The sequence below is a fragment of the Balaenoptera musculus genome, chromosome 11, assembly GCF_009873245.2.
Source record: "Balaenoptera musculus isolate JJ_BM4_2016_0621 chromosome 11, mBalMus1.pri.v3, whole genome shotgun sequence".
Classification (NCBI taxonomy): Eukaryota; Metazoa; Chordata; class Mammalia; order Artiodactyla; family Balaenopteridae; genus Balaenoptera; species Balaenoptera musculus.
In genome coordinates, this window is record NC_045795.1 from 95772455 (window position 1) to 95909201 (window position 136747).

At 48.1% G+C, this 136747-nt stretch overlaps 1 protein-coding gene across 2 annotated transcripts; it reads left to right on the forward strand.

The window, feature by feature from the left end:
* Window positions 1–33909: 33909 nt before the first annotated feature.
* LMCD1 (LIM and cysteine rich domains 1) lies at window positions 33910–92178 on the forward strand. Of its 2 annotated transcripts, none has more exons than XM_036868550.1 (6): window positions 33910–34093; window positions 62681–62769; window positions 69698–69953; window positions 76304–76633; window positions 89542–89757; window positions 91504–92178. In XM_036868550.1, the coding sequence occupies exons 1-6, from the start codon at window positions 34052–34054 to the stop codon at window positions 91660–91662; spliced, it is 1092 nt and encodes a 363-aa protein (XP_036724445.1). In that variant the 5' UTR covers window positions 33910–34051; the 3' UTR covers window positions 91663–92178. The 2 variants fall into 2 exon arrangements, with proteins under 2 accessions (XP_036724445.1, XP_036724447.1); XM_036868552.1 differs by lacking the exon at window positions 33910–34093 and adding an exon at window positions 69345–69519 and having other exon boundaries at window positions 91504–92174.
* Window positions 92179–136747: the final 44569 nt, after the last annotated feature.

Consider the following 136747-nt stretch of genomic DNA (forward strand, 5'->3'; position numbering starts at 1 on the left):
CTATAAATCTGGAATTTATCTCTGCTACCTCTTCTCCCCCCCAACCCCCTGACAAAAAAAAACTTTCAAGTCCTGTCAACATGCTTCCTAAATCTCCCTGGGATGGAATGTCTTCAATTTCCCCCTTCATCTGCAATGCCACCATCTCAGGTCAGGCCACCATCATTCTCTCCCCTTGGCTGTTGAAAAGATGTATCTGAACTCCCCAGCCCCAGGCTCCACCCACCTGTCCCTCCCTCCACACTATCCTATAAGGACAGCAACAATCACGTCACCATGGTGCTTGGAAACCTCCAATGCCTCCCCCTTATTCTCGGGAGACAGAGCAATATCCTTAACCTGGAGACAAGTCCCTCCATGATCTGGCTCCTTCCCCCTGCCCAGCCTCAGCTTATCCCTCCCTCCTACTTAATCTCACTGGTCCAGCCACTCTGCCCTTCTTTCCACTCTTGGACAAACCTGTTGTCTTCAACCTTCAGGCCTTGCATATGCTGTTCCTTCTACCTGGGGTTCTCTCTCCACTTCAGCCATCATTCTCCATCTTGCTACTCAAATGTCACTTCCTTGGGGAAGCCTCTCATGGCCCCCATCGTTTGGCAAATAGCCCTTTATTAAGTGTTTTCACTGGACCATATACTTCCCTTACATACTATTTTTCACAGTTGCAACTTTAGATGTATTTATAGGATTGTTTTCTGAAGCTGCCTCCCCAACTAGACCATGTTAATGAGAATCATGCCAGATTCACCTTTTAACCTGGACACCCAACAATTTCTGGAACATGGAAGATGCTCAAATGACATCTGATGAGTGAAGGAATGAAGAAACATGGGAAGTGGAGACCCTTTCCATTTGGACATTCTAGGGTTCCTTGTAGCGCTTGAAAAATACACGGGCTTTCTTGCTTTCCCTCTTAAGCTGGAAAAAACGAACCCTTTCCATTCAATCTGTTGGGTCAGGAAATCCCAGATACCGCAGTAGTAATCTTTCTGTCCATGTTTCCAATGGTACTTTCTCATGTAATCGCATCCACTTCGCCCTCCGGCCACGAAGACAAGAAGTTAAATTCAGGCTTGCTCTGGACACTGGCTCTGGGCCTAAAGCAAACACGTGAACGTGAGTAGTGACAAGTAGGGCTGTCTCTCTGCAGTCTCGAAGTTAACTTGGTCATAAGCTAAAATGGACTGCCTGTTTTTGGAATGGGTTACAGACGGTGACCAGAAATGGAGTACTTGCTGATATTTTCCCTCAACAGCAAGCCAGAGCTCGGGGCATCCCAGGGGCATGGACTGAGCAGTTTCACATAAACAGTATCAGAGGGCCACGGCGGGGCCCCTGTATTTTTCTAGCCACCGATGGTGACATTGGCTGAGCTACTGCTCTTACTGATGGCGGTCAGAGGGAGGAGGGATGGGCCAGCTGCCACAAGATGCTCTGTAGTTGGCAAGGCTCTATTTATTTCACGGAGTTCCAATCTGAGTCCCAGAAAACAGCCTTCAACAGCTGTGTTGAAGTTCACACAACGGGGTGCCCAAACATGAGCGGCATGCTATGATGAAAAGAACCAAGTTTTGCCCGTGTTCTTGGGTTCAAATCCCAGCATAGCTACTTATCATAATGTAAAACTGGGCAGCTCACTGCATTTCTCTGAGGCTTAGTATCTTCATCTGTTGAATGGGAAGCACGGCAAGGATAACTCTTTCTACCTCTGGGACAACTAAATGCACGTGAAGCACCTAGCAGGTAGCAGGTACTCAATAAACATCCGCATCTTCTCTCCATCCCTAACCCTTCTGCCAGGTATGTAGCAAAGTCAAACCTTCAGCTTTTATCTAAATAATTAAGAGAGCAATTCTTTGAACCTGATACTCTCATCTTTAATGGAAAGAATGAAATTTTTTAGTTCCTTTAGAAGTATGACAATTGGGGGGTGACTTAATGAAAACCACTGGAACTTTGTAGAAATGAGTACACATTAAGAAGGGTCTCTCCTTCGGTCACAGAAACAATAACATCAATGTCTGTCTCTTCTTGAGTGTCTCCCAGGGGTCAGACACTGAACTGAGGGACTGGCATCCCTGCCGGAGGTGTGACCTTGCGTAAACTACCCATCTATGCCTCGATGGCGTCTATTGTAGAATAAGGATCACAATGATACCTTCATCGTAAGGTTGCTTTGAAGTTAAAGTGAAATGTTCTCTTGCACTTAGGTCAGCTTATAACTGTATGCATGTTAAGCATTCGGTAAATGGCAGATACTGCTTTCATTAGGAAACACACAGGAGCCAATATGCTGCTCCAAGAGCAGACTGTGTATATTTCTTCCCAACTCTGTGCTTAGTGCCCTCACATAGATAGCTTGAAGTCAGCTACAGTGGGTGTACTTACTCCAAAGAAATCAGCAAACTACAAATAAGGGCTCTTTATTTTCAGAGAGCTCGTCATCAACCATTTACCAGCACCCCGCTCTAATTATGCTTTCTGTTTTACCAGTAAAGAAAACAATGCTTCTGGAGAATTTAAGTGACTTACCCAAGGTCACACAGCCAGTAAATGGCAGAGTTGGGGATTAAATCAATTCCATTTGACACCAAATCTCATGTTTTTTTCCCATAATAAACGTGCTAACATTTAAAGTAAAAGAAGAGGAATCAACTTGCGTTTTTAACAGATTCCTTATACATCCTGAGGGTCTTCAAGACAATTACAGCATCTGACTTACTGTTTTTAATGTAGCAAACACCTTTATAGCATTTACTTTTATTCTGCGACGGTGCTTCACAAGTGTGAATTCATTAAATTCAATGAGGTTGGTTTTATTATTGTCCCACTTTACAGATGAGATAACCGAGGCAGAGGGAAGCTAAGCAACTTGTTCAGAGTGATGTAGCAGAACAGGGATTCAACCCAGATACTCTAACTCCAGAATCTGTGTCCTTAGCCATGATGGAGACTATTCTTCTATGTTAACAGAAAGCATTGGCTTCAAGCTGCAGCACAAAATCTGTTCCAATCCTTTGCCCTGGGAACTTAGCGGCCCTTTCTTTTTCCCTCCTTGAAGCAGAGAGGAAACATTTATGGATGTCCCACAGCCACACCACGGGGGCAGAAGTCAGTTTGCACAAGGGCCTAGCATGTGGAACTCTTCAGTCAGTGAAGTTCTAGCTATTTCTTGAGCCTCCACTTTGGAGCAAGCCCTCACGCTGGTGAGAGCGGATGGCTGGAGCCTCTGAGCGGGCAGCCGGAGGTAGTGCGTGGGAAAGATCTCCATCACCTCCTAAACTTACTTACTTACTTACTTACTTATTTGGCTGTGCCGGGTCTTAGCTGCAGCATGCGGGATCTTCGCTGCCACTTGCAGGATCTTTAGTTGTGGTGTGCGGGATCTAGTTCCCTGACCAGGGATCAAACCCAGGCCCCCTGCATTGGGAGCATGGACTCTTAACCACTGGACCACCAGGGAAGTCCGTCCTTAACTTTTTATTATAGAAATTTTCAAACAAAGGGGAAAGGTGGAGGGAGGGCTAAATTAGGAGTTTGGGGTTAACACATACGCACTACTATATATAAAATAGATAATCAACAAGGACCTACTGTATAGCACAGGGAACTCTACTCAATAATCTATAATAATCTATAATGGAAAGGAATCTGAAAAAGAATGGATATATGTATGTGTATAACTGAACCACTTTGCTGTACACCTGAAACTAACACAACATTGTAAATCAACTATAATATAAAATTAAAATTAAATTAAAAAAATTAAAAAATATTTTCAAACATTCACAAAGCTAAAGAAATTGATCATTTTCAATTCGAGGACTGATTTCTTTACCGACTGAAAAACCAGAGCATGTTCGACTCACATGTTTCAAAGGTAAATGAGGCAAGTCCAAATATATTCCAATGCCCATTGTTTCTCCCCAGGTCCACTGCTGTGACCTTAGCCCAAGCTGAAGGTCTCACTGCCTGGAAAACTGAGGTAGAGTCCTAACGGGTCTACAGTCTCCCACGCCTGCTGTGCCTGCTGCCCTAAATTCTGCTCCCTTTAAAGCAACCACAGCGAGCTTCATAAAGTATAAATTATGTTACACAACATCCCTACTGAAGCCCTCCAGTGGCTGCCGATCATACAAGAATCAAATCCAAACTTTTGCCGTGGCCCTTAAGACCCCACGAAATCAGCCCGCAGCCAATATCCTCAACCTCATCTCCCACCAGCTCCAGCCAATGGGCTTTCTTTCAGTTCCTCAAACAGGACAAGTTTCTTGGAACCACAACACAGGGCCTTTGCACTTGCTGTTTCCCTACCTTAATTTTTTTCTCCAAACGGTGATAGGGCTGGTTCCCTGTCATCATTCAAGGCTCAACACCACTTCCTCAGAGCACCATGCTTGATCACCCCCATTTAAAGCACTCCTCTGGTATGTTCTAGTCGCTTACTTATGCATTTCTTGTCTAATTGTTTATTGGTTGTCTCCGCTAGCTGGAATGCAAACTGCATGAGAGCAGAGACTTTGTCAAGTTCACAACTGTCTCCCCAGCGCCTGGAACAGTGCCCAGGAGGTGTCTGATCAATATTTGTTGAATGAACTAATAATACATGACGAAAATGAAATATGCAAGGGTGATGGGCTCCCACTCCTATGATTACACAGCGTCATGTAAGACTCCACCTCAGGGCTTCCCTGGTGGCACAGTGGTTAAGAATCCGCCTGCCAATGCAGGGGACACGGGTTCGAGCCCTGGTCCAGGAAGATCCCACATGCCGCGGAGCAACTAAGCCCGTGTGCCACAACTACTGAGTCTGCGCTCTAGAGCCCGCGAGCCACAACTACTGAAGCCCGCATGCCTACAGCCCGTGCTCCACAACAAGAGAAGCCACCGCAATGAGAAGCCCGCACACCTCAACAAAGAGCAGCCCCGGCTCAACGGAACTAGAGAAAGCCCACATGCAGCAACAAAGACCCAATGCAGCCAAAAATAAATAAATTAATTAATTTTAAAAAAAAAGAGAAAGTGTCCACCTCGGCCGACCAGCATGAGAGAAGCTCCCTCTCTGTTGTTGGCTGCAATGCTGTGAAACTGACGGGGAGAGTCATGTGGCAAGGGGCCCTCCAGGAGCTGAGAGGGGTCCCCAGAAAAAAGCCAGAGAGGAAACGGGGACCTCAGTCCTACAACCAAAGCAGATAGATTCTGCTAGCCAGCCAAGGGAGCTCAGATGTGATTCCTTCCCCAGCTGAGCCTCTGATGAGACCACAGCCCTGGCTGGCACCTAGATTGCTGGTTGATAAGACTGAGTGGGGGACCCAGCTAAGCTGTGCCTGGACTCCAAACCCATAGAAGCTTTGAGGTAATTAACATTTGTCTTGTTCTAAGTCACTAAATTTGTGGTAGATGGTTTCACGGCAATAGAAAACTAATACAAAGGAGATTAAAGTCATTCAGTCATTTACAGAAACAAAGGTGCCTTCACTAAAGGTGCCTTCTGCACTCAGGCCAAATCAGAAGCAATTAGAATTTATAGAGCCTGCAATCAAGAAAATAAAGAATATGATGCTTTTATTTACTACTTCAGATACAAAGTTTGTAAGCCAATGGCCAATATGGCTGTGATGTCCTCTGGTAGTTAGCACTAAACTAAGAAAAATGTCCCTATGGGCTTGCGTTCTGGAGCAGCAGGGAAAAGAGAGGCTTGCTGCACTCTCCAGCCAGGGCTGGGGGCAAGAAAGTCCCAAAGGATGATGTATGCTGTGGCCAAGAACATAGCCAACTGAGACCCTGAGGTCTGCAGGAAAAAGAAGAAAGAAAACTTTTTGTTGTGCACAACATGGGCCCCAATTATACAGGGGTGCTTCGCCATAAAGGAGCCACTGGTGGGCCCCAGTGTAGAAGCTGCCCCCTCTTTCATCTCTCTGTCTCTCTGGGAACCGGCTATAAACATCTTCAGATCACTGACTTGCTCAGGGAGGAGCTTAAGGACATGCTGGGGCACCCATCATCTTGGTCACCGTGCACTCCAGCCCAGGAGGTTGACCTGGGCTCACTGGGAGTTAAATGATGGTGCTGGTCAGCACTAGCACTGGGTTGATTCTGAGCATGAGTTGGGTTTTAGGTCCAACCACTTCCCGAACTCCTGGGTAAATTTCATGACACACTTGTTACGGTCCTATGGGGATAATCGTCATCCCTCAGAAGTCATTACAGTCAGAACCTTGTGATGGCTGACACCAGGCACCAAACATATTTTTGAGGAGAAAGTACAAATAAATGGTGGAGCCCAGATGCAAAAAAAACAAACCATCATAACTAGAACCAAGGGACCTTCCTGGGACATTGTCTTCATACTGACTAGTGATCTGCATCGAAAACATGGAGTGTTTTCCTCCAGGAGGTTGTGACTCAGCTGTCAGGCAGTGACTAGTGTGTGTGGTGGGCACACTCCAGCCACACAGGCACCCTGGGTACTAGTATCCTCTAGGGGCAAAGAGAAGGGGAAAACACGTCAAGGTGTTAGGGAGCAGGAGAAGGATTGAGGAGCTCTCTGGGAAGAAAAGGGGGCACAGAATCAAGAGGGAGATGAATGGGAATGAAGAACAAAGGTGCTGAAATGGGATTGGCATGAAATCAAAGGGGAGAGGAATGACCATCACTAATGAATATCACTTGCCTTCGGTCATAACCATGTCCCTTGGGAAGTGGTCCTCACAGTGTAGTTCCTTCATGAACAGCATCAGCATTACCTGGAAATTTGTTGAAAGTACAAATTCTCTACTACCAGAAATTCTGGGAGTAGAGTGTAGCAGTCTGTGTTAGCAAGCTCTCCAGGTGATTCTGATAAATGAAGTTTGAGAACCATGGCTCTTAGTTATCCAATGCCCTCACATTGTCTTCAGGTTCCAAATCTCTGCCACATCTAGAGGATAAATGGGCTTTATTTATGTTCTTCTCACCTTCCCTCATGTAATTGTATAAGCCCTATCTGCCAGGCCCTCCCATCACTACTCCCCCTGGAAATAAGCCACCTAATTCATACTCAGGTGTTAATGGTTGTCACAGATGGAATTATCAGCCCCAGTTCTTCACCCCTCCCTGCATTTGGTGCCATTTGCAATGAAGCCATGCCGTTCCTCCACAAAAGGCACATTATATAACCCTTTCCCTTTTCTTTGGGCTTCGTCATGTGACTTGCTTTGGCCAGCAAGACGTTAGCAGATGTGATGCAACTAGGGGCTTGAAATGTGCTTGTGCAGTTGAGCTTACCCTCTGACACCTCTGCCATCCCCGTGAGATGGGCTCCCCCAGGGACACATGACCCCCTCAGCCTGATCCCAGAATGAAGCCGTGGGGAGCACAGCCAACCCAGCACAGCCTAAGCCAATGCACAGACCGATGAGCAATATACTTCTTGTTCTAAGATTCTGGGTTTATTTCTTATCCAGCAATAGCTGACCAGTACATTGCGCATCAGTGGATTTCGGTGCTAGTCACCTGGTTGATCTGCTTCACCTACGACATGGGCCTCCTGAAATCCCAGTGTCTTATGGCAGAGTAGGACTTTCAGGCCCTTGAAAGGAGACAGTAGGGAAGAAATCTTAAGAGGACCAGTTTGGTCAATGGCAGCTCTCCACTCCTCTCAAGCAGCCTGTGAGCAGGGCTGCCCTGCAAGACCCTACTGGGTCAGACGATGAGAAAGTCACATAAGGCAGAGTGGGAAACAAGACTGGAAGGAAAGACAGGAATGAGTTTGAATGGAAAAAGAGACAGCAGGTTAGAGAGAGAAGAAGGTGACCAGCGACAAGCATCATTTTATATGCTCACTACGTCCCACTGCTGAGGGCCCCCAAAGGGAATTTGTAAGTCTCAGCTCCAGGCAAACCCATCTTCATTTATTCCTGCTTCTGACCAGGCTTCCCTGTCACCTGGCTCTTGCTTAGCACGCCCGGTTGCAGCAGTGCCCGGATAAGAAGCAGCGCCCTCTAGGTGGGAGGCGGCCGGGCACTGTTTGTATTGAGAGAATTATTCACTCTGGAAGCCAAGTACTCCCACCCAGATTCTTAGACCGCAATTAATCGTTCCTGAAGTGTTCTCTTAGTTGGCGTCACAGCAGTAAAATACCACACGGGCTCTCCGAGCTGCCTGGGAACTCAGATGGTGAGAGAGGCAGCACGTGTAACACGCTAGCTGCAACAGGACAACCCTGGCCACGTGGGAAAAGCTGAGGTTCCTCCTGGTCATCGGCACACACTTCCCCACATGGCGAATGACGCTTGCTACGCGCACAGCAATGGCATTTGTCCTGTAAGTCAAATTCTGTCAAAAGGGGAAATAATTTAACAAGTACTCCCTGGATACCCAGAGGCGGGGACTTGGCGGTTTTCCACACTGGGCTGCCAGGGTCTGAGACAGGCTGTGAATAGTCTCTCTTCTCTACCCCAGTGAATTCAGCTGGTTCGTGCCATGACAACATCAGCCACCCCCACCCACCCCAGCACAGGAATGCGAGCTGACCCAGCTTCTCAGAAAGAAGGGGAGGTGAAGGGTAACACTGCCGGCTGAGCATGTGCTTTGTGCCACGCACCACGCCAAGTGGTTTACATAAATTGCTTTCGTCCCCATCTTCACTCTGCGAGGTGGTATCCTCACCCCCATTTTACAGACGAGAAGGCTAAAACTCAGGGAGGTAAGGTCACATAGCTGTTAAGTGGACAGCCAGCGTTGGAATCCAGACTGAGCTAGAAGCCACCATTGGCATTCTTGCTGTGATACACTATAGGCGCTTGTCTACTGTGTTAATCATCATTTTACTATTAACTTCCTGAGGACAGAGACTGGGTCTGTTCTCTCCCAGGGCTAAGTTACGCACAAATTGTCTCATCTGGTCTTCTCAAAGCTAGCGTTATCCTCATTTTACAGATGAAAAAAGTAAAGCTCAGAGAGGTTTAAGCAACTTGCCTAAGACCACACAGCTAGTAAGTGGTAGAGCCAGGATTTCAGCACAAGACTGATTCCAGAGTCTGAATCCCTAATCAGATGCCCTTTCCTTAGATTGTGGATGTCTGTGCATTACCACCGAATCCGGCCTGTTGAGAAGTGCTTACGAGTCAGGAAAAGAACTGTCTAAAGAATGTAGATTTCTCAAAGCCACAAGAGACACCCCAGACCTCTTAGAGACATGTGACCCTGCTAACTTCTGCATCTATGGCAACCTTGAAGCTTCAAAAATATTTTGGGAATGAACTCTACCCCCTCACGCAAATACCCTGACCCAGCCTTTGGAACTCACCTTTGGAAACAGCAAGAATGAAAACAATGAGAGCGCTAGGTTTGAACGAGTGGCTATAAAAGCAAGGCACTTCTTGGATGAGAAACAATATTAAAAATGTATTCCAAAGGGTCACATTTCCCCAGCCTGAAAATATCCAAAAATGGAGATAAGAGAGATAAATTGGAAGAAACAGAAAGAGCCACGTTCTAGGATAGTTTTCCCCTCGTTAACCCCAGTCTCCATGAGCTTGGAAAGAGACACACAGGGTTTTCCACACGGACACAACAGAGGCTCCCTACCTGAGCTCATACCATAGTAGATGGAACCATTTTTCTCTCTCAAAAGCTGCCTTTTCGCTTTGGTTCGGCTTTGCCTGCCGACCATCTCTCCTCTCTTCCCGCAGCGTCACCCTCATCTTCCTGGAGGGGAGCTACCATCTCCCACTTGGGTTCCCGGGTTTCAGGAGGGGAGAACTCCACTGTCAGTCCCAAGGGCACCTGATGTAACCAGGTCTCGCCAGTTGGCATATTCCATGGTCCCGGCTACAAGGATTGGTTCAGGACCTGCTGGCAGCTCAGTCTGGGCCACTCAGAGGGAGTCCGAGGCTTGTGGGGAAGCTCCCGGAAGAGCACCCCTCCTCCCCTGCCAGTGCCGGCAGCTGCAGGAGGGATGGTGCAGGGGGGCACTGTCAGGGGGACCCTGCCTGGAAGGGAACCTGTGACATGGGGGGAGGCTGACTCCTGACTACGTGAGCTCATTTTGCCAAATGAGGGGTAACCTCAAGTTCTTCCTGCATGGCCAGATTTGAACGTGAGAAATGCACAGCTTGGTTCTTTGTCAACAGCTACCCAAAATCCTAGCTCACAGAATAATAATGAGTAGAATCCAGGAGAGAGACACAAACAGCCTATATCCTGGGGCGCTGGACTGGCGATCCAGTATTAACTGGGTATGTCCTATGTCCCACACCCTAGGCCAATGCTCTTCTTACTTTGAGGGCAACTATACTTGCCTCTACTCAAGTGGTCCTTCCTGGAATAATCTCTGCTCATCTCCATCCAGTGCACTCCTACTCATCCTGCAAAACCCTCCATCACCGCCTCCTCTAGAGTATGATGCCACCTCCTGTGGGCTCCCACAGCATGGGTCCACATCTCTGTTGTCACCTCTGTCACACTTCCTTGTTTCATATCTGCCCACGTGGCGATTTTTTTTTATTAGCAGTGTAAAAATATTCAACGTAAAAATAAATAAAAATCCTAACAATACACGAGGGAATGAGATAAAAAGCAAGATAAATTCTCTCTTTCAACCCAATGTCTCTCCCCAGAGGCAAACATCATCAACAGTCAGTGTGAATCCATCCAGGTGCTTTCAATCGCACTACGGTGAAATGTCCTAGGACATGCGACAGTCCGAGGACAGGGATTTGGCTTCCTACGTTTTGTAATGATACCATGGTGCCACTCAGCCTGGATTCCACCCTGGCCCAAACACTGACTATAATTTGTGACCTGGGACAAGTTAAGTAAACTCTCTGTGCCTCAGTTTCCTCATCTGTAAAATGGGATTTGTCTCCTGTCTCATCAGGTTCTTGTGAGCATTAAATGAGTTGATATATTAAAGCACACAGAACAGGGTCTGGCACATGTACAAAAGTTTACTGCTACCATTAGTCTCTCTCTCCAGTGTCTAGCCCTAAATAAAAAGTTCTGACTAGGTGGGGATGCATTTCTCTCAATCTGTGTGATTTCAAGTGTGCATGTACCTGGGTGACCTCCAGGACTCCAGCTCGTCGTCCCTCAGGCAGTCTTCTGGAACTTTCTCACTGACATCTCCTCCCCTTGGTAAGATCCACCTTCATCACCACTACTATTTACTGAGTTCTTATGTGCCAGAGCATATCGTATCTCATTTTACCTCCCGATATTCTTATTTATAAAAAGTACTCACCATTGTTCATGGCAGCATTACTCACCATAGCCAAACTATGGAAGCCACCCGAAATATGGGAGAACTTGGTCAAGGTTCCCACAGCTAGTAAAAGGCATTCAACTCAAGTCTCTGTCACCCTAAGTATACTATGCGCCCAGTGTGCCTGGTCCATTGTCGGTGCCATTTTCGGTGCTTAATAAGTTATCTCTTGGGGGCTTCCCTGGTGGCGCAGTAGTTGAGAATCTGCCTGCAAATGCAGGGGACACGGGTTCGAGCCCTGGTCTGGGAAGATCCCACATGCCGTGGAGCAACTAGGCCCGTGAGCCACAACTACTGAGCCTGCGTGTCTGGAGCCTGTGCTCCGCAACAGGAGAGGCCACGATAGTGAGAGGCCCGCGCACCGCGATGAGGAGTGGCCCCTGCTCGCCGCAACTGGAGAAAGCCCTCGCACACAGCAACGAAGACCCAACACAGCCAAAAATAAATTAATTAATAAATTAAAAAAAAAAAGTTATCTCTTGGATGCACAAGAGAAGTGAAAACTATCCTGCTGATCAGCCTTAATTTTCCCTCTGCTAGGTGTAGTCAGTGGCTTCCTGGAAACAGGGAGACAGCAAATGAAACCAAGGAAGAGTAAGAAAGACGTCAGCACTATCTTTGTTCACCCCGGGACCCCCAAACCCCAAAGCAAGGAAATTCCTCGGTGCTGCCAATGCAGACACAATTTTCCAAGACGAGCCACCCCACGCTGTGGACCAGACAAGCTGGAGTGTGGGCTGGCGGGGGTGGTCCCTCCCAGCGCATCCGCCACACAGGTACTACAAGCAGAAGAATCAAAGGAGCTGGAGGTAGCTCCCGACGCTTTGCTGGAAGAAGAGCTGTCGTGGTTCCGAGGAGAAACTGAAGCCCAAAGATGGAGGGACCCATCCAACGACCTCCAGCCCATGGGTGGGACCACAGGGGCTGGAGCCAGACCTCGCATTCCAGGCCCACGGACTTTGTAGTAGGAAGACAGTGTGGCCCTGAGATCCTGGATATACACTGGGTCAAAGAGGTCCTCCGTGGATCGCTATGTGACCTCAAGCAAGTCACTTCACCTCTAGGACACTCGGTTTCTCCACTGATGAAATGCAGATATTAATTCTTCCATTTGGATTAGTAACAAAACCCCCCAAAAACCAGTAAGTAAAATACAACCAATGCAATAGGAAAAGCAGGGAAAAGAAACAGACAGTTCACAGGAAAGGAAACAGAAGGCCAAAAATAAATAAATTGATATTCCGCATCATTAGCGATGGAGAAATGCAAATCAATACCACAACAGGAGACCAACTTTTTTATGTCTATTAGCCTGGAAAATACATTTAAATGTGACAATTCCAAACACTGAATTGGATGTAATCTGAAGGCTCTCTTATAAATTGCTGGTAAGTGTGTAAATTGGTGCAACCGCTTTGGAAAACTGAGACACAGAAGAATGTTCAAAGGCCACAGTGTTGACCAAGAACAAAAGTCTGGCAACCACCCAAAACCCCGGAGCATAACAGTGACTGAATCAACTGTGGGCTATTCCCCAGTGGAATCTTCTAAGGCCATCTCTATAGATATACCACGAGAAGGGCACAATACAGATGATCTCGGCCACATCCCTCAAATTACGAGTCCCTTGATACAAAGTTAAAAAAACGAAAATGAAATATACGCATGTAGTATGAATGTACACACATGAGATACAACTGTATCAAGAGGAAAAGCCAGAGGGTGCTGGTGGGAATGGGGTTCAGGACAATGGCCACCTCGGGGAGCGGGTGGCAGGGATGAGATGGGGGAGGGACCCCTATATACTGAGTGTCTGCACTTGAAGTCCAGGCCATGAGTGGTCACTGCATTATTAAAATATGTAAGTTCTCACATGTCATGAACTTAGAGTCATTATTAATTTAATCCTGTGAAGCTGAGGACCAGTGACAATGACAACAGTGACTCCTTCTGGCGGGGATGCTGGGAGGCTCCGGCTCCCAGGCACCGGCTGCGGGCTGGTGGTTGGCACACGCCCATAATCCGCATGTGGCTGGAAGACAGCTTCAAGTGAGCTAAAGAAAATAAAATTCCTTTCACTCTGACTCCCTCCGCCTCAGGGCTCCACCGGTCCTGTGAATCATTACAGCCCTTCCGCTCTCCTGGGCCTGGTGCTTTTAAATATCACCCAGCTCTTGTCCAGTAGGTGACAAGACCCAGTTACTTCCAAAACCATCAGCTGACATTTTTTTGGATAGCAACCTCTTTAAAGCTCGTGATGTGCCCGCGCTTTCCCTACAGGAAGAACTCTCACAGTCGAGTCCGTGGCCCTGTGCTTTGAAGGATTGCACCCGGCCTGGACTTTGGGTTAAAAGAAAGCTGGCTTTCAGCAGAAAAGGGGTGTGTGTGTGTCGGGGCGCTTGTTGACACCGCTCTCCCAGCGGCTGCAGGTAAGAGTTTTTCCTCCCACGTAACACAAGGGACAGAGAAGTCATTTAAGCTTTATACATACTGGCAGGCTCAAAAAGTAAGTCGCCAGCCTTAAAAACATGTCTCTGTTTCCTGTGGCTAACTTGCAAATCCAGTCATATTTTCAGCTAAGAAGGTAAACAGAGGGTGGAGGAGATTAAGGAGACCTATCTTAGGCCAGTATCTTTACCGAGAGACTCGGAGGAGAAATGTTACTGGAGTCTTTCCCTTTCAGGGAAAAGGATGGCAGCCAAGCCCCCAACAACCCCCAAACCCCGGAGTGCAGCTGAAGTAGGCACTTCTTTCTGCCCCTTCAAGAAAAAAATCAGGACACCAGTAAATAGGGTGGCAGGCGTATTTGTGCCAGATCCCAGTCTCAGGGCTTAGAGGCAGGGAACAGGGTCGAAGAAGAAATTGTTCTGCAGTCCACAGAGTTCTAGAATGGAATGGGCTGCCTGGAGAGGTAGCAAGTTCCCATCTCTTAAAAAAAAAAAATCCATACCTCGTGATAAGCCCCTCTTAGCAAGGATGCTGAGGAATGTGGAATGTTCTGGTAGAACCAGATCAGAAGCTGGAAGCTAGAGGTAGAGAGGATGAAATACAACCCTCTGAAACTAAAGGCAGAAGTCTGCAGAACTGGAACGCAGGTTCACAGCTTCTACAATATTCTCAAAGAAGCGTGCGACCCAAGATAGCTGTTCTCTTGCTCTCTGTACATCCCCTGCTGGACCAGGGCCTGCTTCACCTACACCCTACTCACCTGACTGACCTTCCTACGTACTTGTCCCAGGCCCCATATAATGACTGGTCTAACTTTAGCCACCAGGATAGCTTATCAAAGGGGCGGTGAGGGGCAGGCCCCTCTGCTGGTTTCCTTGGTAACTGATGAGCCAACCTGACATCAATTCCCCTGTAACTGGTAACCTTCCCCTCCCCGACCCCAGAGCAAAGACTGCCGCCGTGTCCTGCCCTCTGTCCGTCTCACACAGTGGGGTGTTGCTCCAGGACCCTGCTTCAGACATATAAGCTCCCCCATTCATTAAACCATGGATGTCTCTGTTGCTGACTCCAGGCTCTTTCTTCCGGTCTTAAAGCTGAGCAAGTACAGGGCTTGTATGCCTGGTGGGGTGCAGCCCAAGAGACCCTAAGAAAGATAATGAACCAACAGACCAGATAATCTTTAAGGTTCCTCCCCCAACCAGGCCCCAGGTCCTGGAATCCTTTATGTCTCTGAATTCAGGCTGAAGCAAGCAGATAATTTTTTAGACTCAAACAAGTACCCTAAGTAGAATGTGGGCTCCATGAAGCCAAGGATTTCTGCATTCCCTTCACGGCTGTAGCACCAGCATCTCCACCAGTGACTGACACGTGCTAGGTGCTTGGGGAACATCTGCTGATGAATGTAGGTGAATGAACGCCAGCCAAAGGCTCTATTTCTTCTCCTAAGGTGACCCAGGGACCACGATGTCTCACCTGGCCGGCCGTGGAGGAGGCAGGGCCCCAGCCAGTGCTCATCCTGGGACCCATCTGCACAGATTCAAAGAGTCACCACTACGTGTCTAGGGATGACCACATCTGGAACTTATGTCGGCTCCTGATTATTTAATCTGATGGGCAACCCTGAAATGTCTCCTCCTCCCCATCTAGAAAGGAAGGTGTTAACTGTGGCCCCGGACACCAGATTTATAAAAGGCTTCCGCTGCCCTTGACCTCCACGTTGCTGATATTGAAACCTAATTGTGTTGATGTTGGTCTCCAAGGTAAACAAAGCTTTACAGGGGAAATGTTTGGACCTAGAGATTCCTGTGTGCTCCAAGTTTGGACGAACAGCCGGAATCGTGAGCATTTCCCTTCATTTCCTTTTAAAGGGCTGTGTTTAGCCCAGCCGAGTGGACAGCCCCAAACCATGCCTACGGGCAATTTTCAAAAACAGCCTCCGGAATACAATCAATTCTGCCCACCTCTGTGGAATTTCACCTGGAGGAAATGCCAAGGACTGTACCTCCATGAAGGCCCCAAGAGCCTAAGAGCCAGGAGAGGAGAGGAGAAGACGGCAAGGTTAGCAGAGAAGAGAGAAGAGAAGGACAAACAGCAGCGGCTAATCTGAACTGCTCATCTCCACCCTTAGAATGTGCCCCTTGCAAAATAAAGCCTTTTAATTTTCAATGTGCAATGGCTCAGTGACTCTTTTCAACAACCCTGAGAAAAAGGTTTTACTTTCCCCATTTTATTGATGGGAAAACTGAGGTCTCAACACTTGCCCAAGGCCACACAGTTGAGGTACAACCAAGCTGAGATTTATACTCAGGTAAAGCTGCACTCTTACCCACCAGTCTGCACTGTCTCTCTTTATGCCCAAATCCTGCTCCTCTCTCTCATCACTACAGATATCCTTCTACGGGATATGAAGGATGGTTTCTGAGTTAAATTGTGACTCCTCAGGCCTAGAGAGAAGAGGAAGTGACCATAAGAAATGAGGAACTAATATATGGGTGGGTTGTAGAGGCTGGAGATGGGAGTGGAGCTTGGTGGGGAGACCAGTGAGCCTGACCCTGGCCAAATCCGGGCCAGGGCAGGGTTTGAATTGGGGAAGGAGTGTGGCCAGGACTGTGTACTAGAAACAGAAGCTGATGATGGCGAGCCAGCCCTCAGGAGGCCCCAAGCAAGATGGACACCGCTGGGATGAGGAAGTCGTCTGGCCCACGGTCCTCCCGGAAGGGGTGAGCCTGGTAGACCTCAGCCTCGTAACCCAGTCTGGGAAGCTGGCCCCTGTTGGGCTTGGCAAGGAGGCGTCTGTGAGCTCAGCAGGAGAGAATGCTGAGTGTCCCTGGTTTAGAGAAGAAAAGGATCTGCTGCATCCCCATCACAGCCGGGCCCTCACACGGGAGGGCGTGGCAGTGTGTCCGGCTACCTCTGTTTCTGGTACGTGTAGCGTCGCACCCAAATTAAAAGTTAGGCTCATCCTTGGCACACAGGGCTTAACAATCTGACAAGGACCCCTATGTCGTGCTGCTCCGGGTGTGGTCCAGAGACCAGCGGCAACAGCATCACCGGGGAACTCGTCAGAGATGCAGAATCTCAGGCTGCACCCAGATCTGCTGCATCAGAATCTTTAAAGCCTGAGAAGCCCTGCCTTAGACGGTGCCGCAGCCTAGGATCAGAACCTCTGCAGCTATACTTTTCGAATCTGCTTGACGTACAAACTCCCCAGGTGAATCAGATACATGCTGAAGGCTGAAAACCAGGACAGGAGAGCTTTGAAATGTCCTAAGGACACCATCACTGGGGCATTCAAACCACATCTTTCAGATTCCTCCTGCACCCAGGAGCAACCCACGAATTTCCTTTGAGATGGCAAGAAAGGTATCATCAGTTGATTCGTAGCCCATCTACTTCTGGAAAAGGACTGGTGATAGCTTATAAACAGAGCAGGCCAGCTAAGCGGCATGACACAACGGACTGTGGGGCAATTCCCCGAGCCCACAACCCACTCAGCGCCTTTCTCCACACATGGGCTATTAAAGAGCCCAAAAGCCCATCACGGTGTTCTCCTTGTGCTTCTTTCTGAAATTATAAGCTTTCCCCAGAAGAAAAAGCACATCTACATTCAGACCCAGTTGGTGACGAGCCTTTTCAGAGCCTACTTCTCCCCATGGCAATCTGTCAGCAAGTCTTGTCATTCGACCTACCTCCGGAGAGAACCTTGAAAGTTCCACTTCTCTCCGCCTCCACTGCTGCGTCACGGCTCACGTGTGCCCGCCAAGAACTTCCCGGCTGGTCTCTCCGCTCCCACTTCTACCTGCCTCTGCTCTCTGCTCCACAGAGCACTCAAAGTGGTCCCTGAAAGATGCAAATGCCATCGTGTCACATCCCAGCCTAAAGCTAAGAGTTGCCTGTATCCACTTCCTTTGGCTGCTGTTAACAAATTACCATAAACATGGTGGCTTATAAAAGAAATTTCCTGTCCCCCAGTTCTGGGGAACAGAAGTCCAAATCAGCGTCACTGGGTTGAAGTTAGTGTGTTGGCAGGGCCACGCTCCCTCTGGAGGCTCTAGAGGAGAATCTGTTCCTTGCCTCCTCCAGCTTTTGGAGGCTGCTGGCGTTCCTTAGCCAGTGGCCGCGCATCACTCCAATCTCCCCCTCCCTGGTTACACTGCCTTCTCTTCTTCCGTGACAACTTTCCCTCTGCCTCTTTCTTCACAGGGATACATGTGGTGGCACTTAGGGCCCACCCAGATAATCCTGGATTAATCTCCCCACCGAAAGATCCTTAACTTCATCACATCGGCAAGTCTGTTTGTGTCCTATCAGATGACATTTACAGATTCTAGGGACGAGGATGTGGATATCTTCGGGAGGATCGCTATTTAGCCTACCACACTACGTTTCCACTGCCCTTGCTAAAATCCAAAACCTTTACCGTGGCTCTGGGGTCCTTTGTGATATGGCCCCTACCCACCTCTCAGGCCCTCAGACCCCATCTTGTTCCATATTCCCCCTCTCCCAGCGCACCCCTCTGTCTGCTTTTAGATTTTCAAGGAAGCATGTCCCTGCCAAAGGGCCTTGGCCCTTGCAGTCCCTTTTGCTTGGAAAGCTACTACCCTTGGCCTCATCTGATGGATGAATGAATGTCTTATTCCCAAGAACTCAGGAAAAGTAGAAACAGCAACATGAGGAGAGACAAACTTTGCCTACCTCCCAATATTGCCTGGTTAAAGATGCTCCCACCTAGTCTTCTTTCAGGTTCCAAACGCCCCAAAACATCCACAGCCCTTGGTTACTTGTAGACTCTGTCTGGCACGGAGTCACTTTGGACAGCAAGGTCGGAACTGGGATAGGGATAATGCCAGTGGCACCACCAGCCCAGTCTCCATGTTCTGGGAGAAAATAAGACCGTCCAAGATATAGAAATCTATTTTGATTTCCTTTTTATGACGCGTCTTCTTTTAGTGGTCAATAAACACTCGCTGTTGATTTTGTGGGAATTTTGCAAAGGCCACTGCTAATGGCAGCATCCTGCTCTGGAGACAGGAGGCTTGCCCGTGGTTACATGACCTTTAATTTTCTCCTGACTCTGAGAACAGATCTCTCATTAAATGGTATTTCTAGTGTGCTATTATGATGAAAATGTAAATAGCTTTTTCTTGCCCCAAAAAGGAGTTTTGTGTAGTTATACAAATCAACAGCAATCAGTATATTACAGATAGTGGGTGGTTATCTCAAGTTATCAACTCACCTTGTTCTAATTTGCCTGGGTCTTTCTCCATTAGCAGCGTCAATCCTGCATCCTGGGAAACCCCTTAGTCCCAGATAAACCAGGACAAACTGGTCACCCTAGTGGTAGCTAAAGGCCTATCCCTAATACTTGAGGAACCCAGGAGAAAAGGGTACAAGCAGAGGCCTATATACGGTATGTCTAAATACACAGAATTTATAAATCAAGCTGACACACTGCTCAATAAAAATATGGTCTATCTTCCTACCATGATAAATGTCTTGAAAACTACCTGGAAGGCTAGGTTTGAATTCCAAGCTCTTGGATGTTCCTGTGACTTCTGTTTCCACCTTCTTTATCCACTCCGAGATCTGCCCCACACTCTAAGGGATCTTGCTCACACGTATGCAGATTCTCAGACACCATCCACATCCCGTAAAGAGCCCCCTCTTGGCTCTCCAGCAGGCTTACCGGTAAACTGTGCCAAGGTCCATCCTCGGAGGAGAATGGTCCCAGAGAAGAGGGCTGCTCTGCTCTGCAAGTGGCAGTAGGGTCTTTCAAGCAGGAAATTCTGGGGTCTAAGGAAGCTAAGCCTGGCCTGGAAGGAGTGGGGGACCAGAGGGCCAGGGTGGGGTCCCCAGGACAGGAGCCACTCTTGCCCTTGGGACTCATCCCTCCCTGGAGGTCCCTTGAAACTGAAACCATGGAATACTTTCCAATGTCCAAACACGCCAGGTCCTCCCAGGCAGAGGTCAGAGTTGACCAACCCAGGGAAATAAAGTTTACACAAAACCTTTCAGATGCCCTTAGACTGTTCCTAGAAAGAAGGAACTAAGGTCCTCTGTACAGGAAACAAAATTACAGTATGATGAGGGGGAAAAAGTCATGAGGCAAAAAGGAAGTTCTCAGAGAAAGGCTCTCTTGCCTGGAGATAGATAAGAAAAGTATCGGTGACAGAGAGGAGACTGGGAACTTGCCAAGCTCTTCCTGCAGAGTCCAGGCTAATCCAGGTTTCTGCTTTCCTTCATGGGATTTACTTTGATGGGCGATGCAGACTGTAGTCCAAGTATCAGTGCATTGAAAGCAATGCACTCTGGAAATGACTCTGCTGCTTTCGCAGCCTTGTTCCTCTGAGTGTGGTGAGAGCCAGGCCACCACTATTACATAAATAACAGCACAGAGGTGATTTGATATGAGGTGGTGAGAAAGATCATGAAGGTAGAAAGCACTGCTGTGGTGCTTAAAGGACAGTGTCAAACAAGTTGGGTTCAGATAATTCCATTTACTCATGATGAGACCTCAGGTGGGTTACTTTGCTTATTTGAGCCTTGGTTTTGCTTCTTCAGCAAAAGAGGGATCCAAATAGCACCTACCAAATGTGACTGGTACAAAGATGAAATTAGACACAGCATATAAAGAACTCAACCAGTGGCTGTAACACAGTGTTACAAAATATCACCTGCTGGTACTAACAGGAGTGCTGGTGATAGCTGCAGCACTGCAGTAGCAGAGCAGTACTAGTTGTCAAGAAGAGACAGTACCATTATAATTATATGGGATTTAGGCAGAGTAGCTGGATTCTGAGTCTCACTGTTTGTGAATCTGGAAAAGAAGGAGCCGTCTTTTTTTTTTTATTGAAGTATAGTTCATTTAAAATGCTGTGTTAGTTTCAGGTGTACAGCAAAGTGATTCAGTTTACATATATATGTTTATATATATATATAACTGAATATATATATATTAGTGATTCAGTTTTATATATAACTGAATATATATATAAAAGAATAAAAAAAAAAGAATATATTCTTTTTCTGATTCTTTTGCATTATAGGTTATTACAAGATATTGCATGTAGTTCCCTGTGCTATACAGTAGGTCCTTGTTGTTTATCTCTTTTATATACAGTAGTGTGTATCTGTTAATCTCAGACTCCAAATTTATCCCTCTCTAATGATGGAGCCATCTTTCATGATAATGAGACATCGGGTAAAAGAATCCCTTTGGGGAAGGGATGACGGATGAACTGAGCCTGTGGTAACTGCAGACACCGAAAAGAAAGGACAGGGAGACACGAGGAAACATGACTCACTCACGCCTCCGCTGAGAATATGCCCCCGTGAGCACAGAGTCAGCTCAGACCACGTGGGGGACACCAAGAGAAGCTGCTGGGCGTGCTCACCATTATATTCACAGTTGTACAGACTCAAGCTGAGTCATCATAGCAGTTCAGTCACATCTCGAGTGATAGAAGGCTGACCACTCACTGGCAAGCCTGAATCACCACACTGCTACAACTATCGCCATCCCTGGCCAAATTTAGGTACTACTCAATGTGTAGATGAAATCACTTCTAAATTAAGCATGAAGATTTCCAAATTAGCTCACAGTTATCCAACATCTGGACAGGAGATATTTATTACTGAATTGGACGAGGGGACATAAGGACAGAGAAAAAATAGAAAGAAGGCTATGTTCTCTAAGAAAACTATTTTCTTTTGAAATATAGGACCCATTTATGCAAAAATGACTGACTCATTTTCTTTTTCTGATCATCGAAAAGGAAAGCGAGTGTGTGTAACGGAGTGCTTTACAACCAAATAAAGATGTCATGTGGGCAGCAGGTTCTTAACTCAGTTTGTATTACTCTAGCTACATTTAAAATGCACGCATGAGCATAACATTGAGTTATTTCTGGGTTGCACTGCCTAAGGTCTTTTTACTCTTACATGTAGCTTCCCTCCAAGACTTGTCATGCCTCCTGGGAGGCAGGAACACAGCTCACACCAAGATGCTCTCTGACGGGGTCACCCCAAGTTCTTGCTCTTGTTCCCGTGGGCTGCCAGCCTCACTGCAGAGCACTCGGCTCTTTGGAAGTAAGCTAGGAAGGTCCAGAGGCTCTCTTTGCCTTGAGTTCTCTGTGCCTTTGTTACAGGTTTCCCAGTTCCTGGGCACAGGGAGGAAAAAAGCATCTATGGTTATCACCATGAGCTCTGGGAGCAGACAGAACAAGGTTCAGTCCTGGCTCTGTCACTTCACTCTGTGCAACTACAGACAAGTTGCTAATCCTCTCTGAGCCTCAGCTTCCTCATCTGTGAAATGGGGATAATTAGAGTCCCTAACTCAGAGTTATTGGGAGGCTTAAGTATGACCATCTTTGTAAAGGACTTCGCTCAGTACCTGGCCACGTACCAAGAGTTTCATAAATGTGAGCTCTAATTCTTTCTAATGGAGGGCTGTCTGGAGTCATTTATTTAGACACCCTGGAAGTTAAGCCACTGGAATCTGATGTTTTAGGTAACAGAGAACTGTAATATCCAGCCAAATTGATCTTCTTTCCCCTCAGGGCCCATGTTTTTCCTATCGCAATGATCCCCATTCATCACCTTTTGCTGTAATTGCTTGTTTAACATCTGTCTTCCCCAGGAGAGTAGATCCTGTGAATTTTTTTTTATCACTGCCGCATGCCCCACACCCAGCAGAGCTTTCGGTACAGAAACAGATGTGCAATGGTTGTTTGTTGAATGACTGAAAGACTGAAAAATCAATGGACCAATGGAATGAGACCACGTGACCAACTGAACCACAGACCAAATGACTGAATGACCCACTGAGTGACTGAATGAATGAATGAATAGATGAATGACTGAAATTAATCATCTACATTCAACTGGATGATCTGAAAATACTTCCTAGCATGACAAAACACAAGACTACTAAATACAGGATTTTAACTTGGACAAGCAGGATCTTTGGGGGGATATAAAATAGTTGGTTTTCAGTATTTTAAGGAGTTCAATTCTTCCTCCCCGCTATCAGTGATGGGACGGGTGATAATACCCTACTGGAAAACATTACTCACTCCACACTCATGCAGCCCTCAAACTGCACATCCCTCCCCCACTCCGTCATAACCCAGGATCTGCCTGACAGCTTCTGGCCTCGGCATGTCTATCTGTGTCAGATGACATCATGGCCAAACCACGTCGTCTTGGGCTGTGAGAACAACTGGGAGAATCAAGAGGAAGCAAGCCCCAGATCTTTCACTGCCTAACGTCTGAAAACGAAGAATCTTCCCTGAAATCGCCCACCCCTTCTTCTGGGTGAACTCATCCAGTCTTTCCAGAAAGGCGGCTCAGGGGCAAGGTCTTGCTGGACTCCAGCGGGGGATTTGGTGTCTTCATACCTTGTTCATCAGCCACAGAACACACGCTCATCTTTCAGCAGCTCTGGAATTCTGCCCACAGACGTCTGGACGTTGTGCTGCATTCCCAGAGAACCTCTCAGAACATACACAGTTAGCCAGAGAAGATGCAAATTGTTTTTAAATGATAACCTGCCTCAAACTAACAGACTTAAAATGACCATTGGATGGTATTTTGACTATCCTATCCTCCTGAGAATCTGTGATTGTAACGAAGTAACTGAAACACTTACTTAAGGCCATTTTCCTGCTGTGATGGAGGAAAGGACCCCCACATCCAGGCTGAGCAAAACCTTAAGGGTCCCTGGGAAGATTTTAAGTGAATGAAGCATGATGACTACCTACCTGAAACTGAGCAAACAGTAACTGCATAATAATTAAATAATAATTACACAGCCACCAGGTATCAAACACCTTCTCCATGCCAGGCGCTAGACTGCATGCTTCCTAGACATCAGCACATTTAACCTGCGTGGCAGTACTATAAGATTGGTATTACTGTTTCCATTTTACAGATAGGTAAACTGAGGCTCCCAGTAGGTGCCCAAGCAGGGATTTGACCCGAATCTGTCTAATATCAAAGCTGGTGCTCCTACCCCTCTAGAGGCTGCACCACAGCCCACCGAGATAGGAGGGAAGGGTGACTGCCGACGAAGTGGAATAGAAGGGTGGGATGTAACTTAGGCAGGATAAAGTGGTACTTAAAATCTGGAGGGGAAAAGGGAGAGAAGACCGTGAACACAGGACCACAGTTTTCTAATGGAGCAACCGTCATCATGTGAGAAAAGGAGAGCCCTCCAAAGAGATTCCAAAGGCTGGAAAGAACAGATGGGTGACATCCTGGAAGGCAGATGTCAGCCCAAGGTAACCAAGCCCCTCGTAACAATGAGCACTGTCCAAAACTGCTGAACTATCTGGTCAGAGAATGAGCTCTTGGACACGGAAAGCATTCAAGCACAGTAGGAAACACCCTCGTGGGTGCCACAGAAGTGGGGATGGGGTACCTCGGAGGTCCTGTCCAACTCCCAGCCCCTCTGTTTGCTCTGGGGAAATGCTCACTAAGCATCTGACAATGTTACCCTTGCGTGCACCCGACCACCATCTGCCGCAGGCATGCTAGTAAAACAATCTTTGCAGAACCGGTCCATAGCAACAGTTTCATCTCTCTCAGGACAGAGGAAGCAATAATGGGGAACCATTATTCTGAACCTATTTGTGCTAAACAAGGAAGAATTGGGTGGATGTTAGAAGGCACAGGAATCTTGGGAGAGGAAGGAAACTATGGGTATTACGGTACTGCTTGCAATGGATTGGGAACATTCCCTTACTAAAGCTGGGTACCACCCTCTTGAAGTGGGGCTCATCATTTCCATCTTACAGCTAGAACAATCTAAGAGAGAAGTTTATTTGCCCATGCCTCATCGCTGATAACTGCTTCAAACTCAGATATGCCTGATTTCAAAACCATCCCTCTTTTCTCCAAAGTACGTGCTGAACCCAGGGAGGGGGAGACTGGGCAGAGCCCTGAGAGCACGGTACTTAGGACAGGTAGGTTGTGATGGGCAGAAAAGGAATGATAAATCTGCAGCATAGAATAAGACAGAGGGAGCAGGTCAGAATGGGCTGCTCAGACAAGTTAATTTATAAGCACTGAGGAAAGACAAGAAACAGGAAATGGATCAAACCAGAAATCACCTCCTTCACAATTCAGTCTAATTTTGGCCTAGAGCCCAAGCTACAGAACTGGTTCCAAATGGCCAATAATGCAGGTTCATAGACGGGACCTCAGACACTTCAATCTGAACAAAACCCACATATGTCAACTTTGCCCTCAAAGGTAACATATAAAAGCACCATCACCATTTTTTTCCAGAGTACAGAATGATTTCAACATTCCATGAGGAGATGTTACCAGGTAACACAGGTTCACAAGGCTTGGGAAAATAAAATGCCAATATGGCAGACAGAATGGAAAACATAACGATGAGAAAGGATGTTAATGACTGCTTTAACTATACTGATTTTTATCTCCTCTCTGTTCCTTAAGTTCTCCTGGGAAACCGGGGTGCTACAAGGCTCCCCCCGACCTCTTGCTCATTAGAGATTTCATGATGGGTTGAACAGGCCTGATTTTCCCCATTATCTGGTGTGTAAAAGTTATTCTAAAACAGATTTTATTCTAAACAGTTGTTATAATTAGCTTGTTGAGGGTTACCTACAACTGGACCACAGGTTTTAAGTGTGTGTTGTGGGCACAGAGGGCTGAAGTGCTTTTTATGTCTACGCTAGGGATTGAGACCCTACACTGTAGGAATTAAATGTGATGAACTTAGCCTGACACATGGAGAACAGCCCAAGAAATGGTTGCTGTTGCTTTAGCTGTTGTTTTGTAGTTTTTATTCATACCATCTTTGGAGTTTGACACATGTGGGTCCAATTTCAGGCTCTGCAACCAGCTCTGTGACCTCAGGAAAATTATGTAACGAACCTACGGCTCAGTTTGCTCTCCTGTAAAAGGGGGACAAGACCACCGCCTCAGGAAGGTGTTGGGAGGATGCAGTGAAATCGCTCAGGGACAGAGTCTGGCAGAGTTGTGCTGATGGGAGCTCAGAAAGGGCACCTGGACCCAATTATCCTGAGCACATCCCTTGAAGCTGGGAATTCCCCCTTGGATACGCCACTGTAAATCCTCCACCCCACCCCCTGCAAGCTAGTCCGCCCCTCCCACGACCCCCCTACCCCCAAGATCACAATCATTCTCAGGCTAGGAACTCGGAGCTGCACGTTTGCCCCTTAATCCCATTCAACCGCCTTTCTCCTTAACGAGTCATATCAACACCTTGCCGCCAGTGTGCCACGCCAAACACAACAAGCATCAATATTTTGCTACCGCTTGGTTGCAAACTCCATGCAGGTCAGCAAATTACAGTGATTCCAGTTTAGGAAGAGGGTCCAACTCAGCACATTGCTCCGGGTTCCCCAGCGTCTCACGCACAAGCCTCATCCTCAAAGACTCAAGACTAGCACCCTGTTAGCTGGGGCCTGGCATGGGAACACTTCACGTTTGGAAGGGCCATCGGGGCCCGGACCCAGCTGCTGCACACAGCCCCGCATTCACTCCTCAAGCCATTTTCAGAAACCAGGGGACCGAGGCACAAGGGAGTGAGAGACCTCAAGTCAGCATCACTGGCCTAAGTCACTCCACGGTCAGTCTTCTCCTCGAGACTCAAAAGCAGCCGGCAGATCTGCCCAAGAGAAGGCTGCCAAGTTTCTGTCTTGCCTTTCCTAGCATCTCTATCTGGTTTTCCTATTCTAATTAATTGCTAAGCCTCAGATTCTTTTAACTAACTCACTTGCCAAGAGCCAAAAAGACAATGTGAGAAACCACAGGGCAGCCCGTATCTCCACAACCTAGGGAAGGGGTCCTCTCTAAAGCCCACTTTAGCTTCTGGATGGGTCAGGGGGCTAGCTGGAAACACTCGAAGGGGTAACTGAAGGGAGTTTAACGAAAGGGCAAATCAACGAAGGAGAAAATAGCACCGTTCCATGAACCCACTTGGGAGGAGCAAGCAGCCCGGGGCCAGCGACCACAGGAGGCAGGGACCACGCCCGGCCTGAAGGGGCAGAGAGAGAGAGCTGTCCCCAGGCTGACAGGAGCTGTGGCCACAGGTGGAGGAACACGACCACCTCCAAAACCCAGGCCAACAGGGAAGAAGCGGGGAGATTAAAGACACCCACCTCTGATCTCGCACCGGGGCCTCCTGCGCTGGCTGAGCTGTGCATGGAGAACGCGGGTCGGCCTCCCAGGCCCAGAGCTGGAGGCGACAGGAAAAGGGGACCTGGAGGGGTCACAGGGAACATCCAAAATGACCCCCAGCTGCCGGGAGTCCTGTCTCTACGCCATCGTCCAGGCTGAGCCCTTACCCCAAAGCCAGGCATCTCCTAAACAATCCCTGTTGGGTTTGGATCCCAACTAGCTCTGAGGCTTGAGCAGCTCACATAACACAGCAGAGCTTCGTTTTCTCATTTGTAAATAGGATTAACAATACCTGCCACCTGGGGGGGTCTTAAGGCTTAACCACGTAAAATGCTGACGGGCACAGAGAAAACACGGAGCACCTGTTCACTTCCTTCCTACCACGCAGACGCAAGCGCGCGTGCGCACACAACCGCACGTGCGCACAGAAACGCATGCGCGCGCACGCCCACAAATGCACGTGCGAGCACACAAACGTACGCATGCGCACGCACACAGACACACCCATACACACCGAGGATGGATAGGCGGAAGGTAGCAGCAAATACTACACCTATGGACATTAAATGTGGATATGGTTCAGTCCTCCAGGACCGTAACTAGAAAGTTCTCCTTGGTAAGAGTAAATGCTGCTTTCCAAAGGACACACTCAACTCATGTAACTTATTGCCCCAGGAAGCGTTAAGAATTGAGGGGAGCAGATGTATTTCTTTTAAAAATAGGTACCAAACATCTTCTCCCCAGGAAGTAGCAGAGAAGTAAATCTTTTAACCAGATCCAAGAGTGAGGAGGATGATAGTATGTTGGTTTTCAATACACTGTGTGATAAATTACCACGAACTTAGCAACTTAGAACAGTACTCGTTTATCATCCTGCCGCGTGGTTGTTGGCAGAATTCACTTCCTTACAGACGTGGAACTCGTGGCAGCTCACTTCTTTAAGGCCAGCAGGACGGAGGTAGAGATTTCCTCGGTCTCTGACTTCTGGCTCCTCCTGTGAACAGCTCACCTGATTAGGTCAGGCCCACCCAGGATAGTCTCCCTATTAGGGACCTCACTTTGGCCATGAGACTCAACATCATCACAGGAGTGGAATCCCATCACCTTTGCCACATTCTGTTGGTTAGAACCAAGTTAGAGGTACCACCCACACTCATGGGGAAGGGATTATATAAGGGCCTGGGTCACTGGACAGCATCTTAGAATTCTGACACTACAGATAGTTATAGATGAACATATGGATATGCCTTGTACAGCAAGAGGAATAAATATTGTTATCCTCATTTTTTTCAAGGACGCAGAGACTCTCAAATATGTTGCCCAAATCAGTGAGCTCAGCCCTGTGATGAAGCTGAAACACACACGGAGATTTTCTGGGTCTCAATCTCGTGCTCTTTCCACTCCCTTGTCAACCTGGCAAAGAAGGGAACGGCCCCATCGCACCATCAGGTGCAATACATATCTGATGTTCAGAGGAAATTGATCACGTGCGCCCAGTAACTAATGACAAATTTGAGTTGCAAGTGGCCTTGTGGATGACAGCAGCCACACCGCTTTCAGCAGAGCTAGAATCAAATGCAGGGCTCTGGACTCGTGACCCAGTGCTCCTTCGCAATGGACAGATCTTCTTGTGCGTTTCACTGTCCCTGTCAAAGACAGGCTCTAAGGCAGGAGAATAGCTGGGTCCAAGAATCATGTTTTGTTTTCATCCAGATGCTTTGGCCTTATAGGCAAAGCCTTTCTTGATCTAGGAGTCAGTCCATCCAAAAATCTGGAGAAAATTAGATAGTTATTCTAAAATTAAAGTTACTGTAAGCATGGCAGGAAAGAAACCAAAAAATTCAAGTTGTGAACAATTCACATATATATGGTACAAATGATGTTCCAAGCTGATACATATTAAACTATATGATGTAGTTCATGGTATATTTATATCAATTAATACACATTAAAATATACTATGTGGTTCACGGATTATTGATATCTACCTACTCTTAAGTGTTGGGTGTTTTTAATGAAAACAATATGTTAAGGAAAATCATAACCAAATAGAAGCCATCATGCATGTTTGCATATTAAAACAACTAAGCCACATTTGCTACATTATAACAGTAAAAACATCAGCTTTGTGAGCCATGATGATTGGGGATTTTCTAAATTGGCATGGAACTAAAAGATCTGGGTTCCAGGTTTTGCTTGGCCTCTTTCTAGCTCTGTTACTTTGAGGAAATCACTTTTCCCTCCCAGCTCAATGCTTGAAACACACATACGAGGCCAGAAACTGAGTTATGGGTTCCCAGCCCCTCAGCCTCAGGCTCTGATAATCAGGGGTTGTTAGTTACCAGCTGGGTTTCTATTGGAAGCTCCTGGATGTCCTTGCTGTGAGTTAACTAGCAAATCAGATACTGCCATTCCCCTACTTAAAGCTCTATAACATCCTGTCCAGTATGGTAGCCACTGGTCACGCACGGCTATTAAGCGTTTGCAAAGTAGCTGACCTTAGCTGAGATGCCCTGTAAGTATAAAACACACACACCAGGTTTCAAAGATGTAGCACAAAAAAAGAATTTAAAACATCTCAATAATGTTTTACATCATTCACAAGTGGATATGACACCATTTCAGATATATGGGGTTAAATAAAATATAGTTTACCTTTTTATAACTCTTTTTTAATGCGGCTATTAGAAAATTTTTAATGATATATGTGGCTCACATTATATCTCAGTGGGAAAGCACTGATCTATAGTTTCCTACTGTCCTCAGAAAAAAATTTAAATTCCTTGGGACTTCCCTGCTGGTGCAGTGGTTAAGAATCCGCCTGCCAACACAGGGGACACGGGTTCAAGCCCTGGTCCGGGAGGATGTCACATGCCGTGGAGCAACTAAGCCCGTGCACCTCAACTACTGAGCCTGCACTCTAGAGCCTGTGAGCCACAACTACTGAGCCCTCGTGCCACAACTACTGAAGCCCTTGCGCCTAGAGCCCGTGCTCCGCAAAAAGAGAAGCCACCACAATGAGAAGCCCGTGCACCGCAAAGAAGAGTAGCCCCCGCTCGCTGCAACTAGAGAAAGCCCGCGTGCAGCAACGAAGACCCAATGCAGCCAAAAATAAATAAATAAAATAAATTAAAAAAAAAAAATTAAACTCCTTATCAGCATCCAAAGTGATCCAGTCCCGGCAAGGTCTCCTCACAACTTCTCCTTGTCCCTCATTACTCTCCAACTATAATGACCCTATGATCCCTCAGACACATCAAGCCCATGCCCACCTTAGGGTCCTAGCACTCATGACTCCATCCTTCTGGAATGTTCTTTCTGTGGCAACTCTGCTCATCGCCATGCTGACTCGAACTCCCTCTTTAGGTTTCATCTCACACATCACCTCCTCAGTCAGGCCTTCCTGGACCACCTGATCTCAAGGGACCACACATCCAGTGACTCACTCCTCCATTTATTTCCTCTGAGGCCCTCATTGCCATTCTTAGTTCCCTCATCTAATGATCTGTTCACCTGTTCCATGCCAGTCTCCCCCGACCAGAATAGAAGCTGTATGAGAGCAGGAACCTTTCCGGTCTTATTCAGTCTATGTCATATCTACAGCTCAGGGCCTCACCCATTAGAGTTCTCAGCTCAATGTTTGTTGAATGCATGAATGAACAGTGAAAAGAGCATGAAACTCAGAATCAAAAAATCCCACTTAGGACAAACCCAATGACTAGGATAACAACATCATCACCTTGCTCCGAATGCTGACTCTTGTCCTGTAATCAATCCTTGACAGTCACTATAGGAGGCAGCGTGATAACTCAGACGACACAGTCTGGGGCTAAAAGCCCTGAGTTTGAATTTCAGCTCTGCCACCTGCTGGAGTATGACCTTGGATGGAGCCCTTGACTGTCCCAAATCTCCATTTTCTCCCAGAGATATAATCAGAATTATTATGGAACAATTAGAATTATACCACGGTTGTCTTGAAGGTCAAGTAAGATAAGAGCTTTGTGAATCAAAGAGCCCCAGTGATATTTATCAGACCAAGACATTCTTGAAGGGGAAGGATTCTTTTATTTACCTGGGTGTCCCCAGCACCTAAAACAGGGCTTGGCTTAAGGCAGGTGCCCCCAAAACTACTTGATGGATGAATGAAGCTTCTAATAAGCCCCAGCACCACCAAGCAATGAACCTTGGGGAAATCAGATCTCTTTACTATTCCAACCTGGAAAAGATACCCCATTTTCTCCCAAAGAGAAGCAAAAGGACCCCAGAGATGGAGTGAGGCTGAGATATAATGGGCCCTACTGCCTCCATTTTCCAGAACAGTCCAGATTATAAGACTCTGTCCAGGTGTCCTGTCAAAACTCTGACTATAGGTCCCCTGGAACATTTGGCTTGAGAGTAGGATTTAAAGAGCCAGAGTCAGCACCCTCAGCTGAGGACAGACTAAGCACTACAGGAAGCAGGGAGCAGCTTTCTGCCTGCGACAGGTTCTTTTCCAGAAAGGAGAGACAAGGCCATCCAAGCAGTAGCTTCTTTTTTTTTTTTTTTAATTAATTAATTAATTTATTTTTGGCTGTGTTGGGTCTTCGTTGCTGCGTGCGGGCTTTCTCTAGTTGTGGCGAGCAGGGGCCACTCTTCGCTGCAGTGCACTTGCCTCTCACTGCGGTGGCCTCTCTTGTTGTGGAGCACGGGCTCTAGGCGCACGGGCTTCAGTGTTGTGGCTCAAAGGCTCAGTAGTTGTGGCTCAAGGGCTCCAGAGCACAGGCTCAGCAGTTGTGGCACAGGGGCTCAGCTGCTCCGTGGCATGTGGGATCTTCCCGGACCAGGGCTTGGACCCGTGTCCCCTACATTGGCAGGCAAATTCTTAACCACTGCGCCACCAGGGAAGTCCCCAAGCAGTAGCTTCTGATACTCATATTTTGAGAAAGAGCCACAATACCTGCTTCCTTAATTGAAACTGTAGCCAAGGGTAAAAATAAGAAGAGGGGAAGACTGTCTTGTTTGGAGCTAAACAGTGTTACCGTTCATAAAAGTCAAATTATTCCATGGAACAATAATTTCTCAAAATGGGGCAGGGAGGGTGGCTGGGAAGAGAGTGGGAAATGACTTCACTGGGTAGGCTTCTGCCTAGTTTGCAAGGGATAAAGCTTGCCTTTGTTATTCTCCTGGCTTCTGTTCCCATAGCTCTGAAGTCTAAAGGCTTCTGGCAGGACATCCCAGTTCAACACCATTGTTTCTAGGATTTGCTACTGAAAGGGCTATTCACGTGGAAACCTCTCCCAGTCCAGGCTTCCGTTGGCCACGGTTAATTTACACCCTGGTTTAATCATGCAGCCCACCTAGGAAGTTTGGACAAACCAGACCAGGGGTGGCACTGAGCCATCTCTCGCAGTGCCACCTTGCCAGCTCACTGCTGACTCAAAGCCAGAACGCAACCTCCACTCACTCCCCAGATGTGTCCTGAGCATCAGTCACGGGCTAGGTGTCGGGGCTACAGGTGGGAGCAAGTGAGACAAACACTGATCAGAGCGGAAATCCATGAAAGGAGAAAAAGATCATCCCGCGTCTTGGAAAAAAGGAGTCACAGATAGAAAGCCCTTTCCAGGGATGTGAAAAAAGAACCACAGCTTGGGATCATGGGTCAAGATTCGGGATCGCTGAGGATGATGACGTGTTAAGAACCAAACTGGAGGAGGCTTTAAGAAGGAAAGCGTCTCCAATAAGAGAAAAAGCCCTAGAATGTGACCTGCAGCTTCCCTGTCCCCTCAAATCAGTCCCACACGATGTGCTTTGAAACCACCCTGCATTCTCCTTGCAACCGGGTTTTACTTTAGCCCACTTGAGCCCTGGTTTCCGGCAGGGGGGGCACTGCCAATGTGGGTTACAGGATGAAAACCTCATGACAGAGTACTCTCCTGTCTGGGGAAAAAGGGCTGTGTTTAATCCTCTGTCTAGGCTGGGAAAATGGCTCTGGGAACCCAGGTCTGTGGAACTGGCTTAATAGCTGTGGATTTATAGGCAGACAGCATGACACAGTGAGACCTGGCCGATTTTGTCTTCTAGGACTTGTGATGTTAGATGTTGCAAGAGACTTCCTCCCAAGGATGTGAGAAATCCACAGATGGAATCATGCTTGTCCAGACCTGCATGACTCAATTAATCTAAAAAAATATGAATTTCCTAGTTTATGGCTTGTTATCCTGTGTCCCTTCTCCCCAGATGAGCTCTCACGCTCCCTCTCTCAGGTTAAAGCCTTGCTGAAGAGTTCACCTTTGGCCCAGTGACCCTCTCTGATCCTATTCCCTCATCTGTTAAATGGGAGTGACAATCATCATCATTATCGTGGTAGCAAGAGCAATACCTGAGATAATTATTAGATAACAATGAGAAAATATGACTACAGGAGTGAAGATGTACATGCTGCCACGTACAAAATCAGGACAGTGTTCTCTTCCTCCCTGAATGGGGAGGACTGACACGAAAGCAAGTTATAAAAGGCAGATTAATACTTTACAAACATTAAGTTTAAAACACAAATCACAACTCACTGCAATCTCACCTCCTCTCCGATGATTGGAAAACTTGCCCAGGTTTGGGAAAAGCTAGCCAGCTTAGTCAAAGCTGCTGCATACCACCTGCCCACCCCTCTACGACAAGGCAGAAAGGGTGGGCAGGGGAACACAGCTCAGCATTTATTTTTGGACCCAGCTCACTAAAAATACCCGAGCCTTCCTGTTTGATCACTCTCCCTTTTGACCTGAATGGATCGCGGGGCCCGGCGGCCCGCCCCACCCTCTGCCCATTGTCCTTTAAAGGAGAAGGGCGTGGGGACGGATTCCTGCCGCTCAGGGACAGATGTGCGCCGCCCGGGCAGGCAGGGGCCGCAGCCGCACTGACGTAAGGGCAGCGCTCACTCCGCTGCAGCCTCCCGGCCGGGCCCAGACCAACCGAAGGGAGGGGGGAGCCGCGCGCTGGGATTGGCTGGCCAAGCGCGAGCGCCCGCGCCGATTGGCTGGCGAGGTTTTAGAGGGAGTCCCGCTCTCCAATTAAAGGGCCCCGCCGCGCCGGGCTGCGAGCAGAGCTCGCCCTGGGCCAGCGATCCTGGCCATTCAGCCACCGCTGTCCCCGCTGCGCGCCCTCGCGCCTCTGCCTGAGAAGCCAGGCGCTGTCTGTCCACCCCAGAAGAGGATGGCAAAGGTGGCCAAGGACCTCAACCCAGGAGTTCAGAAGGTGAGCTGCGATCTGTCTGTACTTACCCAGATTCTTTCTTTCCCCGTTTCCCTCTCCTCTGTGTTCCTCCTTACCTAGAAGTAAGGAGAAGGAAATTCATTAAATTCCGAGACTTAACAGAAAATAGAAAAGCTGGGAATACATGTTTGAGCTAACAGGCGCACACCCCAAATTTTACTCTTAAAGGTCGTCGTGTAAAGTTTTTGCCAAGGATCTTAGTTCTCTGATGATGCTAATTAAAATTTAAATAAGGTAAAACTTTTTCTGAAATGGTAATTCTCCGGTCTGTAGCGGGGAAAAGACCCTATCTTCCCCCTCCTGTGATTGAGGTGAAGGTTTGGGGAGGGGGTTATATTTACTCACAAGGAATCTCCCTTTTTGCTGTCATCCTAGCGTTTTGTGTTTTTCAGACTCACACACACACACACACGCACACACACATACACACACACACACACAGAGAAACCAGTTTCTTTAGTTGGTGATATTGGCAGTGGCAGCAATTCCAGCACACGGGAACTAATTTCTGTCCCCAGGGTCTGCACGTTTCCCTTTCAAGAAGGGCTGGCCGGGAGCCCAGAAGGTCACGGGTGAATTACTGCCTGAGGGGCCTGCAGCTGTGCCCTAGCTCCAACCACCGCCAGTTACGTACCTGCAGGCAGTTGGGAGGGGGCACAGGCTGGAGGCTTAGAGGACCTGTGAGCTGGAAGGAAGCCGAGAGACAGCCTAGACCAGTGGAGAAACTGAGTCCCAGGGTCACAAAGAGTTGCTCCCAGCAGGCAGCAGAGCCTAAGGAAAACCTTAGGCATCGAAACCCCAGCCCTGCCACTTTTTAGCTGCATCACAATGACCGAGTCCCTTTTCTGAGCCTCAGTTCCCTTGTTTCCCATGGGGGGATGATAGGTCCCACCTCCCTCACAGAAGCAGTAACAGCGATGGTACCCTGTAGGGTCATCTCCCAAAGAGAACTTGGTCTTGCAGGGCAAAGTCCTCTTTAGACATCTGCCATTACCAGAGGCGTGGGGGTGGGGGGGGGCGTGCAGGGGTAGAATGAGAGGGGAAAAAAAAAAAAAAAACTATGTCAGAATCAAAATGCAAGCCAGCCACTTAGAGGTGCAGGATTCACGCATCTGATTTACAGCTACGCCACTGCATGGCTGGTCTGCCCCAGACTCGCGTACACAGAGGGCATCAGACCCTTCTGAATGTGTGCACCAGGGCAGACTTCATCAGGGCATCTCTCTGGAATGTACCTGCCCCCACTGCATTTGCCAGACTATCTGCAGAATCCAGTCATCTCTCCTCCTTTGGAATTCTCACAGCCTGTTAGACCTTGGTAAGATACCCGGTAATTTCTACCCACTAGTGAGTCAGGCACACACTGCTCTCTCACTTCTCTACCCACCTTTCTAAACTCCTTGAGGACAAACCTTTCTCGCTCATCTCTGTCCTGACGCAGCATGCCATGCACAGCAGGACTCAGTCAACTACAAGTGAACGGGCTAAGACCATGGTGTTCTCGGACAGTACAATTTGTGCGTTATTGTTTTCTAACCTGTGGCGGCAACCGGGATATTTGTTGGCTGAACTGCCTCCCCAAATTCAGCTGAGGTAAAAGAGTTCAGAGCTAAAGGGGCAGTGTCTCACTGCTCGGGGCAGTGTCCACTGGGAAATCAGATGGTTCGGGGTGGTTTTACTACAAGCTAGTGGACGGCTAACGGGTGAAGGGAAACAGGATACACGGAACACCCCTCCTCAGCACCGGCCCCGGCCACCACTCGGAGGAAGGCTTGCTTTTATTTTCCTTTGCATGGGAGAGTGTGATTATCTGGATTAGAGGTGGAACACAGTCTCCTACCTGTCCCCCTCTAGTGCCAACTTCCTTGGCCTGCAAAGCGTTTATTTTCCATTTAGATCCAATTACAGGCTTAGCAAAAGAATGTGGTGGGTAGAGATGAAAGGGTGGATATTTTTTACCCTTTGGGACTGTGACAGTGGAGGAGGATCACCACTTGGTTGATTAACCCATGTTATCAACTCAGAAAGTCAAGGGAAGGGAAGGGAATGGGGGGAAAGCTCCACTTGCTTTTGCATAAGCTTGTACTTGCTGAGCTGTACAGCGGTGATTAAACACTGGGTCACATCAACAGCATGCTGCAAAACTTTTATTGCATAATTTACTTTTAAAATCTGCAACAGTGGGGGGTTTTCTAACATTTGGCTTCAGGAGGCATAATCACACTTAGGCATTTTGAAACAATTTCATGGACCCTTAGAGCTTCAAGGGACCTATTTACAAAATGAGAAATGATTTCAAAGGGCCTACAAGCTGACTCCACTGCCCTGCCCCCAAAGGGATGGGCGCTGCAGGGAATCCCTAGCAGCTGGAAAGTCAGAAAAAAGTCTTCAAGAGAGAGAACATAAAATCCCAAACCTGGAGTAGGCTTTGAGACCATCTATCCAATTCCGGGCAGACAGGGGGACTGGCCGTGGGTCACATCCATAGTTCGTGGCAGGGCGTAGAAATAGTTCCCTATGTCCTCTCATCTGTGCTGAGTCGAATGCTCCCATTGGCGGCTCTTGAGTCACGATCTGTTTTTCAACTGGGAAAGAGGTTTCCTAGCATGGAGAGTTTCCCTGAGAATCAGGAACTAGCCACCATGCCCCGGTAACAAAAAGCCTGGAAGGCCAAATGCCATTTCTCTTGGTGGAATCAACCACCACTGTGGATGTGTTCTTCTCTTGTTTAGTAAGCGGTTAGTATTCTTGTAACCAGATCTGGGTTCAAATCCCAGCTCCACCACTTACTAGCTGTGTGCTCTTGGGCAAGCTGATAAACTTCTGAGTCTGCGTCCTCATCTGAAAATTGGGAGACACTAAAAGCATCTCCCTCCCAAGGGGTCCGTCCGTGGTCATGAAATGAGCTGATGCATATAAAGGGCTCAGCACATGAGTGCAAATAGTTTTAGCCATTGTTATTGTCAGGGGTGGTTGTGTATTTCAGTGGGTGTGTGATTGCTGAGTCTTTTGGTGCATGAAGGACGTGCTTTTCTTTCTTCAGCTGACTGGCCCATCTGACGAGTAACTGATTTTCATTCGGCTGAGCAAAAGCCAGCTGCTCAGCCTTGATAACCTAGAACGATGCCCGATGACCCTGTCTTCATTCTAGCCCAACAGATACAAAATCTGCTTACACAACAGAGATCATCAGTCACTGAGCATTTCACTCTGGAGTGCTGGAATGGTAGGCCTGGAAGCAGACACGGAGCTCTTTTCACTTTAGAGATTAGGAAACTGAGACCCAGAGAGGTCAAGCCCCTTCTCTGAGATTGCTAAGAAGGTGGGCCAGGGCCCATTAGGCTCCGTAAGAATACAGGCCCCTTGGCTGCCAAAGAGCCATTTGCAGGAGTTTGGAAAGGACTAGAACAAAAAGATCAGAGACCATGTTCACTGCTGACTGTGAGTCTGCCAGTGGACCGGCTCCGGAGGGTTCTATTTCTCACCCCTCGGCACCACGTCGGAGGAGCATGAAAGAATGGTTCGTCCTAGTGCATTGCCAGGTTCAGCTGGGCGTCTCCCTCCACCCTCCTCCACATCACGCCCCTCCTGGCTTTCCTGTCCTCCAGCTCTGCCCTCCCCTCTGTACTCAGCCCTTCCTGCCTTCACCTCCAGTTCCTGCCGCGTGCAAAACTGCTGGCACGCTGCCTGGGCGAGCCGATCCAACATCAACACGGCTCCTCGAGAATTGGCCTTGGCTCCCTCCATCTTAGAAATATATTAAGCTGTCACTTAAAGACTTTAATAGCCAAGCCATTGGATACGTGCCCATAGGTGTATAAGCAACTTGGCCCAAAGAGAGCCATATTTAAAAAAAAAAAAAAAGTAAGAGAAAGAAAGAAAGAGAGAGAGAAAGAAAGAAGGAAAGAAAGAAAGAAATTATCCAAGTCCTTCTTAAAGATCTCCCCAAACAGATGCTGAAGCCACCGCTTGTAACTTGCAGATGCTTGTCACGTTGTGCAGACACGTCCGAATATATGGGGTTGCGGGTGACAGTTGACTTTCACCAATGCATCCACCCCCTGAGATGGTGGAAGGCAGGGAAAGGTACCTCGCAGATCATCTCTCGGCTTTATTCTAAGCCATCTCAGCTCCAAGGCCTTCTCCCAGCCCAGGGCTTACCAACAGTTCTACAGGCAGGACAGGGGAAAAATGACTTTGGTATTCCCCTCTGGATCCCGTGGTATCCCCTACGGAGCTTCCCGAAGTTTGATCTTCTCTCCATGTTAACTGACTAAAGGTGATGAGGGAGAAAAAGAATGGGCTAGATTCAGCAAAGGCCTGGGGACCAGGAAGGAGGGACAGGTGCACAGACTCACATGTGCATCTTCCTTTCCCACCCCTGCTCCTGCTACTTCCGGTGAGGGTAAGTCAGGAGCAGAGAAGTCAGGGAATAGTTCCTCCTGTAACCCACCCACTAGGGTCAACTGGGCTCCACAAGAGGTATTCCATTTGACTTTGGCAAGGAAAATCTTTCCTTCCAACTTGCACATTCAAAATAGTGTCTGTATAATAAAGTGGAAATCTGTCCTGATAAGCACAGACCCTGGGGGTTCTTATCTCCCCAGTGTTCATCATCCGACACCATTGAAATATGTATCATAAGAAGAGTTTTCTGGCTGGGGTGGGGGTCAAGTCATTACAGGAACTGCAAGCACTTACCGGTGACTTTGGATAGGTCACTTTTCCTAGGAAGTGGCCGACCTTGAATGAGAACTGGACTCCGTTCCCCCTGCAGTCCACTGACCTTTCCTGTATACCACACTGTCTCCCAAATCACAAATGATTATGGGAAAACAGGACTAAAACTCAGTTCCACTGAAAGCAGAATTGGGGAACAGCTTTTCGGGACCTCCAGAAAGAAGAGACAGCTGCTGCTCTCTAAGTGCCTTTGTCTGGAAATCTCCCCCTCTTCCCTTTCACTGGCTAGTAGGAAGAGGATGTGGCTGGCAGCTGCCGTGACTTCACCAGGTGCAGGGTCACCAGCCACTTGTACAGGAGACCCTCAAGATTGAACCATTTCCTTAACTTCACATGCAACACTGGGGCTATCCTGAACCCATTCTGGGAGCTGAGCACGTATCCGTGGCACAGATCTGCAGATGCTCCAGAAATGCTGTCTAGATAGCTCTTCTAGAAAGAGTGAAACAAGAAGTCAGGTCTCCTATGTGGACCAAGACTCTTTTAGTGGCGGAAACTCTTATTTGGTATCTAAGCCTAAATATTTGATGTGGAAATCCAGTTGCTCACTGTCTGCTCTTTTATATGAGAAGTGTTTACATGTTTTCTCAGAAAGGATGTGCTGGTCTTACTTTCATCATCCATTTGGACTCTTGTCCCCTAAGGATCTGCAGGAAGACTCATCTGTTCTCTGTTAGGATGGACAAGTTTGGGGGAAAGGCACAAGAAAGGAAGGAAAGATGTCTTTTGAGTACACTCAGGATGCTTGATGTTTTCTCACATCCTATCTCTCTTCGCCTTTAGGACTACTGTGCAAAAATATTAATATCCTTTTTACACATGAGTCAATTAACGCTAAGAGTTTAAATGACTTGCCTAAGATCATATGATGACAAGTTAAGAACTCATACTCGGTCTTCTCTGATTCCAAAACTGAAGCTCTTTCCACTGCAGGAAGAAACCAGAAGGCTTTCATCAGAAGCAGAAATCTGGTGGTGAAGGACTAGGATTATTACTACAGGGTTCACACAGAGATCAAGGCCTTCCTACACACTGATAGTGTGATTCAGGAATGGCCCAGCATTTGCCAGAGGTTACCAGGCATCTGTGCCTCTCTGATAGTTCTTGGCCACGACCAGGTGTATACCGTCACCCACACCAAGTCAAAGCTATTTCCCAGGTAGAGAAGAAGGACTTTCTAGATTTCTCCCTTCCTGGGTTTCTAGAAGTCTGATAGAACTGTCTAGAGAGAAGGCTGGTGGAGAGACAATCCAAAGAATCATACAATATTATCCAGAAATTACTGAAGAAGCAATGATACGTGACCAAAAAAAAAAAAAAAAATCCTAGAGATCCAAGTTCCAGAGCTTCCAGGAAATTCTATCCTGGGGATAAGCTTGGCCTCTGGAATGTGTATCTCTACATGCCTGGTCAGCCTGACTCACGGTCTACCCAATAACACGGGAATCAGGACCAAGCAAAACAGCCCAAGCCCCCACCAGGACATGCTTTAAAAGGAAATAAGATTGCCGAGGGAGAAGAAACCAAGGGCTGTATTTGGCAAGTCACTCTTTTGAAGGACAAAGTTAGTGCCACGGTCCAGCCCATGGCGGCTGTTTCAAATCCACATGATTATGTGTATGGACTGATTTTTTTTTCCTCCTCCTATTTTAAAACATGGGGTCCTTAAAATTAATCTTTGGAGAAAATGTGAAGGAATCATTATATAAAAGAGCTGAGACAAATCTAGTGATCTGCTTGGTCAATCCCTTCATGTGGCAGATGGGACATGGGGGGAAAATGTCACATCCAAAATCTACATGTGACATAGCAGAGATGCAGTGACTCACAGCATCTTTTAAGAATGAAGGAGAAAAGGGTATCTTCTCTCTTCCGTCACTTCCATGGCCATGGTACCCTGATTTCATGTCACCCTCATACCTTCAATGCTCAGAAGGTCAGGTGAACATTTTGGCTGTGAACGTAGCTTTGGCCACATGGTTCAGAGGCCATTTTGAGAAGTGGCTAAACATGCAGCCTTTGCAAGTAGGGAGATCTAGATGTGACACGTAGTTCTGACATTTTCTAGGTCTGCAACCAAGTTGCTTATCCTCTCTGGACCTCTAGTTCCTCATTTGAGAAAGGGAATTAATAATAGTGCTATATTTAAGGAGTCTAATGAGATAAAGCAGGTAAAGTGCCCGGATGCATAGTACGTTCTGAAAATAATATTGCCTCCTGCTATTATTGGTATGCCCTATCATCAGTCCAGCGCAGAAATCCCATAGGTAGTTAAGTGCTAGAACGTGGAAGACCAAGTTCAGCTTACTGACGTCACAGGTGGCTTCTAAGGTATCAGACTGCAGGACCTTCTCTTTGTAGCTAAACTTAGACCTGGCCATAAATAGACTCTGGTCACATCATCTGCAAAAATCATGACAATGGCAACAATTTGCCTTGGGTGTGTGGTTGCCACACTTCCAAAAAGCAGCCCTCCCCTTTGCTGAGACCACTCGTTGGCCCCAGCTGGGTGATCTGACCTACGCACTTACCCTCGCCAAGGCCTCGGATGTTTTGCTTATAAGACAGGGTAATAGTCACCCATTTCTTCGTTTAGCAGATATTTATTTAGTACCTATTATGTGCTGAGCGCTCAGTACAAGGCAATGAATAAGAAAGTTTTGGTTCCTGCCATGTAAACTTGAGTCCAGTGCAATGTGTTGTACATGACGGTAAGAGAAGAACCAAATAATGGCAGTGTTCTTTCACTCTGTGTGTTCCTTGACCTCCCCCATCACAAACACACACACACACACACACACACACACCCCTCTTCCTCCTCTTTTGCTGTCTACCCTCAGATTTCAGCACTGCACACATCTGAGCCACTCCCAACCTCAGTCATCTCTACAGTGTAACAGTGAAATAAGTATGACAATTCTGCCCTCAGCTGTTGCATTTTAAACAAGGCATTGAGTGAAGAGAAGTCTGAGGCAAGGGGGCTACTGGCAGCTCTCACGTACCACCGGTAAGCAGCGGCCCCGTCAGCCCCCTCGCAACTGGTGGTAGACCAGTTGTCTGTGCTCAGCCCATGTCCTCAGGCAGCTCAATACCCCAGGCTCTGTCCTTCTTGGTGCTGGTGTCAGAGGCACAAAAGGGCAGGAGCATGGGGTGAGAGCTCTGGGCTGACTAATGCCCCATAAGAAACCTGCCTTAAGAAGGTAGCGTCTATTTGGGCTATATGACTAAGAGGCATTTCCACGTACCAATTCACGAGGCTGCCCACCAAGGTGACTGACCTGGCTAATCCTCTGGCTGGAAGAGGTGGAGGGAATGTGCAGCCCAGCCCTGCCCTCATCCTGGAGGAGAGCCACCCACCTGCCAAGGCACACCTGTGCTCCCCACCCCAGCTTTGGCCCTGTGGCCACCAGTGTCCTTGTTAAGGGGGCTGGCTCTGATGGGGGGAGGGGTCAGCATTTGAGGCTTATTTTAGAGGAAGTCTGGGAGGGAGATTTTGTTTTTAATCTTGTTAGTAGATAGAGGAGAGGTTTTTAACCCGGGATCTGTGGATAGAATTGAGGGACGTAAATTAAGAAAACTATTGCATCCTTATATACCCAACCTCTAACTGAAATATAGCATTTCCTTCCATTATAAATGAAGACAAAAGCCCTGGCAGTTTAGCATCCCCTGTGCCATTTTTTTTTTTTTTTTTGTATATGACATTTAAGTTAGGAAATGATAACTGGAAATAGGCCCCGTTCCCTTCATACCGATGGAAATCTGATGTTTTCATAATCCTATTACAGCCAAGAGAAATGCCGGGCATACCGCTCATGCTTATTGTCCTTATTCTGAAATAACAGTAATTAAATCCACGGCTGGTCTTGTTAATTAATTTAACAAAGGCCCGTATGTTACTAAATTACAGATTTGTTTTTATATATTGATATTATTTCAGTAATCATTTCCTTTGTAATCCTACATATTTTAATTTGTGCATTTAAAACATGGTTCAGAGAAGGGACACTTCCATATCAGACAGTCAAAAGGGCTCAAATAGATTAAGACTTCTGTCGACATAAAGCTTTAACAGTATTCTACACACACACGTGCACAAATATACACATGTATGCATATATAAACACACATGCACACACACAACCATAGTGGATTGAGATCTGAGGTCCTTAGAATGGACAAACTGGGTTCAAATCCCAGCTCTGCCACGTGTTTCCTATTTGGAGAAATCACATTACCTCTGAGCCTCAGTTTCTTCATCTATAAAGTGGGCCTAAAAATTGTCGTCACAACAATAATCTATTAAGTTCTTAACACAGTATTTGACAACTAATGAATGTGTGTTACACAAGAATTATCATCACTACTGAAAGAGCCAATAAGAGTGAAATGGTAAAGAGAATGAAAACATTACTTTGATGACACTTATTACCCACCTCTGATTTGGCTGACTTTAAGAATTTATTCTGTGCAAACACGTATTCCATGTAATTATTATAAGCCAGGGACTGAGCTGGGAAGCGGAGAAGTAAAAAGGAAAGAAATCCCAGAGGCTGATGGTTTGAGAGACAGAACAGCCAGTTTGGCCAGAAGAGAACCAAAGCAGTGCCAAAGGCCTTGATCAGAGGTACAATCGAGGGAGTGAGGGAGATCAGAAGAGGAAGTACTTAACCTCACCTGGGGAGGTCAGGGAAAGCTTACCGAGGAGACGGCATCTGAGCTGAGTGTTGAAAGACAAGGATGAATGAGTATTAGGATCGGGTCACAGGCCAGCTTTATGCGTTCCAAGTCTGAGACGCATATTCTCCATCTGATCTGACTTCTAATTTGGGGAATATCATCCATCTTGAACTACAGAGAAATACATTCCTACGCATCCATCCATCCATCAGGCATGTCTTGTAAGTTTCTCGTATGAGAACTTGTTCCTCTCGCCTCTCAACCAAAACCCTTGGGGGTGATAGGATAGCAGGGCCTACCAGCTGGCATGCTTAAAACTCCTAAGCTCAGCAAAGGAGTTCCAGCAAGCTCACCCCCAGTCAGCTTGAATTTTTGCAGGAAGATGTAGATTTGTGTTGTGATCAAAGGAAAAAAAAAAAGTTAACTGAGGATATGCAACATATATGGAAAGAAAGGAACACACAGAGACACAGACAGACAGACAGACACACACACCCCCTCTGCAAAATTCAGCACGCTGTCCTTGTGAGCAGAATGTGAAAACACAATTCAGAGGACCATAGGATGGTGTGTCCACCCCAAGTGTTATTCGCCTCCCAATTCTCAAGTCATTTAAATGGTAATTAGAGGAAAAGAAATCCTACAGAGGATTCCTTGATAAACTGTGAGGAGGAAAATCAGCCTTTTGAAATATGGAGACTTGAGTAATGAGATCCAGACTCTTGCATCAAAACAATTCCTTTTGCACCGTTCTTCAGATTTCTGACTTGGTCTGAGACTGTGGGTCTCTTCTTGCCATGTTTTTGAGCAGGTGATGCCTCAAAATGAAAACCATATGGTTTGGATATCAAAATGCCACTGGGATGATTGTTGTCAGTTGATTTTTTCAGTTGCTTGTGGTACGTTACACAGAGAGGGGATAAAAATCCCAGATGATTCCCTGCCAATTATCTGGAAAATAAAATTCTGGGGACCATCCCTGTGTTTGCAAGGATCTGACAAAGAGGTGAGGTTTGATGGAAAAGTTGTGTTTCCTCAAGTCTGTCCTCATTCACAGCCAACAGGCCCAAACAGCCTGTGGAGAAAACACACCTTATACTAAGATTCACGCTAATTAGAACGGCTCTTGTCACCACCCTGTACCTTTCCTTGGACCCAGCCCAGGGCTGAGACCATCACGAGGGAAATCATCATATCCTTATTTGAATAATTATTATACTGTATATTTCAGCAATTAGAATTAATTTTTAAGAGGTAGAACGGGCCTTACAGGTTCCCTGGGTCAACTTCCTTGTTAACAAACAAGGAGAGAGATCCAGCAGGTTAGGTGATGTGCTCAAGGTCACAGAGGTAATTAGTAGAAGAGCTAGGATTAGAATTCAGGGTGTCGTAGCATCTCAGGTTCAGAAAGACTTAAAAACTATTTTGCCCAAGTAGCCTATCCAAAACCTTAAATGGGAGATGAACCAGGGGGCCAGATGCTGTAAGAACCACTGACAAGCACTGAAACCTCATCAAGAGATCTGGTTTTTTGAACCCCTTTAATTATTAGACAGCTCTTTCTTATTTTGAGCTAAAATCTCTCTCTCTGCAACTTCCCGCCACTCCCCATTGGTCCTCTCTGTTTCCTCAGTTCCTTAGTTCAAGGATGCAATGGCCACGTTTTTCTAACATTCTGATTCTGGTTCACCGACCAAGTCCTACACATTGGTCAAGACTGAGGTCACAGCATCTATTTCCTGGGTTACTTCCTACCTGCTGGGAGGCCTAGAATATGCTTTTAACTGAGTGACATGGCACAAAGACAGACCCCACTTTTTGTTTTGGCATCAGTTTTGGGACGTGTGTCACCTCCTCCAGGTAGGTACTTCCATCCTCACCCAATAGGGAAGGCGACTTCTGTGCCACCAAACTATCCTGTTCCTTGGAAGAGAGTTCTTGTTTTTTAAGTGGAAAGACATGTCAAGTGAGAGGAAACAGGAAATTTTAAATCACTAAGGGAAGAACTCCAAACCCATATCATAAACACTCATGAAAAATCAGCACTGTTCCACACGCAAAGTACCTGATTGATCAAAAGTAGGGGGGGGGGCGGGTAATAGGAAATCAGAGGCAGCTATGAAGGTAAAGAAGAAAACCTTGGTAAATAGGGTAATATCTTTCTGAAAAGCTTTTAAAGATGATTTGCAAAGTTGTCATAGCTTATTACTATATGGAATGCTAGAACAGTAAGAAAGTAGTCTAACTTTTATATCCTTATGACTCTTGCATCTGGAGGGAATGCTCAGTAAATAAATATGAAAGCTGGTCATCAAAATTAACTCGATTTCATTAAAAGATACCACTAAGAAATCGAAAGACAACCCAGAGAGAGAAAATATTCATAGTACATATATCTGACAAAGGATTGTAACCCAAAATAGATAAATAACCTCTATAAATCAATCATTTTGAAAAAGCAATCCATTTTTTTAATAGGTGAAGACTTCAATAGGCATGTCACACAAAAAAGATGTCTAAATGGCTAATAAGCGTAGGAAAAGGTGTTCAACCTCATTACTCATCAGAGAAATACAAATTAAAGGCACAATGAGATAGCATTATACACCCTACAGAATGATGAAACTAAACACTGACAAGAGCAAGTGTTGATAAGGACGTGGAGCAGCTAAACTCACATACATTGCCAGGGAGAATGTAAAATGACACACCCACTTTGGAAAACCGTTCGGTAACCTCTAATAGGATTGAACATACACCGACCCTGCGACCCAGCAGGGTCTATATCCGTGAGAAAGGAGCGCAGATGTCTACCAAAAAACTTGGACAAGAGTAGTTGGAGGAGTTTTATTCATAATAGCCAAACTCTGGAAATAATTCATACCTTCATCAACAGGAGAATGAATAAATAAATTATTTTACATCTACACAACAGAAAACTACTTAGTATTAAAAAAACTACTAATATATGCATCAACATGGGTAATCTTAAATAAGCTGGACAGAAGAAGTCACACTCAAAAGACGACCTACTGTCTAATTCCATTTATGTGAGATTCAAAAACAGGCATAACCCATCTGCAGTGACGGAAGTCAGAATAGTGGCTAAGAAGAGGTTGTTATTGACTAGAAAGGGGCATGAGGGAACTTTCTGGAGCACAGGAAGTGTTCTTTATCTGGATGGTGGTCCCAGGGGATATACATATAAAGTAGTCAAGTGAATACTTGGGATTTCTGAATTTTTACTGCATGTAAATTTTACCTTGAAGCACTGTTAGAAAATAATCAAGACGATATTTGACAAATAATTGGAAAGGGTTGCATATTCAAGCAGAAGGACCTGAGGACAAAGAGGTTGAGGGCTGAGTTCTTGCTTCAGCCCCGGGGAGGTACCACTTTAACAGACAGCTTTGTCCCAGGGAGCTGCCACTAGGACACTTTAGAATCTCTCCAGTGACTTTAGTCTGGCATTAAAGTTTCTACGTGATGGGGCCCTGTTCAGCCTTATCCATCACGACAACATTCTGTTTCCCCCAACCTGATCTGTCACTTTTTCCCTGAAAATGCTTGTTCTTCCTCACTTGCATACTAAAAGGCCTTCTTCTCCATGGGCCAAAGTCCCATCCATTCCTCAGTGCCTTCCTCCATGAAGCCTGCAGTGCAGACAAAGTTCTCTCTCCTCTGAACTCCCAGCATGGATTTGCTCTCCTATTGAATGGATGTTTAGTTTCCCAAATGGTCCTGGAACACATGCTATCCCTGTCCCACCCGCTTAACTCCTGTCCTGTAACATCTTTTTTGTCCCTACATCCTCCATGAGTAAGCTCCTTGAGGGCAGGGACCATGCCTTAATTCTCCTTTGTGTCACCCCGGAACGGCTGGCATACAGTAAGGGCTCAGTAATATTATGGACAGAAAAGGAAATGGGATGGAATCAGGATACAGGAGAGAGAAGGAAAGGTATCGAAAGAGGTGAGAGCAAGTTGGTTCTCCTTCCTGACAGAGACAAGGAATCCTGAGAGGATAGAGAAGGAGAGAGAGAAGATGGGGTCGGAGGACACAGACAGACATGGAATAGAGTAGGTGAGACTATTAACCTCTTCCACAGCCCCATACACGTTGCGTAATCTAAAACCTTCTGATTCGTGGGCCACGATCAGAACTGGCAAGATGATGGGAACGGGGCCAGATGAGCGGGAGGAAGACTCCTTAGGAGTATTTAGGAAGGATCTTAAGATGAAAAAGAAACGAAAGTGAGGGGGATGGGGAAGGCACTGTTGCAAAGCAGACTCGGAACTTTTGAAGTCTGGTCCCAAGTTTTATTCTCCTCCTTCAAACTCATCTATAAAAGGATGGACTTTAAGATGGCAGATGAGCCAAGCCTTCATTTGTTTCCTTCCTTCAGACAACAAACTCAAACCTTCATCTGAACCTGGAGGCCCCCTGTTTCTGGCTGGAAGTCTCTTGAGAACAAACTTCAGTGACTTCTCTGGTCTGGGGAGGAAGTTGGCTGGGACCTTTAAACAACAGCAGCCGAACCTCAGAAGGGTTGGCCCTCCTGAGAGATAAGATCCAGAGGGACGACTGAAAATTGGCTGAAATTTAGTCCAAACCACTCATAGCTCAGACCGATATCTACTTTAAGTTTCTAGTCCTTAATGAATATTTATACCCAAATAGAGCCAGTGGAAAAGTTCCATCTGTGTGGATTTTAAGAGTTTTGCCTTCCCTCAGCCACGTTAGCAAACTCAGGAAAGTGGCAGAATCACTGCCAAGCACATGCTCTATGAAGTGCAAGAAATTCTGAGAAGGTCCTGGACCCATCATATTTCTTCTCATCCTGAAGGCTCAGAGTTGGCATTCCCTTCTTTAAAAATGCTTAATATCAACACCTCTCGGTACTTTACAATTTTAGCCCAGCCTTTGACACTGTGCTGATCGTGAACACTTTTTTTGAAAGAGTAGATAAGCCTATTCAAAGCTCTGCTGGGTGAAATTGCTTTGTTGGCTGCTATTTTTCCCATCTTTTGAAGATCTGAATGGTCCAGTTAATCACTTTAATTCTCCTCTTTACTCTGCGAGTAGAAAAATGGCCCCAAATTTTCTCCTCACTTCTATTAGTCATTCCATACTCCTCGGAACCAAATCACCAGAAACTTGAACCAGTTCTGCTCTTGGTATGAGGGGAAAAAACAGAAGCCTTGCCCTTGCACTTGGCATATTAACTGCACTTATCAAGCACAGGCTATGTGCCAGGCATTGTGCTACATAGATTTTTCCTAATCTTTACACAAATCCTATTTTACAGATGAGTAAACTAAGGTTCAGAGGGATGAAGTAAATTGCCACAGTGACATAGCTAGTGTGATGAACATGAATTAAATGTTCAGCTCCCCCTCCTCTTCCCTCTAAACCATTTCTCATCTATACCGAACATGTTTACAGGGTTCCAGAACGATGGGCCATGAACTTGTTGGTCACAGATGAATTGAGTTGGTACCCAGACATGCATTAACAATGTTGAATCACATTAGTCAGAATTTGTCTCCCTTTTCAGTTCTTTCATCCTTTGGATTATATCCAGGAGGAAGTCTGCACCTGGTGCTAAAATGGCTTTAACACCTGGATCCCTTGCCCAGTGTCACTTTGAACAGATGGAGAGCGGTCCTCAGGTTCAGAGCTTTAAAACGGCAAGAGTATTAGCTAGAATTTAATGTTGTTGTTTCATACTTATTGTATTTTTTATGGCTACCTCCTATTTTTTCAAAACAAACTTTTTATTGACGCATAGTTGCTTTGTAATGTATTAGTTTCGGGTGCACAGCAAAGTGATTCAGTTATACACACACACACGTGTGTGAATATATATATTCTTTTGCAGATTCTTTTCTATTATAGGTTATTACAAGATATTGAATATAGTTTTCTGTATTGAATATTTCTTTCTGTATACAGTAGGTCCTTGTTGTTTACCTCTTTTATATACAGTAGTATACATCTGTTAATCCCAAACTCCTAATTTATTCCTCCCCCCCGCCCTTCCCCTTTGGTAACCATAAATTTGTTTTCTATGTCTGTGGCTTAATTCCTATTTTTATACATTTTAGGGATAAAGGTTTTTTTTTTAAGAAATAGGTTTTTTAAAAGTGATCTGATTGAAGACAAATTGTAAGTAAACAATCACACAGATGGTATACTGAGGATAGGATTTAGGAAGAAGGAACATAGGGCTTCATAAACACCTAATACTTGATAATACCTGATCTCTACAGCACTTTCCAATTTTCAATATCTCTTACATAAATTACCACATTGGATTCTCACAACAACCCCATGACGCTGGTAGGAATTATCCACTTTAAAGACGATGCATTTAAAAAATCGAGGTTCAGAGAGCAGGAACTGCTCGCCATGGTCACACGGGCAGTGAAAAAAGCAGCCAGAGTTCTGGTTCAACTCCAACATGCATGGTGCTCCGCCAGCACTCTGCCGGCGCATCATGTCTAGGGCAGGAGCAGATGAAGGGCTATTCCGAAGCAATGGGCCAAGGCCAGAAATGCCAAGAAAAGTCTGCAGAACTTGATGACTCTCCCGACTGGCCTGAGTTTTCACAAGTTCCCCGTGCTCGTATATATTCTATTTCATGGACAAGCCTGCGTTTGCTCCATTCTGAGTTTCTCTAGAGAAGTCCGACTCTCTCTCCTTCTAGTGAGTCCCCTTCCAGAAGGTTCAGAAACTGATCCTCCCATCAGGGCAACATCTCCTACCTTCTGGGGTCCACTACAGAAGGGGTGACACAAACTAGAAATGGGCCCCTCAAGGAGGAAAAGCCAGCCTCCGCCCAGGAAGAAGAAGAGCATTTCTTCCAGCAGTTGACTAGGGTTCAGACCGCAGGTCCAGGTGACCGGATGAGCAGGGATTCCATAAACGTGGGAGAACCAGTGGGTCTGGGTGGCAAAGGAGGTGAGTTGGCAATTCCATCAGTCTATCCACAGAGAGTTTGCAGGAGCTGAACACACTCCTGGAAATGATGCCAAGAGCCGGAGGGAAGAGTTGAAGCCGTTTGAGCAGATTGATGCATAAGAGAGAAGCACCCTGAGAACCAAGGGGAGACCAGAGCCAGGGCTGGAACCTTGGAGGGGGGAGGGGAGCAAGTGAGGGGAGCAGAGAAGGGCTGCCCAGGCGGGTTGGGTGACCAGGGGAGGCTAGAATTCTGGAAACCAGAGGAAACCAGGGTGGATCTTCTTCCAACTTGTCCTGCAGACAGCTGCCTCAAATGGAAGATCTCTATTATGTGTTAGCTTTTACGGCACCAAGAAGCATTGCTCTAAGGCAGAAGTGAAAGCGTTACCAAGGAAGCTATTGAAACCCATGTTTATTGAGGAGCTACTATGTGCAAGGCACTGCCTTAGGCACTGGTGATAGAGAAATGAACTAGACACACAGGGACCCTGCCCCCATAGAACTTACGGCCCAGCAGGAAAGAACGACATTAAAGAGTTATATCCGTGATTAAATAATTACAATCGTGATGGGTACCACAAAGAAGTACAAGATACAGGCTTTTCTAAGACCCTGTGATAGGGGTACCTAAAGGACGAACAGGAGTGTGTTAGGTGAAGGGAGAGAGATGAGGAAGATGGTCCAAGCAGAGGGAACTGCATATGGGCTGGCTTAGAGGTATAGAGGAATTTGGCATCTTTTCTAGGGCATATGGTTAAATGAATAATTCTAAATTTACTCCAGAGATAATTTTCTGGAAAGGAACTTGGCTTCAGCATCTCTGATTTTACATATTCATTATGTTCCGTGAGCTTCAAAGGTGGGACCTTGAAAAGTGGCAAAGTGAATGACCATCTGCTAACTTCTGTTTCATAAAAATGAAAAACTTGGCCTAAATCCTCTCTAAGGTGTTTCCCTTTCTAGGCATCAGTGATTTTCTTGTGTCAGGTTTTCGTAAACACTGAATTCAACTCTATAGAGTATGGACAACTAGTGCTTTATGTAGGGGGAAAATCAAGGAAAGGATAAAATATTTGAAAGTGTATTAAATGTTAGTTTTAACAGCAATAAAGAGAGAAGAGAGAAGTCATTTATAAGGATACTTGATTTAAACCAAAAAAATGTCTCATGAAAAACACCGCCCAAAAACACAAGTGCTTTTTTCCTTCAAGGCACCAGTGTTGGCTGAAGGAAACGTGTGTCTCAATGCTTCCCTTGTCCTATACGTTAACCATGAGATTCCCAGCAGGAATCGTTTATATAAGCAAAGCCTTCAGACATTTAATAACAGTGCTGTACATTTACACGCACATTTCCTTTTAAGATATTAAGATTCAGATAGGCAAGATAAAAAATTCTCCAATTTGGTTTGCTAAGTGCCCCGCCCCCATTTCCAAAATTAACACCAATAACAGTGTGTTATCCTTGGAAAGCTCAGTGATGCTGCAAGTTCAGAATTCAGATGCACACGACCACACCCCCCAAATTACATCCTTATAGGAAGCTGTTCTTAAGACATCAGGCCTCTAAAATCAGGAGAGGCGTAGTAAAACTGGAGAGACAGAATGAGTAAATATTGCCAGCCTCAAGCTTACAGTTTTATACTTGAGGAGGAGTCTATTAAGGGTCCAAACCTAAGAACCCCGCAGCCAGTGAGATTTTCACTTCCGAGGGTAACCTGGGGGCACCAAGCTTGCTCTCATTTGGGAAAGGGGTGGGGGGCGGTAGAGACTCCCTGCAAGGACTTTCTTTTCTTTTATCTCAACTCCCCCGAGCTACTTCGTAAACCTGTAAATAAGATTCCCAGGAGGACTGGATAACTTCTGGCTCTGAGCGAGGCTGGTGGCTTTACTTACATCTCCCCAAAAGCTGGCAGGGCCTATCTAAGAAAGAAAAAAGACAACTCCAAGGAAAAAAAGATTGCGTCGGAGCCTCTGGAAACACTTAAGTTAGGCAAGAAATGCCAGGTCAGCTCCTGCCCTGTGCAAATCCCTTTCACAGCTGAAGAAACAGTGCGCATGCTCTGGGAAGCTGAGGGTCTCAAAAGGTCCATAAAAAGTCTGGGGCGGCGGGGTGGGCGGGTGGCACGAGAGGCAGGAGGACCTCTCCTCACATTGACTAAGTAAGCAGCCAGTGACATGTTCAGATAATGGGCGGGCTTTTCTAGAAACGGGCGATTCTCAAAAATGGGAGAGAAGGGTTTTGCCCCCTGGGCTGGTTTGATCTGTCTGTGCTTGACGATGCGCTATGCACAGTACCCCTGGCAGCGTCTGCAGTTGGTTCAAAGGGAGCTAGAAGTCAAAGGGAAATAAGAGTTCAGTCCTAAAAATCCTATCACCTGAGTCCAGCAGGGTCCCTCATACAGAAGATTTGTGGACCTGCTTTGGATACAACCACACGTAAACATCAGCTATCAGCAAGAAGCTGGCAGCCCAAGAGGCTGGTTTGCTTTCCGCCCTGCCACTAGAATGTTAAACAAAGGAGTCAGAGTCCTGGGCCGGGGCTACAACTCCCTAGATTTTCCATAGCTGTCACACAGATCCAGCCCCCAGCCGTCAGTGGCTCAGTTTAGGATATGGGACTTTTTTGCCCCACTCAGGACTGCTCCTTTTTCGAAGTGACCGCAGTCCCATCACCTGTGAAAGGTAATAAAAGATACTCTGCGAATATTTCAAGGCTGCTCCCTTGCAAGGGCTCTGGCGGTGCCCGCTGAGAGAGGAGCCCTCCACTCCAACAGGTTCATAGAATTGCTACAGCTATTCAGTCCAAACAGCCTTCCTGTCAGGCCTTTCCATGAGCTGCCAACCCTTGAAAAATGCACTGATTTGAGTCTCGTCGCCTCTTGGATTCTTTTTTGATGAAAGTGCTAAAAACACAGAAGAGTCAATTTATCGAAAAGGCAGACAGAAAGAAGGCAAAGGAAAAAGGGGTAGATAATCCCCTATCGTGGCTGCCTGAGCATTCGGTGTCCGCACCGTCCTGCCAAGTGATGATGTGGTACAGGGCAGACATTACTAATAGACTCAGCCAAGCAGGCCAGATAGCTGAGGCAATCACGATGGCAATAATTCGTTTTTCACTGGGGGGAAACCCCCAGGATGCAGCCGGTTGAGCATGGGGTCAGCTCTGGGGGTGGAGTGCAGTTTTAGAACCAGCCACCCCAAAGGCAGGGGGTCTGGGCATTCGTGCTTTTCTGGAACCAACCTCAAATCAGTGAGGCTTGTCTGACAAGGGCTGGGGGAGGGGAGGCAAAAGCAGGGTCTTAAACAGAGAAGGCTTTCATTTTATATCTCCCTGTCCACATATGGATTTGTTTTCCTACTTGGTTTTCATAGCCAGATTAACCCTTTTTGTTCACACATGGTGCGAACCATGGGGATCTCCAATCATTTCCTCCCGCGGAGGGGAACAGAACCAAATAAGTGATTACAACTATTAGAAATGTTCCGTAAACGGTTGTATATGGCGGTCAGGAACTTAAGGGGGGAGGGGGGAGGGAACCTAGTCTAGGAAAATCAAGGAAGTGAGAAGAGGAACTGGATGGTGGTTTCTAGAACTTTCCTGGAACATGCTCACTGAGGAGCCTGAGCAGATGATTGGGACCCACTTCAGGGACAGCTGGTGTGGGAGATACAGGAGCAGCAGGCCCCTCACCCCACAAAGGGTCTGGGCCCACCATGCTTCCTGTTCACCTTTCACGTGCTCTAGAGCATCCGTGAATTCCATGCTCCTTCCTGGCCACCCTGATTTTAACTTAATTTTACCTGTTAAACATGATGTATTGAGAGAAAGCGGACAGTTCCTGGGGACATATCCAGAGAAAACTCTAATTCAAAAAATTAATACATCCCAATGTTTATAGCAGTGCTATTTACAATAGCCGAGACAGGAAGCAACCTAGGTGTCCACTGACAGAAGAATGGACAAAGAAGATGTGGTACATATATACAATGGAATACTACTCAGCCATAAAAAAGAATGAAATAATGCCATGTGCAGCAACGTGAATGGACCTAGAGATTATCATATGAAGTGAAGCAAGTCCGAAAGAGAAAGACAAATCATATGATATCACTTATATGTGGAATCTAAAAAAGAATGATGCAAAGGAACTTATTTACAAAACAGAAATAGAGTCACAGATATAGAAAACAAACTTGGGATTACCAAAGGGGAAGGGGGTGGGGGGGATAAATTAGGAGTTTGGGATTAGCAGGTACAAACTACTGTATATAAAATAGATAAACAACAAGGTCCTACTGTATAGCACAGGGAACTATGTTCAACTTAAAAAAAAAAAAAAGGACAGCAAAGGAGAACATGGTATATTTTATCCCAAACCCAAATTCTCCTAGAGCTGAACCTGTACAAACTATCTTGATGGACAAAACCAAAACAAAACCCAGATGAAACATCATTTCTCACAGGAGTGAAAAGTACTCTTGTTGGGCATTTGTTAACAACTTTCTTTGGGACACCAGACTCTCCTAACATCCTGAGCTAAATCCATCAGACTAACTCTGCCAACCACAGCCAGTCCATGGGATAAATTTCAACACACACATGTAACAGGAAAAATAATTGAGTCTTTACCCTAAAATACTAGCAACTCAGCCACTTCTGCAATCCGTTCGTCGCCCACCCAATGTTTTCCTTTTCTGTCACTTGAAATAGGATTGGTCTTTAAAACCAGAAAGAAAAAAGAAACAGTTTTCCATGCACAGAATTCTAAGCACTAGATCAGTAGGGCTCATCTGAATTTGTTTAGTCTGTGCATTTTTATCCTCATTGCACAATTTACGAAAAGAGAGTCTCTTTTCCTAATTGGAGAGATTTCTTCACATCCGTGCTTGTCCAGACAGAGGAAGAGAAATTCCCAAGGAGCAAACGTGGGGGAGAAACAGTAGATTTGGACGCACACACACACACACACACACACACACACTCTGCCCCCAGATATGACCTCTAATGTAGACGAGGATGTTGCCCCTGCGTCTGGGACTCGCTGTGGTTTTAGGGGGCACTTTATCCAAACCGGTCTCCGTGGCTGACTTACACGTCATCATGGAGAGCGTGGGTCAGACGGCGCAGGATGGAAATTTGGCAAAGGGGAGAGACTGCCAGCATTCGCTTCTGCACACTCTTGTCTGTTGCTACCATGTTCTGAGCCAGTCCTCTTAAGGCGGAGGGAATAAAAGACAGAACCCGCCAGGGTCTGGGCTACACATCCCAGTCTTTCCTATTTGGGGAAACAGGGTTCTCTTGGCCAAGACCTGAAGCCATAGCCAGGTTGGGCTCCTCCGTCTGGCACGACCCCTCAGCCCCTGCTTTGGCCCCGGGTGGGCAGGGGGAGGACCACCCCTGACCTCAGGCCTGGTAGAGGATCTCAGGATCCGTGAGAGCCCCCGAGGGGCTTCAGGCAGCCAGTGAAATTTAAAGGAAGAGGAAGGGTGTGGTTTCCTTTCTGCCTCGCTGTTAAGAAAGTTACTGCATCTGGCAAGGAAGCCTGTGAGGCAGGCCTGTGCCAGGGCAGATGGGACCAAAATGCAAGGACAAGAGCAAGATGATTCAGGCGGCCTGTAAAAACTCACATTGGGGTGGGGGGTGGTCTGCGAGTGGAGTATGGGAGGGGGAGACATTAAGCCAAGGATCTGAGAGCCTTCAAGCCCACGTTGGACAGCTGAGGGCCCAGTGGTGAGGCCTCGATGTTCCCAAACTTGTCTGCACATTAAAATCCCCTGGGGAACTTCCCCAAATGCCTACAGCCCGTGGTCCATCCCCAGAGACTGGAGCTAAACTGCCCTGGGATTCAGCCTAGGCTTTGGAAGTGCGAAAAGATCCCCAGGTGATGCTAATGGGCAGACAAGTGTGGGAACCACTGATGGAGTCCCTGGCTACTCAAAGTGTGGTCCCCAGACCAGCAGCATTGGCTTCCTCTGGGAGGTCGGGAGTGCTATGGAATATCAGGCTCCCCCCAGACTTGCTAGACTAGAATCTGCACACTAACCAGATCCCAGGTGATCTGTATGCTAATCAGAGTGTCTGATTAACTTGAGAAGCGCTGCTTCACACACACACACACACACACACACACACACGCACACACACACACACAGACACACACACAGACTAGATCAAATCCTCCTACTCAAGTACAATCTCATGGCACATGCCTTTTCTCCTTCCTGGCATGGATTGCATTTGTAATTGTATATTTATGTGAGTTATTACAGAATTCAGTGTACGGGCCCCAAAATATCTAGAAAAGGTTTCTTAACATTGCCTACAGTGCATGGGTTAAATTAAAAATGCAAACTTCAGTCAGAGTTTCAGTGAGTGCCAGCTCCCTGGCCTGGTCCTATGCATTCGTGACCAGCAGTCATTTCAGGCTTCCAGGGCAGGGCAGATAAACTAGGTGAAGCCAGGGTCTGGCTTTCTCTCCCATAGGCACTGCCCGTGGTTCTGATTCTCTTTCTCCTCTGGCTGCCACCTCTCCCACTGAAGCCTGTCTGTTGCCTTGAACATCTACACTTTATTTAGCAGAACAGGGTTAATTGGTAGAAATCCTGGAACCAAGGTGATCATGACCTTGTCCTACCCTTGCCCCTAACCCTTCCAGGACCTCCCATCCGTCCAGAAACGCTGCCCACCCCCTTGGACCCAAGTGGTCCGAGGCCCCGAGTCAAGGCTAGGCTCGTGGGAGGCTCTCTGGGGTCTGGAGACGCCCAGCGTGGTAAGAAGTCACAGGATCTAGATTCCAAAGACGTGAGTGTGAAATCATGTCCTGAGCAGTGTAGCCTATCAGTTCTGTGAGCTTGTTTTTCTCCTGAGCCAAATGCAAGATATGGACATCCTAGGGTTGTTGTGAAAACCAAGTGAGATAAGGGATGTGAATACACTTTATAAACTCTAAAGTGCTGCACCTGTGGTGGAAAGCGCCACAGAACAGTAGATGAGAGCATAGCAAAGAAGCAACACCTGTGCCTGGTTTCACTTCCGGGCTCCATCACTTACTGGCTGTTGGATCTATCTCAAAGCGGAGGCATAACCTCTCTGGGCCTGTTTCCTCACCTGAAAATGAGGTTACTAGAAGTGCCTCTCTGGTGGGCTCATCAAGAAGCTTAAATTAAATATTATGAAAATGCTTGGTGTACGCCACGCACCTAAGATGTACTCAATCAATGTTAGCTACAATCATAACCATTACTAAAGACAAAACAGTTTTGCTTAAAGTTGTAATACACGTAAGGACGGACTAAGGAGACCGCCCTTCCCAGAGGGGCTCCAGTCCAGACCATTCTGAAGAGGCAAGGTGCTTGTCCTCTCTCAGACTCACGGGCCGACGTCACCTGTTGACTGGGAATAATGACTACACCTCACAGGGCTGTCACCATCGTTAAGGAAGAGAATGCCTTTGTGAAGTGAAATCACTTCGTGGACTGTCGAGCTGTTTTTATTTTGGGGTTGTTGAGGGTAGTCAGGTAATTTCGGGATCATTTTTCTGTATATGATCTCAGCTCTCTTCTGGACCTTCTCATAACTTCACCCCTCCCCCACCCATCTCCATCGTCTCTACACCTTCTCTCCTGGAACCCCCGGGGGGAAAAGGGACGTTTTTAAGTAACAAAGCACATTGACCAGTAACACAGGTATGCTTACAGAGTTTACCTGTAAAAGACAAGTCGGAATACTTGGCGTGGAAGAGAATTTAGTGTCAGTTCAGAACACCCCAGCTCAGAGAGCAAACCCATGCATAGTCAGGAGGGCATGTGATGGTGTTAAGATACAGTTTTCAAAAGGTAAAAGCATGATTCTTGTGCAACTATAAAATGAAGCTTAGCAAAGATTATATTCAACTCATTATATAATGAAGGAACCAGTAAGCTATTTAGAGCAGTTCAAAAAGCATTTGAAGAGTTAGGGGTTCCTAGGCAATTTAATGTTAGGACAAGATTGATAGGTTAGGTATATAACTAGTTAATGTCCTACAGGACAATCAACCATAACCCTTGGGGTTATCTTTTTCAAAAGGACAAAAACTATTTGTATTGGTATCTCTACTGGACAAAAATCTACACGTTAACATGGAACTTCACCGAGTCTAAGAATCGCAAGAAGTAAATTTCTCTAGATAATCCTTGCAGGGATGGGGTGGGGTGGAGAAAATGTCATATTGCCACCATATGACACTGAAGGATGTGCCACCCACCTTTCTGCCTTCCATCCAAGTTTTGGACTTTTTTTTTTTTTTTAAACAATGGTAAATACTTACCTCACTTCACAAACAACCTTTCCATCTTACATGATGCTTACAACAGCCCTATTGAGGCAAAAAAGGGCAGAGAAGACTCATTTCCAGAGGAGAAAACCGAGTCACACGAGGAGAGAGAGAAGCTGGGCTTGGAGGAGAATCCCGTTTTCTAATTCCGAGTCTCATGCTCGTCCTGAAACTCCATCTCACCCTTGCCCTTCTCTGCTCCCCTTCATTTCAGCCCCCCATTGCTCTCAGTGGCATTGTCCCCCTTTCAGACTTCCCTTGGGGTTCACTGAAGGTAAATGCTCGAGGAGGGAGGAGACCCTGCCGCTCCCCACCCTTTGTATCCCAGGGGCTTCTGGGCTCATCCAAGTCCTTTTAAGCCTCCGACACCATTCGGTTCCACAGCCTCAGATGAACCACATCCTACTACCCCGAGCCAAAGAAAATTGTCCAAACGCTTTATCCTCCCCTCGGGAAAAAGGACAGAATGGATGCTGTATTCCAAGAACCCATTTTTTTAAGTGGTTGCTCCTTTAAAGTGCTCGTCTTCTCAGCTACTGTGAGCCACTTTGCCGTCTTTCATCTGAGACGGCATCCACATCAGAGAAACCCACTGTTTACAAACCGGAATATCTCATTTGAAACACCTGTTCTGGTTGATGTTTTCCCCTCGTCGATAAACAGGATGGTCATTTTCTGTGTCGGGGAGAGCTGGGTCTGTCTGCCTCCTTGGTGAATGGCACGTAGTGGACAAATGGCTGTTTATTGTGTTAAACTGTCAGCCAGGAAACTGGCAGCAAGTGCGGCCTGATGGCCCAAATCGGTTTCTTCCTTGCAAGGCCATTTATTTTTCTCACCCACGGACTTCTATTGCTATGGAAACCGTCCCACTAGCAGGATAGAGGCTCAGCCCAACCCTGCTTCCTGCATCCAGTGAGAGAGGCAACATTTATAATCATGAAACAAAGTAGACAATAAGAAAGTATATGGGGTGTGCAGTTAGAAAAGTAGTTCCTCTGAAGTTGCCTAGAACTCTGCAGCTGGGAAAAAAAGTTTTTTGAGAACATCTGATTCAGAGTATGTTTATATGAGGTACACTGACAACAGCAAACACTCAGTGCATGATAAGTGCATGCTAAGCCCTTTCCGTGCGGCAGCCCATTGAACCCTCTCAGGGACTCCACGGGGCAGGGTGGTTCTTATCGTCCCCATGACACAGATGAAGAAACAGCCTCCACGATGCAGGCACTGGCCCAAGTCCAGCAGAAGAAAGGGACAAAACTGGGACGAAAATCCAGACCTCTGACCCCGAAGCCCGGACCTCTTGACTTGAAACAGCTGCCTTCTCTCTATCTCTCTTCTTGCCTCTGTCACAAGCTAGCTCTTGAAAGGCGCTGGACGCCCCTGTCTATCCAGCGTCCACCATTTTTATTTGATCATATAATCCTTCCCACCTCCGCCATAAGCCACTTTGTAAGAGCCCACAGAACGAGGATTCCACGCAACAGGATATGGGCCACCCCGATCCAAGCCAGTTTTCTCATTTCCCAGAGGACCACCTTGGGCTGGGCAGGGAAACGACTCGCCTCTAGCTGCACAGCTAATAAATGTCAGAGTTGACACCAGAGGACCAGCCCCCCGACCCACGGGCCCGAGCTCGGCTGTACTGGGCTGCCTTGCATCTAAACCAAACCCTGAGCCAGCAGTTCAGCTCTCCTGGCCAAGCATCAGGGCTAATCCCCTTGTAGGATGGCTGTTAATCCGACAGTCGTTAGAACAACAGTGCTCCAGTGGGCGGGGTGATATGCCACTTAGGAAATTCTCCCACGTAGCTCTTCTGTTTCAGGCTTTGCTGCCTCCGGGTAAACCTAAAACCATCCAGTGATGAAGCCTGATTCATAAAACATACACCTCCCCGCAAAACTTCAAATCACTTAAACATGAAGTGTTATGGGATCACTGTATTTCAGCTAGTAGAATCCAGCGTGTCAGGAACAAGAGGCAAGGTTTTCTATGCCAACAGCTTCAGGGAGCAAAGTTCCGCCCACGGATGAAAGTTCCCCAGCTCAGACCACGAGACAGTGGTGAGCATCGTCTTGGTTTTCCATTTTAACATGAATCTAGCACTGAATAGGCACAAGTATAAACATGCATCCCTTCAAATACGTGCCACATGGCTCTTACTCCCAAGGCTGTGAAGGTGTATGAGACAGAACAGCGAAGTGTCTGAGGACGTGGTATAAACAACAGTCAGCAAGCAGGAGGTGTGGAGCTGGGTATTATCGCGGGAAGACTTGGGCGGGAGAAGAGAAATATTGTGACGGATAACTGTTTCTTCCTATGTCCTTCTTTGAATTCTGACACTAGCAATGAGAACGACCTCACGACTTGTCTTCTCCCCACTTACAAGCAGAGAGAGTAGAGGTGTCATGCCCCACAGAGCATGCTCAGATTGTGACACCCTACCCATCGAGCCCTTTTGTACCCTTCTGCCCTTGCATACCTCCTCCTTCTGCTAGGACCTCCTTCTCCTCCCTCTCTGCCTGCTCACCTTGCACAGCCCCAATTCTGAGTCACCGCCTCTGAGAAGCCTCTCTGGAATTCCCATTCGGGTTAACACCTTCCTCTGTGCTCCTAAAGTCTGTGTGCAAGATAATAGCAGCTACCATTTGTAGTGGCTAAGGTGGCTGGGCACATTACATGCATTATCTCTGTACCCATTTGACAGGTAAGGAAACTGAGGCTCAGTTTGTCCAAGGCCACATGGCTGTTAAGTCACGAAGCTGGGTTTGGAATCCAGGTCTCTCAGGCTCTGAAGTCCATGTCTTTCTACTACACAACAGGCAGCTGTCCTTGCCTCAAACTAATCCCTTCCCAGGAAAGGGGATAAGTATGTGTTTCTCCATCTCCCCCTAGACTGTGCATTCCTCTAGGGCACCGCGAGTCTTACCAGGTATCCCTGTGCCTGGCACATAGCAGATGCTAAATAAACGGTTAAATGAATCAATAGTTTGTTGAATGAGAAGCTTATCCCTTTATCTCACAAGTTGATGGAACACTGCTTCTGATAAATTCCTGGTACATGTGGTTCCCATCCCAAGTCAGCGCCCACCCCCAGTGGAGAGTCAGGTCAATTTCTCAGCTGGCAGATCCATAGACTAACCCACTGCTTCTCCAAGTTTCACGTCATATGAATCTCCTGGGAACTGTGTTAAAGTGCAGATTCTAATTCAAAAGGGCTGGGACCCTCATGGGTGGGGCGTTTCCTGCAGGCTTCTGGTGATGCTGCTGGTTTGAAGACCCCATTTGAGAGCCAGCTGGGTCTAAATACATCAGCCAGCAGCAGCCAATGCACTTTGGTTACCTTTGGCTGGTAATGAACAATAAAACCTGTCTCATGTGTTGCTCTCCTTCCAAAAGACGACCAGATTTCAAATGCTCCTGATTTTCCATGATTTAGCAAAATATTTAAGTTATGCCTTGAGCTATAAACATTTGGCAGCATGAACCTTTGTTTGTGCCTGTAGCTTTGGTTTAATCACACCCTATCAATAAATCACAAATAAATGGGAGAGAGGAGGCACTCACTGGAAGATTCCATTCCAGTGACAAGTGGATCAGGGGAGTGGGTGAGGGTGGGGGAAGGCGCGGATGAGCCCCAGGGCATTTTTACTGGGAAAGTTCCACCCTTCCACACTTGCCTACCCCATGGCCACTTTCCCGACTGCTCTCCTCCATTCCTGGTAAACAGTAAAGTGATGGCTTATTCATCTCGAGACCTTTGAACCCCACACAATCGCTTTGCTGGCGTGCCAAGTCTTTAGAGGTCAAGCATCCCCGGTCCAAGACGTTTGGAAGGAAAACACCCTCTTTTCTGTCTCCTTTTCCAGATGTCCCTGGGCCAGCAGCAGTCAGCAAGAGGTGTGCCTTGTCTGAGATGCAAGGGGACGTGTTCGGGCTTCGAGCCACATTCATGGAGGTAACGGGGTTTGTCAGGAGAGGCTCTGCCTGCCTTCAGTTCTTGGCTGTCCTTTCTGGGAACCCTGGTCATTCTCTGCTGGGACGGCTTAGGATGCATGTGTCGTTGGTGGACTGGCTCTGGGGTGAATGCCTTCTTGCTTGGCTTAATTCAGAAATGACAGGAAAGCCCTTGAGGAGCCAAGATGAAGAAGGCGTTCAGGGCTTTATAAACCATTTCCAGGTGGAGGCGGCCACGCTCAGCCCGGCAGGGTGCCTCTGGGAAGCGGTGGACGGTTGTTAGCTGGTGCCTGGTCCACGCCGGGCAGACCCGTCTGTCCTGGGGTTTGGTGTGTGGGCTTCATCTCCTCCCCCCTGGGGTTCTGACCGAAGAGCGCCCCTGGGACAGAAATAACAGTCACTGTAGTCCACAGTACTTAAAAACCAGGACCTGGTATTCACATCCAGGCAGGAGGGCTGTGAGATCCTGCTGCACTTGGACTCCCGGCGCTGTTCTTCTTTTTTTCATCGAGGACTCTGCAAACGAGAGGCAGGGCTGCCTCTCTGCACAATCCCCGGGCACTATTCACATCACCATCTGTGTGGATCGTATGCCCTGGAGGTGTGCAGGGCACAGCCTGGGGGACCGTCCCTGCAGCCCTGGGAGAGAGAGGCTAAGCCCCGTAGGGCACGAGAGCTAAAAAGGAGCTTTTGTCTCCACTGCCAGAGGGTTGCCTTGGGCACTCAGTGGAAGAACAAAACTGGGGAGATGTTTGTCTCAGAGAAGTTGATTTCCACTGTGAGATAGCAGTTACAAAAAATACTTATTGAGCTGAGCTAAATCTTTTCTACTTAAATGCTAAAATAACCCTAAGCAGGAGGTATTAGTATGTCCACTTTACAGATCAGGAAACTGAGGGTGGGTAATGGGGGAACGGCTACCAGAGGGCAGAATTCGGACTCAGGTCTGTATGAAGCCCCATCCCATGCTGTCAACCATTCTGCATGCAGTACTGTGGTCCAAGCACAAGATTGTTCCTTGACGCTATTCCCAGGCAGTCCCCACTTCAGGCGAGCTCATATGGTCTTCTGGACGCCAGGGACCGTCAAGGTCATCCAATCCCAACACCCGTCCCCTGCACAGATTCCTCCCACAGCTAGGATGTCCTTCCAGGACGAAGAGCTCCCCACGCATCTATTTTGGCCACTTGAGCTCTTTCTGGCCTTGAAAAGAGTCCGCCTCCCTATCATTTCACCCCGTTGGTCCTGAATCTGCCACCAGGGTGTCAGAGAACAAGGCTGGCCCCTCATCAGCTCTCTGAAGACAAGCGAGGATGCCTCCCTCAAGAGTTCTTGGAGCCGAGGGATAATGTTCCCTAAATGCACACATGGCGTCAGTGCAGTAATGTTTCCATTCTCTCAAGGACCACAGTCCCGCGCTGTTATCTGGCATCTGAAAATGGGTGTTTGATATATTTTGTCTGGTTTCCTAGTTGTTTATGGCAGGAGGGCAATTCTGGACACTGTTCCTCTCGGCTAGGAGCAGAAACCTCTCAGCATTGTTTTCATCCCATTTCCTCATCATCCTACAAGTTCTTTGAATGTCAAGTGAACCTGTCCTTGAGAAACACAGACTGCAGCTTTTAGGTCCTGCCTATCCAGTGTCACCTTGGAGCAACCTTAATAGGGACCCAAATTTGAGGCTTCGTGGAGCAGTGAGATCGCAGAACCTTAGCAGGGAAACCGTGTCAAACCGTTTTTATGCTTCCGTTCTCGTGTTCTCAATAGTTTGAAAGATATTTAAAGGATCAGAGTGGCAGCCAGTCTGGTTTCATGGGAGAGTTTCCTAACTAATAATCACAGGACAGAATTCATGTGCTGACTCTGCTTGAATAAGACAGACACTTCCCTTCTCTAAGCCTCAGATTTCCCAACTGAAAAATGGGAAGGTTGGAGCTAGTGGACCCTAGGATCCCCTTCCAGCTTTACAATTCCATAGTTTCAGGCAGATTGTCTGGAATCCAATTACGGATTCACGTGGTTAGTAGAATTCGAATGGTCTTCATATTCGCAGCACAGAATAAGTAGAATTACTTAGAGAGGAGGGTACAGAGTGGAGACAAGAGCAGACTTTCAGAACAAACATATCATGGAAGTGTCAGGGGAGGTCCCCCCAGCAGCCTTCGGCATCCCGCTTTCCAAATGGCCATGCCGGACTCCCTGCCCGCAGGGGCCAACCTCACAGGGTGCCGAGCTGCCATACAGGGCGGAGGGAAGCGAGCCTCCAGAAGGCCAAGCTTTTCAGAGAGAGCCCAGGGCAAGGCTTCTTCCTGCACGCAGAGATTCATCATCATCGTCATCAGCGGCATCGTTCTAATAGCTTTATTTTTTTTTTTAATTTTATTTATTTATTTTTTTTTTTTGGCTGTGTTGGGTCTTCGTTTCTGTGCGAGGGCTTTCTCTAGTTGCGGCAAGCGGGGACCACTCTTCATCGCGGTGCGCGGGCCTCTCACTGTCGCGGCCTCTCCCGTTGCGGAGCACAGGCTCCAGACGCGCAGGCTCAGTAGTTGTGGCTCACGGGCTCAGCTGCTCCGCGGCACGCGGGACCCTCCCAGACCAGGGCTCGAACCCGTGTCCCCTGCACTGGCAGGCAGACTCTCAACCACTGCGCCACCAGGGAAGCCCAATAGCTTTATTTTTTAAAGGCACACCAATTTCAGTGAGTAGAGGGAAAAAACCTGATCTGAGGGAAGCAAGGGACATACTATGAAAAATGGAAGGGAGACCACTGGCTCTGCAAATTACAAAATTTCACATCCTTTGGGGGTCTCTCCGGATAGATTCCCCCAATCTCCTCATCGCGGCACCCCTTTGACGTTATTTCTGCTCCTCTCACCAGGGTCAGGGTCTTCACAGGTGGCTGTGCAGTAACACAATAGCTGGGCTTCCTGTGCTTTTGGAGTGACAACCTACAGAAAGTCAGCCCGAGGTGCCTCAGTTCCTGAAAGGGACATACTCATGCCTCTCGCGCTTTGGGGTGCATGAGAATCCCCTCTGGAACAGGGTCGCTAGTGCCCGGGCCCAGATCCCACTCCAGACGCGTGCATCTAACTGGCGGAGGCCAAGCGGGGCATCCCCAAGTTATCACAGCTCCCCCAGGTGATGTGGGTGTGCAGCAAAGCTTGAAAACTCATCAACTAGATCAGGGGTCAGCAAACTTTCTTTAAAGAGCCAGATAGTAATCGTTTTCGGCTTCACAAGCCACGTGGCCTCTGTCACAACTATTCAACTTGGCCCTTGGAGCAGGAAATCATCCACAGACAATACGTAAATGAATGAATGTGACTGTGTTCTAATAAATCTTTATTTAGGGACACTGAAATTCAAATTTCTTGTCATTTTCATGTGTCCCAAAAGAGTAACCTTCTTTTGAATTTTCTTCAACCGTGTAAAAACTATTCTTAGTTCACAGGCCATATAAAAAGAGGTGATGGACTGGATTCTGCCAGTGGGCTGTAGTTTGCCAACCCCTGATATAGACCAACCCTCTCATTTTACAGATAAGAAACTTGCCAGGGGTCTGTGGTGGGCTAGTGTTCAGGCTGGGATTAGATCCCAAGGCCATGCCATTTCCGTAATTCCAGGTTGCCTATGACAGATTGCAGAAATGGCCGTTGTGACACCACTGAGGATCTTTCCAGACGTGTCTGTGTCCCCTGCAATCTGGGTGCCTGGAAAGAGCGGGGTGGGACCAAGGGGGTGTCCTCCTCATCTGTAAAGTCTCAGAAACGTGTCTGGTGACATGAAGAGCATGAAGAAAGGAAAAATAATGTGGACACAATCTCAAAGAACATCTATTTGTCAGCATTTTCCATTTCAAAGCGTTCTGCATTCCCGACGCCTCGCACAGCACCCTGAGCGTCTACATGAACCAACAGAGCAAAGGGCAGCTTCCTCCCCCACTTCCACGTGTGGAAGGTTTGGGGACGTCAGAGGACCCGGTGGGACACTGGGCTTTCCTTCACTTCCTTCCTCGTCCTCCTCTCTCCGCTTCCTGCTCTGAAGCTGCCCCCCTCACCCTGCCCCATAAACCAAAAGTGCCCTCACCTGTCTTCTTAAAGAATCAGTTTCCTGGACTTCCCTGGTGGCGCAGTGGTTAAGAATCCGCCTGCCAATGCAGGGAACACGGGTTCGAGCCCTGGTCCCGGAAGATCCCACATGCCATGGAGCAACGAAGCCCGTGCGCCACAACTACTGAGCCTGTGCGCTAGAGCCCACGAGCCACAACTACTGAGCCCACGTGCCACAACTACTGAAGCCCGCGTGCCTAGAGCCCGTGCTCCGCAACAAGAGAAGCAACCACAGTGAGAAGCCCCCGCACCGCAACGAAGAGTAGCCCTTGCTCACCGCAACTAGAGAAAGCCCATGCACAGCAACAAAGACCCAAAACAGCCAAAAATAAAAATAAATAAATTAAAAAAAAAAAAAAAAAAAGAATCAGTTTCCTCCATGACTGGCTCATAAAGAATATTATTGGGTCATGAATAAAATGCCCCAGTTCCATAAAACAAGCAACCCTTTCTCATGAGAACGAAAAGAAAAGCCTTCTTGCATTTGCCCTGTACCGTCTTTAGGGTCCTATTCATCTTTAGAGATGATTTCTCTGGAATTATCATGGAGATCTGCGATTTTAACATGTCTCAAATGGCAGCCCACTGAAAGTGAACTTGGAGTGGAAGCTTCTCCTCAAATAACGCTGGAAATGCTGCCTTCTCTTCCCCTTAATGTCACACTGCACACCCGTGCGTTAAAAACAAGTAGCAGCCTTGCACTGAAGAAATGTGTTTAACCTTCTGTAGCCTGCTGACCTCCATCACCGCTGAGCCCTTTCCCTGGGCCACATCCTGACCTCCTGGGGGAACTGGTCCAGGCAGCAGAACCCCCCCAGAGCATATGCGACTCCCACGTGGCCCAACCTGATTCTACCTTGTGTTATGGTTTCCACCTGATTTCCTCTCCCTCTCCCATCCCAACTGCAGTCTCCTTGAAGGTTGTGATGGGGCCTCCTTCTCTTCATATTAGACTAGGATTTCTCAACCTCAGCACTACTGACATTTGGGACTGGATAGTTCTTTGCTGTGGAGGGAGCTGTCCTGTGTACTGTAGGATGTTTAGCAGCACCCTTGGCCTCTACGCTATAGACGTCATAGCACCCCACTGGGACTATCAAAAGTGTCTCCATACCAGCCTTAAAAAAGAACAAAATAATGCCATTTGCAGCAACATGGGTGGACCTAGAGATTGTCATACTGAGTGAAGTAAGTCAGACACAGGAAGACAAATATTATATGATATTGCTTATATGTGGAATCTAAAAAAAGGGTACAAATGAACATACTTACAAAACAGAAGTAGAGTCATGGATGTAGAAAACAATCTTATGGTTACCAGGGTATAGGGGGTGGAGGGATAAATCGGGAGACTGTGATTGACATATACACACTACTATATATAAAATAGACAACTAATAAGAACCTGCTGTATAGCACAGGGAACTCTACTCCATACTCTGTAATGGCCTATATGGAAAAAGAATGTAAAAAAAAAAAAAAGTGGAATATGTATATGTATAACTGATTCACTTTGCTTTACAGCAGAAACTAACACAACATTGTAAATCAACTATGCTCCAATAAAAATTTTTTTTAAAAAAAGTGTCTCCAGACACTGTCAAATGTCCCCTGGGGACAGTTCTGACCTTGGTTGGGAACCACTGATGTAGACCATCAAGGCATGCGTCTGGTAGCCCCACAGTCAAAATTTGTGCTAAATGATTAAATGCATCAATCTCCTGAGTTTAGAAGAGAAAAGAAGGGTTCCTCCAGGCAGGCCTGGCTGTGAAGCGCTCATGCAACTGCCCTGACATGTCTCTGGCTTAGGCCTGCCCCATCCCGCAGTAGGTCTCGATGTAGCTCACTTGACCTAACAAGCCCTAAATCACGTGTGTTCCAGCATCTGAGACGCAGCACGCCTAAGGGGACACGGCCAGGAAGGGAGGGGAGCAGTTTTCCTCTCACACTAGGGAACCCTCTGGATATCTAAACCTTAACAGCAGGACACAAAGCAGCCAACTGCTTTTGTTTTTAATTGTCAGAGGGAAGTGTCAGCCTTCAAGTCACTGTGAAGCTTCCCCAGGATGCTTTTTCTTTTCCCAGCCCCAGGACAAAGCCTTGGCAAGGGACATCAATCTCTCCAGCCCTAGGGGTTTCCTAAACTCATTCCCTTCCCCCCAGGTCCTGTCCACCAGTTTCTTGAAGAAAATTTCCAGCTGTATTTTAACTTCAGGATGAGTGCTAAAGAGTTTACAAGTTGCTGAAGCTCTGAGGCTCATGAATCTTGGGAGACAATTTCATTAATTTTTTAGATCAGGGATCAGTAGACTTTTTTTATAAAGGGCCAGATAGTAGATATTTTAGGCTCGGTGGGCCACGTGATCTCTGCTGCAATTACTTATCTGCTGTTGCTGCCCAAATGCCGCCCAAAGACAATATGTAAATGAATGGGCATTGCTGTGTTCCAATAAAACTTTATTTACAGAAGCAAGTTGTGGGCCGGGCGTAGCCCACAGGCTGTGAAGACTCCTGCTGTAGAACATCTCCAGTGATGAACCAGGCTTTGCCACCCCAATGACCAAGAGGAAGAATGTGCTGCTCTTTTTACCCACGAAAGTCATACCCACATTCCCCACAGATAGACATACTGATAGGAAGACGTGAGTTTCTGATCTCAAAGGCCTTTTGGTCTCCGGTTACCATTTGTCTGCTGCTAACCTTTTCAAGTTACTAAAGTTAAACTTTGAGCTTGCTTTCCAAAGTGTAGGTGCTGCCAGCGGGAGATTCTGCCTCTCTTTTCTGGAGGTTGATCTCACTTGTCCCCATCCCACCCCCCAGGAAAATGTGCAAGTCATGCAAATGCAGTCAAGAGGACCACTGCCTGAGCTCGGACCTGGAAGATGATCGGAAAATTGGCCGCTTGCTGATGGACTCCAAGTATTCCACCCTCACGGCCCGAGTGAAAGGCGGGGACGGCATCCGGATTTACAAGAGGAACCGAATGATCATGACCAACCCCATTGCCACTGGGAAAGATCCCACCTTTGACACCATCACCTATGAGTGGGCTCCCCCTGGAGTCACCCAGAAACTGGTAAGAGAGCTTCCTGCAACCAAGTGGTTGTTTCCCTACCTTTGTAAATAGGAGCCATGCCATAGGTTCCTGGATGTCAAAGACAAGGTAAGAAGAGGGCAAGGTTGCAAAAATGGTAGGAAAATAGCTATGGTTTCGAACCTGCTCCTGCCTCACTCTGTGATCTTGAAGTGAAAACTGTCTCGGCCTCAGTTTTCCTCATCCATGAAATGGGTAGAGGTGTTCATGTGAATTTTAAGGGGCCCTTCCAGCTCTAGTACAGGGTTACTCATGGTTCCCTTTAGGTTCCCCACTTCTGAACAGAGGATGGTTTATTGTTCAGAACTCTCAGAGTGCTCATGTTCATCCATAAGTTCTTCATTTTCCCTCAAAGTGGCCTGGGATGTGCCCTTTGCAAGTCTTGGGGAGAGCACAGGAACACTTCTCTCTTCTCCCTAATTCCTGGGCTTAGAAGAGAGAAGTAAATTGGCTTTACACAACCCTAGGGAAGAGGCACCCAGAGAAGGACAAGGCCCAGAGAGAGCAGGTGACTTGCCCAAGGTCACGCCATGGCTGCCCACTAAAAGGACCCAAGAAAAGTCCCCATGCACAGGCCTCACCCCAGACCATTAAATCGGACGCTCCAGATCGCAGGATCAGAATTATCAGACACGAGTATTTAAACGAAGCCCCAGGTAATACCCCATGTGGACCCCCTTCAAGACCCAGAGCAGCGGACCAGTGCCCCTCAGATTTCCACAAGCGTATAAACCATCTGGAGAGCTCGCAGAAACACATCGAGTAGGCTCAGGGCCGTTCTCAGAATCTGCAGTCCCGCCAAGCTCCCAGGTCATGCCGGTGCTGCCGGCTCCCAGAGCACACCTGGAGTAGCAAGGACCCAGGTGATTTCTACAGGTTAGTGAGATTTAAAAAACCCTACAGTGTTAGAGATGCAAGCCTGACGTTGAATTCCATCTCTCCTGGGAGAAAAGGAGAGCCTTTCGAGACCCGTGTGTCCCTGTCCCTGCAGGCTCCCCCCACAGCTCCTGCTACGCCCCCTCACTGAGTACCTTGCATGGCAATGACCTTCCACCTTCCTGCCCTGGACCACTCTACGGCAGGCCTGGGCTCTCTAGGCTCTTGCCCTCCTCGGGGCCTTTGCACATGCTGTTCCCTCTCCTTGAAACATCCTTTCCCGGCTCTCTGCATGGCTGGCTCCTTTTGCCAGTCATATCTCAGACAGGCCGTCCCTCACTACCCGATCTGTGGAAGATGTCACCCACCCCCCTACTACATTTCTTCTCTCTCCTAGTTCTCCATGGTTTCTTTAGAAGCTCTTATTTCGAGCTGTCATTGGCTCACGCGTGTCTGTGCTTCGTCATCACCTCTCCCCTACGCTGGAGTGAAGCAAGGCCCACGAGAGCACGCGCGTGCCTGTCCTGTGTACCGTCTCGTCCCTCGCCTTACACTGCACAGGGCACGCAGCCAGCTTGAGGCGTATTTGTGCCACGTCGCCTCCCAGCCAGGGACACTCCACGTGTGGTCTGTGGGCTGGCACTGCCCCACAGAATCCTTGTGACTGGTCCACAATCGGAAGCACGGAAATTGAGAATAAATGTTGGGAAAATTCTGTGGCACTTGACATCCAAGTGCGTGATGGCTGGCAGAGCTCCTGCGTGGTCAGCCTCACGTGGAAACCTCATGTGGCCTGAGCTACATTCTCATCACATGCACTGAGCCCACAAATCATCCTGCAATCCGTGGAAAAAACACCAAACAAACCTTGATCCTTCACCATAGAAGGTTCGAGCAGCACAGTGCTAAGCTGGAGCTTAAGAGGGGGGAAAAAAATCCCTTCTAGATAAAGTGAAGAGAGGCAAAGTTTTTTTTCTTTTTTTTTTTTTTTTAAAGCTTTGCTTTTCGAGACGCATATTTTAAAAGAACACTTCAGCCTGCATGAGCCCGGCCACCCTGTGAGGTGAGGGTTAGTTTACGTGTGAGGAAACACAGAATGCTGAACTGGACTTCGACAGCCCCAGTGGGTAGCCAGGGGCAGGTCGGGGGCCACGGAATAGCAGCAGTGCCAGGTGGTTCCGAACGCGGGTCTGCCCTCCAGCACCCGGGCCTGGGTGAGCCATCAGTGGGGCTCCAAGATGTCAGTGGAAACTGAAGCAAGCAGCTCATAAAAGAGCCAGCTGTGGGCGTCAGGAACTGACTGGTGAAAACCCCAAACGCTTCAGCCCCAGACTAATCAGAGGAAGGCATCGTCGGGCCGTGATTAATGCCGGCTCATAAAACCGCATGGGATAAAGGCCCCTCTGTCTGCCCTGCGTCTGGCCTGCCCGAGCAAATCGCATTTCTGAGACTGGACGACTCTCTTCCCACTCACCCTTCCTACTTTTTTTTTTTAATTACCAAGTGATCGGGGCTGATTATATTTTGGAAATGGGACTGAATCTTGCTCTCTGTCACCCTTCCCAACCAGAACAAAAGCCAGAGAAATGCTTAAGCCTTCAAAGACTAAAGTCACCATAAACCTAATTGCTAGTATGTATTGAGTACTTACTGTGAGCCAGGCCCTACGCTAAGAGCTACACACGCACAATCGCATCTGATTTTCCAACGCTGTTAGGGCTGTACTATTATCACCCTCATCTACAGAAGAAGAAACTGAGGCTCAGAGAGGTGAATGGGTCTTTGAAAGCTAGCCGGGAATGTGGGGGGAGGCGAGACGGAGAAGATGAAGGGAACCAGCATCCACGGAGTATTTGTATATGAAAGATATCAACACCTCACCACTCCCTGTGCGCTGGGTGCATTCCTGCCCCCATTTTACAGGAGAGCAAACAGAAGCTGGTGACAAGCGCATGCAGTGCTGGCATTAACCCATACCCCATCCTCTGCTCCCGTACCCATGGCACTCAGAGCACTGTCTCCCACTGAGCCCTCATTGGGCCTCAGAATCCTACTCAACACAGCACTCCAGGCTGTCATGATTGACCAGAATTAACGTGGAACGTGAAGCCCATTTGCTGTCTTTGTCTGACAGCTGGAGAAGAATCAGAAAGCGCAGAATCAGGCCTGGGTTTTCTGACTCCAAAGTCTGTGTGTCCCACTGCCCAACCCTGGGAAAAGAGCATCTTTCTCCTCCACTTTTCTCTCTTCTCTTTTGATTTCTCTCCTGAAAAAGCCTGGTTCCAGGAACCTCTTCAGCCAGTATGGCTGTGCCAGACAGCAAAGCACCAAATGATTCAGAAAGTTTCTCACGAAAAACTTAAAACCTAAACCGATCTTTCCAACTGATCCTAGAAAAGGCATCTTGCTAAAGGTTTTGGGAACATGACCTTAGTCAGCTTCATGGAGAAACACCTGAGAGATTCTCTTACAGGCTCTGAGCAGCACTGGCAGCCGACTCTGACCCAGCCTCTCTCCCCATCTTCCCTTCCCGAGTCCATGCCAACTGACAGTGATCGTCTGAGGGCTGCCTTAACGTGGGTTCTGAGACCCTCATCAGGGTTGATTAGCAATGTCTGCCATCAGTGTGTGGCTAGCGAGTGTGGGAGGGGTCTCAGGCCAGCCAGGCAAGGCCAGCCATCACGGAACACATGTCCGTGGTAGCCGGATGCTGGGGCCTTGCCAATGCAAAGGCAGAGAGCCGGTACCCAGCTGGGGCTTTGAGGACACTGTGAGTGTAGGCGCAACCTCGACCACAGGGCTGACTTATAAAGTCGAGCAGGGAGGGATGCAGGCCCTAGAAGACCAGAGCCACACACAGATGCAGGGACTACAGCATCCTGGCACCAGGCAATGCTTTCCACCCTGAAATGATGACAAAAGGAAACTCCCCCAGAGATTGGGGGACATTTTTTTTCTCTTTGCAAATCACGCAACTTGTAGACAGTCAGTATAGAAGGAGTTGAGACCCAAGCTGCTGAGTTCAAAGCTGTCTCTTCCGCATAGTAGCTGTGTGACCTTTGGGAGGTTACTTAACTTCTCTGTGCCTCAGTTTCCCAAGGGATAATATTAGTACCTTCCTCCTAGGGGTGTTGTGAGAATTAAATGGGTTAACATAGGTCAGGCGCTTAGAAGGGCTGGAACGCAGTAAGCAGCACGTAGGAGTTAGCTGTCCCGACCCTTCCTCATACCACGCCACTGGGGGAAGGAGGCAGCCTTCCTAGAAGAGGCTGCTCTCCCCTCAGCCGAATCCTCTGTGCGACTGGGGCTGCTTCAGCACTCGGAGTCAGTGAGATATTGGCCAGGTCTGGAGGCCCATTCTGGCAGCATGAGCAAAGCTCCGGTTTCCACTTCTCCAAAATCCTTCTTGAGATTCTAGGAGCCGGGCAGGCCCCAGGCAAGAAACAGGAAGGGCTGGCGGGGGTATTTCCCCTGCCCCGCCCCTGCTGCATCTCCCCAGGGCCCTGTGCCTTGCGGCCCCTCACCCACGTCCCAGGGTCCTGTGCCCTACCGTACCCTCATCCATCTCCCCAGGGCCCTGTGCCCCACCCCAGCCTGCTGGCTGTTGGGCTGCGGCTTCCTGTTCTGTTGGTCCCATCCCTTCCCCCACCCACTGCCCTCGGATGTCCTACTTCAGACTCCCCCAGGAGGACCTATACAAGCACTCACTTCCAGGCCCCTGCAGGCTCCTAAATCAGAGCGGGCCTGGGAAGCTTTCCCACAAGGTCGCCAAGTGAGTCCTATGCACCCCAAAGTTTGAGACAAGGGTCTTCAGATCTACCCGTCTGGCCTGTTCTCGTTGGAGGGCACCTGCAGTTTCACATTGATCAAGAGAAAAGCCACGGTCTTCCCAAGACACAGCAGGAATCAGCCCCTGCCAGACGTGTCGGCAGCTGGGGGACTCCCCGGGGCTTCTGGTTCTCCTGAGTGTTGGGTGAAGGGCCTGGGACTCTTTGGCCCCTTTTCGGGGCTGCGGACTCGGCTGAGTGACACTGCTCTCCTCTTACTTGTGAGGAGGATGGAGTGAGGTCGCCAGTGACTTCTCACAATGGCCCAGACCCTAGCGATCATGCTTTCTACCCTGAACTTTGCAGATGAGGAAACGGAGGCCCAGAGAGGCTGGGTGCTTCCTTGATCTTACACAGAGAGTAGCAGCAGCGGGGCTGGAGCTAGAAACCCAAATTTCCCGGCGCCCCGGGATGCTGTGCACCACCCAGGCCATCTCCTGTGTCTAGAAAGTGCCCTGAGAGTGGGAGGGGCTGTGCAGAGGAACAGGGACCAAGAGGGTGTGCGTGAGCCCGCAGGGCCGGGAGGTCTCAGCCGGGTCCCCCGGGATCTCGGGCTGAGCCGCCGAGGGTGGGGCGCTCACAGCCACCCCTCCACTGCATTCGCACACCTGCCTCTCCCTGTTCTAAAAAGGCTCTTATCCGGAATCCATTCATTATGACATTCAGCAAACCAGGCTCTGGACCAGCACGCCCCAGCCCCAGGTCCTCATCCCCCGCTCCCTACAATCAGGCCGCAGCTGGGACTGTCCATTATGAATCGCATCTTCCATGCTGGTTAACACAACTCCAGTGTGAGTCCGGCCCCAAGGACGAGATATGGGGCACCAGATTCTAAGAGGGTAAATACGGCAGCAACCATGGGGGCATGGGAATCAGGCCGTCTGGTGGGCGAGTCAGGTACGCGTCAGGGTCAGGGTCGGGCACACAGGTGGAGAACAGGTGTCGAGGACAAACAACTGGCCTTTCACACTTTCTCAAGCTGTGTGGCCTTGACCTTTATCTTCCCCTAATCTCCCCGTCCCTGGGACCCACCCACGTGTAAGATTTCTGCTCATTTAAAAAAAAGCACGCAAGCAAACCAACAAAAGGCCATTGGACAGTTATCCATGGACATATTAATATTCAGATGATCTACCATCTCTGCCAGCCCTGTTGGTGTGGAAATGTTATTGACCTGAGACCTTGTCGATTCTACTATCAGAAGGTGCCTTTGCATACATTTAAACTAATAAACTATGAAATACCTTCTGCCTATAGTGATTTAATTATACTTTGCCAAGAAAAGCAATGTTAAACTAGATCGACTTTTTTTTTTTTTAAATGAGAAGCATTGCCATGAGGTAAATGAGGTAAAAATATTCAGTTTTCAAGGAAACAAAATCCTTGTTGCAAAGCCAGCAAATCTAAAAGGAACGTCTACTGAAATTACCCGATTCTCATCGTGAATGTGACTCAGGGGAGAGTGGAAGCTTATTTAGGCCTCTTTCCAGTGTTCCCCAAATTCACCCCGTTTCTTCCTTGAGCATAATCCTTGGGTCCTGCAGAGACCTGAAGAAGCCCAGGGCTTGCCAGGGCTCAGATCTCTGCCCGGTGCTTGGGAATCATGGTGCCGGGTCTCCTCTTCCCCAGGGCCTGCGGTACATGGAGCTCATCCCCAAGGAGAAGCAACCAGTGACGGGCACTGAGGGCGCCTACTACCGCCGGCGCCAGCTCTCGCGCCAGCTGCCCATCTACGACCAGGACCCCTCTCGCTGCCGCGGACTTTTGGAGAACGAGCTGAACGTGATGGAAGAGTTTGTGAAGCAGTACAAGAGCGAGGCCCTGGGTGTGGGCGAAGTGGCCCTCCCCGGGCAGGGCGGCTTGCCCAAGGAGGAGGGGAAGCAGCAGGAGAAGCCCGAGGGCGCAGAGACGGCCGCCCCGACTACCAACGGCAGCCTCAGCGACCCGTCCAAGGAATACGTAAGTCTCTCCCATCCATCCATCCATCCATCCATCCATCCATCCATCGGGTCTGGCTGAAACCGCCCAGGCCCGGGCTGCAGGGTCAGGGCCCCAGTTCCAGGCTCTGTTCCCTCATTCCTGCCTTCATCCGTGGTCACGGCCCAGGAGAGGTCACAGGCAAGCAAACCGTCGCAGTGCAGAGAAAGGGCATCTATCCTTGCTTGGGGGTGAGGGTAGGCTTGGGGGAGGAGGTGAGGCCCACGCTGGCCTTGGAAGAATAATTAAGAGTGCCCCAGGCCTTGAGGCTCTTCGGGGAAGACCTGTGTTGCCTTAAAGAGGTGATCATGTGCAAAAAATGGTGAAAGTCTCAGAGAGCACAGCACAGTCAGAGGACTGAATGAAGTCCCAGGTGGCTGAAAGTGTGGTACCAGGGGGCAGGGGGGCCCAAGGCTGGCGAGGTCAGCAGGGGCACGCTTCCTGAAGAGTCATGCCCTCCGTCCGTCCATCACTCAAGCATTGATTGGCCTGTACTGTCCGCCGAGCCCCAGGAAATCAAACAAGCAGAGGACGCTGTCCCCGTATTGGGATGCTATAGATTTAGGACTTTACTCCAAGGGCCGTAGGGAGAGGTGGCAGGCTTGAGATTGGGGCCACGTGGGGCTGTCTGCTAACTTTCATGGGCCCCCAACCCCTATCAGCCAAGAGGCTTCATGCCTCTATGTGACATTTGGAGATAAAAGTCCCAATATACAGGGTCCTCAAGCAAATCACCTGCCTTGCTGGGAACAGGCTAGCTGTCACCCACGTGAGCCAGACACCCCAGGGAAATGCCAGCCCAAATGATGCTGTCAGTACGTCCAGAAGGGGCCAGGTCTTTCTTCTCTGTAGTGACTCACACTTGTTATCCAAAACCTGCGTCCTGCCTCTCCCAGCCCCGCCCCGTGGGCACGTTCATTTGGGATTGCCATCCAATGAAAAGAACAAAAAGACAAAAGAATGAAATTGATTTTCACTAGCACAAATTGGTGATGGTCTTGAAAAGACCCATTTCTCAGGAAGAATTCACATGCCAGGAACTTTTGAAAACATTAGATCCAGTTACCATGTTTCATAAACTAGCCTCCTCCCCAGCCCTGCCTTCTATCCACCCTCCAGCAGCCATCGGTCTTTAACACATCAGTACCGCGTACTTCCAAGCTGGAACGCAACGTCTTTAAGTCTGTGACATTTCCCAGTTGCCATTCCCGAGAGAGAAATGCTGATCTGAGAACGTATTTTATCCTGGACTCAGCCCACGGGTTTGGACAGCGTGGAAGTGGGGCAGAGGCGGCCTGAGATCCCAGGGCCTTGGCAACAGTCAACTTTAGGAAATGGCTCTGACACTTTGGAAGCATTTAAACAAGACCAGGCAGTAAATAGGGAATCTGAAGGAAGCCGATATTGGTGGGTTGGGCTGGCTGGGAAGACAGACTTTTCCTTGCTGACCCTAACCCCAATCTTAATTAGATGACTAATTATGTCATTAGTAGACTCACGTCCGTCACCCCCTCTAAATGCTGAGGTCCTGTCTTGTCCATCTCTGTATCTGCAGCAGGAGCCATCAGTATAATATAGAGAGTAGGTGCTTGATAAATATGCAATCCATGAATGACTGAACAAGGGAATGAATGAATGAATGTTCAAACTAAATTTTTTTTTTGTTTTTGTCTGCGTCCGGTCTCAGTTGAAGCACGCAGGATCCTTCGTTGTGGCGTGCAGGCTTCTCTCTAGTTGTGGCGCGTGGGCTCTGTAGTTGCGGCATGCAGGCTTTCTAGTTGTGGTGCGCAGGCTCAGTAGTTGTGGCGCACGGGCTTAGTTACCCCGCAGCATGTGGAATCTTAGTTCCCCAACCAGGGATCGAACCGGCGTCCCCTGCATTGCAAGACGGATTCTCAACCACTGGACCACCAGGGAAGTCCCATGTTCGAACTAAACTGATCCTCGAAAGATGGGGACCACTTGGGTGGCCGTTTTGCCTGAGAGGACGATGAGATTTCAAGTTCACATGCCTTAAGCCCCTGCTGTGTGCCACGTGCTATGCTCACTACTTCCAGGTCTTGGATTAATTCGAACTGTTACCTGGTAGGTGGATTTCACCAGCCCCATTTCACAGGTGAGCAGTCAGAGATTCAGAGAAGAATGGTGGCTTGTCCGAGGCCCCATCGTTTCTAAGGGGCAGAAGCTGGGTCATTATACTCTTTCTACTGCGTGATGCTGAGTTATAAAACCCTGCTTGTTATCTGTATTTAACTCCCTGTTTATCTCCTTGAAGCCGGGGAGCAAATTCTATTAAGGTAGCTAAGTGGCCTGCCAGGCCATAGACGGCTTGTCCCCGGCGGCCCTGCCATCGGGCCTGGCTCTGGGCTCGCTGCCTGAACCGCTCTGCTCTACCCCAGGGGGCGGCACGTCAAGGGGACATGGGTGCTGGCTGTCCTACGTGCTGGGCTCCTCTTGTTCTCATAAAAGGGCAGGCAGGACAGTTACCACAGACAAGCGTCAGGCACGAAGCCTGACTTTTGCTCCCCTGACGAGGGCCACGAACTTTGCTAGAAGCAGTCAGGGCATTCAACTTGAGGACCCAGGTACGGGGAGGAAGCATAGGACGGACACCCCAAATCAAACAGTGATTTATGAAAGAAAAGGCGGCAAAAAGAAGGACATGTGCAATGTATCACACTGGAGCTACGATGGTAACATATCACAATTTATCATCCTAATGGTGACGTCATTACTGTTGTTAGCGGCTACCGTTTAGCGGGCTTTCTCTGGACCGAGCACAGCGCCAAGCAGGAGAGTATCTGATGTAGAGCTCCCAACCGCCCAAGGGAGGCTATGGGATGCGAACCAACTCTGTCAGCCCCCAAACCCATCTTTCCTGTTCCCCAAGGCTTATTCCTAGAAAGCTCATGGCCATGAAGCTATAAACGGGCCACGTGGCCATGTAAAGGGGACATGAGACTAAACAAAACGAAATGGGTTTCTTTAGGGCTGGACTTCTCAGAGCCTTTAGGAGGCTACGGCAGTGGTTCTCAAACTAAAGTCACCTGGAAGCTGGCTAAAATCCAGAGGCCTGGGTCCCACCCCAGACTTGCTGGTGCAGGCGGAGGCTGAGAATCTGAATTTCTAACGAGTCTCCAGGTTGATGCCAACGCTGGGGGCCACACTTTGAGAACCACTGCTAAAGAGGGTTAAAAATGACCTTACATTTAAGCTCAGCCAAAATGACACTGCTGATCTGGTATACAGGGAGGGTCCAAGAGATGCTATCAGGGGCATTTTCTAGATTTATGCGGCCCCCTGGCTTAGGGTGTCCAGCTTTGAGAACACTGCACAGCACTCTTGAATTCCTTGAACTTTCCACGGGGAGTGGTGGAAACACAGGCACAGCACATAGCCCACTACTCTATACCCGCCCCGAAGGCCCCATCCTAGAGCGCACTACACTCTACACTTGGCAGCCGGAGGCCATGAGCCCTGCTTTCTCTGAGCTGCCGGTAGCCTACACCCCACGGCGGTTCTCCCAGGAGCTCGCACGGCTCTGTCCTGCTGCTGGGCGGCCTCTTACAGTCGTGCCCTTCCTCAGAGACCTTGGCTGCCAAGTCCTCCCCCCAACCCCAGGCCCCTCCACCAGACTGTCCAGACCAGAGGAGCATTATCGCCAAAAGGCTTTTCCAAGTCGCCTGTGTGGAATCCCCACCCACGGGCTGAGCGCTGGGTGAAGCCGGAGGGCGGTGGGTGACGGGAGCAGCGCCCTCTGAGCCGACCCACCCTCATGGCCGGGGCTCTTCACTTACTCGGATCTGAGTAAGGCCCTCCGCCAGGCCTTCCCACGGGCCCCGTGACAGGACGGGCAACCTGAAATCAGCCGTGGCACGTCTGGGAATGAACCCCAAAGCTTCGGCCGCCCATGCCGACCTCAGGGCAGGTCCCTGAAAGTGTCATCCTGACCCTGAGCTCAGGAGAGGCAGTGGCATGGCAAATGCCATGAGAGTCATCCCTCTTCATGAGGAAACGCCACGGCACAAAAATCCCAGATACTAACCATCCACTGTCACTCCCAAAGCAGGCCCTTTAAATCAGTGAGGCCAAGTAAAAAACCCCAGTGTTTAGCCTTCTCTTTCCCTGACTTGCCCCTCTGTGTGTGCGTGGAGCGGCGAGGGTGGTGGGGAATTGCACAGCAGGCTCGTTCATCTCTTTGAATCCTCCGAACGACCAGCAAGACAGCTTGGGGTTGTTATGCCCATTTCACAGATGTGGAGCCTGAGGCACAGAGAGGTTAACCGGTTTGCTGGTGAGGTTCCAGCCCAGGTCCTTCCACGTCACCAGCCCTGTGGGGTCCCAGCAGGGTGGGGACAAGCAAGGGCACGTGCATTTATGTTTGCTGGGGTGGGTGGCAGTGTGCAGAGTTACTCCCAGCCCAGCCTGGTGAAGAACTTGACGGTCTCTTGTCTGCGAGCCAAGAACAAGGGAAGGACGTGCCTGCCCCACCCCAGTCCCACCCACCATGGGTCCTCGGGGGGCTTGGGGGCTTCGAAGCGTTCCGTGGCCGTGGAGCTGCCCACCCCAGCAGCCCAGACCGTTCCACAGCAGCACGGCGGGGCCCCATATCTGCTTTCCAGGCCCCCGCTCCCGCCCTCTCCCACCTGGATGGATCCTACGGACACTGGACCTCAATGCTCAGATGGTAAACAGCTCTACCAGACCATTTCCCTGCGTTTAGAACGTTTACTGGATATTTTCTCCGAAATTAAATATACAGATTTCCTGGGCATGGTCATCCTGCCCAGGAATTTCCGCCCTTCCCTACACCCCAAACTTGTAACCGAAGAAAGACGAAAGAAAGCCAGGACATAGCATTTAATGTCTTCTCCGCCCTTTCGTAGTTTTCATCCCTGCCGGGAGACCCCAGCTCCTGCCTCATGGGCCAAGCCGTGGCCCCAGAGAAAGTGATTAAAAGGAGAAGAGACTGAAAGAAGTGAAGACATTGCTGGAAGTCGTAAAGATGTGTTAATTTGGTCCCAAATTACAGTGTAACCCCCCCTGCCCCCTTTCCCCACAAGAATGCACAAAGGAGGGACCGGAGGCGTGGGTCCCCTCCCTCCCACGAGGTGGGCCTCTCAGATGGAAACTTAACAGCCGCTGGCGGCTCAGCCCGACTCCAGCCCCGACAAGGGACATACTTGTGGGCAAGGGACTTCCAAAGCTTGGTCCGAGCAGATGTTTGGCTTGTGGGCTGGCAGGCTGGCTTTCCTGCCAACCCCTCTCTGCGAATTTGAAACCACCGTGCACCCCCAGGCCTGAGAGCCCTGCCTGAGCTGGAGGCCAGAGGATCAAAGGCAGCCGCCCCCAAATCGCCATGGTTACCAGCCTCCTCAGCATCTGCCTGCCACCTTATTTACAGGGGAGGTATTTTAATGACATTAAAGGAGATTTTATTTTCCACAGAAAATTCCTTTTATCCCACTTTTCATACTATAAATACTTTGCCGTGTTGCCACATGAGGCTTCACAACTATCTTTTTTTTTTTTTCCCCCCAAAGTGGGCTGCGTAATAGTCCATTGACTAAAACAGGGGTTGGCAAACTTTTCCTATAAAGGGCAGACTGTGAATATTTTAGGCTTTACGAGCCACGAGGTCTCATTCATAACCACTGGCCTCTGTCCTTGTGGCACTGACGCAGCCAAAGACAATATCTCAACAGATGACCAGGGCTGTGTCCCAATAAAACTTTATTTGCAAAAGCAGGCAGCAGGCTGGATCTGGCCCCAGGGATGTACTTTGCTGACCCTGGAACTAGAAGAGCCGTAAAAAATGGTTTTCACTGTTTATGAATGACCAGGGCTTTGTTCAGTTTTATTATCCTGCTGGAGGTTACTTGGTGATGATGCTGATTCCGAGGATAGTGTCATCTGCCATTCGCTGACGACCTACACTGTGCCAGGCAGCACGCCAGACGCTTCGCACGGTTGTTTTATTCAATCCCAAGAACTAGCCGGCAAGATGTATCATCCCCCTCTCTAGTCGTCTAGCTGGTGAGCCGTGAAGCCAGAACTGGAACTCAGGCCTGCCTCACCTCAAACCCCGCACAGACTCCAAAGGACGGAAGCTCCCGCTTCCAGAGCCCCCGTGTGGCCCAGACACCTTGCGAGGCCTCTGCAACAGAGATGACCACACGTAAGCCTTGTCCCTACTCAGCAGCTTCCCGTTGTAGGGATACACCCGTCAAAGCCGGATTCGAGAACACCCCAGGCTGACGTTCTCTCTCCCAAGTGTCGCATTTGGGAAGCCCTGGCTCCATCCTCCCCCTTCACCAGATAACCAGTGAGTGAGATGCGGTTAGAAACGCCTGACATCCTGCCTCGCTTGGGAGAGAGCCCCCTCCTCAAGGACCTGCCCCTAGAAGATGCAGGAGACAAAGCACGGGTGGGCCCACAGCACTGACCCCACGTGCAAAGTGCTTCCCACGATCAGGGCCCACCTTGTGTCACAGATGCGGAAACTGAGGCTCAGCGATCCCCCCAGATGAAGCTACGGCGGGACCTCGTGCAAAGGCCGGGACCCTAACCGCAGCGCCTGCGGCCACCCACCTATTCTGCACCGTAAGGAACCTCGGGAAGATGCCCGTGTGGGGCAAGAGAACGCAAGAGGCTAAAGATGCCAGCCATGACACTGGGCCAGAAAAGAGGAAAAAAAACCCCAAAACACTCCCGATACACGAGGCTGCAAAGCAAAGATGGTGAATAATCGCCATAAGAGGAAATGGAGAGATGCTGTTTATAAATAAATTGTTGAGTATTTGTGTTGGAAAGAACACAGTGCCTGAATTCAAGGCCCTTCAGTCAATATTTACTGTATTGTAATGGTGAGCTTTTCACAAGGCAATCTGGGTTTAGACTGGGGAGGCCTTTGGATAAGGGCCTTCCAGAAAAGAACCGCATGATTGGCACAGAGCTGCTGGCAACCGCGGCAGACGGATTACGGCTGGTTTACAGGACTCTCAATATCTGCAGATCCGTCCCTGAAGGCCAGTGTGGCTCATCCCTGGAGACACAGCTCTTTGGCCGTGGAACCCGGGGCCACTGTCCTGAATCTGCTGCTTCCTGAAACACTCTGTGTCTTGGTGACTTCCATTTCAGAAGCCTGAAGAACTCTGCGTGTCCACGTGTGCCGCTCCTGTTACCTGGGGCCGCACAGCAAACCACCCTGAGATGCAGCGGATTGGAACACCTGTTCCAAGACGTCTGTTTTCTCACAGATCAGCAATCTGGGCAGGGCTCAGCAGGAGAGCTTGTCGCTGTCCTTGACATCTGGCCTTGATGCTCGGAAGACAGATGCGGCTAGGGCTGGACCAGCAGGGGCCCCAGCCTCTCCCTCTATCTCCGTGTTTTCTCCGTGTGGCTGCCCTAGGATGCGGGCCTCAGGACTCCCAAGAAAGAGCCGGTGGAAGCTGTGTTGCCTTTATGACCTACCTCAGGGATCTACAGCGTCCCTTCCACCACATTCTGTTCTACAGAAGCGAGTTACTAAGGCGGGACCATATGCAAAGAAAGGGAATGTGGGTATTGCTTGGAGGAGGGTCCAGGAAGTTGCCGGCATCATTTCCACACATCATGGCGGAGGGAACCCCAGCCCTGCAGGGTCTGAGCTTTGGAGGCAGCTGAATCTAGAAAGCTCCTCAGCTTTCTCAGTGCAAGTGTTTACAAAGGCCCAAAGTACAGAATATGCAAACTGTTTCATTTAGACGCTTGTGATGAAGAATCTCTCACCATTTGAACAGGGCAAGACAAAACTTCAGTGGCACCAGAAGAAACATCACATGTGTTCTACCTATGAAAGGTCTGTGCTACAGCTCCTTCCCCCGGAGGGACCAGAGTCTGCAAACTAGGTTACGTGGCAAAGGCTGGACAGATTCCCATGAGAAGGCTCTAGTTTTAGACAGTTGGGAGTCTGAATGAGAACCCACTGACATGCTAATGATCAATGGTCTTCTCTGTGCCTTTTAGCCTAGTTCCAAAGCACTTCTACTCGACCAAAAGTGGCTCCTCCAGAGGGGAAGTCACCTGGGAATGACCACATTGGGCTTTCTTCAAAATAGTCTAGAATTTAAGCATCCCAGGAATTCAAATTGGCTTTTGCTGTAACGGAACCTAATTGGTGATGTCATTTGTGCTGAGTTTTTATATAAGGTCATGTTCAAACACTCTATGACAGTGGGTCTCAAAGTGCGGTCCCCTGACCATACCAGCATCCCCTGGGAGTCTGAAAATTCCCCTGCCCCCTCCCAGACCTACTGATGAGACAGTCGGGGTGGGGAGGTGCAGCACTCTGTTTGAGCAGCCCTCTAGGGATGCTGGGGCAGACTCGAGGCTGAGAACGCTGTCTTGGAGGGGGTGGGATGGGCGAGGGCGAGGAGCAGGCCCACCAAGGCGGGCACTGATTGTAGCTGAGTCTGGGGTAGTGAGAAGATGAAACTCACGTGACTTGATTCTCTGGCCTTGCACAGAGGGAAAGAACAGGGATGGAAAAAACACAGAGCTCGTGGGTGGGAGGAATGACCTCCTGCCAATCTACGTGCTCACGGTGCTACTGAAAGGAACCCAGGCCTACAAACCAGAAGCAGATCCTGCCTCCGACGTCTTTGTCGTCTTAGGACATGGATGTAGCTCCTCAACTTTCTATAAGGAGGGCTTCGTAGGGATAACAGGAGATTTTCCCTAATTATTACTGAACCCTTGTAAAGTTCATTAACTCTATTATCTCATTTAATCCATGCAACAGACCTGTGATGTTCCGAGTATTATTTGACAGGTGAAAAAACTAAGGTGCAGAGAGGTTGAGTAACCTGCCCAAGGTCACACAGCTAGCCCCCCTCTCAACCATCCACTGCAACTTAGAAACTGTAAACCTCCCTTCCAAGGATGGTAGGAGAATAAGTTTGCGCAGAGAAAGGCAGGACCAGGATCACAGGACCCAGGCAGGCTGGGCAGTCTGACTCTTGGTTGTCAGGCTGCCCCTAGTGGCTGAGGGGCCACCAGCTGACAGAGCCAAGACACTGTCAGATCTCTTGTCCTTTGAGACCACAGGGAAGGGGGCATGGAAAATAGCTCAGAGGCCAGAAGAAGAAATTGGTTCCTGATGCATGTTGACAGGACTCATTACTCTGACAGCATGTTTTCATAACATGTCAATGACACTGTTTGCTTAAAAAAGGACTGGCTACTGATGGTAACAGGGTGCACAGCCAGGGATGCTGGGGGACAGCGAGGGAAGAGACGCTCCCCAGAGAGGCTCCTGACAAAGCCCTTTCAGACGGCGCTCCCAGAGTTATCTCCCCACAGTACAAACCACACCCCAGCACTCCCGGCCTCCAGAGCCAGCAATGGCTTCCCATTACCTCCAAAGTGAAGTCCCAACCCACAGTTCAGAGTCACCCGTGATCACCCCCAAACTGCTTCCTGACCTCACATCCCTCTGTTTCCTTCTGTGGGTCGCGGGCGCCTGCTGGTACCCACCAGACGCATCCAGGTGCATTTATATCCCTCCCTTTCCCCACTTCTGTGTTAGGCACATCTGGAAACTTGGACTCAGGCGCCCCACGGATGTATCCTGGTGATACTCGACCAGGTGTGGTGGATGGACAGTAAGCCCCTTCCGTGTGGGAGGAAAGGGGCCAGAAATTTCATTCTGTGAAATTTAGAAAGACCAACAGACAGAAAATTCACTTGCTTCTCAAACAGCCCTCACCAGACAGTTTACACTTCTGGAGATGTGACAGTCAATGAATGCGGATCCATCACCTATTTTTGGTTTGTTTTGTTTGTTTGTTTTTAATTTTTTGCCACAACTGTGAGGCTTGCGGTATCTCAGTTCCCCCACCAGGGATCGAACCCGTGCCCCCTGGTATGAAAGCGTGGAGTCCTAACCACTGGACCACCAGGGAAGTCCCCATCACCTATTTTTGGTTCAGACCCTCTGATGAGTTCCAGGTGAGCTGGGGCTCAGTCACATGCAGAGGGACAGGGTTTCACTTTGGTGAAGGACTCACACCCGTCATTCCTGTGGGCATAACTGAACCCAAAAACCCAGCACGTGCTAAGGAACATCGTCGTCAGGCAGCCGGGAGCAGTTAACCAGACACGTTCCTTACCTGACACGAGCTCAACCACGACTGTGCTTAGGGACCACACTCAGTACGCGGACATATTTGGTCATTTGGTTTTCTTTCCCCAATTGCCACCATTTTAATTTCTATTTCCTCTTCATGTACAAGAGTATATTAAGTATGCAGTTAAAGTATGTGAAGAATTCTAAGTGTTTAGGCTCTGAATATATGCCTGTTCATCTTTACATAGCAAAACAATAAATGTCTCTATTTGGGCTGGCACATAATTTGTGCTTAGTAAGACAGAGTGTTCATCTCAAGCCAGGGATCAGCAAACATTTTCTGTAGAGGGCCAGGTGATCTATCTCTCAGGTGTTGTGGACCAAGAGCTGGAGTTGATGATATCACGTAGGTACTTTATGTAACAAGAGAGAAAATAAATATCCACAATTTTTTTTTTGAAATTCAAAATACAGTAGTATAATTAAGACAGGTTTTTGTAATACAGGCCGTATTAGCTAGCTCAGGCTGCCATAACAGAATATCACAGGCCAGGTGGCTTAAACAACAGAAATGTATTTTTTTTCCCCAGTTCTGGAGACTGGAAGTCCAAGATCAAGGTGCTGGCAGGGTTGGGTTCTGGGAAGACCCCTCTTTCTAGTTTGCAGAGGGCCACCTTCTCACTGTATCCTCACATGGTCTCCCCTCTGTGTACACCCAGAGAGAGAAAGAGACAGCCATCCATCTCTGGTCTCTCTTCTTATAAGGACACCAGTCCTATTTGATTAGGGCCCCACCCTAATGACCTCATTTAAACTCAGTGAACTCCTTAAAGGCCCCATCTCCAAATACAGTCACATTGGGGGTCAGGGCTTCAGCATGTTAACTGGGGGAGGGGCACCATTCAGTCCAAAACCCCGGTCTACTATGAGAAAAATGGAATTCTTTTTTGGGAGAAAACATTTCACTAAATTAGAGTTCAAATGTAAAACCCATTCGACGCTGATGGGTTCTACAAGAACAGGCAGAGGCCGGGTTTGGCCGTAGTTTGCTGACTCTGATGGAAAGGCCGCACGGTGGAGCAGAAAGAACCTTGGCTTTGGGGTCAGGCTTGGCCTGTGGTCAAATCCCAGCTTTGCCTCTTGTCAGCTACTGCTACTCAGCAATCACTGAATCTCCGTGAACCTGGGTTTGGCCATGTCTGGGGGGAAATATAGGTCTCCTTAAAAGGGAGATAAGTCTAGAAGGGAAAGTAACTCTCTCGGATTTCCGTAAGGGTGTCAGTCAGGAGGGAAAACACCTGAGTTGGACACACAACTGCCCCAGGGAGATGACGGCCAGCATCATCCTCATCATCAGAGTTCTGAGGAGCAGGTGAGAACTCCAAAATGACTGGAAAGATTTTACAGATCGAGGATGTCGTCTGGATAGGATGTGATGAGAACGGCCGTTTAGTTCTGTGGTCTTCCTCCCGATGCAGTCATGATAATAACATCAGGCAAATCCCAACTGAGGGACAGTCTACCAGATATCTGACTGGTACTCCTCCAAGGTTATTAAAAACAAGGAAAGTCTGAGAAACTGTCACAGCCCAGAGGAGCCTGAGACGTGATCGCTTACTGTAATGCGGGATCCTGGATCCCATCCTGCAAGAGGAAAAGGACAGTAGGTAGAATCTAAGCACACCTGGATAAAGTTTGGACTTTAGTTAATAATAACATATCAATACTGGTTAATTGATTGTGACAAGTACACCATATTAATGTAAGATGCTAAGAACAGAGGAAAGCGGGTGCAGGGTATACGAGATTTCTCTGTACTATCGCCACAATTTTTCTGTAAGTCAAAAACTGTTCTAAAATTTTGTTTATTAAAAATTAATCCTACATAGGTAAAAGATACATTCAAAGTGCAAGGTGGACCAGTGGGTTTTAATGTAACCGGGATGAAAGGTTGGTTGATATGGTTCCAGACTCCACATTAACTAACTTTTGAGAAACTAACACTTGTCTAATTTTGATGTAATAGCAAAGAAAAATATGCCACAGTTATCTAGAAAGGCTATTTAAAATGCCTGCCTCCCTTTTTCAATTTCTAATCAGTGTAAGGTCAGATTTTTTTCATGTATTTCAAAGAAAACCACATAATGCAAATGATGAAAAGCTAAAACAGTTATAAGAATTGAGAAATCCTCTACTGAGCCAGCCCTTAGAGATTTGCAAAAATGTAAACAATGCCACACTCTGACTCAATTTTTCTGTTTTGGAAAATATAGTTATTTTTAATTACAAATATTTATGTTAACATGCTGTTGGTTTACTATTTTTTAATGAATTAATAGTTACTTAATTTTTTTCCTCAGTTCTAATTTCTTGTATGGTAAATATCAATAGCTATTACCCACATGAACAAAAACTCTTTGGGGTTCTCAAAAATTTTTAAGAGTCTAAAGGGTCTTGAGAACAAAAAGTGTCAGAATGACTGTGGTAAACAAATATTGGGTTGGCCAAAAAGTTCATTCAGGCTTTTCCATAAGATCTTACAGAAAAAGCCAAATGAACTTCATGGCCAAACCGATACTTTATTGAGTCCTCACAACTACCTACTAGGTAGGCAGTATTATTATTCTCCCACTTTGCAGATGAGAAAACTGAGGAACAGAGAGGTACAGTAACTTGCCCAAGGTCACCCAGGAAGTAAAGAGACTGGAGTCGAAACTCGAACCCAGGTCACGATGCACTCCTGACTACCTTGTGTCCTGGGGGTCCTCCCCCACCCTTCCAGGTCTGTGAGCTCTGCAAGGGGGTGGCCCCCGCCGACAGCCCTGTGGTCTACTCGGACAGGGCAGGCTACAGCAAGCAGTGGCATCCTGCCTGCTTCGTGTGCACCAAGTGCTCCGAGCCGCTGGTGGACCTCATCTACTTCTGGAAGGACGGGGCGCCCTGGTGTGGCCGTCATTACTGCGAGAGCCTGCGGCCCCGGTGCTCCGGCTGCGACGAGGTGAGGACCAGTGGCGGGGGGCACCCCCAGACTGCAGGAGGGGACCCAGAGGCCCAGGGGAGTGTGGCTTCGTGATGATGTGATCCACAGATAGGAAAACTGAGGCTCAGATCCCCTTTCACACTCTCAGCCTCTGTTTTCCCATCTGCAAAGTGGGGCAGAAATTAGTTCCCACCCCCGGGCCTGTTGAGATGGGTCAGACACAGAGGACCTGTCAAGTCTCATCCTTGGCACAAGGCTTGGCACTAAGTAAGGGCTCAGAAGAACATTATGGGGTGCCGCCAGGAGGTAGATGGCCCACATTCAAACCTGGCTCTGCATCTGTGAGGCATGTGGGTCCCTAACTCCTGTGCCTCAGTTTTATAACTTACCAAATGGGAGGGTAACAGTGCCCATCCCATGGAATTGCTGTGAGGATAAATGAGATCATGCCTGAAAATGCTTGGCACGGGGCCCGAGTAACTAACAAGTGGAAGCTGCTGTGAGTCTTAGGATAATGTAATACGAGATGATACAATAAAATCATGTCGCATTAACATAACACAATCCGACAGTTAGAGATGCTGTGAAAGGGGTTCAGCTCTCCAACATGGGTTTAGACTAGAGAAACTCTAAGGTGTATGAATAGTGACAATAATGGCTATGACAATTATAACTACTTCTTGCATGCCTTTGGTGACGAGAAACTCACTACCTTCATCTTTGGCACATACGAGGGTTAGAAATGTCTTCCTCACTTTAAGCCAATATCTGCCTCCTCCCACCTTTCACGTGTTGGTCTCCGTGTGAAGTTAAGAGCCTGTAATCCTCCTACCTCACAACTGTGTGAGCAAGGATGTTACAGAAGGAAAAGGGCTGTCAGCGGGCCTGGTCCCACCCACCTCATTTCTGTGAGGACAACAGTATGCTCGCGGTAACACCACCTCATCCTAATGTGCTACAGACGTTGTATGTGATGTACCGTTTACATGTCACAACAGTCTTTCAGGGAGAGAGAAGCCTTATCTCCACTTGACATTTGAGAAAAGTGCAGCTCAGAGAGGTCAGTGATAATCACACAGCATTGACTTTGTTACCATTCCGAGTGCTCCATCTGTAGCAACACACGCAGCACTCATAAAACCCCATGGGACAGGTAGTATTTATATCCCCATCCTACAGATGTGGAAACTGAGGCACAGGGAGGTTGAGTAATTTGCCCAAAGTCATGCAGCTGGTATTTAAGTGAAAACACACACCTGGTCCCTGTTTGACCCCAACATCAGAAAAGCACATTTACCCAGTATGCTGTTCTGCTCTCTGGTTCCTCACCAGATTGTATAGATGTTCCAAAGTGTTACTTTATTCCAAGCCCAAGTGACTCTGGGTGTTCTTGCTCTTGAAGACTGGCCATTGGTCGCTCAGCTACCATTAGGCCATCTTCACTGGGGTATGTAATTCCGTCTCAGGGCACAACCGGGCTTTGGATTTGGCCCAGACAGCATCATAGATGCCAGATACGTAAAACCTGTCAACAGTGGAGGATTTTTTTTTTTTTTTTTTGATCCCAGAAGCTAAGATGCAACCATGACCTTCGCCAAATACTGTACTTACTGTCTTAGATTTATGTCAGATTTCTCCACTGAGGCATTGAAAGGTCAAAACAAGAACGGGGGACGAGGGACCACCATCTTACGGGTTGTCTCCCATGCCCTGTCTACTAGGGACAAAACCTGAGCTGTACGATTCTTCTGCTCCCCTCCCCAGATAATATTCTCAGAGGACTTCCAGCGCGTGGAAGACCTGGCCTGGCACCGAAAGCACTTCGTCTGCGAGGGCTGCGAGCAGCAGCTGGGTGGCCGGGCGTACATCATCACCAAGGGTCAGCTCCTGTGCCCAACGTGCAGCAAGTCCAAACGCTCCTGAAGGGCTGTCCACCCACGGCTGGAGTCCGCAGGATTCCCCCGAGAAGTAGAGCCAAGTGTGCCAAGGCCCTCCTACGGGTCTGGCGAGACAGCCAACAAGCAACAAAAACAGTGATCTTTTTTCAGTGGATATATATATATATATATATATATACACACACATATTCTAGATCGGGTGGGGAGGGATCCTTGAGGGCCAATAGTTTCAAAGCCGGGGATGTTCTGAGAAGTCTTAGGATGCGGTTATTTTGTTTTTGTTGCTGTTGTTGTTTCCCAGCTACCCACGAAACACATCCTGCCCGGGCTCTCTAGGAGGAGTTTCCCAGAATGCAACTCTGAGTGATCAAATCACGTAGCTGGAGGATATGTGTGCTTTCTCGTGAACCTGGGGGCTCCTCCAGGAGCCGCCTGGGATCCCAACGCTCGTTTGTTGCCTCCCTTTCAAATGGAATTTGAATTTTAAATCAAAAAATGTTGGCATGATAAATATATCAATAAAAGTTTTACGAAGTTCGCACATGCCCTGATCTCATTATTTACACCTGGCAGTCATTTCACGGCATCTGTTTTGCCCCAAGATCCTGAGTGCTGGTGCTAGCGGAAGGCACTGGAAATGCCGGTGTGCCTCTTCATCAATTGTGTCTCATCAGACTCCTTTGGGGACTGAACGTCCTCGGGGCAGAACTCCCATCCCCCCAGTTCTGGGTACCCCGAGAGCACTGACGGAAACGAGCGTGTCGTGTTTCATGGGACACCTAAAAGCAGCCTCTTGAAAACTGGGGAGCAGCAACTCAGGTGTTCTCCAAGCCCCGGCAGGTGATGAGTGAGCCCCTCTGGGTGTAAGACCAGGCAGGGGACTCACAGCAGCCAAACAGGGCCACCTAAGCGCAACCAACGGGTGCCACATGGGACACGGTGACCAGTGCAGGCCAACCTGAAGAAATGTGGATTTTATGAGAAATCTCTCCCTTTTTTAAATGTTGCCAACAGAACACTGAATGAGCCGAACGGAATAGCTCTCTGGGTGAGACTGTCTCTCTTTTATGGCCTCTGTGCATTTACAGTCTCCAAATTCGTTTCCTCCGCACAATTTCAGAAAAAAGACCTTTCTTTTTCTACTGGGGAGATAAGGGTGAAAAAGACCTGAGGCGTAGGAGCTCACAGTCTCATCACCACGGCTTCCCTTTCCTTTTTTTTTTTTTAGTCACGCCATGAGTTCCCCGACCAGGGATCGAACCCACGCCCTCTGCATTGGAAGCGCGGAGTCTTAACTGCTGGACCGCCAGGGAAGTCCTGGCCTCTCCTTCTTAAACTGCCCATCTATTGCCCAGTTTCTTTAATTTCACCACCCAAATTTCGCTCGCATTACCTCGTCTACAATACCTCCATTCATGTGCTTTGCAAGTTGGACGAAAGCTATTGCCCTATCCTTCACAGGTAGTTTTCTGCTTCCAGCTCATCTCTCCAGCCCCCGTGTTTCTCTGCCACGTCCACCTGCTCAAAGAGGAGCTTTCGGACCCATCCTTCCAGGATCCCTGTTGCCCCTCAACTTAACAACCAAGTCCTCACCCTAACGTGTGAGTGCTTCCAACACTTGGCTTAACTGTCCTTCTGGTCTTAAAACCCTTTCTTTCTCTAGATTTCGATTTCCCTATTTCACTTAAACATTCAGAAACTCCTTTTGATCAAGACCCTCTCCCCCGCCACCACCGCCCTGGTCTGTGCTGGGTCCTTGAAGACCAATTCCTTCTACAGAAATTCTATCTGTCCTAGAAGGAGCTTCTGAAACATAACCTGCTCCTCAGCAGCCCTCCCTGAAGCGCCAATGGAATATGCACTTGTTCATTCCCTCATTCATTCATTCCACAAATATTCACTGAGCACTACAGAATTCCAATTCGCATGCTGAGTACAGGGGGGTACAGTGCTCACAGAAAGAACTGTGCCCCTGGACTTTACAGTCTGTGCGGGAGATGGGCCTTGGGCAAATATTCCCACAAGCTGACATAAAATTACTGCTTCTATGGATGGTATAAAGGTGGGGGGGGTGGGGAATCGGGTCTCTATAAAGCAAACGAAAGAGATTGGACCTAATCAGGGATGTCAGGAAAGGCGCTCCTGGGAAAGTGACACTTGAACTGAGATCTAAAGGGCAGTAGATGCCCAGTAGCCAAAGAGGGAAAGGAAGATGGTTACAGATGGATGCATGGATGGCATATGCAAAGGCCCTGTGGCTGAAGCAGCACCAGTTTATTCAGTATCTACTTATTGCTGTTGGAGATACAGTGGTGACCAGGAATGAGACTGAAAGAAGATGGGTGTGGCAGGTCCACAGAGGGAGGATGGATGCTGAGGCACAAGAGGGTCACCAGCTTTGTGGGCAACAGAAAAGACCGGTTTCTGTCCTACGAGCAACGGGGAGCCTTCCGAGAGTTTTCAGCAGGGGTTGGTAACGGCGGGACAGAGAGATTACGGGATACATGATCTCTCCTCTGTTGAAACCCCAGTGTGATGCCTGATCGATTTTGTCCTGGTGCCTCTGTCCACACCGCTGTGGACAGGAGTAATGTCCCCCACAGACCCCAGTGGATGCCACCCAGAACGTGCTCCTGCCTTCCTGGTGTCTACTAATGACACCAACCTTGCACTTGGAACACCAAATCCTGACACCCCCCTTCCCCTCTGATGGTCACTCGTGCAGTCCTCTCTCCCATCACCTCTTCCTTCCATCCCCAACGTTGTATTTCACCTTGAACATTTTCTGCCCAGACTGACAACGATCTCCTGGTGAGGCTCCCTGCCACGATCTCACCCTGTCCACACACTACTTAGCTGGACCCTTGAGAAACACATCCTTGCCATGCACTCTTCTCTACAGAACAGGGGCTCCCTGTGCACACATGGGAGAAAGTCAAAGCTTCTTAGCTTTGCAATCAAGTTTCTTAATTTTCCCGGCCCCAACCCACCTTGCTTACTGCTCCCTTTTCAGAAGCCAAATGCATAGCACGCAGGTTCCTCTATGTGACCCAGCCTTCCCCACCTCTGCCCGCTGCTCCGGCTGTTCTCTTTGCCTGGAGTTCCCCACACGGTGCCCTATTACTGCCTCTTCCATGGGGCTGCCATCACTGAGTGGGACGCTGCACCAAAATTGGAAAGACATATGCTGTACAATGTAAGAGCGTTAATTCTTGCATGGTTTATCCCCCATGTCAGCAGGAAGCACAGCTGCCATTCTCATCACTCCCATTCTCCAGCCTCACCCTCCCTACAAGGGTGTGATAGGTGCCCTTGCCCTTCATCTGTGCTCTCAAAATACCCCAGGCTTACGGCGATAATTGCACTGATTCTACTGTGCTATAAATATTAGCTTGAGAAAGGCTCCCCCATGCACTTCTTGAGAAAATACTCTCCTCATCTTTAGTCTCCAATCCTTAGAATAATGCCTAGCAACAAAATCAAAGAATAAACAGCCGAGGGCCCTTCAATGATTCACTGTTGCTAACGGCACTGGGTTCCAAAAGGGCCTAAATCAACTATGGAAACTTCAGAATGAGACAGACACACACCGTTGGCTGCCTATGTGCGGCCCTTCTCCGCCCCATTTCCTTCTTCTCTGTGGGGAGAGCCCACTTCCCGCGATACAAACTCACCTTCCCAGCCTCTTCTGCAGCTGGAGGAACAGCATGTGACTCAAGTCTGGCCAACGGGGCTTCACCTTTGGGGAGCTGCTTAGAAATATTCTCTTCCTTGATGAAAAGAGCTGCTCTGGAGGGAAGAGCCCTACTTTCTTTTTCTTTTGACATTATTTCAAACTTAGAAAAAAAGCCACAAGAAGAGAACCAAAGGACTTGTCTTCTTGAACCATTCGAGGGCGTTGCTGACACTATGCCCCATCACCCCATCAATATTTCAGTGTGTAATTCCTACAAACAAGGACATCCTCCTACCTAACCATGAAACAACCATCAAAATTAGGGATTAACATTCTACCAATATAATCTTCAGATCCCCGTCACCAGTTGTCCCAATAAGGTCTTTTATAACAATTTCACCAGTTGTCCCAATAATGTCTTTTATTTAAAAAAAAAAAGATCCTCGGGCTTCCCTGGTGGTGCAGTGGTTGAGAGTCTGCCTGCTAATGCAGGGGACACTGGTTCGAGCCCTGGTCTGGGAGGATCCCACATGCCGCGGAGCGGCTGGGCCCGTGAGCCACAGCTACTGAGCCTGCACGTCTGGAGCCTGTGCTCCACAACAAGAGGGGCCGCGATAGTGAGGGGCCCGCGCCCCGCGATGAGGAGTGGCCCCCACTTGCCGCAACTGGAGAAAGCGCTCGCACAGAAACGAAGACCCAACACAGCCAAAAATAAATAATAAATAAATAAATTTATTTAAATAAAAAAAGATCCAGTCCAGGATTATGCACTGCGTTTAGTTAACTTGTCTCTTTAGTTTTCTTCAATTGGGAAGTGTTCCTAGTTCTTTCCTTGACAGTTATGATCTCAACATCTTAAAAGATTAAAAGCTACATAATGAGTAGAATGTCCATCAAATTGGCTTTGTTTGGTATCCTCTTATAATTAGATTCAGGTTATGCTTTTTTGGCAGGAAGGCCATGGAAGTGATGCTGTTTTCTTTTCATTGCCTCCTACCAGATAATACAAGATTTTTATTTGTTCCATTAGTGTTGCTATTAATTTTCAACACTTGATTATACTAAATTTTTCCATTGTCAAGTTACTCCTTTTCCCTTTGTGTTTAATGAGCATTTTGTGGGAAGGTACTTTGAGACTATGTTAATATCCTGTTCCTCATCAAAATTCCACCCATAGGTGGTCAGTATCCACTGAGGTTTCTTGACTGAATTATTACTATGACAGTTACCAAATGTTGATTTTTTTTCTAATTCAATCATTCCTTCCATGTTTATTAGTTAGCATTCTACTATAAGGAAAAGCTCTGTTTCCTCCCTATTTACGTATTTATTCATATTTTATATCAGTTTGGAGTCATGGATTTCTATTTTATTAAATTGTTTATAATCTATTATTATCATTATTTATTTTGATGTTCAAACTGTCCCAAATTTGGCCAACGAAAGCTTTTACAAGCTGGCTATTATGTCCTTTTAACAGGTCCCCATCATCCTTTGAACATAATTTTACATTCTGGCACCACAAGGAGCTCTCAGCTCATCTGATACTTCTCCGGCCCCAGTTTTGGATTCAGCCATTTCTCAAGGAGTCTCGTCTTCGTAAGCTGGGTGCTGTCAGGTTGGAACATCTTAGAACCTTGAAGAGACAAGTGAACCAAGCTAATAAGCTAAGAGTGATGGAGCTGAGACTTAAACAGAGTCTAGATCCTTGGTTATATCATCAAGCCAGTGAACTTAGTTCTGGCTTTCTTGTTACATGAGACAATTTCCTTCTTCTTTATGCTGGGTTATACATTTATTACTTGTGTAATACATTTCTTCACCATATAGTTTCTCTTTAGAAACAACGGGACTAATACCCAAGATGTTTCACGTTTTAGCTTGAGTGAATTAAACATTTCTGAAGCCATTACACCCCCTGGTTCATCTGGACGTTTAAACAAGTCTGTCTGGGGGGGGGGACACAGGCGATAGTGACATGAGTGTTTGACTCACTGGGTTTTCAGACTTTGGCTCCAAAAGTTTGGCTTCAAATATGAGACAGTTCCATGGAAGCTGAGAGGGTGCCATGGCATGTGTGCAGACCACCTGTGCCTTTGACGAGCTGAGCCTGGAGATGGTGCTGTTGAAGGAAGAAGTGTGTTTGCTCCTTCTTCTCAACCATGATCTGTGTTCATTCAGATGCTACTAGTTTGAAGCAAAATGATCTCCTGGACCGATTCCCTCGGTTCTATGATAATAGAATCTGCACGTATCTAGTGCAAAACGCATATAGTGCTTCTTTGGTCTGAGTTTGGGACAACTTTGGTTCTTTTTTTTTTTTTTTAAGATTTTTTTGATGTGAACCATTTTTAAAGTCGTTATTGAATTTGTTACAATGTTGCTTCTGTTTTACGTTTTGGTTTTTTTGGCCAGGAGGCATGTGGTATCTTAACTCCCCGAACCTACACCTCCTGCATTGGAGGGTGAAGTCTCAACCACTGGACTGCCAGGGAAGTCCCACAACTTTGGTTCTTAAACAGCAGAAAGGATTTGGACTTGCAGACAGAAGAGATATTATCCAGGCCTCTCTTGTTGCAAGGGAAGGAAGTCCAGTGCAAACCAGTTTAAACAACAACAATGAAAAGAAAAACCTGGAGGGAATCCACATTCTAGAATCTATGTTCTCGTTGAGAATCTGCTTCCTTTCTCCATCTCTCGCCTCTGTTTTCCTCCATGTCAGCTTCGTCCTCAGGCAGACCAGCCCAGATGGTAGCAGATGGAGGCCGCCAGAACCCAGTAAAGGTCACATTCACCGTTGGAGCCAGTGAGCCCAATGAAAGGGGAGTGTCTCTTTCTGGGGCTTTCTGGGAATGACTTTGATTGGCCCAACATGGGTCATGTGCCTATCCCTTGACCAATGATTGTACCCAGACAGCTGGGGTACCCTGATCGGCAGTGCCTTGATCACATGCCAACCAGCCAACCCCTGAGGGGAGGAGAAGGGATTTGAAAAGACAGCCACCCCTTGGGGCTTCCCTGGTGGTGCAGTGGTTAAGAATCCACCTGCCATTGCAGAGGACACGGGTTCAAGCCCTGGTCCGGGAAGATCCCACATGCCGCGGAGCAGCTAAGCCCGTGCACCACAACTACTGAGACTGCACTCTAGAGCCCGCGAGCCACAACTACTGAGCCCGTGTGCCACAACTATTGAAGCCCGCGCACCTAGAGCCCGTGCTCCGCAACAAGAGAAGCCACCGCGAGGAAAAGCCCACGCGCCGCAACTAGAGAAAAGCCCGCACACAGCAATGAAGACCCAGCGCAGCCAAAAATTAACTTATTAATTAAAAAAGGAAAAGACAAGACAGCCACCCCCAAATCACGTAAATCAGGCCCCTTGTAGAAAAGAGAGTCCCTGTTAGAACTGCAGGTGGCAAAGGAAATCCTTCTGGGCAAAGAGAGGCAGGACGGATAAAACTACAGGAGCAAAGCACAGAGAAGGAGCAATTCGAGAAGCTGGAAGAGAACCAAGCCAAGGAATCTAAGGATAAGACCATCCCGGGACCGGGGAATGCAGGCTCCCGGGGGGGAGCACGGCGAACAGCAAGGGTAGAAGCCAAGTCACAACACTCATCTTGAACTAATTATCACGCTACTAAAACTCTCATTTGTCTTGATGTTTTTTTAATTACTGGCAAGAAAAGACCAAATGTTTTTAAAGGTCTGCATAAAATGGTAATCCCTAAAGGATTTTATTGGGACCTTTTTTTTTTTAATTACATGAAAGATGATGGAGACTTACTAAACGGTCTTTATGGGAAAAGTTGAATAAATGTGAAGGATGCACTTCCATGAGTTCAAATATGGAAAGTTTTAAAATAGAAGAGTGACACAAGCAGCTAATGATCCCAATATGCTGGATTATGCAGGCTGCTGGCACAGGTTCCGGGTTTTAATCAAATATATAAATTATGAAATATCGTTGCAAGGAATTGCAAGCCTTTGCCCTACAAGGGAATGGTTTGTGCGTCGTTTGACAGGAGAGCTCTGTGGAGTTCATCTTCAGCTGATAAGAGGAGAGGGAGCAGGAGCCAGCGGGGGGGCGGGCATCTTTGGCCAGTGCAAAGAGGCCATCTGTGCCAAAGCTGGACAGAAGAATATGCTCCAGCCGGAGCCCCAGGCCAAGGAGGAAGGTGTTTGTTCAGTATGTTGCCTGTGTGGTCCCCTCGGCAGGGGACGTGTCTGTGACATCTTGGGCCAGAGCTTGTAAACACTGAGCTTTCAGCGCTTGTTCCCACCCAAAAAGCCACCCTTCAGCCGCCTCCACTTCAAGGCTCAGCAGGAACGCTCCCTCTTCCAGGAAGCCCTTGCTGATTCCTCCAGATGTTCAGAGTCTCAACCAACTGTGTGCCTGATGTGGCCCTTGACCAGACTGTACTTATGTCAGACTCCACGTTTGTCTTCCGAACAACAGGCAACTCATTCACTGGTTCATTCTTTGATTCACTCATTCACCATGCTTTTACCCAGGGCCTACTATGCCCCAGGCACTGTGCTAGGCCTGGGAAATACAATAGTGGAAAAAGGAGACATGGTTTATGCACTAATGGCATCAAAATCCATCAGAGGAGAGCAACCAATAACAGACCATCATCTACTCAGACACGCCTGCAGCCCAGCAGAATCCCAGCTTGCGTTCCTTCCCAAAGTCTCCCCAGCCTCCTCACAAATAGGTCAGTAGGAGGCCTGGTCTTTCTCCCTTGCTCACCAAATAGATCCTACACGTCTGGCAGTGCAAGCACAGCCACTGACGGCACGGGCTTGGGAGCTAGGTACCTCAAGTCTAAACCCAACTCCATTGTGTCACTTAGATGAGTCATTTCACTTTGTTCCCAAGTTTCTCCTTTATAAAATGGGGATAGTAATATCATTTCCTTTACAGGGCTGTTCTGAGGATTAAGTGGGCATATGCATGTTAAAAGACCTAGAACAGCCCCTGGCACACAGTAAGTGCTCAGTAAGTACTGGCTTCCATCATCGCTGTGGCTTGTATTACCCAACAGCGGACCTTGGAAGAAGATGGCTTAATTGGAATCTCCTCTACTCTTGGAAACAGTGGTTTTCTTTTTCTGCTGTTGTTTTTAATTTTGTATTTTTATTTTAAGTTCATCAGCAAACTTCCTTTTCTTATTTCTAATCTCTGAGACCTTCTGGCGAATGCCCAAATATGACCAACCTACCCACTGAGAGAGACAGTTCAGCATCCTGCTCTACATACACACACACACAGAGTTGTGAATGTCAAGTGCTGTCCTCTGTGAGTCTGTAGAGGTTAACTGTCTTGTTTCCTTGGTTCCAAAGTACACATGAAATGGAAACACGGCATTCCTAGAATGGGGACTCATCTTGGAGTGACAATGCCCGTTTACCATGGTTGAGTTTCGCCCTCCAGCCCCCTACAAAGTTGTCACTTGAGCGAATGGTACGTGCAGTGAGCTAAGATCCACGGATGAGGTGACATCACATCAACTGGAAACAACTCATGCAAGGAAAACTTCCTACAAGGGCGCTGCTCTAAGACATGGTGTTCTTTGGCTTCTGTCACAGCACGACAGAGTGTGACAAGCCAGAGTTCTAGGTCAGGGCAACCAGCGCTTTTCCATCTAGGAGAAACCGCATGGCTGGCTTTGGTAACCGGGCGGGATTCACGTGGAACCAGAGATTGAAAATTGTTGTCGACTTTCAGAAGTTGCACGTCTCCCCTCCACCACCCACCACAACGCCCTACTCCCGCCAAAGTGGTTTTCCCACCATTTATGACCAGTGTAACTTCCCTAAAAGGAATCAGTTCAGCACAGGCTGAATTATCACAAGTTCCAAATGAGCGTGTGGGCCTGAGGGAATGAGCCATGATTGCACCTACATATTCACATTTTTTAAAGAAAGCACTTTTTAAAACCAAAGGATTGTTAAAATAAGGACCTGGAAGAAAATGCCAAATGTTCTAAATGAAACACCCACGTCCTAAAAGGAAAACACCTCATGTTGGAAGGACGAACAGCAGTTTACGTGGCTCCAGAGACGCGTCCACTGAACTGGTGTGAAGTCAGAAAATACCTGGCAGCCCGCCATGGCCTTGGAGGCCGGCGTTTCTTCTAACTCTTATTGCTTCTTCCATATTCAGAGCATCAAGTGCCTTCTGATGGGTACACGTTTCTGTTTCGGTTCGGTCGTTGAGATGCTGTCCACCTGCCAGTTAGGGTGAGATCTTCCAGATTTTGCCCAAATTGTGACTGCCTTCTAACGTCTGGTGGGAGAACCCTGCAGGAGAATGCACACATGGCCCTAAAAATCGGCCATCGGCTTCATACGGAGAGTGACTTGGGGATCAAGCTCACGCTGGTGTCGGGGCACTGCTCACTCTAGGAAACTTCTTTCTATCCCAAAGGCAAACCCAGTTCCAAAGGTTTTATGACACCATGTGGCTTCCTCCATGCTAGGAAACTTTCCAAGAGAAAAGGAATAGTATTTAGAAAGAGAGCAAAGGTGAACCTTATCTGTTCCATTTATAATGAAGAACTAGAGGGCTTCCCTGGTGGCGCAGTGGTTGAGAATCTGCCTGCCAATGCAGGGGACACGGGTTCGAGCCCTGGTCTGGGAAGATCCCACATGCCGCGGAGCAACTAGGCCCGTGAGCCACAACTACTGAGCCTGCGCGTCTGGAGCCTGTGCTCCGCAACAAGAGAGGCCGCGATAGTGAGAGGCCCGCGCACCGCGATGAAGAGTGGCCCCCACTCGCCACAACTAGAGAAAGCCCTAGCACAGAAACGAAGACCCAACACAGCCATAAATAAATAAATAAAAATTTTTTTTTAAAAAGTACCAGAGATATTTTCTCTAATTCTTTAAAACTAGATGGCTTTTATTCAAAAGGCTAAGTCATCTGCGGGCAACCGCGCAGTGACCTGAATGATTATTCCAGGGACCATATTAGAAATGCATGCAGAGCTGGGCTTCCTGTCAGCAGGGAAGAAGAGGGGTTGTCATACCCCCTCCCAAGTAACTTTGTAACAGGGAAGAACAAATCTGACTCCCTATTAGATCTGTTTCTTTTACTTTAACCTTTGTGCTCTATTGCTTTTGCTTCAGTTAAGCATGTTGCCTATGGCCTTAAATGTATAGGATAACCCATTCTCAAGGCTCTGACCTTTAAGGTTATAACACTTTTCCATTCATATAGAGGTAAAAAGTTGCAGAACAGAGGATGACATTTGTCTTATTGGAAATTTACAGGAACATCATGACCTGACCTACGACCTAGGTAGACAGCTGCAAGAACAAAGGATTCCAACACCAAGAAGTCTGCAACAACCAACCACGCCCCTCCCTTACCTTGCCTTTAAAAGTGCTTTGCTGAAACCCTTCAGGGATTTGGGGTTTTCTGGGCACGAGCCACCCCCCGCCCCTTGCGTGGCCCTGCAATAAACCTTTCTCTGCTCCAAACTCCGACATTTCAGTTTGTTTGGTCTCGACATGTGTCAGGCACACGAACTTGCATTCAGTAACATCTGGAGGCCAGACACCTGGGTTCTTCTTCCCTTCTGCAAACACTCTAGCTGCAGTGTTGCAGGAAAAGGTTTAGGAAGAGGAAACACAACTCACACTATTACCCCAGCCCCAAAGGACCCATCGGAGGAGTCAACCCCAGCTGCTGCATACAGAGAGGAACTTTCTGAGGTTCCTGATGACGAGGACACCACCCTGCACCCATCTCTCTGCTGGCCTGGTATCTGGGCCCTGCTGGCAGACTAAGGTAGGGGAGGGAAGAATTCTTTTCCCCTCTACCCATCTTAGGTTCATTGGCTGGGGCCCACCAATCAAACTGATGAAAGAAAGATTAACAGGAAGACAAAATCTTTTAATTGCATACCTGTGCCCAGGAGTTCACAAAGAAAACTGTGGCTCAAGAAGGCAGCCAGATGAATGAGGCTTACGGAGCACCTTAGACAAAACAAAGGGGTTTGGGCTTTGGGGGATGGGGGCAGGGCAGTTACAGGAAGGTAGCCGGGACAAGTCCAATCAACTAGAGCTGTTTAGGAGGGTTTGTTAGGCAGGTTTCAGGCCAAGCTTTCTCCATTAATAACAGTTATTAAGAGTCCTCCTTGGGCTTCCCTGGTGGCGCAGTGGTTGAGAATCTGCCTGCCAATGCAGGGGACACGGGTTCGAGCCCTGGTCTGGGAAGATCCCACATGCCGCGGAGCAACTGGGCCCGTGAGCCACAATTACTGAGCCTGCGTGTCTGGAGCCTGTGCTCCGCAACAAGAGAGGCCACGATAGTGAGAGGCCCGCGCACCGCGATGAAGAGTGGCCCCCACTTGCCGCAATTAGAGAAAGCCCTCGCACAGAAACGAAGACCCAACACAGCCATAAATAAAATAAATAAATAAAATTTAAAAAAAAAAAAAAAAGAGTCCTCCTCTTCAAATTATGCGACAGGGAGCTATCTTTACAAATAGAGATTTCCTTTGTGAATCTAAACGTCCTTCTGTGCCCTGTTTTGACAGCTTTTCCTGCATCTGCTGCTTCTCCATGGCCTTCAGCTCATGTGGGGGTGGTGCGTTCCCACAAGCATCATTAACCTAGACTTTTTCTAGCCAGGGCCCTCTCTCTTGGGGGTTCTTAGATAGGGGACAACAGGGAGCTGGCCCAGAAGGCAGAAAGCCTGAGCTCAGCCCTGGGCTTTCCTGCTCCCTGGCAAGTCACGGGAGCGCTCTCACCTCAGTATCACCTGCAAAATTGGGCTGAGCAGCCAACCCGCCCACGCCTCAGCGTTGCTGTGGACCAAAGGGGAGATCGGATAGGAAGGATTTGCGTACATCGTGAAGAGCCCTATTCATGCACAGCCTGCTTATCTGATATTCTCAGAAGAAATACTGGCTTTCTCCTGATCCGGTTTGAGATGAACATTCTTGCAGCAGCCCCTAATGGGCTAACTCAGGCATGTGCGAACATTTTTCTAACTCTTCATGTCAATGACATTTATACAGCTTCCTCGTATATGAAATAAATTAAAGCAGGGCTGTAAGCATGAGCAAGGGGCAGGCAGCCGGAGACCCGCCCAATCCACTTACGCATCCAACTGACGGCAACGGCTGAGGCCTCCCCTCAGACCCCAGCGCTCCCAGGAACCAGGGGGGAAGCTCTAGACCAGATCGCGCCCTAAGGCTCATCCTTGAGAGGCAGAAGCAGAAACCAGACCCATCTCCTTCTGGAAGTTCCTTAAGGAAGGACGTTGGGAGGGAAGAGAAGGCAAAACAGACCATTTATTTGACCACGTGGTTCAAATCAGAGGGCCGGAAAGGGGTGTCACTGGGGGAGAGGACTCCGAAACGTCCCATGGCCTGAAACGAGGCTGGCAATTTGGGCCCAGGTTGTAAAGGTCACGTTCATGACTCCCCTTCAAGTCCTGTCAAGCTCAGCCTTTCATCACACGCTGCAAGCGAAAACTACCACCCAAGCTCTGTCCAGACAACCCACGTGGTGATGGATGAGAGGGGAACTGAGGGAACTTTCCACACGTTCGATTTTCTTAACCAGCCAACCAGGTGGAGAAGCATTTTGGCCCCGGAGCAGCCGGTTCCCAGGCCAGTTTCAGGGTCTTGCAGGTAGAGGACTGGGGCCCCATCCCACCCAAGATGCTGATGTCAGGAGGGGAGCTAGCCTTGAAAAGGACCTGGAGCTACCCTGGGGGTCGCCCCTTCTGTCTGACCGACCTCGGACTCGATCAGGAGACAACGGATCCTAAACGTGGAACACCATCACAGCTCCTGGCCTCACATAACTAGCAAGGGCTAGCTCAGTCCTGTTTTTCCCCCAAACCGACAAACCCTGTGGCTCTTGCAAAAGCAAGCTCAAAACAACTGTGTTTATTTCCTTGACTGTGTCACTGAAGATTGCCAGATATCCAGTGTGGAGCCAAGGAAGATTACACCGGGGAAAATGTCAGGACAGTTCAAGTAGGCAGGCATTACCGTACTGTAACACAGCCTAGAAGCAGTGTTTCTGGGGACCCTCACACATGTTCTACCTACACCGCAGTAGGGGTGACTCATCTCCTTTTTGCAAATGATAAAACTCTGGCTCAGACAGGTTACGGAACAAGCCGAGGGTCACTCGGTGGAGAGCTGGCAAACCAGGAGAGGTGATAACTTGTGTGGTAGGGATTTTATACATGAGGAAACTGAAGCCCCAAGAGAACTGTGGCTTGCTCAGGACCACACGGCTGGGACGTAGCAGAGCTGGGACTGGACGCCCGTTTTCCTGGTTCCTGGTCCTGAGATCTTTCACCTCCTCTGTAAAAGCAGTGCTGATAACCGGTGAAGCAAGTAGCAGTTATTAAGGATGTTTTTGTCACTATTTTTGTAGTCTTCCTTGTAATTTTTTGACCAAAGGTCAGAGAATTTAATTGAGGCTGGCAAGCAAAGGAGGAATTGATCCTAAACACACACTCATTTTTCTTGTTTTCTTGTAATTCTGCCCATATATTCTGCCTGCAGTTCAATTTGGTCCTCTGCTCTCAATTTAGAAGTAAACAAAATCCCACCACCCCAATTAGTTTCATCCACATTGGCCCGGTCCCCAGGGGCTCATAGAAACCCTGTGTTAGCCAGTTTGACTGCAGTTCAATGAACCAAGAGGCAAATATGACCTCCATTCTCACAGAATCCACATTAAAATACTGGCTGGCCCGGCAACACTTCTGAGCCTCATACACCAACGAGGACGTGTTAACAGGAGGCAAGGAAAACGGCTCTCGACCCCGGCTGAGCCGCCCAGATCAAGGCACGAGCCCAGGGTCCTGGACTCTGTTCACAGTTCGCTCCGAGGGCAGCGGAGACAGAAGCTCGGGGCCCAGAACATTCCATCATGGGCTCTTCCCTGGCACTCAGGGAAAAGCCCAGCTTGGCCAGGCCTCAAGAAGGCTCCGCAGGGGGCCACTTTATGAGAAGCTTTGCTGGTTTCCCGGCAGGGGAGCAACGTTGAGGAGAAAGTTGAGCACTTCGGGAACCCCATGGCCCAGTGAGAAAGACCAGCTCACGAAGCCAGCATGGGGTGGGGGATGTCTCTGTCCCAGGTTTGTACGGGTCTGCTCCCTGGTGCTCTGTTCTCCACTCAGTCCGGAGGACCTGTCCTGGGGCACCCTCATCGTCCGGCGTAGCGCCTGGCACTTGTCGCCTCTCACCTGGTGACTTCAGTTGCCTCCCAACGGGTCTGTACCCTTGTCTCCCCATGACCCATTCTCCACAGCTGGTGATTGACACGCCTAAGTCCCTCCCTTCTCACAGCCCTGTGGTGTCTCCCACAGAATCAAGTCCAGTCCCCGTGTCATGGCCTGAATGATCCGGTGCCCGCCAACCTCCGCAATCTCATCTCCCACCACTCCCGCCCTCACTCACTACGCTCCAGCCGCACAGGCCTCTCCATGGCACTGAGATGTAACAGCCTCAGGACCTTTGCACTTGCTGTGTAAGGGGATGCTCCTTCTTCCCCAGGTCGTCACACATGTCTTGCCATTGGGCATCGACTCAGATGCCAGCTCTTCAGAGAGGCCGTCCCCAGTCATTCTTTTATTTATTTATTTATATTTTGGCTGCTCCGTGTCTTAGTTGTGGCACACGGGATCTTCGTTGCAGCATACGGGATCTTTTAGTTGCAACGTGCGGACTTCTTAGTTGCGGCATGCAGACTCTTAGTTGCGGCACGTGAACTCTTAGTTGCAGCATGTGAACTCTTAGTTGCGGCATGTGAACTCTTAGTTGCAGCATGCATGCGGGGTCTAGTTCCCTGACCAGAGATCAAACCCAGGCCCCGGGAGCACAGAGTCTTACCCACTGGACCACCAGGGAAGTCCCGTCCCTGGTCATTCTGCGTCATATCCCTCCCTGGGACGGAAAAAGTCCTCTACACCAACTAAAGGAAAACCCTGTTCGTCCAACTCAGTATGCTGGCTATTCACAAAACCCTTCTGTGACCAGTAGGGACCCCTCCTGTAGCCCAGAGCCCTCCCAAATATTCGAACTACCCAGCCTCGGCAGCTGAGCTTACTCACCCTGCCTCCCCTGTGCCTTCCGTGAAAAGCACAGTAAAGGCCCCCTGCCCACGCTGTCTCCTCTCTCCTTTCGCCTCCTGATGAATGTGGTGCTTCCCTGCCTAGCCCCCCCCGGCGTGGTGTGCCCCCTCCTCTTGGAATGAGTAACAACTCTATTTCTTTTCTTTCTTTTTTTTTTTTAAGATTTATTACCTGTTTACTTATTTATTTATTATTTTATTTATTTTTGGCTGCATCGGGTCTTAGTTGTGGCACATGGGATCTTCGTTGAGGCATGTGGGATCTTTCGTTGCAGCGCGTGGGTTCCAGGGTTCATGGGCTCTGTAGTTTGCGGCACGCAGGCTCTACAGTTGAGGCGTGCAAGCTCAGTAGTTGTGGCGTGCAGCTTAGCTGCCCCACGGGGTGTGGGATCTTAGTCCTCCGACCAGGGATTGAACCCGCGTCCCCTGCATTGGAAGGTGGATTCTTTATCACTGGACCACCAGGGAGGTCCCCCAACTCTCTTTTCAACGGCCGTCCTCTCCTGATCTGTTGGCCTCATCCTACATAAATAGTAATGAAACCTACATTTTCATACAGTCTCCTACCCCCAAACACAGAGCCTGGCACTCAGCAAACACGTCACAAAGATCACACGAGGGCAGAAGCCATGCCCACTCAGCCCACCGCTCTCTACCTCCAGAGCCTAGTGCACTGCCCACCCCACAGCGGGCGCATAAGAAATACCAATTGAATAAATGAATAACAAGGGCGGACTAAGTGCCAGGAACATTCACATCTGGGAGGATAGCACAGTGGGTGGGAGCATGGATCTGGAAGCCTGGGTTGAATCCTGTTCTGCCACGTTCTAGCTGTGTAGCCTTGGACAAGTTACTTAACTTCTCTGTGCGTCCTCATGGGGAAAAGGGATAGGTAATAACGCCCTCAGAGAGTCACTGTGACTGTTAAGTGAATTTGTTTAGGCAGGGGGTACAGAGCTGCGTGTGGCACGTGGGCATCACCACATATGTAATTACATGTCCTTGTTTTCTCCACCAACCAGCTCTGGGGACAGATTACTATTCCCATTTTGCAGAGGAAGACACTGAAGCGAAGAAGTGGCAGAGCTGTACCCTGACTATTCATCGTGTATTAGAATCCAAGGTTCCTCAGAGTCAGGGCCAAGAGCTGGGCCTTCACCCCACTCAGGGCCCCCAGCCCCCTCTGGCTCCCCGCCCTCCCACCTCCTGACCTACTCTCCTGAGTGCCGTACCTTGGGCTGCACACACAAGCCGTTCGGAGCAATAACCTGGATTTCGGGTGTTCAAGTTAAACTACAATTACGCCTGTGAAATCATGACTATATTATGCTTGGCAGAGAGGCTGTCCAATGGGACTCAGGCCATAGCCCAGCCCCACTCCCCACCAACAGAGTTTAAGCATTTCTTAGCTGCCAACAATGAAAAATTGTGAGATTCCACAGAAAACATCTAAATGTCCACATTCTGTTGAAAAATCAGAAGGTCTGGTCTTATCAGAGTTCAGAAACCCGCCTCCCCATTCCCACTGACCCTTTGTCCACTCTCACTCAGACTGTCACAGCCTCAGATGCCCCTGTTTTCACCCCCCTCTAATCCTCCCTTCAGACACCTCCCAAAGAATTTTACTCCATTGCCCTTGTCACAAGAATCTTTTAGAAAATATCAATTTTATCAGGTCATGCCCTTGCTGTGAACTTCTGATTCTCTGTTTCTCTACAACTTCATATCTAAACTCCTTACTGGGGCATTCTAACCCGCTATGGCCCAGGCTCTGGCTACTTTTCCAGCCTCAATTCTTCTGACTTTCTTCAAAGCCATCTTAAACTATAATCATATCCTAATGTGGAAGACAGACAATGAACAAACAAAGAAACAAATGAACAAGATATAGAAGAGATATGAAAGAGCTGAACAGGGCAGTGTGATAAATGGTAATTGTGGGTCACCCTGAGGTAGAGCCATCTGGGAAGGCTTCTCAGAGGAGGTGGCCTTTGAGCTGAAACTCACACGGGCAGAGTTATCTCCTGAGTGCTCCCAATGAATCTTTTTTTTTTTTAATTAATTTATTTATTTAATTTATTTTTGGCTGTGTTGGGTCTTCGTTTCTGTACGAGGGCTTTCTCTAGTTGCGGCGAGTGGGGGCCACTCTTCATCACGGTGTGCGGGCCTCTCACTGTCGTGGCCTCTCTTGTTGCGGAGCACAGGCTCCAGACACGCAGGCTCAGTAATTGTGGCTCACGGGCCTAGTCGCTCCGTGGCATGTGGGATCTTCCCAGACCAAGGCTCGAACCCGTGTCCCCTACATTAGCAGGCAGATTCTCAACCACTGCACCACCAGCGAAGCCCACTCCCAATGAATCTTAAAGATGGATCTTCATCCATCCTTTATCGTGAAGGATTCCAGTCCTTTGTGTCTCCCTGTCTCCACACTCCTTGCAATGCAAATGTGCTGCCCTCCCACCAAGAGATATAGTCTATTTCCCTATTCCTTGAATCTGGACTAGCCTTGGGACCTGCTTTGGCCAATAGAATGCAAAGACCATTCCTTCCCAATCCAAATGCTTAGGTACCTTTGTTGAAAATCAGTTATCATATGTATGTAGGTCTATTTTGGACTCTCTTCTGTTCCACTGATCTATGTGTCTACACTTTACCAATACTACACCACTGTCTTGACTGTTCTGATATAGTAAGTCTTCAGACCAGGAAAAGGAAGTTTCCCAACTTTGTTCTTTTCCAAAATTGTTTTGGTTGATTCTAGGTCATTTGCATTTCCACATAAACTTTAGAATCAGCTCATCAATTCCTACAAAAGTACCTGCTGCGATTTTGATTGGGACTATGTTGCTCAATTTGGGAAAAATTGTTATCTCAACAACACTGAGTATCCCAATCCATGAATATGGTATACCACTCCATCTATTCAGGTCTTCCTGCATTCTCTTATTGCAGATGTCTTCCATTATAAAAGTCTTGGCTATCTTTGGTTAAATTTATTCCTAAATTGTTGGTGATACTGTAATTTCTAAAAATTTCATTTTCTAATTGTTTACTGCCAATACATAAAAACACAATTGATCTTGTTTAGCCTTAGCTGGAAGCTGCTTACATCTGCCCTGCGCATGTATTTTCAGTGTTCAGCCAGAGACATTTTGGAGAATATGGAGAATTTAGGGGTTCTCCCCTCCAGCTCTCTCCTGCCCAGGACTCCACCGTCACTCTCCAGTGGCCACAGTAGCCCCACAGAACCAAGCTCTGATTCCCAGGCCAGAGATATGGCAGGATTTCTACTGGAGTTTTAGCTACTATTTCACCATGACTGCACCCTACCTTCAAGCTAAAGCCATAAAAACTGGAAACTACTCAATGTTGGGTCCCTTCTTTCAAGTTTTGACCCTCTCCAAACTCTACTTACTTTGTGCACTTTCCAGAGCCTTGAGGTCCTGGTTATGTATTTTATTCAGAGTTTATAGTTGTTCTCTGAGGGAGGACTTTTATAATGGAAGCATCTCTGCAATAAGAGAATTTTCTTCAGTGCTGTTAGGAGCCTACTCTGACATCCCGGAAGTGAAAGTCCTTGTTGATTTTAACACCTCTGATGGAACAAAGAATTTTAAAAGAAACATATCTTAAAAAAAAAAAAAAAAAAAAAAAGGAAAATAAGTGTTGGCAAGGATGTGGAGAAATTAGAAACCTTGTGCTTTGCTGGCAGGAATGTATAATGGCACAGCCACTGCAGAAAAGAGTTTGGCAGTTTCTCAAAAAGCTAAGCATAGAATTACCATACAATCCAGCTATTCTCCTCCTGGGCATATACCCAAGACAATCAAAAGCTGAGACTCAAGGAGACACCTGTACACCAATATTGAAAGTGGCATTATTCACAACAGCCAATGGATGGAAATAACCCAGTGTCTATCAACAGATAAATGGATAAACAAAATGTGGTCTATATACAAATGGAGTATTTTTCAGTCATAAAAAGGAAGGACTTTCTGCTACATGCTGTTTGCTAGAGCTGTCATAACGAAGTACCACAGACTGGGTGGCTTAAACAGCAGAAATTTATTTTCTTCAGTGCTGGAGGCTAGAAGTCCAAGATCAAGGTGCTGGTAGAGTTCGTTCTTTCTGAGGGCTGTGAGGAAAGGGTCTCCTTGGCTTTTTGGTGGTCCTCTTCTCCTTGTGTCTTTATATGGTCTTCCCTCTGTACACATCTGTGTCCAAGTTTCTTCTTCTGGTAAGGACACCAGTCACACTGGATCAGGGCCCATCCACATGACCTCATTTCAACTTAAGTACCTCTGTAAAGACCCACTCTCCAAATGTCGTTATATTCTGAGGTACTGAGGATCAGGACTTCAACTTATGAATTTTAGCAGGTGGGGGGAGGAGAGACACCAAATCCAGCTCTAACATGCAACAACATGGATGAACCTTGAAAGCATTAAACTAATAGGCCAGACACAAAAGGACAAATATTATGTGATTTCACTTATATGAGGTACCCAAAATAGTCAAATTCATAGAGACAGAAAGTAGAGTAGAGGTTAACAGGGGCTGAGGGGAGGGGGAATGGGGAGTTAGTATGGAACAGTTACAGAGATTTTGTTTGAGACGATAAAAAAGTTCTGGAAATGGATAGTCGTGACAGTTGTACAACACTGTAAATGTACTTAATGTCACCGAATTGTACACTTAAAAATGGTTAAAATGGTGAATTTTGTTGTGTATATTACACCACAATAAAAAAAACTTCTGTAAAAAAGAAAATCTGCAAGAAGAAATTATTACCTGAAGTTTCTTTCATATCTGAAAATTGATGGAGTAGTAGAGGGTATTTCTTTTTTTTTGTTTGTTTCCTAAGAAGAAATTTTAATTTTCTATTGTTTGTTTCCCTTTGTTTTATGTACCTCAACACAGTGACAACATTATTTTAAGAGACAAGTTGTTAAAGGCAAAATGAGAAAGAGAAAACAGTTTCTGAAACAAGTGTTTTAAAAATGAAATTAAAAGCCAGGTCTTCCGTTTGACTAGCGGGGCATCAATAACCTCGGGTGATCTACTTTACTCAATTTAAATAGTTTACTTGAACTTTCCCAGGGTGGTCAGCTGGGTATCCTTTTGCCCCAGTAAGATATCATCTTTTGGGCTGTAGACTCACAAGAATGATTTCTCTCTGTGTCAAATGGCATCGTTACCCACTTAGAACACAAAATGTCGTGGTCCTGGGAGCTGGACATGCAAAGACATACAAAGTGTGGACAGCACTTCCGGGGCAAGGCATTTTCACTTCATATTCAAAACCACCTTGAGAGAATTACAATAATAATCTCCATTGAACACATAAGAAAACAGGCCTCACTCTTCCTTCAGGAGCCTACACGAGCCCTGGAAAGTCTATGTGTATTATAAATTATTTGAGGAAAATTTGTATCCTTTCCTCTGGTGGTTCCAAAATAATTGCCTTTTCTTTCCACTGGACAAATAAGAGGGGAAGGAGGTGATGGAGATACATATATAATATACCTGTATTATAAACCTTAAACCCTTGCTCTATCACCTTATAAACCGTGTGACTTCAGGCAAGTTACCCCACTTCCTTACACTTAGTTTTTCTCAGCTGTAAAACGGAGATACTAATGGAACGTGACTGAAACATAGGAAGCACTCAATAACTATTAGCTAGTATTATTACTGTAATGGTGGTTATTCTTATGTTCTCAGCAGTATGTCAAGGGCTTTAAGCATATCGTTGTCTATTTTATCTCTTTCTGCAGATAGACATCTATCTATTAATATCCAGCTACCTCATTAAACTCAACCGTCTCAGCAACTCTGCAGAATATACTCTCTCATCCCCCTTATGGGAGGGGAAACTCAGGTTTTGAAACATTAAATAAAATTCCCCGAAGTCTACACAGTTTATTGGCTTAGAAGTTCAGGGTTTAGAAAAAGCTGTGACTTGGAGGACCTGGCTCCGACACTGGTTTGTGATTGTCCGCAAGTCACTCTGCTTTCTCCCCAGCCTCTGTTTCCTCATCTGGAAGCTGGGAATAACCGATCCCTGCATCCTCAGCGTCCTTGCTGTGGGTACCAGCTGAGACTGTGGCTGTGCAACCCTCTGTCATGATGAAAGAGAACACAAGCTGCCTGGGAGGTCTGCATCTGTTCTGTTCCTGGCTGTGCTCCCGGTTGCCAGCACTTTGGATGCCACGTAGCAGGTACCCAATTTAAAGAAGCTGGATGAATGGGCAAATTAATTGTTTTGCTCAGAGCGGAAGTCTCCTGAATAATTCCCCAAAGCCCAGCAATCCTGTGGTTCTCAGGACAAGAGCCTGAGAGGATGATCACGATATCTGTCCCAGGTCTAGCTGTGATTCCAAAGAGGAAAAACAGATCCCGAGATCCAGGAGAGATCGGGACACCTTTATGCCGGCAGCAGCTGTGCCAGAGGGAGGAACGGTTGGTATCCTTGCAAAGGCTGTGGCGCTTGTACCCCGCCTGCCCACAGAGGACCCCTCCACAGGAAGGGGAGAGTCCATGGGGTGTCTCATGAACTGAAGTTCACATAGAAAACTAAATGCCAATCTCACTCGTGGCCTTATTTTAGCAGTTCAGAGCTCAGCCCCTCTTTCGAAGCCCACACTCAGGTCATGTAGAAAAGCATTCTAACTCACTCACTGGCTGCCCTGTGGGCATTCTTGCTTTCAACTTGGGTTTTTCCTACTCTGCTCAGCAGAGATTAAATTCTCATTAGTTTTCTACTGTATCTTGAGGATGTGTATATCTGACAATGAATCATGCCTGGAAAAACGAAGGAAACCCACCAGAGGCAGCCATTTATTTGTTTGCAGATAAAGCTGCAAAGGAACCTAATTAAGGCTTTTATTTTTAATTGAGGTTCAGTTTTGGAATGCTGCATTACCAAGAGCCCAAAGGAATCTACTTTCAGGGTCCTGAGGACTTGAGCAGCTAGACCAGAGGAGAAAGGAGCTGGGAGTCAAAGAAGATGCAGACCGCCTTCCAGGGACAGTGGGAGAGGTCCTGGGGCTGAACAAGAGCCCCCTGCCTGAAGGAGCATGACTTTCCTGGTCACAGAGATGGTCATTCACAATATTATTACCCCCACACGACACAGCGTGCAGACTCAACTGCAAGTTCTTATGAAATGTTTCAGCTGCAAGGTGCTTAGCCCTTTGGGCCTCAGTCTTCTCATCTGTAAATGGGAATCATAATGCTTGCCTAGGTCAGAGTTGTTCTAAGCAGTCCAATGACATGCTGAGTGACAAGGCAACTTTATAAGTGGGACCTTGCTTCCCCAAGTTTGGGCATTCTTTAATTGTCTCATGTCTCCCCCCCTCTCCCACCCCTCCTCCAAAGAAACAACGAGCTCTTTCAGGGCCAGGTCCATGGTTTGTCCAGCAGTGAAACGCAGCTCAAAGTGAACAGGCTTTGATAGACATACCTGGGCTTCAATTCTATCCCTGCCATATTCTGGCTGTGTCAACAAGGGCCCATTTCTTTTTTTTTTTTTTTAATTTATTTTATTTATTTATTTATTTATTTTTGGCTGTGTTGGGTCTTCGTTGCTGCGCGCGGACTTTCTCTAGTTGCGGCGAGCGGGGGCTACTCTTCGTTGCGGTGCACGGGCTTTCTCATTGCAGTGGCTTCTCTCGTTGTGGAGCACGGGCTCTAGGCATGCAGGCTTCCGTAGTTGCGGCACGCGGGATCAGTAGTTGTGGCTCACGGGCTCTAGAGCACAGGCTCAGTAGTTGTGGCACACGAGCTTAGTTGCTCCACGGCATGTGGGATCTTCCCGGACCAGGGATCGAACCCGCGTCCCCTGCATTGGCAGGCGGATTCTCAACCGCTGCACCACTGGGGAAGCCCGTGGCCCATTTCTTAATCTGAAACTCTCGCTGGATAATGGGGGTCACAACATTTTCCTCCTAGGGTGTCGTGAGGATAAAATGAAATCAGGGATTGACAGTGTGTGACGCTTAGTAAAAGTTTCCATGGAGGGTCATTCTCTTCTCCTCTTTCTTCCCCTAACACACTTGTTCTTATGATCTCACAGTCATCAGGACAGGGCCTCTGCACATAGTGTGGGCAAATTAATGTTTGCTCAATAGATGATTGGTGCTTGATCAATACTTGTTGTAGACCAGCTGGCTAATTCACCCGACCTTGTCATGCAACAAGACTACTTTCTCATAAAGCACCCCAGCCCCCAACCTACTACTCTCTTTGTGGGAAGCCCAGAGGGAACTAACAGAAGTGATATCCTTTCCTCAGGTGATAAAAGCAATAAGCTAGATTTCAATGATCTGACGTGCAAATCATCATCACCATCATCGTCACTTAGGTAGCTCTAACTCCACGGCAGTCACTGTCCTAAGAGCTTTACAAGTATTCATCTACTCATCAGAGCAGCCCTATGGATGCAGCTGCTGCTATTAACCCCATTTTACACATTAAGTAAGACACAGGAGCCTTAAAGAAGGTCTCCTAGCATATGAAAGATGAAATGATTCAAGTCCCAGAGCTATGAAGAGAATTCCCAATTATGCAATTTTAAACACACACACATACATGTAAATTCACACACTGCGATGAGTTTAAGCCAAATATAAAGTTAGAGGGCACTGTCCCCAAGACCACCTTCACTTCTGACACCAACTGCAAACTCGGAGTGGTTCCCGAAACCCTCAGGTTCAATAATTTGCTAGAACCCACAGAACTCATGAAGGCTCTTAGACTCACAGGTATGGTTTATTACAAGGAAAAGATACAGACTGAAATCAGCCAAGAGAAGAAGTGCATAAGGCAGAGTCCATGAGAAATGCCAAACGTGGAGCTTCCACTGCCCCCTTTGCACAGGGTCATGGACAGTTTATTCTCCTGATGTTGACATGGGACAACATGCACAGAGTGTCACCAGCAAGGGAAGCTCACCCAAGCCTCAGAGTCAAGGATGTTCATTGTGGTGCCATTACACAGGCACACCTGATTGATTAATTGATTGCCCCAGGGTTGGTCTAATCTTCACGTCAACTGGTAGACTGACCTACCCACCCTAAATCACCTTGTTGGTCTTTCTGGAATGGCCAGCCCCACCCTAAATCACACTGTTACTATCTGGCTGACTCAGGCAAACAAAGATCGCCTCCCAGGAGCGGAGGGTAAAGGTCAGACCTCCTTTGGGGCAAGGCGAAACTCTTTACTACATATACACACATATATTTGCTGTACTTACACAGATAAGTATATAAATGCCTAGAAAAAAGACTGGAAGGAAACTTACAGACTGTGAACAGTCAGAATAGAATGAAGTGTAACCTAAATATTTCACTCTGTTTTCTTTCTAGATCTCTCTATTTTTAAAAGCTTTTCTGGTGAGACTATATTTGCATATCACTTGAGAGAATAATTACTTTTAAAACCTCAGAGAATAAAGAAAAAAGAGGAAAGAAAACAAAGTCCATTGTGGCTGCCAGGTCTGAATTGCCTCCTCATCCTATAAATAGGATGAAATCTGCTGCCTTGACCCCGTGAGGAATGGCACGGGCTGACCGTGTCATGGAATTCGGAGTTGGGAAATGCTAATAAAATGGTGCACAGCTGGGACCCAGGAGCAAGGGGAAGGAAGGAGGTGAATCCAGGAGAGTAATGACCCTCACACAAGGGTCTGTTTGACCTCCAGCGAACTGGCAGCCAGGCTGCGCTGAGTCCTGGGAGGAGACAAGTGGGGATGGTGGCCGGGATGGAGAACACGGAACTCAGATCTTGGCCGTGAAAACGGGGGAGGGAGGTGCAGGTCAGAGGGGGAGGGAGGTGCAGGTCAGAGGGGGAGGGAGGTGAAGGTCAGAGGAGCAGGAGGAAGCCCCCACTTCGATGCTCCTCCACCCCAAACCCCAGACAGGAGCCCAGGAGAAGTCAGTGGCAAAACCCCAAGTCCCTCCTGTGTGGCACTCCATGGCACTGATCTGTCCTCTTGTCCTAGCCATGCAAAAGCTCTTCTAGCTCAGCACCCCGGGGGCGCCCTGATTTCACCCAATCTCACAGCACAGGTCAGGGCAAGCCCTGGCCCACCTGTCGCTGTCATCAGGACAAACTCCCAGACCCCTGCTCCGTGGGGTCCAGCTGTCCCAAACAAAGGCAAGGCCTGCATTTTTCTTCTGAGAGGCAGTTGTACTTTCCCCTCTGAAAGGACTCTAACAAAACCTAAGAGCAAAGAAAGGCCAATTTACAGTTAGCTGCATAAAAAACACAAATCAGAAATCACTTTGAAACCGTAATTCAAGCACCCTATGGAATCTATATTATTCATGTTCTCCAACATTTTTTTTTCCTTTTTAGAAGAGTCAGATTTTCTGAAAGAGCTCACAGTGCTATTAGAGGCATAAGAGTGAAGTTATAAATACAATGTCTGCTATATACCAGAAACTGCACTAACTCAATTAATCCTCACAATTAATACTGCGAAGTACTACCCCCATTTTACAGATGTGGAAAACTGAGGCTCAGAGAGATTAAGAGGCTCAAGGTCACACAGTGAAGAAAGAGCCATGATACAAACCCAAGACTGATGTGAGAATCTGTATTCTTTCCAGAAGGTCCTAAGATTTCCTGGCTCTCCCAGGCTCCCAGCGACCCAGGAGGTCCTGGTTCCAATTTATCACAGCGACCTATAGTTTATCAGGCTTTGTTCCCAAATTCAGCAGCATTCTGAATCCCAAAATGACCTGGGCTGACTTTAAGGTCACCTATTACAGGGACACATTTTCCAAGCCAAAAAACAAGCCCAGAGTCTAACAGATGAATTTTATTCTCCTTCAAGTGTGAAGTCAATCTAGGAAGGTGTCATTTGGACACCAAAGTGTGATGCTTCCAGGGAGAGTTCAATGGTTTACGAAGACCATGGACAGAACTTCAGACACTGGATTACCCAGGAGCCCCCGCGTCCCGTAGCATCCTGTGACACCTTGGGCCCGCCTCTCACCGGGGCATGGATGCTGGTGACTGACATGTGCCTCGCCCAATGGCCTGCAACCTGGAGGACAGAGGCACCTTGGGTGATGGTGAGTACAGAGACAAACTGTGCTGGGGGCGCTGGGGATGGGGGCACTGAAAGAAAGGAGAAAAAGGAAAGGAAGTCAGGGAAAGCGGAAAAGGCGGGAAGGAGGAAGAAAAATAAGCCAGAGAAATGTGAGACCTACAGTCACTCTAGTTATAAAACCACTGAGTTCAACCCCTGGAAAAGGTTCCACAGGTGAACAGACCTGTAGGGAGGAGGCTCCCTTTTCCCTGCATCTGTCACCCCCGACCCAGCCCTTCCTGGTGACCTCAGGCCCCAGGACCCACACAGGCGGCTGCCGTGTCGGGCTTGCCTCCCTCTGGGTTCCAGGGCCACCTGAAGACCTGGTCCTCCAGACAGATGACGAGGACCACCAGGGGCAGCACAGCTAGCCGCGCACGGGACGACCCCCTCGCTGCTTTAACACAACGACAAGTCATTTTGGTAGGGATTACGCATAGACACAGACTATCTGGACCACAGCCCGGCTTCCCCAAGCACCCCTGTGGGTGGGCGAAGAAACGGGAGCTACGTGATGCCCGGCCTGTAAGGTGCTGAATGACCACCCAGCAAAAGGGCGCGGAAGGATGGCTTCACCGGAGCCTGACAGGGACGCACGTGCCCAGTCCCACGATCGTGTTTCTCAGCCACGGTGTGGACGCACAGAGCTGACAGGGGGCTGCCAACCTCAAGAGAATAGGACCCAAAATATCCAGGACAGCCTGGAGCAAGAGCGTGAATCCAACAAGGCGAAGCTTCAGTGGGACAGATGCTTGGGAGCCCTGCACTTGGGCCCCGAAACGCAGCTGCCAAATCCCAGAGGGGGCGGAGCCCTTGACAGCAGCAGCGTGCGTGAGAAAGGCGTGGGGGTTGCGCTGTGTGTCCAGAGCCGGGGTGTCTGCCAAGCAGGGCTGTGCCGTAGCTGCGCGAGGGTCGGAATAAAGGAAGGGCCCGCTTCTCTCTGCTCCGCGCAGCGCCTCCAGGGCCTCACGCTTTGAGAAGGGCAGCAAGGAGCTGGTACCATCACAGGAAATGATGAGGACAGTGGAGCGGACTGAAGTCATGTCATATGAGCGATGGTGGCAAGAGCTATGTTTAGCCTGGAGAAGCAGCTCAGAGGGGACAGGAGAGCGGCTTTCCGATATCTGAAGGGCTGTCACAACAAAGAGGGATTTTAGTGGGTTCCCTGTGGCTCCACAGGGGGAAACCAGGGCAATGGAAGTGGCATCAAGGCAAACTGGGCTGTCAGAAGTCAGGTTGGTGCTGTCTAGCAGTTCGAGTTGTCTCCAGAGAGAATGAGCTCCCCATCACTGGAAGTAATCAAGTACAAGAAGAATGACCACCTCCTTAGGGGTGTTGGGAAGGGTATTGGCCAGCCAAGATGACCTCTGTGGGACCTTTCATCTCCGAGCTGAGCCTTTCCTGGGAGACCTCGGGAGGGAAGACCTCTCTCTTGAGCGGCATGTCTCCAAAGGCCTTTCCCTTAAATTCCCTGGCTAAAGGCAGGAGCCAAGCACTTTCAACAGCTGCCATCCCACTGATTCCTCTTCCTAAATTAGGCTCCCTGGGGCCTCACACCGGCTGGAGACCAGAGACAAGGGCCCTACGTGCTCTAGAAAGTAATTAAGTCCATGATATCATCACTGACTTGTCCCAAGAACACCGAAGCCCCAGGGGCAGGGCGCCAAGGGTCCTCAAATTACCATTCTTGTAGCAGATTTTGGCCTTTTGTCCCCGAGAGCCCAGGCCCCTGTAAGGCGACCCATGCTAAAGGGCGACTGAAATAGAGCTGAGTGCTGGGATACAGGCTGCCACCCAGGAAGGGGACGTCCAGTCAAGGACACTGGGGAAGTGGCCTCCAACATCCCTGCCTACCTCTTCTCCCTCCACTGTTGTATGCAGTTGTTTTCTCCTCAATCAGCCAAGCAAAGTCAGATATGGGAGATGCCCCACAACCAGGAGTAGGATGAGAAACACCCTGAAGCGGGGCAGGACTGGCGAGTCTTGGGCATCTGACCCGCTCACCCAGCGGACGAGTAAGCACTCCCTACTTGCTAGGCATTCTGCTACAGTGACTCGAGTCTAACAGCAGGAAAAGATAGGAATAAGCAGTGAACAGATATTCTCTTTTGCCGCATTTGAGGCAACTAGAGCCCAGAGAGGTTAAGTGACTTGGCGAAGGTCACAGAGCAGTGCTGAGGCCTCAGTCAATTCTTAAACAGAACTGTTAGCCCCACCAGGCCCAGAAGTACCAAGGAGGCCCTTCTACCAACCAATCCACTGGCTCTCTCATCCCTGGATCTTCTTTTTTTTCAGGGAATCAGAATTTGCTGGGAATCAAAGTTCCTAAGCAGGTAAAGGAGGTGGGTGGGAAGCCTGCAGGGCAGATAACTCCCAGAAGACCTTGGGGGTTCCAAAGACAAACCTACCTCCTTCCCAAATTCCCATACTGGAGTGACTATAAACCTGGGGGACATGAGAAAAAGGATGGAGACACGACATGTGGCAGGAGGAGAAGCAGCAACATGAAGGACCACGTTCAAATCCTCACTCAAGCAAACCAACTATACAGAAATATGTTTGTTGATTAGCAATTGCATATGGTTCCATCTAATATTGTACATTCAGAAGTATCTGTAGATGAAATAACACAATTCTAGGATTTCCTTCCAAATAACCCAGTGGGATTAATAGAAGGAGGGAGGTGGTAAGAGATGAAACGAGACCGGCCCTGTGTTAATAATTGCTGAGACCAGGTGCTGGGTACAAGGGGCTCATTATACTTACCATTCTCTCTACTCTTGGATATGTTTGGAATTTATTCTAATTAAAGATTTAGAAAGGAGATGTTGCCAATATTTTGAGCATCACTGCTAATGTCACAGCCTAGAAAGAGAATCTGTAAAGGATGCAAATATTGTGCAAAGGTCAATTTTGGTGTCCGTGATTATGTTAGTGCTTATTAGTCTTTCTGGAAGGCATGTGGGCACATTCCGATTGAGCAGGACAGGGATTGAGAAAAGCACACTCATTAAAGACACGGCCAAAGAGCTGTTCATCCTCACTTCTCTTTTCCAGGAGACCAAGGTGCTGGTTTCAGCCTCCTTCATAGGAAGGGAGTACCTCTGGGGAAGCTCCTAGAAGATGTGGCGGGTTTCCTGTCCCTTTAATTGCTCCGTGGTGGTCTCGGAGCAGGGCTATTGTACCCTGGCTCCAGTGATGTCACCAGCAAGCCTGCTTTGGAGATTCCAGCAACCCCTCCACAGAGCCTGGCCCATCCAAACCCAGTTGCTCAGATGCCTTCTCTAAATAGAAGGCTTGTGTGATGATGCCTCCCTGCTGCCTGCTTGAGGAAGCCAGGCTGGCAGGCCACGCTGATTAATCCTGAGCTTATTTTTACCTGCATCCACCTGTCGATGTCAATTTCCACAGGTCCTGAATCATGCAGCCATGTGGTGTGGTGACAGGACAGCCTGACTTCAGGACAGGCCTGTCCCTGGTGTAGGGTGAATTCCACTGGCAGTTCAGGGATGGCTCTGGGTGGTCCACAGACCCAGCATGAAATGACACTGGCTCACACAGCAGGAGGTTTACCATTCTCATCGTCAGTTCTCTCCAAATCGTGCTGGTTACTGCAGGGAAAAGTCTCACTTTGCTGCCAGTAAGTCTTTAACATCTTTCTAACAATAGTTAATTTCCCTTTTAACAAACAGAGAGCAAACCTCAGGTTTGGGGTCCTTGCAGACAACAAGATCTAGCTAAGATGGAATAACTTTGATTTTCATCACGTCTAATTCTGCAGCCGCTTTCCGTGTATGGAAATGATGCTGGCTTCCCATGCACAACCGTAAGACAAGACAAAGAAATGTTCAGTAAATATAATTCAGGTGTTCTGCAAAGTGTGAGGAAACAGAATTAACACGGAGCTAATGAAGTTTGCACGGGCCCCCTCCAGCAGCTGCCCCACCTCCATCCAACACAAGGGACAGTGCGCAGAGATCAGAGAGGACAGGGAAGGCATCTTAGCTGACTGGGGTTAAGATATCCCACAGTCAACTTTTCAAATTCTACAAAGGCATAGAACCATCTGAATATATTCTATTTGGGTTTTATTTTCTTGGTCACCAGGCCTAGAACTCCAGGAGTCCTCCCTGACTTTTCCTTCAAATCCCACTTGCCAGCCCCATTCCTGTTATCACCATCATTATCACCATTATCATTATCTTCACTAGCATCACCATCAGCAATGGATGGCATTTACTGCATCAGAGACCAAGCTCTTAACCATTACAAATTCCTGCCTTTAATGCAATCAATCACTGACCTAGCTTAGGCCTTTAGCATTTCTTTTCTGGTCATCAAAACTATCTAACCAATCTACCTGCCTCCTATCTCCCACCCCATCCCCATAGGAACCAAGCCATCCACTGTTCGGCACCAGCCTGACCTATATAACACTCAAATCTGCCCCAGAGACTCCCTGCCTAAAATCTTCCAAAGCTGTTTCACCACTAGATGGTATAAACCCCTTGCACCTATTGGGGCTCCTTGATAGAAAGTGATACAAAGACTCTGGGTAATTTAAGAAAGGAAGAAAGGCAAGGGCAGGGAATGTATTAGAAAGACACGAGGTAGCTCACTTAAGTTAAGCATGGGGCCAAAGATAAAATAAGCACTCATCTCAAGTTTGTTGGATGGATAAATGAATGAGAGAATAAGAGAATGAATAGGGCAGGCTGCTTGGTGAACATCATTTGTTTTTTTAATCCGACTTGGAATTGCCTGAAAAGCCCCTAGTGGATGAGGCTCTGAACCACACATAACCCCCTCCCCACTACTCCCATCTGTTTCTGAGTTGGAAGGACTCCCAGAAAACATTCACAGGTAAAATAAGTAAAGCGCCAGCCTGGAACCTGGAGATTTACACGTTAGTCCTGGCTCCACCACTCACTGGGTGGGCATTCTTGGGCTAGACATGTCCCCTCTCTCAGCCTCAGTTTCCACATCTGTAAGCTGGCCACATCCAGCAACTCCAAGTTGCCGGCGCTCAGAGGGAAAAGTAATGGAGTGTAATTGCATAAACCCTGGATAAATCCAAACACAAGCTCTGATAATCAACTTTCTCACTTGTATTTTTGAGTTACTATTAAAATGAACTCTACCCAGCCAACAGAAATGGTGGGGCCACGGCGGGCACTCACAGGAAGAGGGCTTTGTTCAGGGGAAAGGTAGCCCTGGGTTTCCATAGCTGCTACTAAGAATCCACTAAGTGCATTTACAGCACCAGGGCAGCAGGAGGAAGTTGAAAATTAAAGGTGAATGAGCTGGGATCTAGCTACCATCCAGCAAGTGGATTACACAATAGAACATATATTTTGTTGTTTTTTTTTTTTAGAACATATATTTTGGACGCGTGTGTGCGCGCATGCATGCGTGCATGAGTGTATGTGCACTCAGTGGAAAAGGCCCTAGAAACCTTTCCAGCACTAACGCACACAGGTGAGGAAACTGAGACTCAGAAAGTCTCAAATACCTGCTTTTGACGTGACCACTGATTTTGCACCAATGGTCTCTACAGCCCAGGTGCCCTGATTCCACAGCCAGTGCGTGCCTGCTCTCTCATAGAACTCCCACCCGTGAATTCTTTCTACAACACATCCTGCTGCTTCTCCACGGGGATTGGCTGCCCCCTCAGTCTCCTGGTATGCCCGAGCCCATGGGAGGCAGGTGCAGACACGTTCTGCCACGTGAGCACAACATACAGTGTTTTTTGTTCTAAGTGGATTGGCACCAACCCACTCTCAACCTGCCAAAAATCTCCTGTGTTCTTTGGGCTCAAGCCCAAGGTCATCATATCACTTTCCAGGGAGCCATGGAATTGGCCCGAGATAGAAGAAACATCTGGAAAGTAGAAAATGGATACTTATTACTCTTGGAAGCAGAGCAGCTCTCACCCACTGCACCTCACAACAGGCATTTGGCTCCCCTTCAAGACCTATGGAGGTGGGACCTGGGGGAGGCGGGGCTGGGGCCTGGGGGCGGGGCCAGGCCCTGAGGAGAGGTTGTACCAAATTCCCCATAGGCCTTTGAGCTACCTTGAGACTTGCACCCTCCTGGGTGACAGGTAGGAGAAATGGGGCTAGTATAGCTCCTCTGCAAGGCAAGACATCAGTATACAACAGGAGACTTAAAAAACTACACACAATGTTGCACACAAACGTTGTACTCACATTTTTGTGTTTATCTCAGATTATTTCCTTCATTCAGAATTTAAAAGTGGAATTACGGCATCAAAGGCCATGTGCATATATATGTGTATTGAACAATATATACTACATATTCAATATATATTTTATATTCAATATATATTATATATTGAACAATATATAATATATATGTGCATATATAGATATCATCATATATATATCTACAATAACAGAAAAATAAAAATTAGAAAAGAAAAAGAAAAAACTTAGATGCCTCCTGTCACAGGAAAAGTTATATAAACAAATTTTGTCAATTTATATGATATTTAAAATTTTTGAAAGCTTAAAAAATCATGTTTATCCATAATGTTTGCTCATAACGCCAGGAGAAAGAAGAAGAATGCAAAGTTATAAGAACAGAACAACTACTTGGTGGAAGAAAAAAGCCTCTAAGGAAATACACTAAGATAGTAACTACGGTATCCCTAGGTGGTAAGATCCTGGATGATTTCTCCTTTAGGCTGTGGTTTTCAAATGGCCTGTAATGAATCTGAATCGCTTTTATAATCAGAAAAAGGGAGGAGCATCTTTTCAGTCTCAGCAGAGCCCTCTGAGCTGACCTGCCCTGCGAGCCCTGTAAATGCCCTGGCTGTGCCCCTCCCTTACCTAGGGGCTCCATTCTGGGTGGGGCTTTTTTGTTTGTTTTTTTTGGCCATACCTTGTGGGATCTTAGTTTCCTGACCAGGGATCAAACCGGGGCTCTCACTGCTGGACCTCCAGGGAACTCCCAGTGGCCCCATTCTGAATTTGCGTCTAACATCTCCTCTGGTGTCTGATCTTGGGCCAGGCCCCGTTTTCACTCCAGCTCCTTCAATGCTGTGTTCTACTTGACATGTAACCTTGAACCACTTAGAGCCTCAGTTTCCACGTCAATGAAATGACCACACCCAGCAAATCTCAATTCCCCACCCTCTGTGTCTTAAGAGGCTGTTCCCAGCCTTCGTCAAAGGAGGACCACTCCATAATGGCCCAAGGGGTCCCAGCCTGGGTGACCTCCCTCCCGGAGCCACTCTGATGTTCTGAGACTCACATTTCCAAGTGACCATGGCCGCAAGGGGCAGCTAGGCTGCTGGGAGATCCCTGGAGAGCTCCTGAATGTGTTTGCTGTAACCCAAGTCAGCTCTCCCTTCATCTGAGTGAACTCCTGCTTCAGCCTCTTGCCTGGGATGCAGAAGCCATCCCTTTACAAACCTCCAAGAGAAATGCACTCACCCCACGTGGGCTGGCCAGAGTCCCGGCAGGAAACAGCCAGCGTGCTCAAATTACGATCATTTAGGGAATGTTCAATAGAGGGAAATTTTACAAAGGTGTGGGCAGGGTGCAAAGACACCCCCAGGGACCACGTGCTTCTCTGTCATTAGCAACAGCCCACCCAAGGTGATGAGGATGTAGGAAAACAAATATCCCCCCTCATCGCTCTCCTCCTTCCCCCTGATGCCCTGACCAGACGTAAATGGGGGCGCCCCACTGGCCAAACCCAAACCTCCCTGTTGGCCAAACCCAAAGGAAGCCAGAGGGCAAGGAGCCCACGCAGGCTGGCCTCCCGGGGCGAGGGGAGCAAATAGAAGAGATGCTGCCCACCAAGCATTAGGAGATTTCTGAATAATTTCTAACGGCAGCGCGCGTGTTCACAGGGAAGGCCCACGTCAGCCAGCACCCTGAACTTCCCTTGGAAAGTTCCCCACCTGGCAGTCTACGTTCCTTAGGCCCCTCTCACCTCAGCAACGCTATTTCTCTCCCTGTCTCCTGCCCTTCCTCCACCTGGTGGTCAGCTTTTTAAACTAGTCACTCCCTCCCCTGCTGCAAACCTCTCCCTCCTTCATCATGCAGAGCAGTTTAGAGAGCATCCTGCCCTCTGGTCCAAGGGGTCACCACGCCTGTCTTCCCGACCATACAGCGCTCTCCCCAGGAGGCAACCTGGCAAATTGTCTTCTCGTCTCATTTCACGTTTCTGTCACTCGCACTGCACAGCTCAAACTCCTTATTTGCTGCAAAGCCTTATCTGGGGAGTGATGCAAAAAATAATTTTCCCTAATTGATCTGGATAAACATGTGTCTGTCGATACAGATCCCATCCCTTCACGGATCATTTGCTGCGTCTCCAGCTATACACCCCAGGGCAATGCTAAGCAGGCTCAGTGAATCTGCTTTGAGAAAGTCCTCTCCGAGACAAGCTGGAGGAACGAGAAAAATAAGCAGGTGCTTGGAGCTGGAAGGAGTTTCATGTTGGTAATCATCAGATCTGGTCTGTCCCCTGCAAGGATCTAGATTCCCTGGCACCCACCAAGAGACACAGCCCCGGAGCCACCTGCCCAGCGCCACCCCACACTGGCTCTGCAGCCCAGCTTGACGTCATTCTGTCTGTAAGTGACATCTGTCCTCTGCGCACCCTCCTCTTTCATCTCTGGGTATCCTGCCTTGATCTGCAGGCAGTGGGACGTGACGGGCACGAGTCCGAGCTCAGCCACACGGTGGACAGGTGACAGCAAGCTGGGGGCTCCGGGACGAGAGCATGGAAGCTGGACCCAGGGATGGTCGGGGCTCAGACACCAGGAAACGAGGCTGGGGATGCCCAAAGGGGTCTGTGCCCTGAGAAGTGAGGCGGGTCTGGGCTCTAGGTCATGGCTGGCTCACCAGGAGTCATCAGTTACAAGAGGGGACAGAGCCAGAATCAGAGGCAGTGACCTCATGGGCAATCGGAGCGGCCAGGGTAGCCAGGGAGGCAAAGACGGGGAAGGAAGCGCCATGCTCCATGGAGGGAGGAGCTTCTTGGAACACACAAGCCTTTTGCTTTTGTGGCCATGCTGCGTGGCATGTGGGATCTTAGTTCCCTGACCAGGGATCGAACCCGCGCCCCCTGCAGTGGAAGCGTGGAGTCTTAACCTCCGGACCACCAGGGAAGTCCCAAGACTCCTCTGGCCTAAAAGGAGCTCCCTTCAATTCCACACAAGGGAACTAGAAAGCAGAAGACCTGGCCCCAGTCCAACCTGCCCCGTGACTGCAGGCAGGAAGCTCAACCTCTGTGAACCTGTTTTCTCATCTTTGAAATGGGTCTTAAAGTAAATGGGCTTCAGAGGACTGAAAAGTGAATCAGACCGAGACGGCAGACAGAAAAACGTTTTGTAAATAGGCAGTTGGTAGCTGCTGTGGTTTAAAACGTTCTTTCCGGCCTAACAGGAGGGCCCCTCGAAGGAGCCTTCAATGCTTTATCCCAAAGTAGGAATGCATGGCGGTTGGGAAGAGGGACAAAGGACTCTGAGCCTGAGTATTGTGAATTTTAGACGTGACTGTGACCCTTACTCTTTAGGAAACCTGGAACAAGACATTTTGGGTTTCTCTGCATCTGTTTCAACATTTTTCAAATGCGAAAAAGAATTCCAGCTTTCCCTCAGATCTAGAGTGAGGACCAAATGAAGACAAAAGAATTCAGTAAAATACAGTAACAGAAAAATAATAGTACCTACCCCTTAATAAGCGCTTGCTCTGGGCCAAGCACTATCTCACCTACGGCCCACAGCGACGTTCCTAGATGTAACAGTAGTAATAACAACAATCGCTGACGCTGGATTGATGACAGTACTCGTTACTGAGCACTCACCATGCACCAGGCCCTGTTCTAAGGGCTTTCCAGGTATTTCCTACCTCTACTTCCCCCAGTGGCTCTCGGAGGAGTAGGTACTAATTAACACCCCATCCTGTAGCTGGACAGGCTGAGTTCACAGGGGTTGATAAGCCAAGGTCACAGGGCCAAGAACGGCACAGCTGGGATTCACTCAAATGCAGGGCTGGTTCTCCAACGTATCATATGTACACTGTGAGCGTGTGTGCTACAGCTATCATATACTGTCTGATACCTAAGTAATTCTAGTCCCGAGAATGATGGGCAAGGAGAAGGATCACACGGGGCTCTGCCAGTCACCTCGCCCAGGACAATGACACCAACAGGAAGCCACAGACAGGACCCTTATGTGCGTTCCAAAATGAAGCTGTTCCTGCGTAGCTGAAGAGGAGACCTGGAACCAACCCACCTGGAGAAACTTGGGGCCCAAACCTCTACCCAAGAAGAACAACTCACTTCCACTCAGCAGCTGCCCCCAGTCGACCCCGGGGCTGCTCTGCCCACCCAGCCTAGGGCAGGCCCTAGACGGGGAGCCTGCTGTCACATTGGCTGCTTTGCACGTTTATCCTCAGGAGTGCCGGGGGCTCGCCCCTTCTCACACCCACACAGAAGCATACCACCTACACTGGCACACTGCATGTGTACCCAGTATCAAAAGATAGCCCGGCTCTACGCGTCCTTGCTCTGTGACTTTGGGAGAGTGATTCAAACTCTCTGTGCCTCAATCTACTCACCTGTACAATGGGGACAAAAAAAGTCTCTCCTTGTAGAGAAAAGGGAAGCGTCCTACACTGTTGGTAGGAATGTAAATTGGTGCGGCCACTATGGAGAATAGTATGGAGGTTCTTTAAAAAACTAAAAATAGAGCTACCGTATGACCCAGCAATCCCACTCCTGGGCGTATATCCAGAAAAGACAAAAACTCTAATTCGAAAATATACATGCACCCTAATGTTCACAGCAGCACTGTTTACAATTGAACAACACATGGAAGCAACCTAAATGTCAATGAACAGATGAATGGATAAAGAAGAAATGGTACATATATAAAATGGAATATTACTCAGCCATAAAAAAGAATGAAATAATGCCATTTGCAGCAACTTGCATGGACCTAGAGATGATCATACTAAGTGAAGTAAATTAGACAGAGAAAGACAAATATCATGTAATATCACTTATATGTGGAATCGTAAAAAATGATACAAATGAACTTATTTACAAAACAGAAATAGACTCAGACATGGAAAACAAACTTATGGTTACCAAAGGGGAAAGGGGGGTACGGATAAACTAGGAGTTTGGGGTTAACAGATACACACTACTGTATATAAAATAAACAACAAGGACCTGTTGTATAGCACAGGGAACTCTACTCAACATCTTGTAATATCCTACAATAGAGTAGAATCTGAAAAAGAATAGATATATGTATATATGTATAACTGAATCACTTTACTATACAAGTGAAACTAACACAACCATACTTCAACAATAAGTAATCAACTTATTTCTGAAGTAAGTCAACTATACTTCAACAATAATAATAATAATAATAGGGCTTCCCTGGTGGCGCAGTGGTTGAGAATCTGCCTGCTAATGCAGGGGATACGGGTTCGAGCCCTGGTCTGGGAAGATTCCACATGCCGCGGAGCAACTAGGTCTGTGAGCCACAACTACTGAGCCTGCGCGTCTGGAGCCTGTGCTCCGCAACAAGAGAGGCCGCGATGGTGAGAGGCCCGCGCACCGCGATGAAGAGTGGCCCCCGCTTGCTGCAGCTAGAGAAAGCCCTCGCACAGAAACGAAGACCCAACAGAGCCAAAAAATAAATAATAAATAATAATTAAAAATAATAATAATAATAATAATAAAGTTAGAGTTAAGGCTTTGAACAAGGGGACTGGTTTTGCTAAACAAACAGTACAGTTTAGGAATACCTTAAATAATCAATAGAAAGTGTTGGAGGATTACATTAATAATGATAAAGAAAAAAAAAAAGTCCTTCCTTCCTAAAACTGTTGAGAAGATTTAGGGCCTAACACTTATAAAATGGTTACAGCAGCACACGATAAGCTTAGTAAAGTCTTATATTTGCCATAATTATTCCCGGTTGCAATCAGTAAAAAAGCGAAACAGGAATTGGGAGGGGTCACAGCACCTCCCAAGGCTAGATTAGATGAATCTCACAGAGCTTTGTAATATGACTGAGGTGGGAAGAGACAACAGTTCTGTCAGTATAACAAGGTTCAGACACTGGGCTGGGTCTCCTGCATGGAACTGCGATGACTGGCCACAAGCCCCTAAGGTGAGATGCTCGGATTTCTACCAGGTACCTGGGGGCAGCCGGAAAAAAAAAAAAAAAAAACGAGCAAGAAGAATGGGACTTCCCTGGTGGTCCAGTGGTTAAGACTTCACCTTTCAATGCAGGGGGTGTGGGTTCGATCCCTGATCAGGGAGCTAAGATCCCACATGCCTCGTGGCCAAAAAACCAAAACATAAAACAGAAGCAATATTGTAACAAATTCCATAAAGACTTTAAAAAATGGTCCACATCAAAAAAAAAAAAAAAAAACAACAACAAGCAAGAAGTAGCGTATCTCTCCTTCTGATCTCTTGCAGGAACCCACAGCACCACAGGGAGGGCAAGGATCAGACTGAAGGGCTACCCAGCACCCAGGGAGGGGGGTGAAGGTGAGCAGCTAGTCACCGAGCTACCTTCCTTCACAAGATGAGAGCCCCACTGTCTAGCTCAGGAAGGCGTCAGCAGCAGGCCTGGGGACAAGGAGTGACAAAGGCATGAGTCTCCCATCACGCTTATTGCTAAGTCATGGTCACGTCTCCCTCCCCCACCAAACCAGACAGAGCATGGGCTCTGGAGCCAGACTGCCCATGTCCAAATGTCCAAATCCCTGCTTCTCCCCTCGATGTGGGACTTCGACTTAACTCCTCTGGGCCTGAGTCCTTCCTCTCTCAAGTGGAGGTCCGGTTCATACTTCCCTTGCAGTACTGACATCAGACGACACACGTCAGGAGCCCAGAACGGCATCTGACACATGGGCGGTACTCCCGAAATGTTCACTATCATTTTGAAGACCGAGGGTCCTCAAGGCAAGATCAGGGCCTGATTCACCTCTGCTTCCCTGTCCCTTAGATTCAAGAGCTAACGTGTTGACCTAAAGCCCTAACTTCCAGTCTGGCATCTCAAGTCTGCCTTCCTAAATGTCACTATGGATTTCCATGGTGTCTTTTTGGAAGGATAAAGCAGTTTTAAGTGCAACCAATGAATAATGGAAGATATACTAAATACACCTCTGAAGAAACTTTCTGGAGCCACCCTGAGTTCCCTGAGGTGACCCGATAGCCCAAGGACCGCTGACAGTGAGAGGCCCTCACAGGGTTCTGATTTTACCGGATAAGGCACTCCTCCCGCGTGCAGGAGAAACGCTCTGAGGTTTCATGTGTGTGCACCTGTGGCACCCTGGTGGAGAGAGTCGAAGGCAGCAGGAAGCCTTGGAAACCGTGGAGGTTGTCTTTCCCACTCCTAACATGGAAAATACGTGCGCAGGTGCTGTAGTCTGCAAAGCGCTTTCCCATTCCCTGTCTTATATGAGCCTTCAAACAACCCTGCAAGGGAGGTAGGACAGGGATTCTCCCCACTTCACAGATGAAGAAACAGGTTTAGAGAAGGTCAGCCCACGGTGAGCTAAGAACTGAAATTTCAGGCTCAAAGTTCTGATTCCAAACCTGTTTTTTGACTCCAAATGTCAATTTTCTGTTCTAACCATTTGTAAGAATCATCTTGGGACACTGAGTAAAACTACAGAATCTCAGCCACTAAAAGCCCAAATATCTAGGGCTGGGGCTGGGAATCTGCATTTTCGACAAACTTTCTAGGTGACACGAAGTGCAGTCAGGTCCAGATACTCCGCCTGGCTTTTGGAAAACACTGCCTGATATCACACAGCCTCGGACTCTGTGCTTAGACACCTTCTAAGTTTGTGTGGGCTGCTAGAACAGAATATCATAGACAGGGAGGCTTATAAACAAAAGAAATGCATATCTCACAGTTCTAAAGACTGCAAGTCCAAGACCAAAGTGCCAGCAAATCGGTTTGCGGTGAGGGTCTGCTTCTTAGTTCAGAAACAGCCATCTTCTAGCTTTAATCTCACGTGACAAGGGAGCTCCCTGGGGTCTCTTTTATAAGGGCACTGATCCCATAAATGACAGCTCTGCCCTCATGACCTAAGCATCTTCCCAAGGCCCCACCTCCAAATACCATCACATTAGGGGGTTAGGATTTCAACATATGAATTTGGGGGGGACATGCAGTTTACAGCACCCTCCTTCTGCTCTACGCCCAATGCTAAGGGTCTAATCTCTTCCTCCCAACATGTGCCTCTCCCTGGATCCCCTCATACTACTAACAGCCCAAATCTCTTGAGAACTCGTGTGCCATGCATACCCTGCACACTATTCATTTAGTCTCCCCACAATCCTAATGGTCAGTACTCCCGTCTTACAGATGGAGGCCTCTGGGCAAGCATGAGTGAGCTGCAAGTTGTGAACCCCAGGCCGTGACCACGGAGACCACACTGCGTGGCTTTGTGCCACACCGTAATGTCCCATCCTGTGTCCCAGCCCCCTGAAAGTTCTGCCAGATTTTCTGATCATGGGACAAAAACAGATTGTCACTAAAATGACAGTGACTTATTCTGGCCTAAAAGATGAGCTCCCCATGTCCAGGTCACATCTTTCTTTTAGCAGGAAATCCCAATTCCATCAGCTGATGGGGAAAAAGCAAAGACATGCCCCAGACTTGAAGACATAAAGACAAGTAGCAACACGCTCCTACAGCTTGGGGACCAGGCTAGAGGGAGGGGACCCCAAGTCTGAACGCCCCAGGGCCACTCTGCTCCAAAGTACAGGAACATTATCAACTGCCTAGAGTACCGCTAGACAGAACACTCTACGGTGCTTTCCGCGACGCATGTTTCACCCTGAGGAATACACAATCAGAAAATAAGCTCAGGTCAAAGGTTTAATTCTTTGAAGGAAAAAAAAAAAAAAGACAGAGAAATTTCTCAGGATTGGCCTGTGGTCTGTTAGAGATGCAGCCCACCTCCCAGAACAGGAGTGAGAGGCTCGCCTGGCCGCGTTCCGTGGGCTCCCAGACGCCGGAGGTTGGAGGCGAGGAGGGGGCAGGTGTCCGGGAGGCCGCTGGGCCCCCCTCACCAACCATAGCAGCCCCACTTGATCTGTGAGCCGGGTTTATGTATCTGGGTCCCACAGATTTTGCAGTGGAAAAGGTGACACTTTAAAAGGAAAACTGGGATCAAATGCAACTCTCCAAAGTACAGAAAGAAAACTGAAGCCCCAGAGGGGCCTGAACGGACTTGTCCAGGGCCACACAGCTGAGAGAGGCCAGACTGGAATTAAAATCCGGTATTTTGTGTGTTAAATCAACGTGCGGCACCTCCTCCTAGCCCTAGGGTCATGCTTGGCGGTCATCACTGACACGCACCACTCTCACGTAAGGCGGTGACGAGCAAAAACCCAGCCGCCGGCCAGCCGGCCGGTGGTGCAGCAGAGGACAAGACAAGGCAAATCAGGGACCAGCGCACGCGCATGCGCCCCGAGACACGAGCGCAGAGGAGGGGCCGCTGGATGCCGCCCGACCCGAGGGCGAGGTGAAACCGACGCGGGGAAGCAGTGCGTGTGAGCTGAGCTGAAGGATGAAGAAGGGGAGCTGGCGGAATGGAGGTCACTCGCACTCACTCTGATGCACGAGGCCCTGCTCACGGGTCACCTGGAGAGGCGCTGTGACAAGCATTCAGGCCCTGCCCGTCCCCACAAAGGAGTTTCCTTCTGGGAAGAGACGGCCTTTCCAGGTACTGAGCACCTACTGAGGCTGAGCTCTGCCCGCCTGTTCTCTTTTCAACCCGCCCTGCAAAGCAAGTGGTATCATCCCATCTCACAGATGAGGTAACTGAGGCTCAGCGAGGTTAAAAGAACTGCCCAGTGTCACACAGCTGATTAACGGGCAGGGCCAGAATTTGAACCGGAATGTATATGCTCTTTCCACAATCCCTGACTATGAAATGTAAGCAAAAGGAGACTGGAATTCAAGCTGAAGGTCGCAGCCACTGAATCTAGAAGGGTGTTTCCCGCTGAGAAACATAACGCCGCAGTCCTGACTGAGAAAACACAGTTCTCTCATCTCGCTCCCTATCAAGGGTTGCACATGAACTAGAAATTGAAGTTGGCTGTGGTACAACAAGCTGATAGGTGTTGAAGGCCAGGGTATAGGGAACTACAGCGAACGACAGGGACCAGGAGAGAAGGGAGGAAAACCAGGTGGGGGAGGAAGTCCCTCCTGCCTTCTAAGCAGTGATCCTCTCCGCCTGGCAAGCAGACACACACACACACACACACACACGTACCCCATGCACACGCAACATGCAATACACACAAATACACACACATCATGCACGCACACACAACATACACACCACGCGCACACACATACACACCTATGCACATGCTCATGTACAAATACATGCATGCACATCACATGCACACATATATACACACAGGCACATTCATCCACACGCTTGTAACCACTACCGCCATCTTGCCTCCTAGGCATCCTCATCTTGTAAAGCCACCTGACTCACACGGATTCTTTCCTTATCCTCTGCTTACAGACAGCCTCTCCTCCCATCCTGTAGTCTCAGGGAAGAGACATCAGATCCGTGGGAAACCCTCACCAAGGCCTGAGTGGCTCCGGCCGCCAGGAAGAGGCCCAGCGTCTGTCAGTGACTGGTAAAGAACAGGGCTGGTGTTCTCCTTTGGCAGGGCCATAAAGAAAAAGCCAGCCACTTGAGCCTCACATCCTTCTACAGCAAAATTGAATCGGGACCAGAGCCACCGTGTGCAGTGGCCAGTTTGGGGGTTACAGCTGCCCTTGCATTCTGTTCTCTACCCTCCAGGGACTTCAGCTGGGTCTGGGCCTACCAGCAACAGCCAACTCAGCCCTAGGATAACAGGCAGAAAGAGCAAATTAAGTCAGATCCTGGCTGCAGCGAAGGTCATAAAAACAGATAACACTGCAGGGGAAAACACACAACAGTTATCAAACAGCCGGAGGACCCAGTAACCATCTGGGATTTTGCCAGAACCACCAGAACTAAGGGGCCCTACGGCTGGTGGCTCACTGAGGCTCAACTAGAACAGTGTCCCCATGACCCACTTTATTCCAGCTAGATTTTCTTGTTGGGTCCAGTTCACATGCCAACAGCGTGTACGGGCCACGTGGCCTCAACCCTAACATACGCGAGGCTCCCTTTTTATCCTAAAATGACATTTAGACATAACCCACTTACATACCACTTTTAAAAAGCAATTTAATGCCCAAACTGAAATATAAAGGAGAAATGAAAAGAAAGCAGTGTTTTAATACACGTGTTTCAATCTGTGAGGCTCAAGCACAGCGGCCCGAGGAACCCCAACGAAGGCGTTAGAGTTCCAAGTTTGTACTTGAGAGAAGGGAGAGGATCAGAAGCCGTTTCAAACGAGACATACCAGAAAATCAAAGAACAGAGGCGAACACCAAATAAAAATCCGCACTGCATTAATAACTGATGAGACCTTGTAGAAGTAAGTTCTCCGTGTCAGCGGGGTGTCTGCCAGCCATGTAACACGTGGAATGCCACTCCACTGTGCTGACGTCCCCGAGCACTGCTGGATGCCCCGCTTTCCTGGGCTCCGTCCACCAATGATGGCAACAGCCAAAAACCGTCCCCTCCATTTGTACGATGCCCCAGGGGAATGGCCTCAGACCACCGCCCCCAACCTGAGCCTCCCCCAACCAGGCCTATTATGTCCACATGCTTCTACCCTATGGGAGACGAGGGCTGCAGGCCAGCAGGAGCTTGGGAATCAAGAGGGTACGGACTGGCCCTCCTGGGGTGTAGCACTCCCCTTCCGGGTGGGGGCAGGCATTGTAAGATGACAGAGACATCTGGTTACTCACAACCAGGTACACAGTGGCCCATGCAGCCCCCGAACCACCCCTCCAAAGCCAGCCGGGCATTCAGTGTGCAGGGTGTCCCCTCCACCCGCCCAGCCTCACTGCACCAGGTGGGAGTTCCCGCCTGGGACTGGGTACACAGGACATCCAGGTCACCTTCTACTCAGTGGGCAGGTTCTAAGGTCAGCACGTGATGTAAGAACCTGCATATATCCAAAATCACTCTCTAAAATTTACCCGTGCACAAGCACCATGTTAGAGATTAGCATACAGACCCTTGGTCTATCCAACACAGCGGGTTTGTTCTCCAGTCTGGGAACAGATCTCTGTCTCTT

Coding starts and splice junctions, on each gene's coding strand:
- LMCD1 (XM_036868550.1), top strand. CDS start 34,052: ATGGCAAAGGTGGCCAAGGACCTCAACCCAGGAGTTCAGAAG. Junction 69,954..76,303: donor CTGGAGTCACCCAGAAACTG/GTAAGAGAGCTT, acceptor CCTCTTCCCCAG/GGCCTGCGGTACATGGAGCT. Junction 89,758..91,503: donor GGTGCTCCGGCTGCGACGAG/GTGAGGACCAGT, acceptor TCCCCTCCCCAG/ATAATATTCTCAGAGGACTT.